Source organism: Malania oleifera, chromosome 9, assembly GCF_029873635.1.
Source record: "Malania oleifera isolate guangnan ecotype guangnan chromosome 9, ASM2987363v1, whole genome shotgun sequence".
NCBI classification, from domain to species: Eukaryota; Viridiplantae; Streptophyta; class Magnoliopsida; order Santalales; family Ximeniaceae; genus Malania; species Malania oleifera.
Window position 1 is genome coordinate 37,154,004 of NC_080425.1, and position 144,179 is coordinate 37,298,182.

The 144,179-nt window shown below is 36.1% G+C and overlaps 1 protein-coding gene across 2 annotated transcripts; it reads right to left on the reverse strand.

Moving 5' to 3' along the window:
* Window positions 1-14,612: 14,612 nt before the first annotated feature.
* Window positions 14,613-108,991, reverse strand: LOC131164531 (putative transferase At1g60990, chloroplastic). 2 transcript variants are annotated; one of them, XM_058121796.1, is made up of 12 exons: window positions 108,633-108,991; window positions 86,302-86,391; window positions 48,264-48,297; window positions 47,412-47,485; window positions 47,177-47,242; window positions 47,012-47,076; window positions 44,230-44,317; window positions 44,070-44,135; window positions 30,588-30,753; window positions 15,614-15,697; window positions 15,415-15,542; window positions 14,613-15,066 (listed from the first exon to the last, which is right to left on the reverse strand). In XM_058121796.1, the coding sequence occupies exons 1-12, from the start codon at window positions 108,891-108,893 to the stop codon at window positions 14,881-14,883; spliced, it is 1,308 nt and encodes a 435-aa protein (XP_057977779.1). In that variant the 5' UTR covers window positions 108,894-108,991; the 3' UTR covers window positions 14,613-14,880. The 2 variants fall into 2 exon arrangements, with proteins under 2 accessions (XP_057977779.1, XP_057977777.1); XM_058121794.1 differs by having other exon boundaries at window positions 14,613-15,085; window positions 108,633-108,961.
* Window positions 108,992-144,179: the final 35,188 nt, after the last annotated feature.

Genomic DNA, 144,179 nt, shown 5'->3' on the forward strand with positions numbered 1-144,179 from the left:
ACAATGGGCCTTTGACTACATCTAGCCCCAAATTGGGCTCCAATTCAAAAGAAAGACCCACAACAAACCTTAATTACTCAAAATAAGCTCGTAAGGGGTTGCCTTTTCAAAATAAGGCCCAAAGTGGGCCTTAAATCATCCATTATCTTCAATACAAATCTTAGGCATTGAATTTGGATCTAAGTATTGAGCTTCATCAAAATTCAAACAAATTCAAATCTTTAACTCAAAATTCATAAGCCAGACACTAGACAATTTTAGGCTTGCTAATGAATTTTAGAATTGGTAATAAGCCAGACACTAGACAATTTTTTAAAATTTCAGTCTAAATGAAATCCTTAGGTATGAGTCAAAGTTTAGGAATGTCATGCTGAATTTAGGACTGAATTCCTTTCATCGAGTATGGTTTTCGAAGTTGAATTTGTATGAATTTTAAAAAATATATATATTTAATATAAAATATCAATATAATAAAACAATCACCTTAACATTATATTTTATTGCACAATAATATTTTATTCTTTTTTATGTATTATATAATTAATAAAATTTTCTATTATATATTTATATTAACGATATTAATAATTTTAATTTTATTTATTTTGGAGTTATACATAATAAAATGATAAACAAATAATCACACCACAATTACATTATAGGATTTTATAATTTAATAACTAATTTTTATGTGTTATAATATTATTATATATAATATAAATATTAATAATAACGTCAAAATACTTTATATAATAATATATAATATTATATATATATATATATTTATATTTAATGATGTCATAACATTAATATTATCTTTTAGATTTATGTACTATACAATATATTATATATAGTATTATATTAAAATTAATTTTTTATATTAATGTAGTATATATTTTATTATATTATATATAATATTACGTTATAATATATATGTGCCTGTGTATATTTATTATACAATAATATACTATTTTTTCTAATCTATATCATTATTAAATTTTATTATTATATATATATATTTATAATTGATGATAATAATATTTTTTTATTTTTATTTTCAAGACTATAAAGAATAATATAATAACTCAATAATCATACTATAAGTATATCGTAATATTTTAACATCTAATATTGTTCTATTAATTTTATATGTTATAATATTAATATATATAATGAAAAATATTAATAATGATGGTTTAAAATTTATATTAAAATATATAATAATGTAAATATTAATAATGATATCATAATATTAAATTATTTTTTTAATTTTATGTAATATATATTATATTATACTATATGAATTATTGCAGAATAAAAGATTTGGTTCTCAAAAAGAAGTGACATGGATATAGACGTTCTCTTACTTTAAGTGTACCTAATAGATCTAGAGAGGTGGATGCTTCTTGATGGAACCCAGCTAAACTTAATTATGTTACAATTCATGAGATTGTAGTTGAGCCTCCACAAGCCGCAGTTAATATATTATTTGTAACAAACAAAACTATTCATACAAAGGATTTTAGACTGTTGTTAGCAAACAATAATCGGTGTACTATCTTTTATGGGAATTTCTTGTAATCCAAATTGATACGGAACCCTAAGAATGAACGTCCGGAGACCCCAAATTAGATTTATCAAAACCCCAAACCCAAAATAAGATTCAACATGGTAGTGGATCCTTGACCTATTACTTGACGTAAAGTACAAACCAAAAATATCAAATTAATGGATGAACACCACAAAGGTAGCACTTTTGATAAGTTCGGTGAAAGTTTAATGAAGAACTTGAAGAAAAATAAACCTCACTTGTAATTGTATTTAGTCAAAAATAATCATCTTTTAATACAATAGAGAGTTGACTACTTATAGAAAATAAAAGAAACCCATGACATCAGTTCGGCCAATAAAAATACGTTATGACATCAATCTGACCAATAAAATAATCTCACATAACCTTATGCATGCCATGTCATTTAATGAAACATGTGCAAGTCACATGTCATGCTTAATCGACACAATTGGCCTACTATTTAATCCATAAAAATTCCCCAAACAACTCTTATTGGCTTAAGGTTCTAGCTTCACACGCCTTTAGACAATTTAGCATCTTAGACTCTTCAAGAAAGTCTTTTTCTTTAGTGTCCATAACTCTCATTGACTCTTGCTCAAGCAACTTCTTGATTGGTCCTTGCATAGCCTCCTTGACCTTCTTGGCTTTAGCTCTTGTGATGGGTCTGCTTGGCATGTGTAGATCATTGTGTGCAATCGGAGCTTGTGGGTTCATATCATTCCCCCTCTCTTCAAAAAGATTCGTCCTCGAATCATCACCAACATCAAAAAAGGATAAATCAGAAACGTTGAAAGTTGCATTGACCTTATACTCACTGGGTAGATCCAACTTGTATGCATTATCGTTGATCTTTTCTATCACTTGAAAAGGTCCATCACCCCTCGGGTGTAGCTTTGTTTTCCTTTTACTAGGAAACCTCTCTTTTCTCATATGCACCCATACCCAATCTCCCGGTTCAAAAGTAACGAACTTGCGCCCCTTATTAGCTTGAGATGAATATTGTCGGTTCTTCTTTTTGATGTGTTGTCGTGCTTGTTCATGGATCCTCTTCACCAAGTCAGCCTTGTGTCGTCCGTCTAAGCTAGCTATCTCATTCACAGGTAGCGGCATCAAATCCAATGGAGTCAAAGGATTAAAACTATAAACAATTTCAAATGGAGAAAAATTAGTAGAAGCATGCACAGTTCTATTATAAGCAAACTCAACAAGTGGTATGCATTCTTCCCATGATTTTAAATTCTCTTGAATGACCGCACGCAATAAGGTTACTAAAGTCCAATTAACTACTTTAGTTTGACCATCAGTTTGAGGATGACAAGTAGTAGAAAACAATAGCTTAGTTCCTAACTTTCTCCACAAAACCTTCCAAAAGTAGCTAAGGAATTTAACATCCCTATCACTCACAATTGTCCTAGGAATGCCATGCAATCGCACAATGTCCCTAAAAAATAAATTGGCTATATTTGTGGCATCATCAATTTTATGGCAAGGAATTAAATGTGCCATTTTAGAAAATCTATCAACTACCACAAATATAGAGTCCATACCCCCTTTGGACGTAGGCAAACCTAATATGAAATCCATAGAAATGTCTACCCAAGGTTCACTAGGTACAGGCAAAGGAGTATAAAGGCCATGAGGTAAGACCTTAGACTTAGCTTGTTTACATGAAATGCATCTAGAACACTCTCTCTCTACATCTCTACGCATATGTGGCCAAAAGAAGTGTTCATCAGAATATCTAAAGTCTTTTGTACCGCAAAATGTCCCATCAAACCCCCACTATGTGACTCTCGCACAAGCAATTCTCTTAAGGAGCAGTTAGGCACACAAAGTCTATTCTCCCTAAATAAATATCCATCATTCATATAGAATTTATGAAATGCAACTTTATCACATGCCTCGTACACATTAGCAAAATCAGAATCTTTAGCATATAAATCTTTTATGTACTCAAAACCCAATAGCTTAGTGCTAAGTGTAGTAATTAAGGCATACTTGCGAGAAAGCGCATCAGCCACGACATTTTCTTTCCCCTGTTTGTACTAAATGACATACGGGAAGGTTTTGATGAACTCTACCCATTTGGCGTGGCGGCGATTTAGCTTACCTTGCCCCTTTAAATGCTTTAATGATTCATGATCAGAGTGAATCACGAATTCTTTAGGCCACAAGTAGTGTTGCCACGTCTCCAATGCCCTCACCAAGGCATACAGTTCTTTATCATACGTGGAGTAGTTCAATGCTGCCCCATTGAGCTTTTCACTAAAATATGCAATGGGACGCTTATCCTGCATCAAAACAGCTCCAATACCAATCTTGGAGGCATCACATTCAATCTCAAAAGTTTTAGTGAAATCAGGTAAAAGCAACAATGGAGCAGAACACAACCTATCTTTAAGCATTTTAAAGGAATGTTCTTGTGCATTACCCTATTTAAACCCCACGTTCTTTTTTATTACTTCAGTTAAAGGTGCAACAATGGTGCTAAAATCTCTTACAGACTGCCTATAAAAACTAGCCAACACATGAAAACTACGTACATCAGTCACAGATTTAGGTGTTGGTCAATCTTTTATTGCTTTCACTTTTTCCTCATCCACTTCTATGCCTTTAGCACTCACCATATAACCCAAGAAAATAACCTTTTCCATGCAAAAATTACATTTCTTTAGGTTAGCAAACAATTTTTCTTTTTTAAGAACACCTAGTACACCTTTCAAATGATCCAAGTGATCATCAAGATTCTTGATATACACTAGGATGTCGTCAAAGTAGAAAACAACAAATCTGCCTATAAATGCACACAACACATGATTCATCAAGCGCATGAAAGTACTAGGTGCATTGGTCAGACCAAAGGGCATAACCATCCATTCATACAAACCGTACTTTGTCTTAAATGCAGTTTTCCATTCATCTCCCGGTTTCATTCTTATTTGATGGTAGCCGCTTTTTAAATCAATTTTAGAAAAGATGTAAAAGCCATACAGTTCATCTAACATGTCATCTAGTCTAGGGATAGGATGGCGATATTTTACAGCAATTTTATTGATGGCTCTACAATCGACGCACATCCTCCATGATCCATCTTTCTTTGGTACTAGTAGCACGGGTACCGCACACAGACTCATGCTCTCCCTCACATGCCCCTTGGCAAGCAGCTCCTCAACTTGTCTTTGAAGTTCCTTAGTCTCCTCGGGGCTACTCCTATAGGCTAGACGGTTGGGAATCGTAGCCCCGGGGATGAAGTCAATCTGATGCTCAATTCCTCTAATTGGTGGCAAACCATTGGGCACGTCCACAAGAAAGACATCCTTGTATTCCTGCAGCAAAGAAACAACAGCACTAGGCAAGGAAGAGGTGAATTCGTTAGTACTCAAATATGCCTCCTTGTACATGAGTACAACTAGAGGTCTTTGTGCATAAAAAGCTTTCATACACTCTTTTTCTTTTGCATACAAACTCACTTTTTCCTCTCTCGTTGTTGTTCTCTCATTTTTACCACTCTTTTTTTTTCTTCCTAATTTCAATGCTCTCTGCCTCTCCTTTTGTTTTATTCTCAGCCTCTTTTTTGTTTTTCTCATCATTTGCTCTTTTCAATCTCACTTGATCTTCATGCATTTTCTTAGAAGTCAATGGTACAAGGGTCATTCTCCTCCCATCTTTTAGATAAGAATACCTATTCTTGAACCCATCATGAGTGACACGTCGATCATATTGTCATGGCTTGCCCAATAAGATGTGACTAGCATGCATAGGGACCACATCACATAAAATCTCGTCAGAATATTTTCCAATTGAAAATACAATTAGCACTTGCTTATTCACCCTAACCTCCCCACACTCATTTAACCATTGAAGTTTGTAAGGCCTAGGATGTTTTATGCATTGCAACCCCAACTTCTCTATTAATGTGGTACTAGCTACGTTAGTGCAGCTCCCTCCATCGATGATCATGCTACACACCTTATCATGGATGTAACATCAAGTATGAAATATATTCTCACGCTGCTCCTCATTTTCATCTTTCACCACATGTATGTTTAAAGCTCTCCTAGTTACTAATGCCTCACCATGGACAGCATACTCAACATCACTAGAATCTTCTAGTAAAGGCATGGACTCATGATCACTCTCTTCATCATCAGTCTCAATAGTACCATCATCTCTCATAATCATTGCTTTTTTATTTGGGCATTGTGATGCAATATGACCAGTCCCCAAACACCTAAAACATTTGGTATTTCTGTACCTACTAGATTGAGAAGAAGTTATACCTTTTTCATGGTTGCCCACTTTGTCTTTGCCTTTCACCTTCTCTTCCTTAGATTTGGAAACAACCATTTCTTCTTTTGATTTCCCCCATTCAGTTTCCATATGGAGTGGGAAGCCGAAGTTGTTGTAGAATGCTTGTTTCCACCCTTGTGTTTGAGTTGCCTCTCTACTTTCATTGCCATATGCACCATGTCTTCTAACTCCACATAGTCCTGCAGCTCCACTATGTTAGCAATTTCCCGGTTCAACCCACATATGAATCGTGCCATTGTAGCTTCTCTATCTTCCTCAATATTTGCCCGAATCATAGCTATCTCCATCTCCTTGTGGTAGTCCTCCACACTTTTGGTACTTTGGGTAAGGCTTTGAAGACGTTGGTGTAAGTCTCGGTAGTAGTGGTTTGGTACAAATCACTTCCTCATCACCGGCTTCATTTCAGATCACGTCTGGATAGGTCTTTCCATGTTTCTACGCCTGCTAAGAAGAATTTGATCCCACCATACCAGTGCCTAGTCAGTGAACTCCACGGCTGCCAATTTCACCTTCTTTTCTTTGGAGTAGTTATGACACTCGTAAATGAGCTCAACCTTCCTCTTCCATTCAAGGTATACATCCGGGTTATTTTTCCCTTGAAAAAGAGGAATCTTCATTTTGATACTTCCGATGTTTCTATCGATGTTATCTTGACCCCTTGGCTCCCATCGAGGTTGTCACTCTTGCCTAGCACCTCGATAAGCAAATCTGCCCATACCGTCATGTTCATCATCACTTGCTTCATTGCTACCTGTCGCGACGTCCCGTGAGCGCATGTGCCCCGAGCAGCAAAATAAAAATCAATTTTAATTTTCAAGAAAAATATGGAATGCCGGAGTCGCCACTAACCTTTTAGTGTGGTTAGAACACATGATTGCTACCCCGTTAGAGGTAGAGTGGGTCCACGTTACCAGAGTTGGGGTTGAGAGTTCGGTTACGCGAAGGGAAGGTACGAGCACCCCCTACGCGCCCGTTCTTACGAATGGTACCTAATTAATTTAGAATCATCCCTAAGTTAATTTAAAAAATCTTTAAATTACTCCTTTTATGAATTTGTAAATCCACATGGAAAACAAATAAATAACTAAATAAATATAATATATACATATATATTCCCTCAGAGCTTAAAGGTACGTGAAGCCCGAAGGCCACTACCCTAGCATTAAAATCATAGGGAAAAAAGAAAAAAATCAAGAAAATATTTTATAAAAATAAATACCATGGTACATATAAGGCCAAATAACAAAAATACCAAAAATAGTAATACTAATATTAATAATGATAAGAATAATAATAATAATACTATAATAATGCTTCATGCCATAATGATAGTAACAATAATAATGATAATAATAGTAATAATAGTAACAATAATAATAGGCTAAAACATAGGTGTGATACTAAAATACCGCAATATTCATAATAATAAATATCTACCAAAATATTACAACTACCATAGTAAGTAAAGAAAAACACATAATACTAGACATACTAAGATACCAACAATACTATAGACAAATAATACCATAGATAGACATAATAAAATACCCTAATAATACAATATAATAACATAATCTCAAAATACTAAGGTTACCAAAATAAATGATATTGTGTACATTAAAATACTAAAAATATCATGGTAATAAATATATAATATGTAATATCAACTATAATATTGAACATGCCTTAAAACTAACATGCTAAATATACTAAAATACTAAACACAATATTGCTAGATATATCAACATACTAACCGTAACCAAAATATAAAATATACAAATCAACTATATAAACCTAAACATAATAATGTGTATAAGTATAATAAAAAAGAAAGAAAAAAGGGAAAAAAAAATTATAATCACGTTAATATATAAACACAATAATAGCATATAACAATAATGAAAAAAAAATCTACATAGTAAATATAACAAATACATAACAATAATAAGAAACTTTAATAATAATAAAAATAAAAATAAAAACTTTATGCATATAACCTGAATGCAACACCTGCAACAAAAACTGAATTTTGATAATAATAAAGCATGAGTAATTGGTGTATGTGACAAGGGTGTGAGTGTGTGCGTGTTCTGTGTGTGTGTGTGGGTGTTCTTGCTGTGCGCCCCCCACCTTTTAAAAGAAAAATTTTGAGAACCCTAATAAAAAAACTTCCTTTTTTTGATTTTATTTTTCTTTTTTCTCTTTTTTTTTTTATGCTTTTATTCTTATGGTAATAATGAAAATGGTAACTAAATATATATAATAATAATAATAATGATAATAATAATAATAGTAATGTAGTAATGACAAGATTTGAAAATAATATAATAATAGTATGATAATAATCATAATAAAGTAATATTTAAAAATAATAATAATAATAATAATAATAATAATAATAATAATAAGGATAATAAGAAAAATAATAGTAAAGTAATAATAATAATTATAACACTCTAATAATAAAATAATATTTAAAATAATGATAATGATAATAAGAGAAATAATAATAATAATATATTAAAAATGGTAATGGTAATAATAATAAAATACTATGATAATAATAATAATTATAATAATAATAATAATAATAATAATAGCAAACTAATAGAAATAAGAATAAAGCAATAATAATAACGTATGAATAATAATAATAATAATATATCAAAAACAATAAAATAAATGAAAAATAAAAATAATTATAGTAAAGTAAAAATAAAATAAAGATAATAAAAGTACTAGTAATAATAATAAAAATGAAAAATAATAATAATAATGATAATAAAAATACTAGCAAAATAATAGTAAAGTACTAATAATATAGGAAAATAATAATAATAATAATAATAATAATAATAATAATAATAATAAGAGGGGACCCCGTGTTCTATTTGGTTAGGGCAAAAATAGGGTGTCTACACTACCTATATCATGTTCAAATTCAGCAATCAGAGGAGTATGTGGCCATCGCCGCCTTTCATTGGATTGCTCTCTTCTCAATCCATCAATTGCAGCGTCTTGTCTATTCAATCTATCTCTAAACTCCCCAAAAACCGTATTGAGTCTTTAAAAATGCTATTGAATGGCTTGCAAGGTGAAGAATGAGTCTTGTGAAGGGTTCTCATTCTCGCTACCTTTGCTGAAAGTTTTAGTACCAACCACCTTTCTACTTATAATTTCAAACCTGCAAAAAGGATATTAGAGAGAAAAAAAAAATTTTTCCTCACTCACTCCCTTACGTGTTTACCCTCCAAACAATGACACTCAACGCTTGTGTTTTTGACACAAATTTTTTTTTTTGGCTTTTTCCCTTTGATACGCTCACACACTCGTGCCTCTTACCACTCAGGATTTCTCTTTTAATTCTTTAATGAACTAATCCCAAACAAATCAAACGCAACTAAATCAATGAAAACAACTAAATCAAGACACGAAACAACGAAGGAAAGGCAAAAAGAAGTCAAGAAAACAATAATGACGCGAATGAAATAAAAAGAAATTCAATGGAACAAAATAACAACCTCGACCAAGGATATATTCAAACACAAATCAAAATAATAAGTTGCTGCCTCCTCTTTTTTTTTTTTCTTTTTTTTTTATGACAGCAAAATACTGCCTTTTCTCTCTCTCTCTCTCTCTCTCTCTCTCTCTCTCTCTCTCTATTTTTTTTTGAATGCACAAAATGGTTTCTTTTTTTTTTTTTAATGTGCTCTAATCGGCCTTGCTGTATTTCTTGCAATTTCCAGCCACAAAAGATTCAATCTTGATGATGGACGATATTAAAGAAGAGATGGAAAATTTTGAAAACAAGAAAACAAGATAGGTAGATCGGATGATAGAAGAATATGAAATAAGGATAAATGATTATAAGATAAAAGAATTTTCGAAAGCAATCAAGAAAAATAAGATAGATAGAACCTGATTTGAACCAAAGCTCTGATACCAAATGATACGGAACCCCAAGAATAAACGTCTGGAGACCCCAAATCAGATTTATCAAAACCCCAAACCCAAAATAAGATTCAACATGGCAGTGGATCCTTGACCTATTGCTTGACGTGAAGTACAAATCAAGAATATCAAATTAATGGATGAACGCCACAAAGGTAGCACCTTTGATAAGTTCGGTGAAAGTTCAATGAAGAACTTGAAGAGAAATAAACCTCACTTGTAATTGTATTTAGCCAAAAATAATCATCCTTTAATACAATAGAGAGTTGACTACTTATTGAAAATAAAAGAAACCCATGACATCAGTTCGGCCAATAAAAATAAGCTATGACATCAATCTGGCCAATAAAATAATCCCACATAACCTTAAGCATGCCATGTCATTTAACGAAACATGTGCAAGTCACATGTCATGTGTCATTTAATGAAACATGTGCAAGTCACATGCCATGTGTCATGTCATTTAATGAAACATGTGCGAGTCACATGTCATGCTTAATCGACACAATTGGCCTACTATTTAATCTATTAAAATTCCCCAAACAGCCCTTATTGACTTAAGGTTCTAGCTTCACACGCCTTTAGACAATTTAGCATCTTAGGCTCTTCAAGAAAGTCTTTTTCTTTAGTGTCCATGGCTCTCATTGACTCTTGCTTAAGCAACTTCTCGATTAGTCCTTGCATAGCCTCCTTAACCTTCTTGGCTCTAGCTCTTGTGATGGGTCCGCTTGGCATGTGCAGATCATCGTGTGCAATCGGAGCTTGTGGGTTCATATCACAAATTTTGCATATTTATATACGATTGTTTTGCTAACACTTTGTAAAGTGAGTTTATATATATATATATATATATATATATATATATATATATATATATATGTTAGCCTTAATGGCTAAGGGTTCTCATTCTAACTTGTTTTGATGACAACAACCCATTAGTGGTTCCTAAGCATGCTAACATTTTTCCTCAAGTTCAATTTAGATATGCAGGACAATCCCAAGACAAACATAAGGGTCAGACATGCATTAGCAAAGAGCAAATGACCATCAACAAGGTTCCATACCTGGCACATCCTGAGCTCAACCACTCAACCAAAGCATTTATGAATCTTACATTGCTTGTATGATCTTTGGATTGTGTGTGAGTGAGGTAGGTTGATATTGTAACTCTTATGTGTATGGTGTTGTTCAAGAGTAACTAGCGAGAGATGAGCAAACTGCATACGCATTTAGTTCATAATAAGCTAGAACGTAAAAACCAAGGCCACACATGCATACCGAGTCACTTTAGACTGCATAAGATGTCTAAATGTTTTTAAAACGTATTTCATCAAATCAAGACATCTTATAAAATGGTAAAATTAATTCTGGACAAGTCTGAACTTTAACTTAAAAAAAAATCACCCTTAGACTTGTCAAAATCTCTTTTAGTTCTTTTTTAAAAAGTGCAAATAGGGCAACTCGTCAACGAATGCAAGGACCCATCGACGAATGGATAAGAGAGACTTATCGATATATACAGGGAAATCGTCGACGAGAAGATCCCGAGAACACCTAAAAACTCAGAAGGTGACTCGTCGACGAACACATGACTTCGTTGACGAATGTGTAAAGGTGGCTTGTTGATGTACACAGGGGATTCGTTGACGAATAGAAACCGAGACCTACTTGCTCTTAGCAGTAAAGGCTCGTCGACGAACATAGGGAGTTGTCGACGTATGCATGTGCAAGACTCGTCGACGAAGCCATGGAATCGTTGACGAGTGTTGGGCTGCAGACAACATTTAATGCACAGTAACAACTATTTTTTAAATTGTCTGTTCTCCATTAATGCTCATTGGCTCTCCAGCGAGTTACTCGTCATTTTGCCTTTTAATATAAGTCTTGTGCATTCATTTCTAACTAGTTGGGTATTTGATTGTTAAGCACATTCATTGAGCATACAATTCTAGGGTTCATCTTGGCTCATACTCTCTTGCTCTTTGCTCTTGTCTTACATACCATTCACAAAGAGAGTAATGAGAGGTGTTGATTTGTATTATTTGCTCAAGAAGGGGCATTCTGTTGTTATATCTTATTGCTTTGAATCATTGTATTGGGGGTTCTTTGTGAGCCTTGGTAAGGTAACTCTTGGTGAGCAGCTGGATTGTGTACCCGAGATTGTAAAGGCTTCTCCGCCGGCGAAGGAGGATTGGTTAGTGGATTTGGAGAATCCTTAAGTTGGTCTCAAGGTGTAAACGTAGGCTTGGTGCGAACCACATTAATATCATTGTGTTAAACTTTTCTTATCCTTCCTCTTTCATATTGGTTTGCTTGTTATTATTTGCCTTGAATATAAATTGTTATATAATACTCTTGTATCTTGACAAGTTATTTTTGTGATTGTAGAAAAAGTTTTATATCCGTGAAAAACGTCTATTCACCCCCCCTCTAGACGCACACTCGGGCCAACAATATATACTAGGCTAAAAACAAAAAAAAGAACAACCACCTTGAATAGTTTGCCAACACCCCCTTGAATGAAAACAACCACACATAACCCTCTCAAAGTATTTTATAAGATGTACAATCCTTTTTCGATTAAAAACCAATAATATTCTTAATAGATTTATATTTTTAATTCAAAAAATGTCTTGAATAAAGATTTAAAAATTTTAATAGCTAGTTTACTTTCCCGAGGCGTTGTTTTCTTGAGATCATATATTAATGAATTTATAATTTACTTGATTGTGACCCATCACATTTCACGTGCTACAACTGCATCCTCGTTTGTGGTTTGTAGATCCCATGATCATGAAAAGTGAAAAATATTTTTATTTATGAACTTTATGAAAAAAAAAAAAATCAAAATTTTGAAGACATTAGTGTGGCTTATTGGATTGCACCCAAGTGTTGTATTGTTTAGAATAATGTTAATGGATTTTTAATTCATTTGATAATTATCCATGACATTTCATGAGTGGCAACAATATTTCCAAAGAATCAGTGGATTGTAGTCTTAGTCCCATGCCCATGGATGGGGGAAAATAAAAATTTAACCAAATTCTTTGTGTCTTATGGATAATGGATCATATATAGCTGGAACCGTTCCCATCTTCTCAAGCTCATCTGCTTAATGGAGTTGGATATCTTAATGAATGTGAGTCTTTGCCTCCAATCATCTTTTCCAAACTTCAGTTTCTATTTTGTTTTGGCTAAATTTTCTCACTCTAAATACTTGTGTCTTTAAAAGAAACACAATAATTATTTAAGCTTTCATGCAATTTATTAATTTTTATGATTCATTTCTTAATTAATGAAATTATTATTGATCTGATTCCAAAGGTTATAATAGTCATTTGTACATATTATTAACAGTGTAATTCGTTTTAATACTTTAAGAGGGTGGTATTAATTCATGGAAGTTTTGCACAACAAACATTTAGTACAGAGGAATTTTGTGTATATTTTAACTTATAATATATATATCATTATAAGAAACTCAGTATGCTTATTATTATTATTTTTTTTAATTTGAACACGAAGCACACGACACATTATTATAATATAAGTAATTCTAACATAAGAAAGTGCTTATTGATTAATGAATCCAAATTGGTACCGTAGATATACTTGTACATAAAAGCATTTACCCCAAATCACTTATGTGAAAAGTGGCTATCCAATAATTGTCACCAAACACAACCTAAGATTTTGAAATGGTAATTCAGCATGGTTAAATCAAATACATAGCAACATCCTGAAAACACAGTCCTCTGCGTGTTGTCTTTCAATTTCTGGATAGCTTGGCTTAGCAAATGAAGACCCATATAAATTGATTTGTGAGATATCAAGGGACGGGTTTTTTAGGACTACAGAGTTCTTTCATTCATATTTGATCTACATTATCTCCATTTTCCTTGAACCATCTGGTCAATTTTTTTTTTTTTTTTTTCATTAAGGGGGTTTTCCTGCCTTGTGGAGATGGTTTGAATTGTTGCTGGATTTTCATGCCCTTTGATGCCCCTAAAGTGAAATTTTCTTCTTATAAATGTCTTAGCATGTTAATATGGAGAAGATATTCATATTTTGCCTTCTTTCCTTCGTATTTGTAATCAAATTTTTCTGATGGCTCTCCCAATAGACTGACTTTTCGATCCTCGCCTTCATATATTTTCTTAAGTTGAAAACTCATACACGATCTTTAAGGCATTCATCACAAGTATAGTCAATATCAAACCAACTAATGAAAAAAGGGATCACCCTCAAAGAGGTTATCACAAAGGTAGTTTCTAAATTTGCTGAAAGATTGAAAATCTAGTGATAAAACTTGGAACTTACAGGCAGCTGTAGATATCACAAGCGTCGAATCAAAATGCTACAAAAAAATTGTGGATAACCCGAGGGAGTTGACCAGCAAGGTTGAAAACAAGTTTGATGTTCCTCATCAATAAGTGCCTAAATCACATCCAAAGATTGCATGAGAAATTAGACAAAATAGGCCAAGAACATATTGGACCAAAAGACAAACCATCACACACTGAAGGTTGCGGAAATGACAAAGGGCTAAGTGCATCTCATTTTGTTTGGAACATCTATTCTTGTCCTGACAAAAATCATTATTGTCCAGCTTGACTCCACGTTTGGTACGTGTGAATGGACCGGAATAAAATATAAAAAATAAAAAAGTAAAAAAATTAAAAAACAAAACGAAATCAAATTTATCACTTGATTTCATCATACCCTCCATTCAAATTTTCATTCCATTCATTTCTTGCCTATTCCATTTTGCAACCAAATGTGATGTAAAAGTAGCTCTCAAACATGAGCTTCCTTTCGCTATTCAATAGTAGTTATTTTACAGTGCTAAAGGTGTTGTATTTACATTCAATCACAACTTTTGATTGAATAATTTTCAACTGATCAATTGATATCCATTCAAGCAAAAATTTCTCACAATTCACAATCTAAAATTTTGATTTATTGTTTAATACATGACTTGATGAAACCGCCCAACCTAATAATTTTTCCTTTCTAACACTATGATGTGATTTTCATGACATTGGAAATCACAGATCTGAGCTCTTCAATGGCAGTGACAGCCGAGCAAGAAAAGGAACTTCCACCAGTGTGCCAACAATGTTGTCTCCAACTAATACAGCATCTCCAGTTGATGCAGCTTTCCTTTTGACATAGCCTAAACCAAAATGCTTTGATCCCCTTCTTCCAGATGCATAGCTCGTCAATTTTCCCACCTGTATAAATTTCACAAACCTGTTTGTGCCTAATTTCTGAAAAACACAATTCAAAGGGGGGGGGGGGGGGGTGGTGGGGGGAAGACCATGGAGGTTCCGTTGCACAAGTTGTCAGCATTATATTTAAAGCTATAATTTTATCCGTTAATTTCCTTTTTATTTGGATTAATACACACACACACACACACACACATATATATATATATATGGCATTTTTAAACAAGAAAATTTTCTTAACATGGAAATTTGAGAAGTTGAAACAAAGCAATGAATTTTTCCATGTGCATGAACTTTCAACATTCAGCTCTTTTCATGGGAATTTCCAGCTGGACAAGGAACAAACCAAACCTTTTTCCCATTGACTGTAATATGGCTGCCTTCTTCTGCTGGTGCTTGTAGACAAATCCCCCAAAGTTTTTGCTTGATACCATCGTATGCTACGAGTCTAGAAATAGTCTCTTGTCCCTTATAACAACCTGAGAAGAATAAAGAAAGGTCAGCCTTCCAGCCATTTCTGTGCAAGTGTAAATTGTATTAGGATAGATACCTTTGTTTAGAGATATACAGTTCCACAGACCAGCCTCTAGAACATTAAATTCGTTAGTTAGTTCTTTCCCAGGAGCTGGCCTTCCTGCAAAAAATAAGATGAAAGTCTTCTTAGAATTACAGAGAAGGGAATATCCAGAAAATCAAACAACTTTATAATTTTCAACGCAAACTGCGTACTGGTAAGCAAAGGGAAAAAAGAACAAAAAATGCACAGGATGTTGTTAGAAACATTAATTGCCCTTTTCCAAATTTTCTTTCCTGCTTCAAGTCAGGTTTTAAGGGAATAAGGAGTCTGTTGTAACACAAGGAAATGAGCACCATAACCAATGCTTATTGTAAGAAGAATGTCATCCACTTGAACAAACCCTTGGTAGTGTTAAAACTTGATATACATTATTGACCCACAACCAAACAGCTTAAGCTTTTAGTTTAAGGGTATTCTAACATGGTATTAAAGCTGGTTACTAGGAGGTCCTGGGTTCTAGTCTGGTTGCCCATGTTTATTATGTCGTGTTTGAAAAATTATTGTATTCCCTGTAATGGGTATTATCTATCGTGTGCTAATATCTCCATGTGCTGTTGAGCTGCATGTGCGGGGGAATGTTAAAGCTTGATATACATTATTGGCACACAACTTAACAGCTTAAGCTTTTAGGTAAAGTGGTATTCTAACATATAAATAAAGGGATTAGATTGCAGGCCTAACAAAAGGATTAAATTGCATACGTTTTGAAATGGTTGGAGAACTTTATAGTTAAAATGGCAAAAAGAAGCTCGCAAAGAGCAAATTTTAAATAGCAAGGGATGAAAAAAATTGTGGACTTGGATAGGGTGATCACACTGAGTTTTAATCTTCTTTTTGTTTGTTGTGTGGCAATGAAATAAATTCCCCATTGAAACTCAAAAAGAGGTTCTTACGATCCTCTTCAATGAAACAATGGTTTCAAAAAAATTTAGTGGGATCAATAATTGAACCCATGGATGATGAGATTGTAACAAAAAATTTGACTGTGCTTGGTTCTCCTCTTTCTAACAATAAACGAAGCCATAAATGATAAGATTCTAACCATTTCCACATAATATGAATTTTTTTACAAGGCGAACTCTTCCCTTAGGCATGCCATGTCGTTAGATTTATTACTTATTTTTAACCATCTTATTATTTTCTGCCCATTGTAGAGATTAAAACTCCGAGTTTATTCTAAGGACATTAATAGCTGTGAATAGCTGCAAGATTACACCTCCTTCAGAAATATGCCATGAGCTCTATACTTCTCACCTAATTTCTACAGTCCACAGCCAATAAATTAATGACGAGGATAACAGCAGCAACAATAATGATAATAATGTATAGTAGGTCAAACAATATGCTATCAATCCAAATCAACAACACTATTTATGGACCAGAAGAGTCTAAAGCTAAGGGAACCAAGTTTTATAAATGAAAAATGTCTCAAATTTGAAATAAACTAAATTTTCAATAAAGAAAATACAGCACTAATGTGGTGTTTGGTTTGCAGCATCCAAGATGCCGGCCAACATCAGGATTCCCGAGAATTTTGATACACAGGATTCTGGGAGTATAGAATTCCCACGTTTGGTTTTTAGAAGCAATCTATAATTAGATTACCAAGCATGATTTATTCCCATGTTTGGTTAATTCCTACGAATGATGATATAATAACTTCCTATTTCCAAATTTCCAGAATATCCTTAACTTGTACAAGTGATACTTTGCCGTGTAAAAAAAAAAAAAAAAACCCTTATACATAGTAATTTTATCACAAAATTCAACAGATACAAAAAAAATATCTAACTCATTGAAAACATGATATCAAAAGCAACTAGTTAAAATAAGATTATAAATTATCTTTATTTTTATTAATGATAGTGTTAAGATTTGATTAACATGAATGACAATAAATGTAATCTAATGACAATAATACCCTTACTAACTCTCACCAATTAACATATTAACACACTCAATAATAATAAATACTAAAAGACATATATAACCTCTAACACTCCCCCTAAAGCCGGAGCATAAATGTTATATACTCCTAGCTTGTTACAAATGAATTTAACATGAGCACCCCCCCAACACTTTGGTAAACAAATCAGCAAGCTGCATGTCTGACTTCACATAAGCGGTTATAATGAGCTTCTGCACAAGTTTCTCCTGAACAAAGTGGCAATCAACTTCAATGTGCTTTGTCCGCTCATGAAAGACCGGGTTGGAGGCAATATGAAAAGCAACTTGATTATCACACCAACTTTATCTGCTGAGAATGCGAAAAACCCAATTATTCCAACATGTTCTTCAACCAGATAAGTTCACAAGCAGTGTGAGCCATAGCTCTATATTCTTATTTAACACTTGACCTTGTCATCACAATTTGTTTCTTACTCTTCCAAGAAACTAAATTACCATCAACCAAGATATAGTACCTTGTAATGGATCTTTGATTGGAAGGCTATCCAGCCCACTCTACATCTGTATATCCATGGATACAAGGGTGGTAGCCAAAGAGATGAACAGCTGTACTGATGTACGTTTGGCAACCGAAGAAAAAGTATCAGAATTAAAAAAAGAGCCCTTAGACGAGCCACAAGACCATTAAGGTTGCTTTCACAATGTAAACCAAGCGACAACCAACCACGAACTTGTCAAGAGGAAGAGTTACCAAGTACCAAGTACCATTATCATGTAAAGCGTTCATCTCTTCAACCATAGGGCATCCCTCCACCCAGAATGCGCTAAAGCTTCCGAAACAAATTTAGGAAGGGCAGTAGATGATAAAGCAATAACAAAACAATAATAAGAGGGTGATAAGGAGTCATAAGAAACATAGTTGGAAATGGGGTGTTGAGTACATGTGTGTTTACCTTTCTGAACAACAATAGGACGATCAACATCATGAGAAGTATGATCATCATACGAGGAAACCAAAGGCGTGGTAGTAGAAGCTAGAGGAGACTCTCTCCCTTGGAGCTGCCGTCGTGAATACACCAGCAAATTAAAATGATCAAGACAATGAGAAGGACTTGAACTACATGGAGACACAAATGGTTGGTTGGACAATGCCAGCAACGTAGAATCTGGAAGTTTAGGCAAAGGAAGAGACTTGTTAAGCTCAGAAGCACTCAGTGACTTGGTGTAGTAATATGTAGACTCGAAGAAGGTAACATCGACAGAAACAAAGAAGCGATGCAACATGAAAAGGGAAGGTGTATTCCCAAGAGAGGGGGGGGGGGGGTGTGAATTGGGATTTTAAAATTTTTATGCCCCTTTTTAAATAATTCTTCTTAACTTAGTTTATGTTCAACAACCACACATGCAAAGTTGTTTTACAATCACAAGTTCAGTGGAAAATTAATTTATTTTAAACCTTTATGAATGAATATACCAATTTGAATATCCCTTTTAGCAATTCAATTCAATCCAACAAATATAATCAAAACTCAATCCACAATATATAATGAATTCAGCAATGTTTCCAAGATTCAGCACTTGAATAACTCAAAGTAGAGTTTAAGTATGTAGCTGATAAAAGACCTGTATTGGAAAACTTAATTTCTCAATATGAAGCACAATGTAAATCTCCAACACTCTTCCAAAAACTCAGAATTAAGACAAACCTTCAATTAATGAGCCTTGGGTGTTAACCAATCAACGTACTCCCTTATGATTTTCGCAATAAGAATTGATCAACCAACGTACTCCCTTTATGGTTTCCGCAATCCCAAAATCAAATTAACTTTTGGTTTATTTAAAATTCAATCCATGTAGTCAATATGAATAGAAAACTTAAAAATCCAAACACGTAGTTTATATGAATAGAGAATTTAAATGAGTAGGAAAGAGAGTGAGACGAAAGTTTTACGAGGTTCGGTTATACCCGCCTACGTCCTCACCTTAGGCAAACACACCTAAGGATTCCACTATACCACTCCTTTACGGATAGGAGCAACCTTACACACTCCTTTACAGGTAGGAGCAACCTTACAATCTCTCCTTCAATAGGCTTGAGTTCGCCTCTCCAAACAATACCCCATGTTTGGTACAACGATTCAACAACCCTGAACCGTCTACAAAAACAAGAACAAATTTCGGTGTACAAAGACACTCTCAACAAGAGTTGATTAGTACAACAATTAAGCACTACAATATACTTCAATTCAAAATAACAATTGAAAGAATTTGAACCCTTAGAACAATTGAGACTTTCTTAAGACTTTAAACACATTCTAAGCTTGGAGTCTTCGTGCTTGTCATTTTCTTAGTTCATCTTGCCTCTGAGCTTCAATTCTCTAAGCTTCTTCAATTCTCTAAGCTTTCATCAAGATGTCTTTGGAATATGTCCTTTGAGCTTTCATTTTCTTTTTTATGTAGACTTGCAATGAGCTTTGTGATGACTTGAATTTGAGCTTCAAAACCTGATTCCTGAAGTATCATCACTTTCAAGAAAACTTGTTAAATTACCTTTGATTTGTTATCATCAAAACAAGATTAGTAGGTCATGTTAAGCCAACACAACATAGGACTATAACAACGATATCCCTTTTGAGTATATGAGTCGCCTAGAAAGACACATTTTATAGCACGAGGACCCAACTTATCCATCCCAGGAGTTAGTTTATGAACAAAGGAAATACATCCAATTATACGAGGAGGAAGAGAAAATAAAGGGGAATTATGAAAGAGAAAGGGGTAGGGGATCTTACCACTAAGAACAGAGGATAACATTTTGTTGATCAAATAACAAGTAGTAAGTACAACATCACTCCAAAACACTTTAGGTACATGTATTTGATAAAGGTGCAAGTGATTTCAAGAAGATGTCTATTTTTCAGCTCTGCAACCCCATTTTGTTGAAGAGTGTGGACACAAGATGATTGATGAATAATACCAAACTAAGTCATATAAGTAGTGAAACGTGCACCGAAAAACTCTTTAGTATTATCACTTCGAAGCATTCGAACTGGCAAACCAAATTGAGTCTTAATTTCAGAACAAAAGGCACAAAATATATGAAATAACTCAAAACGATCTCTTATTAAATATAACCAAGTAATTCTTGAATAATCATCAACAAAGGAGTATCGGAAACCCAACTTGGACACAACCCTACTAGGACCTCAGAACTGTTTATTGACTCGAGATGTGAACGAAACACGCTGATGTTTTCCTAACTGACAAGACTCACAATTGAGACTAGGCTCAGAACTTAAACTAGGAACAAGACATTTTAACTTTTCCAATGGAGGATGACCTAGAAGAAAATGAATTTCGAAAGGTGTGGTAGTAGCAGTGCAGGCAGTAGAAGGATAGAGCAACTCAAAGTGATAGAGTCCACCAGCTTCACGCCCTCTGCCAATCGTCTTCCTTATCTTCAAATCTTGAATAATCACAGAACTAGGGAAGAATGTCACTGAACAATTCATGGATTTAGTAATTTTTCTAACACACATAATATTGAAAGGAAATTTTGGTATATAAAACTGAAGGAAGAGAAATAGGAGAAGTGGGATTTACAATCCCAATTCCCTTGACTCCAGTAGTGGATATCAGCAAGAGTAACATAAGGTAAATTTGCAGGATATTGAAAAGTGGAAAAAAAGGTAGGTATACTTGTGGTATGATCAGTGACAACAGAGTCTATGACCCAAGGACTAGGATGAGATAAACTGGATGATAGGCATACTATGTGATTACCTATTTGGGCAAGAGATGGAAAGGGAAGAGAAGCTTGTTGTGACAATTGATACTGCTAGAACTTGGAATACTCTTCCTCTGACATAGATACAGTAAGTTGCATCCCACTCAAGTCCAAAGGTGAGGAGTCAGTGGTGTCTGTGTTGGTTGCCCCCAAAAGTGTGAAGTCACTAGTGGCTGCATTGGAAACATGTGAAGGTTTTCCGTCAAGATGCCAACACTGCTCAATAGTATGATTATTCCATCCACAGTGAGTGAACTTACGAGGAGTACCTCTGCCTCATCCGCCTCTACCACTACTACCACTTGAGCCACCACAATAACATTTGCAGTTGTTTGATAGAGAACTAGGATGACCTTGTGTAGCAAAGGCTGTCCTCTTAGATCCAGATGCAAAAGCAAGAGAATGCGTGCTAAAGGAAGCACGAAGGACACAAGAATAAACATCAGAAAATGATGGCATCTCGGCACTACTGAGTATCTGGGACCGAGCTGCCTTAAACTTAGGTCTCAAGCCTGCTAGAACATGAATAACTAACATCTGCTCCCTCTGCGTCTACATCTCACGATCATCGGCAGTTATAGGTTGCACAACGTTAAGCTCCTCATGATATGCTTTATCTGTCTAAAATAATTTGCAATACTCCTACCTCCTTGTTCTAATTTAAAGTACTTAGGATAAATCATACACACATGTAATGTTATTGGAGTATAGAAGTTTGACATAATCCCATATATCCTAGCATGTATCTAGATGCATACACATCTATGCAATTTGTGGCTCCATCGAATTCCATAAAAGGTAAACAATCAAGGCATCTTCCGAAACCCACACGTGTTTTCTTTTCTCATAAGAAGAATCAAATTGGAGCAAGTGGTCAGATTTCCCTAATCTTGCTAAATAAACCCAAACAACTTTAGACCATTGAATGTAGTTCTTTCCATCCAACTTTCAAGTTGTTATTTGTGGCAGTGATGTAGGAAACAAATTTTTGTGATTCATAATTCCATCACAACACTCACAAATCAGCAACCACACCAAAAACAAGAAGAACAATCAAAACCAATTGCGACAATCACAACCTATGTGAAGCACAGACACAATGATGGACGAGGTGAACAACTTACCGACGGATATAGCACTGCCACAGCACTCAAAAATCAGCAACCACACCAAAAACAAGAACAATCAATAATTGGGACCATCACAAACTATGTGAAGCATAGAAACAACAATGGACGAGGTGAACAAGTCACTGACGGATATAGCACTGCCACAGCCTCACAACTGAACATATGAACGCTGCCACAGCTCCAAAAAACTAACAAAGAAGCCTTCACAAACCCTGAATAGAAATTAATAGAATACTGGGAGTGCATGGTCGAAAAAGGTTGAATTTTTGAGCAAAAAAATGACCTTAAACCTTGATAATATAGTCTAAACATGATCTTAAATTTCCATGAAATTATCAAAATTTCCGTTCAAAATTTTCAATTTCCGTCACCCTCGAAATAGAAACGGCAATCAATTTCCGTCTTGCATATTTCCATTGAAATCTCAACGAATCATCCGAAACTCATTGAAATCTTGAAATTTTAGAGAACCTAGTTTAAATTTTAACTATGCAATGAAATTTACTCAAAATTCAAATAAAATATTTAGGAGTGAAGTGAAATTTCTCTCTTAATTTTTTTATTTATTTTTTATCTAAACAAAGATTAATACAAGTTATGTTGATATATATGAAAAAATAAACTTAGAACATTTTATTTAACCATTCATGTCTAAATTATCATTACTTGTAGAATAAATAATATTTAAATGATTTATGAATTTCATTTGTATTAACTAAATATGTTTAATGCACATTATCTTACACATACGTTTGATACACATACAATATTACAACTTTTCCATCTCATACACAACAATAAATGTATTTAACTTGAAATATATTAGTCTCAAAACTTACATTATTATTTTTGTAATTTTTTCAAATCGAAATCGAAATTGACATTGAAATCAAAATTTCCATCAAAATTTCCATACTTTTGGAGCTTCGAAATTTGAGTCAAAATCAAAATTTAAGACCTTGAATCTAGAGAAGGAATCAGAGCATGGAAAACGAAAAAAAAAAAGTGGTCGGAACTTCACTCACACGCCGACGTGTTGGGTCAGACCTGTTGGCATTTGGCCAGTGCGTGGGGGCACATGGAGTGTCCTCCAGCGATGGTTTTGTGGGTGGGTCGTCGAGGGGGTCTATTTATGGGTGTATGGTTGGTTTTGAGAAATAATATGGGGTGGAGGTGGATGTGGGAAGCACAACCATGGGAATGGTGTTTTCGGCGACGACTAAGGGAAATAGGGTTTTGGTTGGATCACGCTCTAATACCATGTTAGATTACCACTTTACCTAAAAGCTTAAGCTATTAGGTTGTGGGCCAACAATGTATACCAAGTTTTAACAATCCCCCGCACATGTAGCTCAACATGTGGAGATATAAACACATGATAAATAACACCCATGATAGGAAACACAACAATTTTTTTAAACATCACACAGTAAATGCAGGCAACAAAACTAGAACCCAGGACTTCTTGGTAACCAGCTCTGATACCATGCTAAGATTTGATTAACATGAATGACCTAACTTAAAGATAGGTCTCTCCCTCTATTTTTGATTTAAATTAAATACATTCTAATGACAATAATACCCTTACTAACTCTCACTAATTAACATACTAACACACTCAATAATAATAATAATAAAAGACATATATAACCTCTAACAGATAGTAATAGTAATAATGATAATAACGACAATGGTGAGAATGATAATAATAATAATCATAATCATCATTACTACTATCCTTAGCACCATTATGATAATACACTAATAATGATCATGATAATGGTAATCATCACAATCGTAGTAATATGAAACATGCGATTCATTGATGTGTGTAAAGCTATGTCATTTGACCATGTGCAAGTCACTTCCTAAAGATAATTAGGGTCTTTATATATATATATTGTGATTCTCTCATGCTAGGAATTTAGATACCCACCTTCCAAAATAGGAATAGGGGTTCCTACATTAAAGAGCTTCATCGGAATATGTACCATTCCTAGGAATAGAATTCTTTATCATAGAATGTGAATCAAATACAAGAATACAAGGGAATCAATGAGGATTGTCAAGAATCTTGGTTGAATCCGCAAACCAAATGCTAGGAAAAGGTTAAAGAGGGAGGAAAATAATAGATTAGATGGAGAAGACCCAGTAGACAATCCCCTAAAGCACAAAGATCCAGGTCTGCCCTCTTTATTTACTAATAACAAGATGTGAAAGGACAAAAATACCCCCAATCACAACCACCTAGTTATTAAAATAACACTCTCATCTAAGGCTCCCCTTTTAAGCTAGAGGTGTATCGATATCACCAAACCCCTGCTTGTTACAACTAGACAAGGAGGGCACAAAAACATATATGAACTGATCCATAGATTTCACAAATGGAGTCCTCACAACCTACTTCAACACAGCACATCCCCCACAAAATGACAATCAACCTCAATGTGCTTTGTCTTCTCATGAAACACTAGTTTGCTAGCAAATTAGCAATGTAAATAGGAGCTTGATTATTGCAAAGCATATCTATTTGCTTTATTATCAAGATTCCCATCCCGGACATAAAAGACATCAAACACGCAAGCTAACTACTAGTATGTGCCATAGCTCTACTTCATCACTAGATCTTACTATAGTGGTTTGTTTCCTTATCACCGGTGGACTACTCTTTGTCTATCTTTTGTTTTCATTAAGGAGGTTTGTATGGTAGGGCTTTAGCCAAATTTTTCAAAGGAAATTGCCCATGATCATGTAAATTGGCTGAAAAGGATTCATGTACCTAACCCCACCTAGTGGGATTTAAAGCTTGGTTTATTGTTGTTGTTTTGTTGCATAGTGAGGCTTCAAGAAACTCACATGGAAAGTTGGATGAACTTTCAAACTGTTAGACAACTTCAATCGATGAGCAACATTCTTCTGAATTTCAAACGGGCCATCATACTTAGGGATCAATCCCTTATGCACTATCTTGCTATAGATCTTCTTCCATATCTAAGGTGTTAATTTCAGAAGTACCATGTCCCCTTCTTGAAAATGAACAGCCCTTCTTTTCCTGTCATCATATTTTTTTTTTCATCTGCCTGGCTACCATAGACAAGCTGTCCCTTGCCGCTTCTAGAATTTCTTGCTTACTGCGGGCTAACTGGTATGCATAAGGACTTTAGGGTGAGTGGTTAAAACACCCAAAGTCAACTCAAAAGAACTCATCCTTATAGAAGAAAATTTGGGTAGGTAGCAAAACTAAGCAACATCAAGAAAATCAACCCAATTCTTTTGACTGGCAGTAACATAATGTCTCATATAATTCTCAAGAAGAGTACTCACCCTCTCAATTAGTCCACCACCCAGAACGTGATTGCTGGTTGAGAAATTCAACTTAGTCCCCATCTAGTTGAACAAGTGTGTCTAGAACTTGCGAGTAAACCAAGTGTCTCTGTCACTTACAACACCCCAGTGTCTAGAACTTACGAGTAAACCAAGTGTCTCTGTCACTTACAATACCCCAGGCATCTCAAAATGTTTAACCATGTGTTTAAAAAACAACTTTGCAGCCACCTCTGCAAGACAAGCATGTGGAGACAATATGAACAATGCAAACTAATTCACAATCACAAAAAAGGACTGCAGGTCCTTTACCTTTGGCAAACCGACAATAAAGTCCATAGACACATTCCTCCATGCCTTTTTAACTCATCTTGTTGGCACGCAAGACATGTCTTGACACAGGCTTCAACATCCTATGCTATCTTAGGCCAAAAATAAGACCTTGTTAACAATGCTAATGTTCTCTCCCTTCCTGGATGACTACCTCACTGTGCATCATGCACTTCTTGCATCAACTCATTTCAAAATCCTTCAGTAGAAGGAATGTACGCTCTGCTTCCCTTTGTGTATAATAGTCCATCCTCCAACCAATACTGATGTGCAGTACCATCTTTCACCATCTGTTAGATTCTACTAAACTTAGAATCCATCTTTACAGCATCTTGAACATGATCTAAGAAGTTGTGTTTCATCTAAGTGAGGGCTGTAACATAGACCTCCACTTTCCGTATCAAAGAATCAACTACTTGATTTTGCCTCCCTAGCATATGCACCCATTTGAACTCAAACTTAGCCAGGAACTCCTATTATTGAGCCTGCTTTGATGAGAGTTTCTTTCAAATTTTGAAGTATGTATTTGTGACGTTGTTTGTTACTCCTCAAAGGTAGAAAACTGGGTCTCAGTTTCTTTATTTTTTGCTCTCAAAGGCCAACAAGTGACTTTCTTGCAGAAGGACTCCTCCAATACCCTGTTTGATGCGCTGGTAAGCACCTTAAAAGGCATATTGAATATAGGCAACCACAATATTGACACTCAGCTTCAAGCCATCAAAGGCACGTTGACACTCATTTGTCCATGCCCACTTGTCTTTTTTTCAACAAGTCAGTCTAAGGGCCAACTCTTTCTAAGTACCCTTTGATGAACTTATGGTAGTAGTTTTCTAAACCTAGAAACGAATGTAATTCAACAACTTTTGAAGGTGTAGGTCATTCAAGGATAGTTGTTACCTGAAAGCTTAAGTTGTTAGGTTGTGGTGAACAACATATATCAACGTATATCCTTTTTAAGTTCTCAAGTACCCAAGAGACACATTTATGAGCACAAGGAGAGAACTAGCCTTGACCAATACGTGGAACATGAACAAAACATGTGCACCCAACACCCACTGGCATGAATAACATTATAGGATATGGCTGCTTTTGGTACATAATAGAAAAGAGAATTTATCCTAGAAAATGACATCATATTAAGTAGGGGTGAGCATAATTCGGTTTTAACCGAATTAACTGACCAAATTTGGTCGGTTCAATTCGGTTCGGTTAATTTTTAATTCGGTTTGGTTCGGTTTTATAATTTGGTAAATTCGGTTATTCGGTTTTCGGTTCGGTTATGGAGAAAGTGAATTTGGGTTAACTGATTTAACCGAATTATGTAATTAATTGATAATTAAATATAAACTATATAATTTAGGGTTCCCACAATTCCCTAAATCCATAAAATTCCTAAATTATGTAATTAATTAATAATTAAATATAAATTATTAAGTTGAATTTTGAAAGCATACAAATTATACAATCATATTTTTTTCCATAATTAATTATAATTTGATTTGGTTAAATTTGGTTCGGTCGGGTATAGTTCCATTAAGGAGTGTAATTAGGTCGGTTCAGTTATAATGGAGAGTTAACTGAAAGGTAAATTGGCCGAAGCGACCGATTGCATACCCTAATATTAAGTAGAAACAAAATGTAAGGAAAACATCATTCCAAAAGGTTTTAGGAACATGCATATGAAATAGTGGAGAGTTCTATGTTAAGTAAATGTCAATTTTTCCTTTGGAGTATGCACTTATGGTGTATGATGAATAATCCCTTTGGCAAAGAAAAATACTAAATTTCATTTTTGAACAAATTTAAGCACATTATCACATCAAAAAAATTTTAAATTCCATTGCCAAATTGCATTTTCATTTGTGAATAGATTAAGAAATTCAAACTTGTCTTTTAATAATTAAATTCAAGTCATACAAAAAAAATCATCTGCAAGGACACAATATCAATGACTAGTCAAATTCTTGACTCTAAATGGAACCCAAATATCTGAAAGAATACAATGATATTTGAAAAGACTGAACTCTAGATGGAAAAAAGTTCTAATGCGCTTTAACACTCAAGACAAGAAGTTCACTTGAAGATGGGAAAAACTTGTTGCAATTTTTTTAAGGGATGGATGACCCAAACAAGCATGCCATTGATCCAGAGAATTATTATGAGCAAAAATTGAAGAAATTGTATGACAAGAACTAGGTCAACCACCCCCATCATCGAAATAGTACAGGTCAATCTTCTGAAGCCCTCCACCAATCCTCTTCTTTATCTAAAGATATCAAATAACACAATGAGAAGGGAAGGTCACAAAGTAGTCATGATATTTAGTTAATTTACTAATTGATAACTTGTTCAAGAGAAATTAGATACATATAATATGGATAAAAGAGAAATAGAATGGAGCTACAACCAAAAACTAAAGAAACTAAACCATTAGAAAGAGAGTGATAAGTAGTGGGTTTCAAGGATTGAAAAAAATTATGGCTGTGTCATATAAGAGGAGCCACCATAATTAGCAACTCAGGGCAAGGAGGATGAAGAGACAAGAATCCCATTGCACCGAAATGGACAACAATAGCACCAGTTGTAGAGAAGGCTAAGTTTGTAGTAGTTGAACAATGCAGACAAGATTACTATACTTCTCTTAGGACACAAATGATGTACTCAACTCCCCAGTGGAGTGGCCTATTGCACTCGAAGTGTCTCAAATTGAATAACCCTCAAAAGGCTTATTAGCCCAAGTTAGTTTCTCATAGAGATCCCCACAACAATTTTAGTACGGTTTTCCTTATGCCAATGTGTGCAAATGTGAGAGTTGCCACAACGAACTACACCACCTCTGCTTCAACCGCCATCCAAACCTTATCCTCATCTTCCATTCATCACCATGGTTTAAGGCAATGCCAACCATGGCTGCGCTATCATGGGAAGAAACTTGAGAGGAAGACTATGAGCCATCTTTGGTGATTAGTTGAAATATAGAATATGCTTCATTCATGGATGATATAGACTCATCAGCAATAATTTGATTATGGACAGGTTGAAGCTTAAGATTGAACCCGAATAAAAAATTTTTCATCAAGAACTTTGCTCCTTGCTTCTTGTCATCTCAAAGTTGGAACTAATTGTTCATAGATATTGAGCTTCCCCCATAGACTCTTCAAAGTCTTATAATACTCACTCATGGACATACCTTCTTGGACATATTTGAAGGACTTGTCATTCAGGTAAAAAAAAAAGAGTGTTGATTTCTATCTTATGTGATTTTTTCACAAAGAGCATCTCATATGGTTTTGGATGAAACATTACTTTTGCAGCAATTCAGTGGTCCAATGTTATTCCAGAACCTTACAAGCAATATCATTTTCTTTCATCCAATATTCATAATCCTGGAGCTGGAGATGGAGGAAAGTGCAGCAGATACTCAAGAATTCCCTTCTGCATTAAAATACACTCGCATTGCCCAAGACCAGGGAGGATCCAACCAATTTGATGACTGTGATTGCATGTTAACAAAATCAGCAGAAGTTCTCTCTATAAAGGCCATCAGAAGCACAATCAGCACACCACAATCAGCATGCATCAATACTAAGAATGAACGTTAGAATTAGGCAGCACACACTAGCACACAACAGCACTCCAGAACTTCAAGAGGCAGCTACGACCACAGAACTGAAGTTCCAACAAATAAGGAAGAATCAAAGACATAAATAATCTCTCAATAATACTGCCAAAGTTGGCTTTGAATACACAGATCATAGCAGACCACAACTAGGTCACATGCACTTGATCAGTAGAGCAGGCACTCAATAAATAATCTGGCAGCAGCTAGAAGCATAAGCAAGCATTACCAGGAGGTCATGTACACTCACAGCATCATCGCTCAACAGCTAATCAAAGGAAGAATCTGAACAGAAACAGCAGTCCACAAGAAACAATATGTGGCCATCTTTATGTCGCAAACTATCACAAGGCAACCACCCACAAGAGTTGCCCAAGGTTGAGAAGAGAAAGAAACAAAACCCTAAATGACAGTCAAACTAGAAAAGAAGTCTCTATTTTAAGAGTTGGTATGGGAGAAAGGAAGAAAGGAATTAATCAGGTTTTGAGAAGTTTAGTGCTCTGTACCAAGTTGCAAATCTTAAATAAATTGAAGTTTCAATGAGCGAAATACAGCATTTAGGGCTAGAGAGGGAGAAGAAAAGAAAAGGAAGAGATTGGAGGGAGAAGACCCTGTCAGCTATCCCTTAGAGCTTATGTACATCTCAAAGTCTGCTCCCTTTATATATACAATTAATATATTAATAATAATACGACATGAAGGTCAAAAGTACCCCCACTCACATCACATAATTATTGAAATGACATATTCTCTTCTAACAAAAAATTTGCATAGAATCATGAATGCAAATATAATGGCATTTAAGGAATGAAGATACTAAAAACAAGGCACTAGGAAAGAGTTTTTAACCTTGGAAAATTCTTAGTTTTTCCCATGCATTAGAACCCATTGCGATAGCACCCTGGTTTAGAAGAGTTCTCCACACTGATCCAGCAGCTGTTGGCGACATCAATAGTGAAAAGCCCTTGTCAGTGATTATATTTCCTACCCCAACAGTTATTGGCATTCCATTTACCTGAAATGAACAAGGGTTCTGATTATGCTTCTCTAGAAAAAAATTGTAAGAATGCTATATTAGATTTTATCTCGGTTTAGTACTTTTGATTTCCAAAACTATCAGAATCTGCAGCCTTACTTCTATAACATGCTTTATTTTTGCCATTTCATTTAGGGTGCACCCCTGGAAGGGAGACGAAGTACCTAATTGTGCAATGGAATTATGGAAACAAGTGAATACGAAAATGTTAACAATGAAATGAAGGCAATTGGAAATTGGTTTGCCTTCATGGAAAAAAAAAATGAATAGCCAGTATTGACTTAGAAAACACTAAAGTCAAAAAAAGGGGCATCCCTGGGCCACAAGGCTCCTCGTTTTGCAAGGGTAGGGGAGGATCATCACAGTATATGTAGCCTTATCCAGCTTTTATGCGCAGAGACAGTTTCCTTGACTCTAACCCATGACCAACAGGTCACAATGTACGCAGAAAAGACTAAAGACGTGTCTTAAAAATTGTAATATGGTAAAGTCCTTTATTTTTTAACTCTGCCTGTGTTACATTTTGTGTTTTAACTCTTTTCATTAGTCTACAAGCGAAAAAAAAAAAAACTCTTTCCATGAATCTCAAGCTTGAGTAAAGGAGGTGGACTGCATTAGGCAGCTGGTAGACAACATAGAACAGCGGCCTGCACGATATATTGATATGGATCATTATGAAATATCATATCCTCTATTTTTTTTTTTAAATCAAATAATCTGTTTAATTTAGATAAAGGCAAAACATAGGTCCATAAAATTGCAAAATGGTAAGTTTATTTTTATTTATTTTCACTCCTCTTTTAATTCTTTTTCTTCCAACTTTTGACAGGGGCAGGGACTGTCAAGATAAATAATAATTAGATCTCAAAGACAGAATTAGATGGTATGAATAAGTGATTTACAAATCGTGATAACTGCATCTGCATTGACTGTCTATAACATGCTCCAATATATCTGTTGGAGTCATTACGTTATTATTATATAGTAGTTATCTCTTCTTCTTTTTTTAATCAAATAATATGTGTTAATTTAGACCATGGCAAAGGATAGGTCCATAAAATAGTAATGTGGTAAACTTGTTTTCATTTATTATCTTTTCTTTTTCTGTTTTTCTTTCTTTATACAAATTTTGATGGGCCATGACACTAAAAATAAAGGAGGAATAGATCTAGAACAGAGTCATAGAGGGTGTGTACAAGTGGTTCGGAAATCGTGAAAGTCACATTTGTTTTAGATGTCCATGACATCCCTCAATTTATTTGGAGTCCTTATGTTATTAGTATAGGATTGTTCCTTCATTATTTATCAAACCGCTTCATTCTAGTCAACAAGGGTTATTATTGGATCACCCCCTAAACCTTTGGTCACTACATCAGTCTGCCCATGTGTTTTAAAATCAATCAATTAGGACCTTAAATTTCTTCTTGTGTCAATCAAGACCTTCCATCCAACAATAGTTTTTTTAAGAAAAAGGCGGGGCCACAAGGCTCCCTGCTTTGAGATGGTGGGGAGTGGGGGGTGGTCCTAATGTATGCCTTACCCCTGCTTTTATGCAGAAAGACCGTTTTTTTGGACTCAAACCCAAGACCAACTGGTCATAAAGGAGCAACCAACCAGTCCATCCAACAATAATTTAAATTTTGATAAATTTAAATAGTGCAGCAAGTCCACCTGTGAATGATACTTTCCTCTAAACCTACCGTATTCTTTATTTCACCCCACTGCTTACCAAAGAAGATTAAAAATGGAATATAATGGCTTCTGAGATGAAACCTTAGGTCAAATATTTCTTCTCATAGTTAGTCAGGTGTGATTCATAGGTATAACAATGATTTTAAATGAAAATCCTATTTGATCTCTAACAAAAGTTCAAGATCCTTATAATACTTGGGGGAAAATTGATATAGCGAACAAAGTTGAGGAGGATCACTTGATAATAGCCCAGCCTATTAAGGGAGATGAGAGGATGATCATCTAATAGCAGCTGACACAAAGAAAGGTGACTGACCAAGAATAGGGCTGACGTCAGCATTGTTAATTCCTGAAAATACAGTGAGGTGAGTCTGGGTTTCCTGATGATGGCTATGTAATTGTATTTTTTTTACGAGCTTTTAGCCATCTTCGTGAAGAAATATTCAATCTATCATGCATAGTTGTCAAATTGAGATTTAAATCATGAATTGAAATCCCAATTATGGGAAATGGGAACTGCGAATCAAGCCAAATAATAAGATTGGCTCTAAATTTCCAAAACTGATTCAAAATGGCAATGTAACAACACAAACAAAATAGTGAAATACATTTAAATTTTAGCAATAAAATATTCATATTTCATGAGTATGCTTTCTCTAAACAATAAGAAGTTCAGAGAAGCAGTCAAGAAAAATTAATAGAAACTTAACTTTATGTTGTTTAAGGTAAGGAATCAAGAAAAATAATAAAGAATTGAACTTTCGGCATTTATCAACAATAAAAAAATCATATTTTTTGCACATGCTTTCTCAAATTAAAAAAAAAAAAAAAAAACCTGAAAGTTAAAGCAAAAAACTAATAAATAATTGAACAAACTACGAAAAAATACCAACACTAGAATCTTAATAACATAGTGAAACGGGATTACCACCTTAGCCAACTAGTGTTCTTCCCCTTCTTATCAAGGGTAGAACATTATACTCCTCCAAGAGTGAATGGTTATGTGAAGACACGAAGGACCTAAAATTCTGTTTTCTCCTCTTTCTCAGCACAAAACTGATGTAGAGAAAGAATGGAATGAAATAATGTGAAAAAGGCAATAAAAAAAGAAAGGCTGTTTTTGGAGTTTTAAACCAGTCGGATTTGACAGGTTCTGAATCATGTGAATGAATCAGATGGATCCAATAGATATGGGGAGCGAATTGATACATTCAGCAATAGTTAGATTGTTTTTTGATTAAATATAAGATTCAAATTGATTTGATATGAAATTGATACAAATCGTACATTTCAAATCTTGAATCATAAGATTCTAACAAATATTCTCTCAAGTTATACTTACGGTATAGAGCTACTCAAGGTCTTAAATTTCGATTTCGACTCAAATTTCGAAGCTCCAAAAGTACGGAAATTTCAACGGGAATTTCGATTTCGATTTCGATTTGAAAAAATAACAGAAATTAGTTATAAAGCATGGAATTCTTTGTGAAACTTTAGAAATGGTTAACAAAAATAATAATATAAGTTTTAGGACTAATATATTACAAATTAAATACATCTATGTTTTGTAGGAGGTGGAAAACTTGTATAATAGTATGTGTATCAAACATATTTGTAAGATTATGTACATTAAACATATTCAGTTAATACAAATGAAATTCATAAATCATTTAAATATTATTTAGTACACAAATAATGATAGTTTAGACATGAATGGTTAAATAAAATGTTACTGTAAGTTTTTTTTTTTTCATATAATTTGAAAAGCACTTGTAACTAATTTACCTACGAGATGATTAGGAAAATCATTAGAGGACTTCCTCCTATTCGGGAACCTAAGGCCACTGCCATAAGTGAAGGCAGAAACCTGAAGAATACTTCCTAGATGAACTTATAGGATCGCTTCTCACATATGAGATGACAATGAATGAAAGAACCACTGAAGGTAGTAAACAAAAGAAATCAATAGCTCTTAAAGCCTCAAAGGAAAGCTCAAGTGACGAAGAGGACAATGAGATGGACAATGATGACTTAGCCCTATTCACTAGACCACTAGGCAAATTCTTCAAAAAGAATAAAAGATTTGCTAGAAAATTTAGAGGGTCAAAAACTAACAAGGGTGAAACAAGCAAGAAAGAAACAAACAATGAACCCCCGTCTTGCTATAACTGTAAAAAGGTAGGACATATAAAGTCTGATTGTCCACAACTCAAGAAAGACACCAAGAAGAAGAAAAAGAAAGCAATGAAAGCAACAATTTGGGATGATTCCAGCTCAAGTAGCTTAGAAAGTGAATCAAGTGATCAAGATGTAGCAAACTTGTGCTTCATGGCGAGAGACAACGAGGTAAATCATATTCAACCTCACCTAAAGAATCTAGTTATGAATCTTGCATGACTCATGTGAGAGCATGCCTTCGTAGTGGGACTAAGGATTCATATAACCAACCCCACCTAGTGGGACTAAGGCTTGGTTTTGTTGTTTTGTTGTTGGTTCCTTACCGACTTTACCAATGCCAACAATTCTGCCTTTAGCATTGTCTCTGAAGGTGACATGTCCACCATCCTTTAGTGTCGACGAGGTAAACTTGGACTTGTCTCCAGTCATATGCCTTGAGCATCCACTATCCAAGTACCATTTGTATTTTGACGGGGTGGACCTAAAGCATACCTACATAAAAGAATTCAAGATGTTACTTTTGGTACCCAAACCTTCTTAGGTCTTTTTGAGTTTGTTATAATTTCATTTTTAACTCTCCATACTTTTGTGGTTTTGACATTCTTTCTCTTGAATGGACATTCAAACTTTATGCGTCCCTTCTCCTTACATAGGAAACACGTAGTGTGTTCAGATGCATTGGTTGAAGATGTGCTTGCATAATGTTTTGAACTCCATTGAATGCTATGCCTTCCTTATCCAAAGACATTCTTTGTGATCCAACCAGTTTATCAAAATTCTCCTTTCCTCTAGTAAAATTGTAAATGATTTTAGTTAGATCCTCAATTTTACTTTCAAGACAAAGCATTTATGTGTCTTTATCCCTTTACAATTTGCTTGCAGCTTTACTAGTTCTTTAGCCATCTGATTTATTTACTCTCAAGTTCATCAATAACTGAGTCTTTTTCTTTTTCAGCTGATTTTGATTACTCTAGTTGGTTCATTAACATTTCATTTTGTTCTTTTAGTGTGATGTTTCTCTTGGACGCTTTTGTGAACCTCTTATGCAATGAGAATAATTCAACTTGAATTTCATTATACGAAGGCATGCTCTCACATGAGTCATTACAAGATTCATCACTAGATTCTTCGGGTGAGGTTGAATAAGAATTTACCTCGTCGTCTCTAGCCATGAAGCACAAGTTTGCTACGCCTTGATCACTTGATTCACTTTCCGAGCTACTTGAGCTGGAGTCGTCCCAAGTCGTTGCTTTCATTGCTTTCCTTTTCTTCTTCTTGGCGTCTTTCTTGAGCTATGGACAATCAAGTTTTATATGTCCTACCTTTTTACAGTTATAGCAAGTCGGGGGTTCATCGTTTGTTTCTTTCTTGCTTGTTTCACCCTTGTCAGTTTTTAGCCCTCTAAATTTTTTAGAAAATCTTTTATTCTTTTTGAAGAATTTGCCTAATCATCTAGTGAATAGGGCAAAGTCATCATCGTCCAACTCATTGTCCTCTTCGTCACTTGAGCTTTCCTTTGAGGCTTTAAGAGCTATTGATTTCTTTTGTTTACTACCTTCAGTGGTTCTTTCATTTATCGTCATCTCATACGTGAGAAGCGATCCTATAAGTTCATCTAGGGAAGTATTCTTTAGGTTTCTGCCTTCACTTATGGCAGTGGCCTTAGGTTCCCAAATAGAAGGTAGTTCTCTAAGGATTTTCCTAATCATCTCGTAGGTAGAGTAGTTCTTACCTAGTGCATTTAGAGAATTAATTATGTGGGTGAACCTAGTAGACATACTAGTAATAGACTCCTCAAGATTCATCCTAAAAGCCTCATACTCACTTGTGAGCATGTCAATCCTACTATCCCTCGCATCAACAGTTCCTTCATAGGTTACTTCAAGCTTATCCCAGATTTCTCTAGCTGATTAACGTCCCATTATTCTATTGAATCATCTAAGGCACAATATAGTGCATTCATTGCACCTGAATTCATCTAAAGCAGCCTCATATCAGTGTCATTCACTTCTTTTTCTTCTTTAGGAATTTCCTTATTACCTACATTCTTAGTGGGAATAGAGTCACCATGGGTAACTACTTTCCAGCCCTTCAAATCCATAGTTTGGAAGAATATCCTCATACGTTGTTTCCAAAAGGTGTAATTTACACCATAGAAAATAGGAGGTCCAGATGAAGATTAGCCTTCACCAAAAGCGGAAACACCTATGCGTGCCATAAGGATCTTTGTGTAGCTACTTGTTAGGCTTTACTACAACCTACTCTCTAATACCAATTGAAATTAAAGATGTATTCCTAAGAGGGGGGTGAATTGGGTATTTAAAAATTTCTTAGTGGAATTTCAGTTTAGTTATACCCTCTTAATTTAGATCGCCACAATCACACAATCACAATGAGCTAATCAGCGACCGTACTATACCATTAGCAATCCTGATATGAATATGAAATCTGAAAGTATAAACCAAACTTAAACTTCAATTAATTCAGTTTATCAAATACCAGAATCTGATTTTCAGCAATGGTCAATGATCTCTTCAAGACTCAAATTCAATAATACAACTTGGCTTATACTTCAATTAAATGATCAATTACAAATACTTTACCTCAGCGATTTTACACCTGAAATCAGATATTAATGCTTATTTAATTTTTAATCCAACAATATAAGCCAACCTTCAAGATAATAACTTGGTTCAATCTCAATCAATCTCAAATATTCAGCAAGTTCCCAATATTCAGCAAGTTCTCAATGAATATAAAAACATACACGCAGATTATTACTTGCAAAAATTAAAGAGATAGGTAAGAAGAAGATCGAACACAAGATTTTTTACAAGGTTCAGCCAGCAGCATACGTCCTTGCCTCAAGCAACCCACTTAGAGGATTTTCCTTTCCACTTCGTTACCAGGTGAAGTGCCCCTCTCTCCGTTCAAGGTGGAGATCCCTCTCTAACGAGAACAACCCTCTCGCTAGGCAACGATTCAAAGCCCCGAACCGTCAATAAAACAACAAGAAAAACAAGTTTGTATGTACAAGAAATATACTCTTCAACAGAGCAGAATTTGTACACATTAGAGCACAATAAACTTCAATAAATCAATAAAGAGATGAAGCTCAAAATTGTATCACCAGTAATCTGATTGTAAAGTATGAATTTCAGAAGAACAAATCAGATTTTCATGAAAGTATTCAGCAAAACTCACAGCAGCTTTTCATAAAGAGTTTCAGTATTATAACACAAATTTTGAATTCGTATGTGAGTATACAAATAACCTAATTTGCGAAAATAAAATCTATATATAGAGCAAAAAAGTTACTTACCGTTTTTCCCAAGTTTTCTCTAAGTTTGGAAACCCAATCATTCAAATTTAGAAACAAAATCTGCGCTGTTAAAAGTTTAAAACACAGACATCAGTCGACTAAGCCATAGGGTTAGTCGCCTGAGCTCTTTAAAAATAGCGCATAAGAACAGTTAGTACCAGGTTAGTCGACTAGTCGCCTGATCCTATTCTGTTTGTTTATTAACAAAGTTAGTAACCTATTAGTCGTCTGATGCTTTATCATCAATCGCCTGACCCCTTAGCCACTTTTTGTTTTCCAAAGTTTTGTTCCAAAACTTATCATAATATTTTCCATGTTTAAAAACAGGTCTCTAAGTCCATACTGAGTCCAAGAGCTTCAACTTCAATATTGAGTATTGAAGTACTCACATGAGACTTTAACAAGATAAAATTCTCTAAGTTCGTAAGTCTTCATGTTATAAAGCTTTCACTATCCATCTGAGCTTCGATCAATGCTTCAATAAACTTCATGTTCCTCATGACTTGTAGCTTTAAGCTTAAGTTTCAACGTATCTCTTCAAGTAGAATCACTTGACTCCATATAACACTTGAGTCCTGAAACTTAACTTAAACACACATTAAGTAACCTTGATTTGTTATCATCAAAACAAGATTAAGCCTTATTAGGCCAACAGACCCTATATGATACAATCATGATTCAAGGGACCTTTAAGATATTGGCATATCTCAGTCTCGGAAGCACCAATAATACCAGTTAATGACTGATACAAGAATTAAATAAAGTTAAAATTACAAAATGCATTATACAGAATTACTATAGGTTGAGTAAAATGGAGAAATGCTTCAATCAAGTTTTATGGGACAACTCCCCTTAAAATTAGAAGGAAAGTTTTATGGGACAACTAAAAGAACAGCTATGCTATGTGGATCATAATGTTGGACAACTAAGAAACATCCAAAAAGTGTAAGTTGCCGAAATGAGAATGCTAAGGTGGATGAATGGTACACAACTCTAAAAGATAAATCGAGGAATGAATACATTTTTGGAAAGTTTGGCATAACAGTTGTAAAATATAAGATATGGGGAGGGCAGTTAAGATGGTTTCGGCACTTGCAACCTAGGCAAAATAGAACACAAGTGAGGAGGAGTGAGCTAATCTGTTACCAATAATAAGAGGGGAAGAGGTAGACCTATAATAAGTTGAACTGAGAAGGTTAGTGAGGGTCTGACTGCCCTCCAACTGTCAAAGAATACTGCCCTAGATCATATGAAATGGCGGAAGAGGCATGTAGCCAACCCCACCATGTGGAACTTGAGGTGTGACTGTTATCGTCGTTTTTGTTTTCATTCTTGATTCCTAGGCAAGCTCTCCGTTTTGGTACTCAAACTAGTCCCATTACATAGATTGGTGATATCAAATGTTTAAGGAGCCTTTAGCTCAAATTCTTGTCCCTTAAGTCTGGTGCATACTTGTGTTCAAATTGGCTAATCCCCTCCACTTCTACCTCAATACCCCCAAAATATTTGGGCACACCCAAATCCTCTTTAAAAAGAATGCCTGTAAATGCAACTTCAGTTCTTCAATACTTGGCAAATCATCTCCACTAACTAAAACAACATTGCCAGTGTCCCTGTCAAAACTGAATGTTCATAATAACGTTGCTTAAATCCATATTTACAGACAACCAATGGAGGGAGTATTTTTTTACTATAAATTGCCTTTGCAATCTACAAACTATTTTTGCAATATACCTAGGAGGTTGCACCATAAAACTTCCTCACCCAAAAAAGAAGGCATTTTGACATCTAGTAGAAATAATGGCCAATTATGAATCACAGTAATAGAAATCAAAACCTGCATAAAACTAAGGCAAGCTACTATAGAAAAGGTCTCAAAACAGTCAACACATAGCCCATGTTTTTGGTGTGACAAAAGCAAGAATACAACAAGATAAAGACGCTGGAGGTTGGAACTTGCCATCATGGGCTGCAGGAATTATAGCAGGGAATTTTACAATGACTTTTTTTAAAATTTCTAATTTTCTATGCCAATTTGAAAATTAAGCCAGAAAAGAATGAAATTTATCTATTTCTAAATTTCTGACATCATTTTGTCATTTCAAAGTCTAGCCAGTCCTATCCTGCAAATGATATATAACATATGGTACAATTATCCTATCCTTCATACATAGCAGGTTAGGAACTTAGAATAACTATCACATCTAGTATAGTCCAATTCTATCAAGCCCAGTCCACTCCTGTGAAATAACCACACCCTCAGCAACTAATGCAGCTTTTAGGCCATCAATAATACCATTATGATGATATTTTATGGTAAACACCCAACAACACCTCACCAACTCCTTACCAAATGGAAGATTAGTCAATTGCCATGTCCCACAACTCTATAATGCATCCATTTCTACATCCATAGCTTGTTTCCAACCACAATGAGTTAATGCCTCAAGATAAGTGGAAGGAATAGAAACAGAAGACAACAATAAAGCAAATAATCGAATAGCAGAAGGAAGACGTGCAACAAAAACAAAGTTTGCAATTGGATAGGCAATGGAAGATTTCCAAGTACAATGGCAAGTATCTTTTCCATGGGCTATGAGAAGTTCTAAATCCATGATTTGAGAATCTCCTGAAGTAAAATCAGATAGAGAAGGGAATAATGGAGAACTCCCTGGTCCTCTTGTACAACAATGATACACTTTCAATGGCCTTTTTGGAGCCCAAATGAGTATTCTGAACAACAGCGAAAGAGGCGCAACAGAAGAGCAAGAAGAATGTTCCAAAACTAGAAGAATCAAGATCAAATTCACCCAAGGCACAAACTTCAACAGAAAAACATAGGATGCCTTCAAAGAAAACAACATCTGCAATGGTGTTTCTGAGACACAATCAAAACACCTATAACCTTTTTGAGTTCTTGAATGACAAACAAAATATTAGAGGCAATTTATGCTTTTGAGGAGTCAAAATGTGCCCAAAGCAAGTGAGGCCAAAGTCCCTAGGGGCATTGAAAATAGTAAATTCTTTGGAAGTACAAACAAAAAATAGAATTTTGGAACGAAGGACAATTAAGGGCATTCTATTAATAAGAGAGTGAGCTATAAGAACAACATCACTCCAAAAACCCTTTAGGCACTTGCATGTGAAATAATAAAGATCTTGCAACTTCAAACATATGCCTATCCTTTCTCTTGATCACGCCATTTTGTTGGAGGGTACAGATACAATGAGTGATGAATGATACCATTAATTAAACATAATAAAAGTGAAATCTCAAGCATTACCGGACCAAAAGACCTCAATTCCAATACCAAACTAAGTTTCTATTTCATCATAAACTTGAGCAAAGGGCAATAACTCAGACTGCTCTTCTAGAAAGTATAACCAAGCCATTCTTGAAAAATCACCAACAAAAGTAACATAATACTGATAAGCATATTGATTTTTGATACAGAACCCCACATATTCAAATCAACTAAAGAAAATAAGGATTAGCTAGGGTACTGAATGTGAGATGGAAAGGAAGTTTGATAATGCATCCCAAGCTCACAAGCTTAACACTGAAGGCTAGATATGAGACTTGAACATTAGAAAAAGTTGTTGAAGCTTATAGAATAAAGGATAAGCTCAATGAGCATGCGATAGACCAGGACAAGCACCACCAGAATTAGTAGATGGAGCAATAATAGAGAAACTACCAACACAATCAAGATAGGAGATCATGCCTTCCACCAATCTTCCTCATCATATCAATACCCTGGATATGACAATGATGGATAGAAAGTCACAGAGCAACTAAAAGACTTCTTTAGTTGACTAACTACAAAAATCATAGGAATTATGAACATAAAGAACAAATAAAAGAGTAAGTGTGACATTTGCAGAAACAACCCAAAGACCAAAAACTAGAGTTGCTGAACTTTCAGCACAACAGTGTTGAATCAAAGAAAACAGTTCAGACCTGCCACTCATGTAGGATGACGTGCTTGAATCAGTATCCTATGCTGAAGAAGATAGGGAGTTTGAAGTGCGACCATACCTGAATATAGCACTAGAAGTAGATGAAGATGGCAGAGAATGTAGTTTTTGAACCATGCACAACAAATTGTTATATTCATCATAAGACACAACAGAAGACTCATGCAATCCAGCAGCAAGATGTTAATAATCGAGTGTTGTGTACAGACCAAACTTGACCTCAACTAAAGACTTGTTAGCCTGGGCAGGTTTACACAGGTATGCCGACATTTATCAATGGCATGACTCTCTTCTCTGTAGTGTGAGCATTGATGAGGTCCACGTTCAGAACCGTGATAAAATTACCTCTACAGCATCCTCCCTCTCAACCACGGCCTCGATTGGAAGCATTTGAACCAGTCCTACAGTGACCTGCATTAGCCACTATCATTGCACAATTTTCATTGGAAGATGACTAAGCCATAAAAGTGTTAATGGAGGAAACAGAGTTGTTCTGAGACTGCAACTTGGGAGTAATCCAGGTAAGGGCAACTTGGAAGTCAACCCTCTGACATTTCAAATTTTCCAAGACAGCAGTCAATAACGGATAGTCAGATATGCATAGATCCCTCCCACACACTTTTCAAGGCACTATAGTATTCCCTTGCTCGTCCTGTTTAAATGAACATAAATAAATAAATAAATAAATAAAAGGGCAGCCCAGTGCACATACTCCCACACACCCTTTTGCAGTCTTCTGAAACATGATATTTGCTGCCGCAAAGTGTTCCAAACAAATCCAGAACCATAATCTTAAATTTTTTTTTTTTTTTTTGGAGGAGGGCAGCATTCTCACAGAGTATTTGGATTTTCGCTCTCATTTTTATATAAACCCATACAGCTTGTGACCAGAACAAATAATTTGAGGTTTTCTGTCAATTTAATGGAAAAACTCTGAATATTCAGCATCTGCTGTCACCTAGCCAGTGTCTATAAAAAAAAGCACTGAATGGAGAAAAATAAGTAGTGGATGCTGGCGGCAACCAATAGCTCAAACCTTTGAAAAAAAAAATTACAACAAATATTACTGAGACACCAGCAACATACAACTGGCCACAGATCTCATGCATAGCTATCAAAACCAGACTCCACCCCTCTCAGACCTTTCATTGAACAGATCAGTCACCATAATAGCAGTCATCGGATACTATAGAATCATATCAGAAAATTCTCTCTTTTCTTCCCTGTAATTGATCCAGGTCTGAACACTTATACCACACCATCCGCTCAAGAAAACAACAACATGCCTGCAGCCATACATAGATATCGAGTGATAATAAACCTCTCTACTAGTCAAATTAGCACCGCATTTCTGATCTTGCATTACAAACCAGTCAGGTAACAGTAATAAAACAAATGAGAAAGAGAGAATATAAGTAACATTAATGAGAAAGCATAGAAATCAATCAGAATAGAACGACTGATTGCACGATTGACTTCACAAAAAATCTTTTAAATATTCTGCAGCAAACAAGGATAAAAATACCCCTTACAATTATAAAGAATCCCAGAAACAATCCTACTGCAACTTTATTTCCGCACACCTCATTCCAGAAAAAATTCATTTTCCTTTTTTCCATCTTTATTTTTTATTTTTTTATTTTTTTGAAGAGATGCAATCAAACACATGAATATTTGTTGGTTGTGTGGGGAGTTTGGAACTGAGCTTTAGAAGTGGATGACAATTTTGTTAGTATTCAATTTATTTCAACTTCTTTTGGTTCAACAATTAGAATTAAAATCAAGAAGTTAGTAAAGCTGACAGCAATGTTGACCAAGAAGAAAGTTTCCCGGAAATCCAACAGTTAAAAAATAATATCCATGCATAGTAGGATGATATTAAGTCAGTATATTTGTTATAAAGAAGATGCAAATGTGAACGCATAAATACACAAAGAAAGCACATTTTGAGTTGACTAAGCAGTGAATTTTTGAGAATTTAACATTCTCAAAAATTGATGTTATATAAGAATGCGTAAAAAAGCAGTATGGCAATTTATCTAACATTTCAGATTTTGGACAAATATATAAACCAATTAAGGCAAAATTCTTCCAAAAATAAGCGAAAACATTTTCTGAAGCTTACACTATAATGTTGATGTGTGCCATACGGTTGCCCAATAAGATGATCAAGATTCAAATCCTCCATTACCTATTTGAAGACCACAAATTATAAACCCAAAAAATGTATAATATAAAAAATACAAGTAATCTTAAGTTCATTGAAACTTCATCACATTCCATACTTGATCACTTTTAGGTCCCATTAGAACAAAAAAGCATGTTTGCTTGGTGATGTCTTGAATTTCAACCTTGTCAGCATAAAATATGTACCTAGAAATGATAACAACAGATATAAGACAATCCCTATCCTTTTTTTTTTTGGCTAACAGCAAACAAAAATAATCAAAATAATTTGTGATATGAAGCATAAATTCAACCCTTAATAACAACAACTCCACTCTGCTTGACAAAGCCAATCCTAACTACTTGTCGTAAGCCGTACAAATAATTTTTCAACACACAACTCTGTCAGAAGCTATATCTTCTTTAAGAAACCATTACATACCTATCAAGGTTTTAACTTTTGATTTTGACTAAAAGTTCGAGGCTTCAATAGTATAGAAATTTTGATCGAAATTTCAATGTCAAAGTCAATTTAGATTTCAATTTTAAAAAAATTATAGAAATTAAGAGTAAAACATGGATTCTTTTGTGAAACTTTGAACTATCAATAGACTTTATAAATAAAATACATTAAGGACAGGTTAAGGGGCAATAACTGTAATATAATAATTCATACTAAACATATTCAATTGATATAAATGAAATTAACGAATCAAGTAAACATTATTTGCTATACAAATAAACATAATTTAGACATAAATGGTCTAATAAATTGTTGTAGCTAATATCTAAGTTTTAAGTCTTCTTATAATTTCAAAAGTTTGACCTTCTTGAATAATACTTAGTTTCAATAGGAAAGGAGGACAAATTAAGAGAAATTTGGTTTTGGGTTTCGAATCTAAAATTTAAATCTCAAGGAAATTTCATCTGTAGCTAAAATTTCAACAAATTTCACTAAAATTTTTGGGATTTCGATAAATTTCAAATGATTCGCAGAAATTTCAATGGGAATTTTGTCAAATGAAAAATTTTAACTGCCATTTCAATTTCAAGGGATGTGAAAAGTGAAAATTTTCACAATTTTGTAGAAATTTAAGACCATGGTTCATGCAACCCCAAACACAAATCTTTCCTGCCTCACTTTTGTTCTTTTAGCATCCTCAATATAAATTGAAACACTCTTCCAGACTAGCATCCTCACTTTTGGTCCTTCTACATGTTCAAACCATCATGACCAACAATCTTGTCTGAAGCTGGATTGACGCAATTCAGCAGTCTTTATTAAATTTTCTGCTCATGTCAAGTGTTTCTATTTATCAGTGCTACAGGCATTTTTTGTAATTTCTACACTTTAGAGTTCATTTTGATCAAATTAGCTTTGAGGGTCTTTTGTAGTAATATTCAGGGGATAATTTTGTAAAGGGATTTATTTTTGGTGCGGCTACAGAAGATAAATGCCTTTTAGAGGGGGTTATGTGCAAAATAGGACTTGGCTTCTCTAGCAAGCTTTAGGCCTAACATAACTAGGAGTCTTCAGTAACTTTTCCAGAGTGGTTTTTCAGCATTTATCTTTGAAAAGATTTCCCTCCAGAGCTCAGCTCCAGACCAGCTAGGTTTGTGAATATTTGGAGGCTAGGTTTTTGAGAATTTGACCCCGCAGTGCCTACCAAACCCTCCATCACAGCTAAAGGCTCGAGAAGCTAGCAGAAAGCCACTGTTACCATTCTGAAACAGTGCCAAAACAGCTACCAATTTGAGACAAGTTGCTGTTGTGCACAGAAGTTGTTGTATTTGCTGAACTAAAATTCAGTAGTCATATCTCTATTATTTTATGGATTTAATAGTTACTTGAGTCAAAGAAGAAGGTTTCTTAAACACTATTCTGAAATCTCAGTTTTTATTTTTGAGTTTTTCTTATATCCCTACATTGACTTGCATCATGGATCTACCTCCAGCTTATCATGGATGCATTTTTTAGAAAATTTCATTTTACCTTGTCATGCATCTCTGCCAAGATCTTCATTTCAGCTACACTCCAGCTTATCATGGATGCATTCTTTTAAAATTTCATTTTACCTTGTCATGCATCTCTGCCAACATCTTCATTTCAGCTACATTTTTATAGACATCATGTTTCTTAGATCTTCATTTTCCAATTTTGTTTGGCGTCAATTACAATTGTACCTCAACTCAACAAGGACTAGTTTTTGAACCATAGAAAATTTTAAAACTTTGTACGCATACATTGATGTCTCGAACTTGCCCATGAATGAATTTCAGCTCAATAAATAACCAAATATTAACAGAACACCTTCACAAATCATTGGATATGAAAATGTCTTTTAAAAAAAAATTAACCACTATAATCTATACTGGAGAGGAGAATGCAAGTTTTGAATTTTTGTGCAACAAAAGCATCTGTGCTTTATTTTAATTTTCATGGCCATAAATAGCTGAGGAGAATGCTATTTTTCCTTTTAACTGTCGAATGTCAATAAGGCAGTTCATGTCACTACGACAATAGCCAGTAACAGGTAGTGCTGTAATGATAGATGATGTCAGTGATGATTGGGGGGGATTGGAGATGCATGGACTTCAATCTCCTTGAGCCTACCCACCAAATTGAATGTAATTGCTCCCCTGTTGAATCAAGATTATAATGCACTTGCTGCTAGGATTTTAGATGTAGACATCTCAGAATCAAAGGCCAGAGTGGAAATATGATGGGATTTGGAAACATATCTCTCCAAAGCTGTGATTTTAAGAGTTCAAATTAAACGTTTGATCCAACAAGTCAATGATGGATTCCATAGCAAGTTAGAATTTGGAGCAAAATTATATCATCTTACAAAACTTTGAGGAAAATCAATAAAAAAATCCACTAGAACAAGGCTCACTTACTTTGTAAGCATATTGGCTATGGTGTCACAGGTCTCCGGTGAAATCACCAGTGTAATGGCATTTTTCTGCAAAAAGTGATTGAAAGACAAGACTAATTAATAAAAGCTCTGAGATGACCAGAAATGTAGAAAATCTGACAATACAATAAGTATGGCAGAAGACAACCATAACCCATGCATGAGCAATATCTATCGTCCGTGCTGTTGCTGTACCAAACACAGTGTCACATCCCTATACATTTCAATCATATAATCCCATTAGTTAACCCTACAAATACTCATGCTTTCCAGTTTTAATGAGTAAATTTAATCAGCGCTTCATCCAGTTAACCCTACAAACACTCGTGCTTTCCAGTTTTAATGAGTAAAATTAATCAGTGCTTCATCCTTCCAGAATTTACCTGTCCTTCACGAAGACATTCAAAATTTGCCGTACTTTGGTTGTGAAGAAATTGAACACGATCTTCTCCACTGACTTCATGCCCATCGAAGAACATTTTTTTTACAAGACAGAAATAAACAGCAACAAATCTTCATGTTCAACCACCAAATTCTATGCAGACTTAATATAGATGTAATTGGAAAACCTCAAACATGCAAAGACAAAATGCACTGGAACTTTCTAGAGTAGCTGGATGCATAGGCAACAAAAGAGAAAAATTTTGGATCAGTAATGTGCCAGTTTCTCAAGTAAACATTCATGCGCTTAAGAACATCATTATGGAAATTACGAACCATGTAACTAGCTTTACATACAAATTGCTATTGAAACACTAAACCTCGAAAATGGATGCATCAACCCAGGTTTAATATTTTTAAACGTAACGCCTTTAGGGCATTAACGAACTAACTTTTTTTAAAACAATAAAAACAGCTATTTGTTCCAACTATTATTCTTATTCCCAACTACTTGGATACAGGATTCTATTTTCCCGATGCAGAAAAAGCCAGAATAAATCCACATTTTTCATGTCATTCATAAGCATAACAGAAACTCGGTCAGTGACAGAAGAGTATATATTCTGATTACAGGGCTCTTTTCCATTGCCAAATTCTAACTTTGTCAAAAGTCGTTCAGTTGGCTTCAATAATTGAATCATTCAACCCATGAACACCCCACCCAATATTCCAATTTTACCTTTATTTTGGAGTAAGAAGCACTGTTAGAAAATGTATTTCTACTTGCTAGAACAAGATTAGGATATTGTAGAGGCTAGATACTGATCATTTATATAAAATTCAATAAAATGTACCTCGAATCCGGCCAAAATGTGAGAGGTCCGCAACCTGCAACAGCAAATTCCACAAGAAGATTTCAAACCAGGAAACAAATAGATATAACGAAATAATAAACATCAACCACATTTAATATGATCAAGGCTGCAAGCCCAATAAATAATTATAATTCAAATACTATCCAATCTCATAAAAAAAATAAGATCTCACTTTAAGCAGATGGAAAAGCAACTAAAATAATGATATAAACCTCAACTTTTGAGATTTATGTACAATGCCTGGAAGATCAAAACGATTACAACTCTCGCCAGGAGTCCTTCATGTGGAACCAAAAGTACGCATTGGAAAGAACTTCATAAGGATCTTACATTGTCATTTTCCTACTGAACAAGGCCTGTTCATATTTATCTAAATTTAAATTTTCATTCACATTGTATTCACCAGGAGGAAAAATCTACAAGCATAATGATGGGTTACATGCAAAGAAATTTTCTGTTATATTGAAAAAGAATATGCAAATACACAAACATTTTTTTTTTTTTTTTGGGGTTGGGGGGAGTATCTTTTAATTAAGTGGTTCCATAATGCAGATTTTTATTTTTAGGGTATCATCAATGACTTGATAAATAACAATCGTACAGTTTAGATATTGATTTTGATTCTAAAATTGGAGGAAGGTAGGTCATTAAAGCTTCCTACAAACCAGATAAGACCACTTCCAACTAAAATTTTGTACGTACTAGAATTAATCTTATTTTGTAGAATGACTACTAATCCAAAGCAGCCAAAAACAAGCCCTAAAATATGGTTGAAGCACATGGCTTCATGGCATAAGTGTTTTACTTAGTCCATGAGATGACTATAGCAAGAAAAATACACCACCTAACTACAGGCCTAATGCCTATTACTTCCTCCTATTCTTTGTAATAGCCTACTTAGGCCTGTTTAAGTAAAGCACATCATACAGGAAGCAACTCAAATTGCCAAAAGACCTAAAACCCTGCAAATTAAGTCAAAAGACTACAATAGCACTTTGTAAAGATCAATTTCCACAACCCCAAGATCACAACAACCCCAGTAAACTGTCAACTCTGCAGTTAATTCTGCAGAGAATGATTTCTATTTCTCTCACTTTTTTTTACATTGAAAAATATACATTTAAATAGAGAATTTCTAATCCTATTTTGGTAATACAAATATCACAGCAGTAATGGGCATTTGCATCTCCAGCTATCTTTCCAAAATTATTTTTTCACAGCTCACGCCAACACTCCCCCTCAAGTTGATGCATACAAGTCATTGATGCACAACTTGTTGAGTGAGTTGTGAAACTCCTTGCTTGATACCACCTTTGTGAGTATGCTAGTTGGTCTTCGAACTTCACAAATGGAAATCGAATAATTTTTGCTTCAAGGTTTTCCTTGATAAAATGTCGATCCACTTCCACATGTTTTGTACGGTCATGTTGAATTGGATCATGGGATATTGCAATATAAGCTTGTTGTCACAAAAGAGATCCATTTCTGAAGTAGAGGTGAAACCTAGTTCAAAAAGTAGTCTCTTGATCCAACGAAGCTTTTTGGCCTTACAACACTTAACATCTTATTTTGATGCTAACAAACAAAGTAAAACTTAAAATATTTGTTGAGTAATGATATTTCAGGGTTTAAGAAAGAGAATGTACAAAAATCTTATATTTCAAAGAAGGATGATCATATGAAGCTAAAATGGCATGAATTCAAAGACTAAAGCTTGAAGATAATGAGAGCATGAATATTAAAGAGAACTCGATGAAAAGCTCAAAGTATCTTAAAGCTTGAAGACGAGAAGAAGACCAAAGCATGAAGACTTAAGTGTTTAAGAATGACAAATAGCTTAGAAGTCTTTATGTAAGTGCTTTAATATTTAAATATCTTTTGAAATATTGTTGAAGCTCTTTAGGGGAAATACATGGACTTAGAGACCTATTTTAACAGAAAATGTTTTATGAAAGACCAAAACAAGAGAGCAAAATTAAATTTGAAAATCAAAAATGAAAAATCTAAAAAATGACTGGTCAACCGACTGACTAGAAATACTCTGGGTTTAGTCAGCTGACTGACAAATAAACAACAAAAAAATTAATTGTCCAGCCAACTGACTCAATAAACTGAAACCACCCAGCCGACTGACAGTGCCCTGCCAACAGACTATTTCCTGATTTTAATTTCTGGAAGACAGAAGGGTGTCGGCCGCGTGTTCAGTCGACTGATCCTGTGGAAATACACTACCCAGTCGCCTGGTCAGCCGACTCACTCCATGGGTTTTGATTTTTTAAATTCCAACAGGAAAATTTCAAAAATTGGTTTTTCAAATATGCACGTTATAAAAACTTGGTGGACACTCCAAGTTACTTGGGGAACAAGGAAACTAATCCTAAAATGCCTATAAATACTCCTTTAATCCCAAGAATTCAAATATAAAAGCAATCACACAGCATACTTGCATCAAATCTTTCAATCTCTCTCAAAGTTTCATATTGCTCATACTCTTGCTGGAGGGAAATCATCTGAATTGCTGAAACACCAACCTAAGGTTCTCATACTGAGCTTTCTCAAATCACAAAGGAACCCTTGGTGAATTCTACACTCGAGCTTCAATTCTATTTCTTATTGGTATTTAAATTGTTAGAGTACCTAGAGCTGAAATTGTACTAATCTACTCTGTTTTGAGAGTGCTATTCTACGCAAATATTACTTCATATCTTTTGTAGTTCTTGGACGATTCGAGGTGTTCGGATCGTTGGCTAAGTGAGGGGATATCGCTTAGAGAGGTGTTGCTCTAGCCTAATTGAAGGAGTGACCGAACGAGGGTATATCGTTTGGAGAGGCGGGCTCTAGCCTACTAAAGGAGTGTGTAAACGGTGTTGTTCCGCCCGGAAAAGAAACTAATTTTAGTGAATCCTTTGGTGGTTTGCCAAAGGCGAGAATGTAGGCTGGGTATGAGCCAAACCTCATAAAATCATGGTCTCACTCTCTCTTTCTTTGCTCTCTTTACTTACAGCATATACGAACTGCGTGAATGTTTTAAATTAGTAAATCATAAACATTACGTGGATTTGATATTAAGTAAACTTAAGCTTAATTTGATTTTGGGATTGTCGAAACCAAAAGGGAGTACGTTGGTTGATCCATTCTTTGCGGAAACCATAAGGGAGTACGTTGATTGGTGAAACACTCAAAGACTCTTTAAACTAAAGTTTATTTAACGTCTAAACTTTTGGAAAGAGTATTGGATTTTATATTGCACCTCATTTTAAGAAAGCAAATTCTTTAACTACAGGGTTGCAAACAAACACAAGCTGAATCTTCTATCTTAGTTTGAATATTGTGGTTGATTGGAAAATTGATTAGTTTGATTGATTGATTGGTAACTTGTTTGTTTAAATACTTGTGTTGTGGTTGTGGATTGAAAGTATTTTTTGCGTATTTACTAAATCAACAAGAAGTCAAGAATTCATTCAAAAGAATTAAAAGAAATTTTTAAATCCAATTCCCCCCCCCCCCCTCTAAGGACTACACCTTAGTTTTCAATTGGTATCAAAGTGGGGTTATAACAAATCCTAACAAGTAGTTATAGAAAGATCTAATGGCACACATAAGAGTAGCTCCCTTCGGAGAGGGTCAATCCTCAACCCGGCCACCCATCTTTTGTGGTTTGAACTATACCTTTTGGAAACAGCGTATGAGAATATATGTTCAAACTATGAATTGGAAAGCTTGGGAGGTTGTCATGGATGGTGACCTAATTTCCCTTAAACTGGTAGATGGAAAACAAGTTCCTAAGGAGAAAATTGATATGACAGACTTAGATCATAAGATGCTGCAAGTTAATTCTAGTGCTATGAATGTTTTATACTATGCTCTTGATATGAATGAATTTAATAGAGTCATGGCTTGCAAATCAGCCAAGGAAATATGGGACAAACTTGAGGTAACCTACGAAGGCACTATAGATGTTAGGGATAATAGGATTGATATGCTTACAAGCGAATATGAAGGTTTTAAGATGAACCCAGATGAATCTATAACTAGCATGTACACTAGGTTCACTCACATAATAAATTCCCTAAATGCCTTAGGAAAAACCTACACTACCTATGAGATGATAAGAAAAATTCTTAGAGAGCTGCCACCTATATGTAAACCAAAAGCCACTGCAATAACGGAAGGTAGGAACCTTAAAACCACTTCTTTAGATGAACTAATAGGTTCTCTACTCACATATGAAATATCAATGAATGAAAGGAATGGTAAAACCAAAGCTCAAGAATCTATAGCATTCAAAACTTCAAAAGAAAACTCTAGTAATGAAGAAAAGATGGATGAAGATGAGCTAGCCTTCATATCTAAGAAACTTGCAAAAATCCTTAGAAGAAAAAACAAATTCAAAAGAAGAAACCAAGACTCCGAATCAGAAAAAGAAGAAATTAGCAAAAAGAAAACTAAAAATAAAACTCCTGCATGTTATAATTGCAACAAAGTTGGACATATAAAACCAAAATGTCCACTACTTAAGAAAGACTCTAAAAAGAAAAAGAAAAAGGCAATGAAAGCCACTACTTGGGATAGTACAAGTAGTTCGGAATGTGAATCAAGTGACCAAGAGGTTGCTTACACTTGTTTATGGCATGGGACGATGAGGGAAGCTCCTCATCCAAATCGGTTAATGGTTATAGTAGTGATGAATCAAATGATGAGAGCATGCCATCTTATGAAGAACCTCAAAATGATTTATTCAAAATACATAAGATGCTAATCAAAGTAACTAAACAAAACACATCATTGAAAAACAAGAATGATAGAATGATAAAAGAGCTAGAATCAATTAAGAATACCAAAAATGATAAAGATTCAAAACTCAAGAAAATAGAAAATAAGTATGAAGCTGCAATAAAAGAATTAGAAGCTAAAAATCTTATTGAAAAAGAAAAAAAAAAAAGACTTGAAAATCAAGAAATTAAAAAGCAAGAATGAAAAGATGATAGAAGATCTTCAATTCCGATCCTTCGTGGAATATGAAAAAGACATATATTTCTGAATTAGAGGATAAAATCAGAAAATTATCTCAAGAATTAGAGAAATCACAAAAGAAGGTTGATGACAAGAAAGATATTGAGATAAATGATCTCAAAAATCAAATTGAAGATAAAGAAAAGATCATTTACAATTTCACAAAAGGAAAGGAAAACTTTGACAAAATGATAGGTTCACAAAAGATGACCTTAAACAAAGAAGGTATTGGAATTAATGGGGTTGAAAATAAAAAGAAAAAGAATCTTTACATAGGTTATTTTTCAAAAGCATCCAAAGATTATACTAGCATATCTTCTAATGCCTACACTAACATCATATGCTATCAATGTAAGAAAAAGGAACATATAAAGTTTGAATGTCCATTTAAAAGAAAGGGTGTGAAAACTAAACAAGTTTGGAGAATTAAAGAAACATCCCTTGTTAAACCATCCAGGCCCAAGAAAATATACCAAAAATGAAATACTAAATTCTTCAACTTTAATTGATATTAAATTTATGGAACATCATACAAATATATTGAATAAACTGAAATAGAGAATAAGGATAAAATTATTCAAGCTTATCTTATTAAAACTCTAATTGTTGGCCTCAAATCAATGAATAAATTATACAAGGCATAAAATAGAAAGTATTAGTTTGGATGTTTAAATGAAATCAAAAGAAAAAAAAAAACTGAAGAAAAAAGAGCTTATTGATAAAGAAGAAAGCTTGGCAGAAGAATTGTCAACCGACTGACCATACGATCAGCCGAATGACTAAACGAAACCTTTAAAGAGAAAGTATAGGTCAACCGACTAGACAGAAGCTCAGCCGACTGACTGAAGGAAAAAATGTTAAACAAGTTTGAAACAAAATACTTGAGCAACATAAGAACAATCCAAGCAAAAGTATAGTACAAAGCACATGATATGATTTACTCCATGCTTATATGAAAGCAATATGATACATGTGTACATCTTAAATATGGTATCTTGAAATTTTTAAAGACAATGAAAATATTGATAATTTATGGCTCACTATATTATGAAAATTTGAGCATAAAGTTATGAAGCATGATTTAGAAACATGAATTTTGATATGAATTGATAAATTCTTGGTCATGTATGCTTATGATGGATCACATGGATACATGGATAAATTTGAATCTATATAATAGAGTATTCATGAGTTGTGCATAATGTGACATTAACATTGGTATCTATAAAGTGTATTAGTATCCATGAATATACAAATTGGTATTTGAGCATGACAAGAATAATTATATCCATAAGTAAATTATGAAATTGATATGATATTGGTATTGATATTCATGAGCATATACATCAAATGTTTGAAACATGGACGATAAATTTGGAAAGCATAATTGGTATCAAATCTGAATGTATTAAATTCAGGGGGAGTATTATGACTCATAACTTGAATTTTGTTTCTCCCTAATTTTTTTTTTTTTTTTTGGTATCATGAATTATTACTTTTTATTGGTATCATAAATTTTCAATTTGAGTTTGGTATTAAAAATTCAAAAGTTCAATTGGAATTAGAATTAATGAAAATCTAAATTGGTATCATATACTTGATATGCATGATTGATATTCATATGCTTAAAAATATGATTTATTTTACTCTTTTGATTGATGTCAAAAAGGCGAGAAGTTTTGAGCAAAAATTGAAAATTGAGTTTGGTATTGAAATATTTTGAAATTTTGAAACATGAATTATATTTCAAAAGGAGAGAAGTATTTGACAAAGTGGAGAAATATATGACATTGAATGACCTTGAAATTAGTATTGATATGCATGATATTGAATGATCTTAAAATTGGTATTGATAGTAATCTTGATCTTACAAATATGTTAAAGATGATGCTTATTGAAAGGGAGAGTCTTTTTAAACTCATATTTTTGCTCATTGTTTGTCATCATCAAAAAGGGGAAGATTGTTGCCCTTATACAAGGCTTAACATCTTATTTTGATGCTAACAAATAAAGTAAAACTTAACATATTTGTTGAATAATGATATTTCAGGGTTTAAGAAAGAGAATGTACAAAAATCTTATATTTCAAAGAAGGATGATCATATGAAGCTCAAATGGAATGAATTCAAAGACTCAAGCTTGAAGATAATGAGAGCATGGACATTAAAGAGAACTCGATGAAAAGCTCAAAGTATCTTAAAGCTTGAAGACGAGAAGAAGACCAAAGCATGAAGACTTAAGTGTTTAAGAATGACAAATAGTTTAGAAGTCTTTATGTAAGTGCTTTAATATTTAAATATCTTTTGAAATATTGTTGAAGCTCTTTAGGGGAAATACATGGACTTAGAGACCTATTTTAAGACCACGGAAAATGTTTTATGAAAGACCAAAACAAGAGAGCAAAATTAAATTTGAAAATCAAAAAAGAAAAATCAGAAAAATGACTGGTCAACTGACTGACCAGAAATACTCTGGGTTTAGTCAGCTGACTGACAAATAAACAGCAGCAAAATTAATTGTCCAGCCAACTGACTCAATAAACTGAAACCACCCAGCCAACTGACAGTGCCCTGCCAACTGACCCATTTTGAACTGTGTCACGCCAGCCGACTGACTATTTCCTGATTTTAATTTCTGGAAGACAAAAGGGTGTCCGCCGCCTGTCCAGCCAACTGATCCTATGGAAATTCACTACTAGTCGCCTGGTCAGCCAACTCACTCCACGGGTTTTGATTTTTTAAATTCCAACAGGAAAATTTCAAAAATTGGTTTTTCAAATATGCACGTTATAAAAACTTGGTGGACACTCCAAGTTACTTGGGGAACAAGGAAACTAATCCTAAAATGCCTATAAATACTCCTTTAATCCCAAGAATTCAAATATAAAAGCAATCACACAGCATACTTGCATCAAATCTTTCAATCTCTCTCAAAGTTTCATATTGCTCATACTCTTGCTGGAGGGAAATCATCTGAATTGCTGAAACACCAACCTAAGGTTCTCATACTGAGCTTTCTCAAATCACAAAGGAACCCTTGGTGAATTCTACATTGGAGTTTCAATTCTATTTCTTATTGGTATTTAAATTGTTAGAGTACCTAGAGCTGAAATTGTACTAATCTACACTGTTTTGAGAGTGCTATTCTACGCAAATATTACTTCATATCTTTTGTAGTTCTTGGACGATTCGAGGTGTTCGGATCGTTGGCTAAGTGAGGGGATATCGCTTAGAGAGGTGTTGCTCTAGCCTAATTGAAGGAGTGATCGAACGAAGGTATATCGTTTGGAGAGGCGGGCTCTAGCCTACTAAAGGAGTGTGTAAACGGTGTTGTTCCGCCCGGAAAAGAAACTAATTTTAGTGAATCCTTTGGTGGTTTGCCACAGGCGAGAACGTAGGCTGGGTATAAGCCGAACCTCATAAAAATCATGGTCTCACTCTCTTTCCCTTGCTCTCTTTACTTACAGCATATACGAACTGCGTGGATGTTTTAAATTAGTTAATCATAAACATTACGTGGATTTGATATTAAGTAAACTTAAGCTTAATTTGTTTTTGGGATTGCCGAAACCAAAAGGGAGTACGTTGGTTGATCCATTCTTTGCGGAAACCGTAAGGGAGTACGTTGATTGGTGAAACACTCAAAGACTCTATAAACTAAAAGTTTATTTAACGTCTAAGCTTTTGGAAAGAGTATTGGATTTTATATTGCACCTAATTTTAAGAAAGCAAATTCATTAACTACAGGCACACAAGCTGAATCTTCTATCTTAGTTTGAATATTGTGGTTGATTGGAAAATTGATTGGTTTGATTGATTGATTGGTAACTTGTTTGTCTAATACTTGTGTCGTGGTTGTGGATTGAAAGTATTTGTTGTATATTTAATAAATCAACAAGAAGTCAAGAATTCATTAAAAAGAATTAAAAGAAATTTTTAAATCCAATTCACCCCCCCTCTTGGGACTACACCTTAGTTTTCATATTTCACAAAGCCCTTTTGCCATTCCGCGGAATTCTGCTTCAGCATTGGAAAGTGCTACCACCTTTTGTTTCTTGCTTCTCCATGTAACAAGATTCCCACCAACAAAACATAAAATAACCTAAAGTAGATCTTCTATCTGAAATATTTCCAGCCCAGCCTACACTTGTATAGCCTTTAATTCTTAAATGACTATTCTTTGAAAACATAAGTCCCTTCCCAAGCAAGGACTTCAAGTATCTCAGTATTTGGGTTACTACATCCATATAATATTTGCCAGGATTATGCATGAATTGGCTAACTACACTTACAGCATCTGCAATGTCTGGACGAGTATGAGAGAGGTATATAAGTTTGCCAACTAACCTTTGGTACCTTCCTTTATCTGTTGGTACTTGGTATAAGTATTCTCCAAGTCTGTGGTTTTGAGCAATTGGAGTATCAACTGGTTTGCGTTCCAACATTCCTACCTCAGTTAATAAATCCAACACATAAGAAAGAAATATTCCTTGTCTAGACCTGGCAAATTCCCAGAAAGTACTTGAGTCCTCCCAAGTTCTTCATTTCAAATTCAGTGGCCAACTCCTTCTGTAATCTAGATATTTCTTCTCCATCATCTCCTGTGATAATCATGTCATCCCCATATACTATCAGCACAGTTACCTTACCCAATTTGTGCTTCAGGAACAATGTATGGTCAGAGTTGTTTTGCTTGAATCTGTATTTCCTCATTGCCAAACTAAACCGCCCAAACCACGCTCGAGGCGATCGTTTCAATCCATATAGTGCTTGTTGCAATTTGCACACGACCTTGGTTTCAGTGGATGCCATGTAGCCTGGAGGAAGATCCATGTACACTTCTTCTTCAAGATCGCCATGTAGGAAGGCATTTTTTACATCAAATTGATGTAATGGCCAGTCAAGGTTAGCTGCAAGAGATAACAATACCCTTACAGTGCTCAATTTTGCAACTGGTGAAAAAGTCTCTTGATAATCTACCCCATATGTCTGTGTATAGCCTTTTGCCAACAGTCTTGCTTTGTACCTTTCGACTGATCCATCTGCCTTGTGTTTGATGGAGAATACCCATTTGCATCCTACTGCTTTCTTCCCTTTAGGTAACGGAACTATGGTCCATGTGTCATTCTTTAGTAATGCCTCCATTTCTTCCTTTATTGCCTGAGTCCATTCTAGATCAGACAAGGCTTCCTAAATTCCAACTGGAACTTGACTTGAGGAAAGTACATGCACAAATGCTCTAAGGGGTTCGGATAATCTCCTAGTAGACACGTAGTTGGCAATTGGATACTTTGACCTTCGTTCTTCAATATCAAGAGAGTATCTATTCGGTGGCTTGCCACGATTTTCCCTGAAAGGAAATGTATATCTAGCAGGCGTATTCAAGTCACTTGTATTTGAAGGCGTGTCTAGAGTGCTTACCTCAAGAATATTCTCAGGAGATGAGTTTGCAGAAACTAAGGAAGGGGAGGAGCTTGATTCAGTTTCCAAAGTCGTATTATTTCCCAAAGATGTATTATCCTCTGTGGGCTCAACAGGTCTTGGGCTTGGTGCTTCACATGTGGGCTCAACCAACCCTAGACTTGGTGGACTTGGTGCTTCATCCGCCACTGTTTCAATATTTGGCCATTCATAGTGCAACCAATTATGCTCTTCATCTCGTGTCTCCCCCTGAAGAGAAGAATTGGGGGATGGGAAAAAAGTGTCGGCCTCCAAGAAGGTAACATCCATAGTCACATAGATACGTCGGGTAGAGGGATCATAGCACCGATATCCCTTCTGGTGCATAGCATAGCCCAAGAAAAGACGATGGAGAGCACACGGATCCAGTTTGGTGCGTTGATTTTTGTGAAGATGCACATAAGCCACACACCCAAATACTCGTGGAGGAAGCATTAGGGCTGTGGGTAGGGAGACATGGGACGCCAGAACCTGGAGTGGAGTCTTAAAATTTAATACTTTGGAGGGTAGTCTGTTGAGTAAATATACGGCCATGGTCACCACATCAGTCCAGTATCGAGGCAACACATAAGCTCCATGTAGCAAAGCTCATGTAGTTTCAAGAATATGGCGGTTCTTCCGCTCAGCTACACCGTTCTGCTGAGGAGTCTGAGGACACGATGTCTCAAGAATGAGTCCATGGTGTTTGAAATCGGTACGGGAGCGCTCATTAACATACTCACCACCATTATCAGTGCGGAGAACGCAAAGCTTGGCTGAAAACTGAGTTTGGATCATTGCATGAAATGATTGAAACATGTGTAACACTTCATCTTTATGCGTCATCAAGTAAAGCCAAGTCATACGAGTACAGTCATCAACAAAAATAACAAACGAATGAACACCAGACCAAATAGAGATAGGAGCAGGACCGCACACATCAGAATGAACTAAAGCAAAGGGAATAGTGCTTTTCTTCATACTTAGAGGATATGAAGTACGGTGACTTTTTGCTAAAATGCAAGCATTACATTGAAGGTCAAACAACACCACATTAGGGAAAAGATCAGGTAATAAATGTTTCAGATAACTAAAATTTGGATGCCCCAGACGTTGATGCCATAGCCAAATTTGTCATTCCTTCCAATCACTCTGTATGTGATGAGCATGACCCATGTTGATGTCTTCCATGCAGTAAAGACCCCCCTTTTTAGTACCACGCCCAATTATCTCCTCAGTGAGAATATCCCATATCTAGGACGAATTCCACATTTTTGAAAGACTCAGCTAGGGTGGAGGAAGATGTAGATTCGTCGGTATGGAAATCTTTATCGGCCATGGAGGGAGAGAGTGTGCAGCTGTTAAGAATCCTTCTTTCCCAAATAAAAAACCAATGTGAACACAAGCAGCCAAAGAGCGAAAAGCTGGATTGGAGTGTTCTACAACTACCCAATTACTTAGCAGAGACAATGCCCCAAATAAAGGTACTCCAATCCCCTCTCCATCAATTTAACATCCCAAATTTTCACCAAATTTAACACACAGCCGCTTCTCAGTTCGCAGAAGAGAAGTACAGGGCAAAGATGGAGCAGATCAAACCTGATGGATAAGACATTGGCAGACGGAGGGACGATCGCTGCTAGCAGGCAGCTGGTTTGGTGCGATGTCCGCGAGGCGTGGTCGCAGTGACAGCGATCTGGTGGCCTGCGATGGCGAAGAGCTTAGATTGCCGAAGAATTGACCTCGGGTGCCTGGGCGTTGAGGCAACGAAATGTCGAGTTGTAAGAGAGCAGGGATCAGAGTGAACTGCCGCCGGCACCGCTGTTCGAGCCGGCGGAGCTCTCGTCATGGTCATACGACAGGGCTGGGATCAGCGTCGGAGGTCGGTGACAGTTACATAGGGTGGTCGGGAACGCACAACAAGCTTCACGCTGTGTGCCGAGAGGATCAGTCTGTCACCATTGAAGGACAAGAAGGCGACGGCGGGCGTGAGGCTGGAGATTCAGATGGCTAGGGTTTAGGTTTTGCTCTAATACCATGTCAACTGTGCAGTTAATTCTGCAGAGAATGATTTCTATTTTTCTCTATTGAAAAATATACATTTAAATAGAGAATTTCTAATCCTATTTTGGTAATACAAATATCACAGCAGTAATGGGCATTTGCATCTCCAGCTATTTTCCTAAATTATTTTCTCACAGCTCACGCCAACATAAACAACAACAACAAAAAAACCAAGCCGTAATTCCCACTAGTTGGGTTTAGCTACATGAATCCTTTTCTACCAATTTACATGATCATGGGAAATTTCCTCCAAAAAATTCAGGGCTATTAAATCCTTACGCGCTAAATCATTCCATGTTATTTTAGGTCTACTCCTATCCCTTCTACAGCCCCTCACAATAACTAGCTCACTCCTCACTAGTGCACTATTGGGCCTACATAGCACATGCCCAAACCATTTAAAATGCCCCTCCCTTATCTTTTCTGCAGAAGTTACGCATAACTTACTGCGAATATGTTCATTAACTTCATTCCTTAATTTTATGCTTTAACGTTACACCACTCATCCACCTTAGCATTCTCATCTAGGCAACTTCTACTACTGGATATGTTGTTTCTTAGCTGCCTAACATTCTGATCCAGTGAAAAGGGTATTAGTGAAGTTGGCATTGGGTAATTAAAGTGTATATGTTCATCTGGTAATGCCACTGCAGTGGCGAGGTATCAGTTACCAAAACATAAAATGCAGTACTTTTCTATATAAGAAGTAAATTAGATCCAGTGCAGGATGTATCAAAGGATTTTTCATTATCACAAAATCAAAATATTTTTGGCATAAACCATGATGCAAAAAGACACTTCCAAAATTGTTCAGCAGTTCGCTGCATTTTACACACAATTTAAGTAAAACCTATTCAAATGATATTTGGAACAGTTACTATTACTATCATTGTAGAAACTTTTAATTTTGAAACTTCGGCAACAAAATAAGCATTGAACGTAATAATTAGAATCTACAGGGGTTTATAATATGTGCCAGTCAGTTGTACAGTACTTCCATAGTGTCAATGGACTTCAAGAAGCCATGTAAAATCATGCCCCACAAACAACCTAAGTTCTAAATTAAGTCTTACAAATGCCTCCATATTTTTTGATAAAAGAACTATTGAGATTTTGATTAAATGAATTACCTAAATCAAAGATAGGTCTCTCCTTCTTTTTATAATACAAATCAAATACCTTCTAATGACCATAATACCCTCACTAACTCTCACTAATTAACTTACTAACACACTCAATAACAATATTAAAATACTACTAACCATTAACACTCCCCCTTAAGCTGAAGCGCAGATATAATATGCTCCGAGCTAATTACAAATAAATTTGACACGAGCACCCCCGAAAGCTTTGGTAAACAAACCAGCAAGCTGCATATCGAATTTCACATAAGTGGTAGGAATGAGCTTCTACACAAGTTTCTCCCAAACAGAATGGCAATCAACTTAAATGTGATCCACTCACTCATGGAAGACCAGGTTGCACGCAATATGAAGAGCAGCTTAATTAACACACATCAACTCCATAGACTAAGAATGTGGAAAACCCAATTCTTCCAAAATGTTCTTCGACCAAACGAGTTCACAAGTAATATGGGCCATAGTTTTATACTCTAATTCAGTAATTGATCTTGCTACCACAATTTGTTTCTTACTCTTCCAAGAAAGCAAATTACCACCGACCAAGATATAGTACTCGGACGTGGATCTTCTATCGGAAGACGATCTGACCCAATCTGCATCTATACCCTAAATATGTGTGACCTGATCTCAAAATAAAAGACTTCGCCCAAGTGCACCTTTGAGATATCTCTACATGCGAATTACTACGTCCCAATGACTTGTCCTTGGAGAATCTATAAATTGACTCACAACACTTGTTGCAAAAGATTTGTTCGACCAAGTGACTGTGAGATGATTCAACTTTCCAACAAGTCTCTGGTATCTTCCAAGACTAGGCAACAAATCACCATATTCGGCACTAACTTGTTGTTAGGATCTGTGGGTGCATCAACAGCTTTGGATCCCAACAATCCAGTCTCATCCAACAAATCAAGAACATACTTCCTCTGTGACAAAACAAATCCAATACAAGATCTATAAACTTCTATACCCAAGAATTATTTTAATGGTTCCAAATCATTGATTTGAAACTTTGTCTGTAGAAAATGCTTAAGGCTCTGAATACCTTGACCATCATCACTTGTAATAGCAATATCTTTCACATACACAGTAAGAAGGATCCTACCGCATGAAGTATAACGATAGAACTTAGAGTGATCCTTTGCGCACTATCGAAGGCCAAACTCAAGCACAATAATACCAAATCAACCAAACCATGCTCTGGGAGATTGTTTTAACCATATAGTGCCTCCTTGAGCTGACACACTAAGCTTGACTCCTCTTGAGCAAAAAACCCATGTGGTTGCTTCATAGTCCATATAGATCTCCTCCTTAAGATCACCATGCAAGAAGGCATTTTTCACATATAACTACTACAAAGGCTAGGGACAAGCGGTAACCAAGGAGATGACCAGACGTACTAATGTAGGTTTGGCAACTGGACAATAAGTGTTGGAATAATCCAAACCACACACGTAAGTATACCCCATAGCAACAAGACATGCCTTTGGACAAGCCATAAAACCATCAAGGTTGACTTTCACAATGCATACCCAATGACAACCAACCATAGACTTGTTAGAAGGAAGAGATACCAAGTCCCAAGTATCATTGTCCTATAAAGCATTCATCTCTTCAACCATAGCATTCCTCCACCTAGAGTAGGCTAAGGCTTCCGAAACAAATTTAGGAAGGGCAGCAAATGATAGATTAGTAACAAAACAATAATAGGAGGATGAAGTACATGTGCATTTACCTTTCTGGGCAGCAATGGGAAGATCAAATTTGAGGGAAAGATGATCATCAAATGAGGAAACCAAAGGCATGGCAGTAGAAGTTAGAGGGCAGTCTCTTGGAGCTGCCGCCATGAATACACAGCAAATTAAGACAATGGGACAATGAGAAGGACTCAAACTACGTGGAAACATAGGTGGTTGAATGGGTAAAGATAACAAACTCGAATTTGGAATATTAGGCAAAGGAAGAGACTCATTGAGATCAGAAGTACATAGGGACTTAGTGTAGCAAGGTGTAGACTCAAAGAAGATCTACAGAAGCAAAGAAGAAATGCAGCATAGGACTATAAAAACAATAACCCTTTTGAGTATATGAGTAGCCTAGACAAACACATTTTATAGCACAAGGATCTAACTTATCCACACCGGGAGTTAGTTGTGAACAAAGGACACACACAAAAATATACGAGGAAGTTGAGAGGATGGCGGTGAATTAGGAAAGAGAATGGTGTAGAGAATTTTACCACTAAGAATAAATGATGGCATCCTGCTAATAAGATAGCAAGCACTAAGTACAACATCACTACAAAACACTTTAGGTACATGAATTTGACAAAGTAACGCGCAAGTGATTTCAAGGATATGTCTATTTTTCCTCTCCATAACCCAGTTTTGTTGAGTGTGATACCAAACTGAGTCGTATATGTCAACACGTGCGGAGCGGGATCTGATGCCTCAATGGGGATGGCCATCCAAAAATGTGTTATTGACATTTATCTTGCATTTTATAGGTTCATGGAATCACCACTAACCTATTTGTTTTTTTTTAACCTAGGTATGGTTAGGTTCACTTAATTACCATCAATTAATTGGCCTTTAGCTAATCCTAGGGTCCAAGGAACCGATAGTCTATAGTCAATGTACCAAAGCCAAATTCCAGAGTTTAGTTAAGGGGAAGGTACTAGCACCCCCTACACACCTGTTTTTTGAACAGTACCATAATAAACTTGAGATGTTCAAACACTAATCAAACACGTTCTTTGATTCTTTAGTGAATTAGGTCACCTTCCTTTTAAATATTGTTCCACCCTAAAATCATCGGGTACCCCGTCAAAGTTATAAGTCTTCCTCACCTCAAGAATCCCACAAATAACAATATCATGCCACTTCGGGGTTCCACCATATGATTTGATTAAAGCTTTTGATTTCAATGTGAGTTAATCTCAATTCTCTAAAGGAATTTTATGCCAGGCCATGGTTGACTTTAGGATTTTCCAAGTATACAAGAACAAATACATCCATGCTTCACATAAAATGACATGACATGTAATTTCAAGATGGAATGAATTAAACATGCATTCTTACCTTTCCATCAAGCCAAACCAATCTATATCCTCATACATTAGTCATATGAATCAAATTGAACCAAGCCATCACAAGTCTTTCATATATATGAAGCAAGAATATGGACAATTCATAACAAATCTCATTTTCCATTTGACCTCTTTGCTATTTTCTAACCCCTAGCTTACTCTAAGACCTAACCAAGGCCCAAAAAACCCAAAAAAAAATTCCCCAAAACCATTGGAAATTAACTAGAAAATTTCTAATGTTTTATTCGAATTTTCTGCAATTTTTTTATTTTTAAACAATTTATAATGGCTAAAATGGAATAAAATTTAAGAAAATAAAATAAATAAACTAATCAAAAAGAAAAATATAGTAGAAAAATCCTAGTAAAATGGAAAAAATTCAAGGCAGGGAATTTTTAAAAAAAAATTAAATTAAAATATATAAAAATATAAATAAAATAAATTTCAAAAAATTATTAAAATTATCTTGAAATAAAAAAATTTCAAAAAAAAAAACTTTTTTTCTGGTATTCCAACAATTTTTTGAAACTTTATGCTAAAATAGGATTTTTAAAATTAATTTTGAAAATAAAAAAAAATAAAAGGAAAATAAATAAATAAAAGAAGACTGGTCTATGTTTAAAAAAAAATACAAGACCCAGTCTTCTTCTCCGATCAATCACTAGCAAACTTACCAGAACTCTTTGGCACAACTCTTCCCCATATTTCGGCCACCACTATGCCAAAAGAAGGCGTCTTTTTTTCAACGTCATTGGACCCCAAAAGATTGTCAGAACACCCTGGAACCCTTTTCTTTGTGCCAAACATCCCGAAACATGTTGCTCCATGTTCAATCCATTGTGATCGGAGAAATGGAAATGGTGCTGGTTTGGGCTTTCCAAAATAGTTGTCAAGCTAGTTTTAGCTCATTTTGAACATCCAAGTCTGTATTTTTTTCTTCCTTACCTTCTTAAGTACCCATGCAACCCCAAACACACACTTTCTTATCTCACTTTTTATCCCCTTCACTCTATTCACATGAACTCTGTCCAACAACTAAATTTGCCATTTTAATCCTTAAAACACATCAAGATTCAATTTTTTTCCACCTAAAAAGTGTACCTTGTTTCTCTTCAAAATTTTGAAAACCAAAGTCCAGAGAGCTTGAATCCTAACCTCCAACTAGAGCTCCTTAACGAAGATCTTTGCGAGGGCTATTGGAAGAAAGCTTGACGGCTGGGGATTGAGACCTCCCTCCTCAACTTGAACATATGCCTTAGGGGTGTAATTGGTTCGGTTTTGGTCAAAACCATGGTCTTAAATTTCCACGAAACTGTCGAAATTTCCAATTTCAGTCACCTTCGAAATCGAAATGGTAGTCGATTTCCGTCTTGCATAATTTCCATCGAAATCTCAACGAATCATCCAAAATTTAACAAAACCTCAAAATTTTAACAAAATTGGTCGAAATTTATCGAAACCTCGAGAGTGAAGTGAAATTTCTCTTTTAATTTATTTTATTGAAACAAAAGGTTATCACAAGTGCTTTTGAAATTATATGAAAAAATAAACTTATAGTAATATTTTATTTAACCATTCATGTCTAAATTATCAATATTTGTATAATAAATAATATTTAAATGATTTATGAATTTCATTTGCATTAACTGAATATGTTTAATGTACATTATCTTACAAACATGTTTGATACACATACTATTTTACAACTTTTCCACCTCATACAAAACATAGATGTATTTAATTTGTAATATATTAGTCTTAAAACTTATATTTTTATGTTTGTTAACCATTTCTAAAGTTTCACAAAGAATTCCATGCTTTACTACTAGTTTCTGTTATTTTTTCAAATCGAAATCGACATTGAAATTGAAATTTCCGTCGAAATTTCCGTATTTTTGGAGCTTCGAAATTTGAGTCGAAATCGAAATTTAAGACCTTGGTCAAAACCAATAACCCAGCCAAACCAATTGGTTTTTAAATTATTAAGACCGAAACTGAACCGAACCACACATCGATAGTTTAATTTAACCATAGACTAACCTTCTCCAGTTTAGTTTAGTTTTTCTCGATTATTAATACAAAATTTAAAACTTTAATTGACCAAACTAAAAGTGGGCCAAAAATTAAGTATTTTATGCCCAAAAGAAATGGGCTTTAATTGCCATAGCCCAACAATTAAATAGACAAGCCCAACCTACAAAGATTTTTTATATTTAAATGCCCAAGAGAAATGGCCTTTGATAAATTGGCCCATCTCATCAATTAAATAGACAAAGCCTAGCCCACTACATTTGAACATAGGGAATGTATGCTACCCAGCCATGTGAAATGCATTTTTATAGGAGGAAGGGTCTTCCGACTCTTCCCTTCTTCCTCCTAGCCAATGTGGGATACTGGTTCCCAACACCCAGCACCAGTGGCCAACTCTTCACACCTCTCTCAATGCTCTCACTCTTCACTCTTCAGTCACTTGTCTCACATCGAAAGAATGAACTTGGGGGACGGGGGGGTTGACTATATTGTTAAAATTATTTTCATATTAATAAGTTTTTTTGGTTTGGTTTTCTTATAAAACCAAAACCGAAAGTCATTTTTTATAAAAGCCAAAACTGAAACTGAAACTGAAACACTGAACCGAATTGTCAAACGGTTCGGTTTCGATTCAGTTTTCTGTTTTTCAGTAAATTTTGTACACCTCTAATGTGCCTCCAATTCCCCCCCCCCCCCCCTTTTTTAATGTCTGTGCGTCCAACTTCCCCTTTCTTGAGGTTGAGCTACCCTTTAATAGAGAAAAGGGAGCTAAAATGTTGCCCTAGTTACCTTCTTATCAAAACACCCTTTTGACTTAAAAAGATTGCTCTCCTTGTTCTAAAAAGGTGTTTGGGCAACACCCATGGCTTATCCTCAATTAAAATCCCAATTAAAACAACAAAAACACCAAATTTTAACTAATAATGAACCCAAATCATGAAATTAAGGCTCCAAAGTACTATGGATGCATGATTTGCACACTATAGCACCAAAAGGAAGAGCAAGACTCTAATTGATGGTTCTAAACTCAAATTCACTTCTTGAGTGTCTGATTAGTTCTAAATTGAACCAAAAATTGGCTATATTGACCTCGGACAAAATAGGGTGTCAAGAGCTACGCCATTTATATGTTTTCTACAATGAGTGCTTTGGATGTTTCCCTCCTAACACTTATGAAGTAGGAAACATATAAAGACAAAGACCACTATTTTGTTTGCAAGGATAATTTAGCCAATCACATAGGTAAGCGCTAGGAGAACATACATATTGAGGACAATCAAACAATAAGCTGCACATGACCATGCCGAGATTTAGGGACTGAACTGGCTTAGCTAGGATGGAAGGAAAAGGGACGAGAGCTGTGGCAATGCGATGGACAGGATTAATTATCATTCAGCTGTTGGAAAGGAACATGGTAGGATGACTAACTAAAAGTGCTCCTAGGATAAATCATATATACGTGTAATCTTACTAGAGTGTTTAGCATAATCCCAAATCTCCTTGCATGTATTTAGATGCATGCACATCTATGCAATCTGGGGCTCCTTCAAATTCTACAAGAGGGAAACGGTCAAAGCATCTTCCTGAATCCACAATTCTTTTCTCTTCTCATCAGAAGGACCAGATTGCAGCAAGTGGTCAAATTTTCCTAATCCTACTAAATAAACCCGACCAGTCTTAGACCACTGAAACTTTTCAATTTTTATTTGCGGCAGCGATGAAGGAAACATATTTTTGGGATTCATAGACTCCATCCCAATACTCACTAACCAGCAGCCACACCATTGTCAAACAAGAAGGACAATCAAAACTAACTGGGACAACCACAAACAAGGTGAACCACCAAAACAACCACGGATGAGGTGAACGACGTACTACCACAGCCTCAGAAATCAAATTATGAACAAGCCACTCCTCCAGGGGACTCAAAAGGAAAATCTTTATGAACATCGAACAACAGCTAACAGATTACCACAAGTGCATGGTTGAAAATGGTTGGATCTTTGAGCAAAAGACATGCCCAATAGCTTGATAATATGGTCTGGGAAAGGATTCAGAACATGCTGGAGGAGAAAATCAGAAAAAGGTGGCCAAAACCACTCTCATGTGCCGGCATGTGGGGTTGGGACTGCCAGCAGTCGGCCACCACATGGGGAGGTTTCTAGGAATGAGATTTTATAGGGTTATTGATCAGAGGGTTTTATATTTGGTTATATGATTGGTCTTGTAAAATAATGAAATGAGCAGCGACGGGAGGGTGTTTCCCAGAGGCAGCTGAGAGTGGGTTGGTGATAGGGTTTAGGTTGGATCATGTACTGATACAATGTTGAGATTTTCATTAAATGAATGACCTAACTCAAAGATAAGTCTCTCACTCTATTTATAATGCAAATCAAATACATTCTAATGACCATAATACCCTTACTAACTCTCACCAATTAACATAACAATAACAAAATAAATAAAAGACTAAAATAACCATTAACAATATCCAAAAGCATACACTGAGGCAAACATTGATCCATTAATATTGTACAATTTCTCTCCAACCAAACATGCCAAATCACAAAAAATATAGCACAGGGCAACAAATTTCTAGCATCCACATTCCTCCTAAAACTCCTAAAAGTAATAGGCATAAAAGTCTCCAAAGAATCTGGACAAACCCACTGCATTCAAACAACCCAAAAATTTTATTCCACACTCTCTAGATGACTTCCTAACCTATTTAAGAAAAACACAATGAAAGCACACCATAAAATCTCCAATACTTCTTCCAAGCCACCTTGCCAAGACAGTCATTCTCACAGAAACTGTTCCTTTAAGCATCTTTCCTGAACTCAGCAGACATGACCAAGACCAGCAGAAGCAGTAAATCCTTTTCTAAAAAGTAATGTTGGAGTTGACAACAGCTCCCTTCATCTACATTAAGTAGAAGATTAGTTTATGCTGCCAAAAATTTCTCCAACCACAAGCAACCATGAACCATTTGCTTCTCTCAAAAAGAAAATGATAGAAAAGAATTCATTAATTTAGACAGGAGAAAATTACAGAGAAAGGATTATAAGATATCCTCCAAAAAACAAACAAAAGCAAAGAAAGAAAAACAAATACATCAAAGCCCCTTTCTAATTCCGCTGAAGATCCAACAACAAAATTTCTTGAAAGAAACTCAAGAAAAACAAATACATCAAAGCCCCTTTCTACCCCTCCCAAAGCCTCTATACCGCACCAACAAGAAAACATCAACAGCCTGGGGCAAGTCTCCTCAAAAACTGAAAAAAGAAAAACCTAAAGCCGGCGTCAAGGGAGAACATCAACAGTCTGGGGCAGCGCCAAGTCTCCTAAAAAACTGAGAAATAAAAACCCAAAACTGCCAACAACAGAGAAACAGAAAAATATCAGCAGTCTGGGGCAGGAACATGAAAACATCAACACTCTGGGGCAGCACCAAGTCTCCTAAAAAACTGAAAAAGAAAAACCCAAAGATGCAGACAATGGAGAAACAAATAGTCACTGGTCGCACTCACCTCCAAACACATTATACAAATATCTGGACTCAAGGCCGTGTAAGGGCTCCTCTTCTGCAGCAAATCATTGGTTCAAGCCTATTAAGAACCAGAGTGCACATAAAAGCCCTGATCTTGAAAGGAACCATAGCCTTCAATGAAATGGTTCAAGGGAAAATTAAGAAAAGTCGGCATTTTCACCAACAAGGCAAGAGAATATTTTTGTTGAAAATCAAACCAGAAGAATCTCCAATCCAAATCCTCAAATCAGTATCCATTCGAACAAAAGAATCCAGCACCCACAACAACATGGTCATATCCTCAACCTCTCTCTTTCATTGAGATTTCTTTAAAAAAAATGAGAATCCCAAGAAAGAGAGTTCCCTCAAAAGAACAAAAAGCACAATTGAACCACTATGCAAGGTGACAATCTGAAAAAGATGAGGGAACAAAAATTTCAAAGAGAACCTTGCCAACCAAAACATTTCCCCTATACCAAATATGATTCCCATTCCCAACAAGATAACAGATGAAAGAGGATAGAAGAAATGGGCAACTGAGAAATAAATTTCCAAGAGCTAGCATATGAAATATTGCCACTAACCCTAGTATCCCAACAATTCCTATGCAATCCATACTTGCTTTTAATAATCATGACCCATGAGGAATCAACCTCCAAGGGGAATCTCCATAAGCATTTACCAACTAGAGACTAAAGAGATGTTTTAGACACCAGGTTGCCTCCCTCTGACTTGGGTCTTCTAACCTTCTCTCTTCTCCCAACTAGCTAGATGATCTCAGTTATATTCCCTAACATCCGACCACAAAAAGCCTCTCATAATCCTCTCCAAGGAAGCAGCCACCCCTGCTCAAACTTAAAAATGGGCGAGAAAATAAATGAAAATATTGGAAAGAACAACATTGACGAGAGTAATAAGCCTTCTTCCAAACTTCAATCTACTACCCACTCTCTCCACCAATGGCTCCCAAAAAGTAGGAAAAATAGGATTTCCACTAGGGAGATCCGAATAATTAAAAGGTTACTCTAAAATAGTACAATGATATAAGGTAGCAAAAGCCTTTAAATCACCCTCACCCATATTTATACCTACGACCCCACTCCTAGACATGTTGATCTTCAATCTTGAAATTTTCTCAAAACTTTTAAGTAACATCGTTTCAGAACTTCACAACATTGTCCTCAAGGAAAATAAGGAAATCATCAACAAATTGAAGGTGAGAAACAACAACTTCCTCCCTACTAACCTTAAGCCCCTTCAAGGCTTTGGGCATGTCTTAACATATGACTCAACACATCAACAAAAAGAGTGAAAGAAGAGGAGATTGACGTCTCCCTAGTCTCAACCCCCACGAAACCATAAACCACCCCCTCAATTGACCAATCATTATAACATAGTTGCCAACAATAAGCATCCTTCAACCCCCACGAAACCATAAACCACCCCCTCAATTGACCAATCATTATAACATAGTTGCCAACAATAAGCATCCTTTAATCCATATCCTCCAGGTCCCTCTAGAGCCCTTTTTAGCCATAACATGGTCCAAAAAGCTCCTACTCACCATGTCATAGGCTTTTACAAAATCCATATTAAATAAGACTCCACCCCCTCCCTCCCTCCCTCCCTTTTCACATCCCCCACCACTTCTTTAGCAACGAAAACAGCATTTAAAATCTGCTTATCATTAATGAAAGCAGACTGCTCCCAAGTAATTGTACCCCCGAACACCTATCACAACCTTTTAACAAAAATTTAGCCAAAAATTTTATAAAGACTAGTAGCCAAGCCAATTGGCCGAAAGTCTCACTTTCTTAAAGCGCACATTCTTACTAATAAGGGTAGTAAAAGTAGAGTTAACACTCTTCCACACCACTCCATTACGATAAAATTCATGAGAGAAATCCATAAAAACCTCCCAAATCACCTCTTAACTCTCTTGAAGAAAGCCACGATAAAACCATAGGGCTTGGAGCCTTATCTCTCTCCAATCTCAAACACAGCCTCCTCACCTTCTCAATATAGAAAGTTCTCTCCAACCAAATAACAAGGTCCTCACTAATGGGACACCAATTAACAAGCCCTCTAGGATCAGCCTATGCTTAGAATCCTCAGTATACAAAGTCCTATAAAAGCTCACAATCTCCTCCCCAATAAGTTTGGAGTCACACACTAGACCGCCCAAGTCTAACTACAGTTCTTTAATAGAGCTTTTCCTTCTCCTCCCATTGGCCATTCCATGCAACAATTTGGTACTACAATACCAATCCTTCACCCGCTTGACCATAGATTTTTGCCTCCAAAATCCAAATCATTACTAAGGTGACCCCTCCTAATCTTATCCTCCTTATTGGCTAGACCATACTCCTCCCGCCTTCCCAGGCCTGCAATCTCATTAAGAATAACATTCTTTCGGACTTTTAACTTACCAAAGACATTTTTATTCAACAATTTCAACTTTCTTTTCACAAACTTCAACTTTTCCATAAATTTAAACCATGCCCACCCATGAAAACTATCCTCTATCCACCAAGAAATTATGGACTCCCCAAAATAAGGGTGCATCAACATCAACCACCTGTTTTGATCCCTAAATGAGGTTTGGCCCCACTTCATGGGATGAGCATCCAACAAAACCTAATCCAAAACCAACTTAACAATAACCTCTTGAGCAACATTCAATTAAAAGTCATCCTATAGGATCCCCCTTGGGTCCTTACGGGATATTTCAACATGGTTTTGAACCCCCATGCTCGGAAGAACATTTCTCTATGGTTACTCAAAGCCTTCTCCCAAGGCCCACCACAGACCATTTCTTTGCCGTTCTTAATATGGGAGATATTAGGTGGGGGCTAACTCCTATCTATTCGAGAACATGTGGCTCAAGCATGATGGCTTTGGTGATCTGGTTGAGCAATGGTGGACTACTCTCCAATTCAAAGGGTAAGCATGTTCTGTAGTAGTCTCAAAGATAAAGGGGCTAAAGAAGAATTTGAAATGGTGGAACAAGGGTACATTTGGAAATATCCATTCGAAGAAAATTATTTTACTTAATGGCATAAAGGAGTAGGATGGGGAGGAACTAAATTAATGCTTCAATGCTGAAAATATGACAAGGAGACTCACTTAGAATAGATCTTGCTGATGTCATTAGCATGGAAAGATCACATGGAGATGCGAAATCCAAGGCTCTTATGCTTAAAGAAGGGGATCAAAACATCAATTTCTTCCACCAAAGAGCAAATGTTCATAGTAGGTTCAACTCTATCTGGTTGAAGTGGAGGATATAAAAAGGGCATCAACAAGCTACAAGAATCTTTATACCGAGCTAGATCCTTGGAGACCAATAGTTAATGGCATCACTTTCAACACGCTAAACCCTTCCAAGGACACTGGCTTGAAAGATCTTTCTATAAAGAGGAAAATTTTCAAACTATTAAGGAAAATAATGAAGATAAAGCTTCAGGCCCTTACGGTTTTATTTTGGCTTTCTTTCAAGCTAACTAGAGATTTAATGACTTTCATCGTACACATAGATCTATGACTCCACTTTTTTTATCTTGGTCCCCGAGAAAATTGGGACTTGCAATGCAACATCAAGGATTTTTGCCCTATCATTCTTGTGGATAGTATCTAAAAGATCCTAGACAAATTCCTTGCTACAAGGTTTAAAAAAGCAATTCCAGAGATCATTGGCAAACGCCAACATGCTTTTGTAGCAAGAAGACAGACAAAATCCTTATTAACAAAATGGTTCGAATTGTCCTCTCTTTTAAGGTCTTTCATTAGATAGGCAAGACTGCAAGTTATACAATGAAACTTAAATCTGCACATGCTAATTACACAGAGTGATCTTAGAAAGCTATATATGGTAAGCTAGCTAATTTACATAGAGTAATTTTAGGAAGCTATATATGGTAAGCTAAATCTCCTCTCCTATTTATGAAAATATATACAGCCTAGATTAATAGCTATTAGCAAGCCATAATTTATGGCCTTCTATTGACATCCCCCCTCAAATTGATGTGGGTTATCCATAAGCATCAATTTTTTTGTAAGCATATTATGTCGTTGTCGTGCGAGAGCCTTGGTGAAAATATTAGCCACTTGAATGAGGAAGAGAGATAGTCTGAGCTTCAAACGCCTCACGGATGAAGTGGCAATCAACCTCGATATGATTAGTGCATTAATGGAAGATGGGATTGGCTAAAATGTGAATGGCACTAGTATTATCTGCATGAAGAGAAGTAGGACCACCTGGAGAGAAGCCAAGTTCAGCCAATAGCCCTCGGAGCCAATGTATCTCAGCACAAGCTTGGGACATGGCACTATATTCAAACTCAGTGGAGGACTTAGAAACACAGTCCTATTTCTTGCTTTTCCAAGAAATAAGACCCAGACCAAGAAACATACACCAACTCATAGTAGAACCTCGAGTGTCACTACACCCGGCATAATCAGCATCACTATATGCTCCAAGATCAAGTGAAGTATCAACGGGATAGAAGAGTCCCCGCAAAGCTGTGCCATGGACATAGCGAAGGTGCCGAGGAGAAGCCATGAACCGAGTAACCTGTTGGACTGCATAAGAAATATCAGGTCTAGTAATTGTAAGATAGACCAAGCTGCCAACCAGCGTACGATAGGCTATAGGATCTGATAACAAGTCACCCTCTTCTTTGCGCAGCTTGAGATTAAGTTCCATAGGAGTATCAAGAGTGGTAGAGTCCTGGCTATAGCCATATGAAGGTGCCGAGGAGAAGCCATGAACCGAGTAACCAGTTGGACTGCATAAGAAATATCAGGTCTAGTAATTGTAACATAGACCAAGCTGCCAACTAGCATACGATAGGCTACAGGGTCTAAGAACAACTCACCCTTTTCTTTGCGTAGTTTGCAATTAAGTTCCATAGGAGTATCAAGAGTTGTAGAGTCTTGGAGACCAACAGCAGCCACCAAATCCTGGGCATGCTTGTACTGTGACAGAAAAATACCATGTGAACTAGCAGTAATTTCTAGACCAAGAAAATACGTAAGAGATCCCAAATCCTTTATGTGAGAAGAGTCCTATAAATACTGCTTTATTTGGGAGATCAGAACCGAATCAGTACCCGTGATGATTATGTCGTCAACATACACCAAGAGAACAACACCAATCTCAATTTTACGAAGAAACAAAGATGCATCATACTCGCTTTCGAGAAAAGCAAACTTGAGTAGCGTAGAAGTAAATTTCTCATACCATGCACAAGGGGCCTGTTTGAGACCATACAAGGAGTGACGCAACTTGCACACAGCCGAAGTAGGGAGTAAACCTGCGGGAGGACACATATAAACATCTTCCTTGAGATCCCCGTGAAAAGGCGTTCTTCACATCCATTTGGTGCAAACCCCAATTTTGAGAAGTGGCAATAGCCAAATTTGTGCGAATAGTGATCATTTTGGCCACCAGAGAAAAAATTTCCCCGTAATTTACTCCATATTCTTGATTATTTCCAAGAGCTACTAAGTGGGCTTTATACCTGTCCAAACTACCATCAGACTTAACCTTAATAGAATAGACCCACTTACATCCAAGTGGAGTCACACCTGCAGGACAATCCACCACTTCCCAAGTCCTATTAGCCTCAAGAGCACATAGTTCCTCCTGCATGGCCTACTGCACCAGCATTTCTCTTTGACTGCCTGTGAGTAACCAGTAGGAATAGCAATAGAAGATAAGAGTGGCAAACAGTGCAAAAGTAGTAGTACCTACCATACGCGACGGGAATCCATAACAGTTAGGAGGACCAGATACTCTAGAGGAGCGACGCAAAGGAGCAGATAGCAAGACGAGAGCAGAAGGGGGCAACATTGGAGGTCTTCGCTGGTATACCATGCCTGGCTGGAACCTTTCAACATGAGTACTAGGAACACTAAAAGTGTCATCAAAAGAAGGCAAGAAAGCAACGGAAGACTCCAGTGAGGAATACATATTAATGAACCATTGATTTTCAAAAAAAAAAAAAGTACATTCCTTGAAACACGAACTCAATTAGAGTTTGGATCATAGCACAAATAAGCCTTTTTTGTGACACTATATCCCAAGAAGGCACAACAAATGGATTGGGCAGAAAGCTTGTTTCTGTCCGGTGGGGGAAGATGCATAAAGCATACACACCCAAAAATGTGAAGATTTGTATAGGTAGGATTGTGATGACAAAGGCCGATATATGGAGACCTGAAATCCAAAACTTGGGAAGGAAGTCTATTTATAAGAAAGGTTGTTGTGGTAAGTGCTTCTACCCAAAACGTAGGAGGAACCCGAATACTCAATGAACATGGTCCGGACAACATCTAAAAGATGACGATTCTTTAGTTCAGCTACTCCAATTTGTTGTGGAGTATATGGACAAGAATGTTGAGAGATAATACCTTTAGATTGCAAGAAAGATTAGAACTCATGAGACATATAATCCCCACCCAAGTCAAACCGAAGAATTTTAATAGCAGCTGAAAATTGAATGTCAACAAGAGCTAAGAACAGTTTGAACATATGAAAAACTTATGATTTGTGCCACAAGAAATACACCCATGTATATCTATTGTAGTCATCGACAAATGTAACAAAATATTTGTATTGGGCATGAGAAACAATAGGACTAATACCCCAGACATCACTATGAATGATCTCAAAACTGTGGGTGGCTCTACTTCCTTCAAAAGGAAAGGGTAAAGTCTTACTTTTGCCAAGTTTATAGGTTGCACAATCAGGAAACATAGTGGAAGAAGAATGCTCTTTACTATTCAATAGACCAGATTTCAACAAATAAGATAGAACCCTAGAATTAGGATGACCAAGGCGCTTAAGTCAGACTTCATTTGACACTCTAGACTTGTTACGGAGTAAAGACCGTACAGAGAAAGACGGTAAGCTTCGTGGAACAGGTAGTTGTAGAGAAAAGAGACCCTGGTTAGGCCCCTTCGCTATCAATTGCCCTAACATCTGATCCTGCACAACACAACCACCATGAGTAAAATGTACATCATAATTTTGGTCCACAAGCTGGCCAACAGAAACTAAATTCACAGAAAAATTAGGTGATACAAGAACATCCTTAAAGGAAGAAGATACATAACCAACAGCCACAATGGGTAGAGCACTACCATTGGCTGTTTGAATATGTGAAGAGCCACAATATTCTCTGACATTACTTAAACCATGGAGAGAATTAGTCATATGATTAGAAGCACCCAAGTCTAAGATCCAAGAGGGAGATGAAGAACAGTACCTTGAAGACCCAATGCTGAAAATGCACTCACAATCATTTCTTGCACCATTTCAAGGTGCTGGAGGCTGTAAAGCAACAGCAGAAGTTGCAGCAGTAGCAGCAGGCATAGCTGGCTCTAAGTCACCAGTAAGAACAGCATGATAGACCTTGTTGGAGTGTGAAGGACGAATAGTACAGTCCTTAATAATGTGCCCTGGCTGCTTGCAGTAATTACAAAATTTCTGAGGACAGTTAGGGGCAATATGGCCATATTTCTTGCAACCATAGCACTGTGTGGTGCTCATGTCACGACCCTTCCCCTTGCCATGAGCAACAGAGGCAACTGATACAGTATTAGAAGCAACTTGAGACTGCTCCATAATATTCTGAGTATTAAGGCGTTGTTCCTCACGCAAGAGTTCTCCAAAACAGGATTTCAAAGTCAGAACAGGATCTCTTTTTTACTAGAGAGGCACGAATAGATTCAAAGTCAGGCCTCAATTTCATTAGAAATTGGTCTCTTTGGCTGGTTTTGTGTACATGTTGTATTGTCACCAATCCTGCCTCCAATCCTTCTACAAAGACCGTGGCTGTAACAAGGTCGGAATAATCATTTCACAAAATCAAAAAACCAGAGTAGTAGTCTTGAACTGATAAATCCCCTTGAGTATAGTTAGCAATGGCCAACTCAAGCTGGAAGTGCCTAGCATTGTCTTCTTGGTTATAGACTTGCTTGAGATAATTCCACATAGCCTTTGCAGACCTATGAGGACACAGAGAAAGAATCAGATGTGGCTCCATAGAACCAAGAATCCAGGACATGATTTGATTATCTTTGGCATCCCAAGCTGCCTCATCAACCACAGACCTTTCCGCAATAGATCCCCCTTTTCTGCTGCCATCTATACGTCCCCACAGCTCTTTACCCTTGAGAAAAGTCTCCAATTGAAACTCCCAAGCAGCATAATTTTTGCTAGTGAATTTAACACAAACATTATCTGACTTCTCCATAAGTACTGAGGCTATGACTGAGAAAGCTAGGACTGAGATTTCTTAGAGAATAGCTCTAATACCACATTAGATTACCACTTTACCTAAAAAAGCTTAAGCTATTAGGTTGTGGGCCAACAATGTATATCAAGCTTTAACACTCCCCCGCACGTGCAGCCTGATAGCAAGTGGAGAGATAAATACACAATAAATTTTTAAATACCACATAATAAATGCGGGCGATGAGACTAGAACCCAGGGCCTCCTTCGTAACCAACTCTGATACCATAACAGAATAGTTCGAATTGTCCTCTCTTTTGAGAAGGTCTTTCATTATATAGGCAAGACTGCTAGTTATACAAGGAAACTTAAATCTGTACATGCTAATTACACATAGTGATCTTAGGAAACTATATATGGTCAGCCAGCCAATTTACATAGAGTGATTTTAGGAAGCTATACATGTAAGCTAAATCTCCTCTCCTATTTATGAAAGTATATACAGCCTAGATTAATAGCTATTAACAACGCATAATTTATGGCCTTCTATTGACACTTATTACAAATTCAAAGGAATGACTTTTGGGTAGTTGTAGTGTAAGTGGATCCATCAATGCATTTCAACCTCATCCTTCTCAGTGTTTGTTAATGGTTGCCCATCAAATTTTCGCTCTACTAAAGAACTAGGGATAAGGGGATCCCCTCTCTCCATAACTATTCATCTTAGTTACAGAAGTTCTAAGCCTTGTGTTGAAAAAGGCTTCTAAAGGAGGCCTACTCAAAGGTCTTAGCATTGGAATGAATGGGAGGGAAACAGAAGTCTCCTATCTCTTGTTTGTGGACAATAGCTATGAAAATGACCCTCACTCAATCCTCCTTGGATTTGAAGTTGTCTCTAGGATGAAGGTGAACTTGGGAAAAAACGCACTCATTCTACTTGGGGACATCACTGAAGGGCCTCTCCTTGCGGGCCCTCTAGATTCTATGTTGTCTCTATCTTGCTCTCTCAACTCATACTTATGATAGGCAGGCTCAATGTCAAATATTAACCTCTAGAGATCCTTCTCTTTGAATTCTCGGTATTTAGTTGTCTTCCTTGGTTCCACCCTTCCATTCATGAAGCAGCTCGTTAGGAAGGCTCTTTCTCAAGCATAAAGCAAGATTTTCAACCCTTTCACATCGAAAGACAAACAAAACTCCTAATAGAAGCCTAGTTTCTTTAGTAGAAAATCAACGCGTTGAAAGATCTTTGATCTCACTTGGGAACAAGTCCAACAAAGCACTTTTCCCTACCAAACTCTATCTATATCTGCTTGCTTCTTCCATTCCCTGAGCTCCTCTCCCTCTTGGTGCTAAATTCAAAGATAAAGGTGTTTAGGACCGCATCATTGAAAGATTCAAAAAAAAGCCTCCATTGAAAGGAATTAGTTGTCTAAATGTGGGAGAATTGAACCTCCAATCTATTAAATGTCCCTCTTCCCTATCCCTTGCTTGATTGCCAAATGGTTAGTGGGAATTCAAAGGAGATTTCCTCTAGGGGAGTTTGGGGGAGGAATTTAGATACCATCTTGTAAAGTTTGTTAAAAAACCTCTAAGATATGGAGGTTTAGGGGTCAGGGCCTAATTCCCCCTATCTACCTTCAATAAAGCTCCCTTTGGAAAATGGCTTTGGATATTTACTAAGGAGAAGAATAACCTTTGGAAGGAATTCATTGCTTCAAAATATGGTCTTGTACGTAATCGTTGGACAACTAAAGCCAAGAGAGGAGCACATGGCGTTGGAGTTTGGAAATTCATTAGAAAAGGTTGGGAGGATTTTTTTTTTTTTTTTCCCTTACATCAACTTCAATGTGGGGTATGAGGATAACATTTTCTTCTAGCATGAAATATGGTGCAGTCTGTTAAAGCTTGATATACATTGTTGGCCCACCCACAACTTAACAGCTTAAGTTTTCAGGTAAAGTGGTAATCTAACATGGTATCAGAGCTGGTTACTAGGAAGTCCTAGATTCAAGTCTTGTTCCCCGTGTTTACTGTGTGGTGTTTAAAAAAATTATTGTACACCCTGTAATGGATGTTATTTATTGTTTATTTACCTCTCCACATACTGTCAGGCTGCAAATGCGAGGGAGTGTTAAAGCCTGATATACATTGTTGGCCCACAACCTAATAGCTTAAGCTTTTGGGTAAATTGGTAAGCTAACATAATCAATCTCTTCTTTGCACCCAACTTCCTTCTATCTTGAAATCGGCTCATAAGAAGGAAGTCCTTATCAGTAATCATCTCCAAACTTCAAACCAAGGGAATATTCGAACATACCTTCCACGAGGAATACTTTAGATTGAGAAATGGAGGAACTTATTGATATTTATGATTGCTTATACAAAATAAATGGAGGAACTTACTACTTTTATAATTTCTTATACAAAATTCTCCATCGTAACCCCACAAATGATCCCAAGTGGATCCTAGACAAAAAACGACATGTTTACGGTCAAATATTTCTATAGGAAAGCCATTCCCCTCGCAGGGACTACTACTAACTTTCCTTAGAAGCCCATATGAAAAAAAAAAGCCCCCACAAAAGTTGCTTTCTTTGCCTAGGGGTATTCTTACCATGGACAACCTTCAGAAAAGGAAAAAGGGCTGCCCCTTGTAAACAGGTGCTTCTTGTTTAGAAAGTGCAGAAACTATTGATCACATCCTCTTGCACTGGTCCTAGACTAGAACCCTATGGGACCTAGTCATTTCCTTAATCGTTGTTGTTAGAACAATGGAAGGAGAGTTATAGGCTTGAAAGGAATACAAGCCGATATGGAAAGGAAGAAATCCTTATCCCTGATTCCCCTTGCCATCTTTTGGTTTGTGTAGAGGAAAAGGAATAAGAGAGCTTTTGAAGGAATGGCAATGCCCCTACTTGTTTTTAAAAACTACTACATTACTACTGCACTACATGGCATCATGGTTTGTTTTTAGTCGACTCACATGTAATTCTTGATTTTTTTTAATATCCTACAGTCCGGGTAGGGGTCTTTTTTGTACACAAGCGCCATCCCCTTGATGCCCTTTAATGAAGCTTTCATTCTTGACCTAAAAGAAAAAGTCATTAGTAAACAGAAAACAATTAATGTAGAAAGAAGACACTCTTAACCCCCCTCCCCCCGGAAAAAAAAAAAGCAGCCCAAGTAAAATGATTGTCACTAATTGTTATATTCCTAAGTAAACAATCATGAATGAAAGAGTCAAACATCCTCACGTAAGGTGAATGACATAAAATCCCCTACAACCTTCAATATGGACTACAAAGGCCAGCTCATTAAAAAAGGAGGCCCACATGGCAAACATCGTGGGTCCATATACCAATGTGAACCACCAATCCCCAAAACCCCTCACTTCTAACAACATGGAAATAGAAAAAGACCCCACAAAGTCCACACAAGCTCTAAAATACATTACCCTTGTGTTCCACACAAAAATTTTCCCCTCAACTCTAGAGGAAGGATTAAACGCCCAATCTCCAAGCATCAACTCCCAAAAACTCCTCATCAAAAAACTATCCACCACCACTACACTAGATTCATGCATGTGCAAGATATCAAAAGAAATTTTATTAATTAAGTCTCTAACCACTCGGCGCTTCCTAGTTCGTCCTAAACCCTGAACATTCCAAGATAGGAGCTTCATTGATTCCAAAATGCCTCTCTCCCTTCTCATACTTAATCAAGGAAAAACAAGTCTACCTAGTTCCCTACTCAATTTAGAAGATTTTCTCCTCTCCCCATTTACCCACCCTACCAATCCTAAAGACTTCCTTGCATGGTCCACCAAGCTGAAAGCTAACTCATTTAGAAGGTTACTCCTTGTTGTCCCTCTCATCAGCTAGAGGATCCATGGTATGGAATTCCCCTCTTTGATTGACTCCCAATGGCACAATTGAGAAACAAAAGAAGCAATAAAATGTTTCAGAGTAGGAAGAATACCTTCAGAATTGGCAACATTTATCAAGCAGGCCCTAAAAGATTCATTACCCACATTCCGTCAGATAAGGTTCTTGAATTTAGGACAACTGAAATAGATGTGTTGGATTTAAACCCATTTTGGGACTGGCTAAGTTCCTCTAAAATCCAGGCCTCATCCGTACACTGAACTCCCTTTAGGCATGTCATGACGTGGCACCAACATGTCCAGGACACTTTTGCAACACAACGTTGTGTTTTGTATCCTTTGTTGGCCTTTATACAAAACCATACTAAAATGAGAAGCAGAGTCAATGATTGAAGTTCAGGGTTTGGACTTCACCACTTTGGAGCCCTAGAGCGAGCTCCACAGTTCCTAGATCCTTACCTGTCGAACCTCCCAACCCCAGCTTCACACAAGACAAAAGACTTGGTCACTCAAGAGGAGTTGCAAGGATTCTTCTACCCTGCTGCTTCAGTTCAATATGTTTGCTGGTTTGTAGTGTTCAAGCTTCAAGCCTATTCACTCTTCAAACCCAGCTTGTTCTCCTTCCCTCCCCCTTCCAAGTTTGCTAGTTCAGCAGTTCGTGAATGTATCTGTTTGATGAATGATTCCTTTGGTGTTTTGTCTACTTTTCTTTAAGAGAAAATATGATTGATGAACTTGATGAGTGACTAATGGGCCCAATGTCCTTGATGGGTTACTATCACTGTCTTACTGCCAGAGTGTAAGGGCTCTCTTGCTTTCATTTCTTGTGATGATGATATTGGTATTAGATTATTAATTAGTTGTGTTTTCCACTTTTCCTTATGTTTTGTTATTAGATTTATAATGTTCTTAATGTTTCAAATAATGGTTTCCTAGTCATAATTTGCTTCGATCATTTTTGGTTATTGATGAATGATGACACTTCATTAATTTGTATGTTTCTCGAGTTGCTTTTTATTTTTATTACATTTTTTCTGGACTAATATATTTTAATATGAACATGGTTAATGAATGTATAACTGTAGTTTTTGAAAAATGTGCAATTAATAATTGTGCATATATGATGTCTATATTTCATTTTCAATTAAAATTACCTCAATATTTGTCATCCAAAAGGAAAAGCATGCCTAAATATATATTTTTCATATTAACTAATTCACATAAGGAATGCAGGGATGAAATTTTACCAACACCAGTGGAGGAGATTTCAAGGAAGGATTTAGAAATTCAACATCATATAAAAAAATTGGATTCAATGCTTTGTGATCCTGAGAAAATGAAGTGAGTTTTGATGGGTGCAAAAATAGAGCTAAAAAGGGTCAAAGGGAGTTAACTAATTCAGAGTGTGCAGTGAATTATGAAGGAAAAGGATTGAACAGGGGATTCCTAGGTTAATTGTTAATTTTTTATTTTTTATTCTTGTTTTATTTTTATAGGTTGGTATTCTTGTCCTCTTTCGTTGTAACTTCTCTTTCTCTATCTAATATAACTTCTTTTATTATTTAAAAAAACTCATTCTTTTGTTTTTTTTTTTTTTTTTTTGGATAAACAAAGGAATTCACTAGAAGAGATAAGAATTTACAACAAAAGAAAAAAAAAATGCAAAAGAAAAGAAAATTGGGAGCATAAGAAATCCTCCCTTTCACAACAATAACAAAAAATTACAGCAGGAGATCATCATAATCTGAAAACCAAATCAATGAAGCAGAGCCAACCAGTCCCACAGCAAGTCTCCAGAGAAACATGACAAAAATAGCCGACACCCACAGTGATGCAATATAGACCACTCTAGTCCAAACCAAATTATTACCTGTGGCCACCCCTTCAAAAATTCTGGTGCTTCTCTCCAGTCAAACACACCTAATAACAGCCATAATAGGGCAGCACCACAAGGCTTTCCAATCATTCCCTTTTCCAAAACCTATAATGCGATAGAGCAAAAAGCCTTCAAAGTGGAAGGACAACTCCAGTTTTCACCACATATAACAAAAATTTATTCTAGACAACAAAAGTAAAGGGACAAAGAAACAAGTCAGCTAGTCTCCCCACTGCTCAAACAAAGGACAAACATCTGGTGATAGGGCCTTATTAGGCCTTCCCTTTTGAAGCATATTATTAGTATTAATTCTATCAATTACTGCAGTCCAAATTAAAGCTTTTATTTTTCAGGGAGCTTTAGCTTTCCAAATCAAGAGTATAGACCAAAAGGATCCTCATGACGGTTGCAAGTCAAATGAGAGAAAAAAGATTTACATAAGAAATCCCCAGAAGGATCTAAACTCCAAATCCTTTTATCATTCCCCAAATGAACTTGAAAAAAGTCAAGCAAACAGGTTAAACGAGCCAACTCATCAATCTCTCTATCGCTGAGATTTCTGCAAAAATGAAAATTCCAAGAGAGACTATCCCCCTTGCAAAAGAAAAATATCAGAAATAGGGGTATCACAAAGAACAGAGACTTGATAAAGACGGGAAAAGCAATAGCGAACAACATCTCACCAATCCAAAGGTCCTCCCAGAAATGAATTCGCTCCCCATTACCCTCCATGTGCTGGAGTTTAGGAAACTAGGAAGAAATAATCAAAAATCTGAGATATAAACTTCCACGGACTCGCATGAGTAATATTAACCCCAACTTTAGTATCCCACGTGTTCTGTAGTAGACCAAATTTACAGTGAATTATCTTATGCCAAAGAGAAATAGATTCTAAAGGAAAGCACCATAACCATTATTGTATCCTGGCTGTGTCATATCCTCATTTTTTTCAAACTTGCCACATTACCACGTTGATATCATCTCGTCCCATGTCGGTATTGGTGCTTACTGCTTCATAGCCAAAAATATGAATGGATCTTCAATTTTATTGTCAAAGATCTAAGACAAACTCCAAGCATACAAACATGAGTGGAATTTTGGCTAGTTGTCACTGTATGAAATATTTTGGGGAAAACTTTTGTAGAGTTTGACACTCGTTAGAGCACTATCGAACTGGATTTGAATGTTTTTAAATAATTGTTCAAATTGTCCATAATTTTAAACTGATACAAATAAAAATATGAAATATCCCAAAGGTACTGACCATTATTTTTCAAGCCTAATAAAACCAAACATTAAATTGGATTATAAGTAGAGTGCTTAAATTTTGTATTTAAAAAAAATGACCCATGAATGAAACTCCATAAAGAAAAATGTCCAGCCCAAGATTGACTGGCTTGAGCTATTTCTTTTCAACAACTTCTATATGCATGTACTTTATCAGCCTGCAAACTTCTATGTGACTTGCCATTTGAATAGTCACAACTGCACAAAGATTCAATTCATGGTCAATTTGACTAATCAAAGCCTCGAGTTTGAGTAGTCTGGAAGAATGTGATCTGAATCATAAAATTTATGGTGCACTAAAAGTATGTCAGTCACATTATTAGACAGCCAATTGTTTCTACAGTAATATTTATAGTGAGCAACATCAATGAGAAGAGAACTGCAAAAACAAGCAGTAGAAGTTCAGTTAAACAAGATACACACCACAACCCCATTGTCAACTGCATCTAGGGCTTCATCATCATTATCAAATGTTTCAACAACCCCCTTTCCCTCTGCAATTGAGACTGTGTCCTGAAAAGAATCAAGCAATGAATCCACAAAGCGTAATACATCACATCAAGATCCATGATTAAAAAAGAAAAGTACAGCTAAATTTTCCATAATAGAAACAAAAAGTAGGTAAGGTTGTGCCACAGAAAATTTAGAATCTTAATGCTTTTTTCTATATAACCACTAACATGTGCAACCTTATCTCAAATGTGAAAAGGGAAAAAGATCAAACTTGAACAGGCGCAAAAACAGAGAGAGATCACAAATACAAGAATTGAACCTAGAAACTCTTGGAACCAGAGTTCCAATGCCCTGATATGTCACAACTTTACCTAAAAGCTTAAGCTAACAGTTATGGACCAACAATGTATGTCAAGCTATCCAACACTTCTCAACGTGATTAAAGTTAACAAGCCTTGAAAAGAAATTTAGAATAGTTATAATTAATTTTTCAATCTAGAATGCAAATCAGAGGGGAAGTCATTTTTTTTCCTGCAGTTGAGATATAGCGCTTGTCTTTCCTTACCCAGACAAACTCTATTTTTTTTTTAGGTCCATTAGAGTCCCAATGGGCTTGGGCTAAACAACTTGAGGTAGCCTATCTCCCATCATATATACACCCCCTTCCCGCCCCCTCTGAAGATTAGAACCTAAGACCTCCAACACAGATGGCTCAAGCTCTAATTGTTAATTAGTCCTTAAATGGAAAAATCACAAAATAATGAAAATATAATAGCATAATATTATAAGTGATAGGAAGTCGGGAATAAATGCCAAAGCCTAAGGGCACTGCAGTGCACAAGGCTCCAGTTCATGGCAGGGTCCTGGGCGAGGTGGATGGAGGACAGCCTTGAAATTCCCAATTCAAACCAGTCAACCATAGCAGTTAGCATTGGAAGAGTAAGAAATTGCCATTACATGAAGTCTGACCTTCTGATTCATGAAAACAAACTTTGGATAAGAAAAAATGTATTCGTTCTTCCAAACTGGTACAAAAGGAGAACAATTGTCCTCCAAAGATCAAAATAAAAGAGCAGAAAAGAAACAGAAAGTTACAAAACGCTGCCTTCCAATCCCTACCAAAATCAGGCTGCAGCACATCCCAAAAAACAAAACCTGCTTATTTTTCAGTTTTGCAACATTGGTATCAAAAAAAAAAAAAGGAAAAATTTTGGCACTATTCACTTTTGGAAAATAGTTTTATTTTCCATTTCCAATGTTTCAAATAATTACAAAAAGTGACACCTTGTTTTCCAATTTTCTAAATTGGTACAGTAAAAATTGGAAAGCATATTTTTATTGTTTTCTAGATTTTTGATTTCTTATTTGAAAAACAAGGAGTCATTTTTGTACTTATTTTAAAATCTAGAAATGAAAAAATAGAAATTGTTTTCACAACTAAACAAACCCTTTGTATTCTAATCTTAAACAAAACCTTGGAGAACTGGAAAATAAGCTAGCATTTTTTTTTTCCAATGGAACATTAAAAATGGATACCACTTGACTTCTCAAGCTCCTTACAGCGATAAGTCAGCCATGGATACTACCTCTAACCCTAGTAGTGGAAGTTTTGGAGGACAGGTACAAGGTTTGGATTGTGGTTGTGGCAGCGATTGTATATTACAAGGAGTTCACCATAGAAATTATTGCATTTGCACGCACATTGATTGCTGTTAGAATCTCTTTCGGAAACCAAATTGGGCCAACAAGTCTCTTGTGAAGGGCGATTCTACTAATGACACTTCAAACGCATCTAGCCACTCTACTAGGGAGTTGAGTATATCATCCACTGTGTCCTAAGAAGAGTTTAGTAATCATTTTTGCATGGTTCAACAACTCCTAACTCAGTCTTTTACATCTAGTGCTACTGTGGCCCACTCAGGTACACTTGAGCTTCTTGCCTCTTAATCCTCCTCACCTTGGGTAATAGATTCTAGTGCCTCCTCCCATATGACAAGTAGTCCTAATTTTTCAAGTCCTTGAACCCCACAACTTTACACTCTAAGGTTACTCTTCCTCATTGTTCGGTTACACCGGTTTTTGGTTCTAACAATATTCCCTCAATTCCTTCCATTCCTCTTTCGCTAGTGTAATATGTGCCTAAATTTCCCTTGAACTTGATATCAGTTAGTCAATTAAGTCTCATAACCATTATGCAACTTTATTTCCTTCTCATTGTTTTATTCAAGATCTCGGGACAAATAAGAGAATCAGTGGAGGTCTTAAGAATGATGGAATGTACTATTTCGATGGTGGTCATGGTGGTCCACTTCTTGCCACACAACTTCCTCAATTTCTACTCATGGTGTCTCTCTTGATCATTGGCACACTCTTTTGGGTCATCCATCCGTTCGAAAACTACAACAATTTTTTCCTATGTTCAAGTCCGTTTCTCATTTTAAGGTTTCAACGTGTCAATTGGAAAAGCATATTAGGGCATTTTTCCATTTAAAGTTGAGTCTCGTGGTAAATCATTGTTATCTGTTAGTCATTCAAATATTTGGGGTCCATGTAGAGTCAAGAATTGGACTAGTCATCAATATTTTGTGTCATGTGTGGATGATTTTTCACATATGACTTGGATCTATTCGTTAAAAATAGGTCTAAATTTTTTAATATATTTACTCAATTCTACCAAGAAATGGAAACTCAATTTGGCATTGGTTCAAAATTTTCAATCGGATAATGCACCTTGAATTTGTTCAAAATGAGTTTTTAGCTTTTTTTTTTTCTTGGCCAAGGAATTATTCATCAAACATCATGTATACATACACCTCAGCAAAATGGAGTAGCTCAACGAAAAAATAGACATATACTTGACATAGCACGATCTCTACTCCTTCAGATGCATGCTCCCAAAACCTTTTGGACCGATGTTCTTCTTACAGCTTGTTTTCTACTCAACAAGATTCCCTTAAGTGTCTAGAGGGACAAATTCCCTTCTCCATCATGTACTTAGAAATATCCATGTTCTCTATTTTGCCTCATGTCCCAAGCATATGTTTTGTTCGGGTTCCACATTCTAGTCAAGAAAAGTTCTTGTCTCGTGCTGTTAAATGTGTCTTTGTTGGGTACTCAAGAACTCAAAAAGGATATAGATGTTATAATTCCCAGACTTGTAGGAAATATTTTAGTGTCAATGTCACCATTTGTTAGGGAGCACCCTATTTCTCCAATGTCGGGTCCTCCAAATGAACCTATTTTGATTCCATCAATGATTTATGATCCCCACTCTTTTGTTGATCCTCCTATTCCTATCCTTATCCCTCTCAAGAAATATTTTCTCTATTTTTCGAATTCAACTACTGATCCAAATTCCAAAGAAAAAGTTAAGGCCTAATATACATTGTTGGCCCAATACCTAATAGCTTAAGCTTTGAAGTAAAGTGGTAATCAAACATGGTATTAGAGCTGGTTACCAGGAGACCTTGGGTTCTAGTCATGTTGCACGTGCCTATTGTGTGGTATTTAAAAAATTATTGTCTTCCCTATAATGGGTGTTATTTATCGTTCGTGTATCTCTCCACGTGCTATAAGGTTGCACGTGCAAGGGAGTGTTAAGGCCTGATATAGATTATTGGCCCACGACCTAATAGCTTAAGTTTTTAGGTAACAGAAACAATTGAAGGTTTATGAATGATGGAAAGCAAGCACAAACATCATTACCACCATGCAGGCATCTCCTCTACTCATTACTGTTTCGACCTCTGGTTTTGGAGATCCATCCCAATGTGACTTGGATTTGCCCTTTGCTTATCAGAAAGGTACTCAAACATGTGCTCTACAATCCTTAATTGCTTATCCTTTTGCTCATCCAAAAAGTTATAAAGACAAAAAGAATTTGGTATACAACATGGTAGAAACATGGAAAGCTTTGAAAAGTATAGAGGCAAGAAAAGATGCAAAAAAGGCTATTAATGAAGCTAAACATAGATCATTTAATAATTTGTATGCTAGATTAGATACAAAAGAAGGCGAAAGAGAAATATTTAAACTTTCTAGAGCTAGAGAAGGAAAGAGTAAGGATTTAGGTAATGTAAAATGTATAAAAAAGGAGGATGATATTGTCATGGTTAAGGAAGAAGACATAAAAGAAAGATCGCAAAGTTACTTTATTTACTATTTAATGAAAACCAAAAGAAGGCTTAAACTTAGAATTGACAAATGAGGGAACAATTAAAATATGAGATTTATTCATAAAATTAGAGTTAAGGAAGTTAAGTATGCACTAAAAAAATGAAAAATGGAAAAGCTATAGGATCAGAAAACATCTCAATTGAAGTTTGGAAATGCCTAAGTGATAACAAAATTATATGGTTAGCTAATTTATTTAACACAATTATAAAAACTAAGAAAATGTCAAACAAATGGAGGAAAAACACTTTTAATACGTATATACAAAAATAAAGGAGATATTCAAATTTGTAATAACTATCGTGGAATTAAACTTAAGAGTCATACAATGTAACTGTGGGAAAGGGTAGTTGAACTAAAAATTAAGGTTAGAAACAAAGGTCTCAGAAAATCAATTTGATTTTATGCCTACGAGATCTACCACTAAAGTTATATATCTTTTAAGAAGATTAATGGAAAAGTTTAGGGAAAAGAAAAGGGCCTTGCATATGGTATTTATTGAATTAGAGAAAGCATATGATAAGAGTGCCAAGGGAAGTTTTTGGGTGGCTTTTAGAAAAAAACAAAAAAAAAAATGTATATAGTAGGTAAACTGGTGTCATTAAGGATATGTATGGAATAATGACTAGCATTAGGATTATAGGTGGAGAAACTAGGGAATTTTCAATCACAATAGGAGTACATCAAGGATCTACTTTGAGCTCTTAGCTTTTAACTTTAGTGATGGATGAACTGACTAGGAGTATCCAAAATGAGGTTCCATGGTGTATGTTGTTTGCAGATGACATTGTCCTGATTGACGAAACTGGGGATGGAGTAGAATCTAAGTTAGAATTATGGAGAGACTTTAAAATCTTGAGACTTTAGGATAAGTAGAAATAAGATAGAATATACGAAATGTAATTTTAATCATAGGAGGAGGAATATTGGAGACAGTTAAACTTGATGATGAAGAAATCAATAGCACTAGTAGATTTCAATACCTTGGATCTATTATGCAAACTAAAGGAGAAATTGAAGAAGACGTAATGCATAGAGTTAAAGCAGGTTGGGTAAAATGGAGAAGTGCTACGAGTGTGTTGTGTGATCATAGAATGCCCTTAAATTAAAAGGGAAATTTTATAGGACGACTATAAGACCAACTATGTTATATGGATCAGAATGTTGGGCGACTAAGAAATAGCATATCCAAAAAGTAAAAGTTGCCGATATGAGAATGCTAAGATGGATTAGTGGTATAGCGTTAAAAGATAAATTAAGGAATGAACGTATTCGAGGTAAGTTAGGCATAACTCCTGTAGAATATAAAGATAAGGGAGGGACGATTCAGATGGTTTGGGCGCTTGCAACGTAGGCTACATAATGCACCAGTGAAGAAGAGTGAGTTAGTTGCTGTGAGGGGCAGTAAAAGAGTAGGCGTAGACCTAGAATAACTTGGAGTGAGATACTGAGTAAGGATCTAATAGCCCTGAATTTGTCGAAGGAAACTGTCCATGATCGAATAAATTGGCGGAAAAGGGTTCATGTAGTCAACCCCACCTAGTAGGACTTAAGGCTTGGTTTGTTGTTGTTGTTGTTGTTGTTGTTGTTGTATTGCTCATTATGTTTCAATTTTTCACCTTCCTAGTCCTATGCATTCTTTAGACTTTTCTATTTCCTCTATTTCGATCCCTTCCCCGCATGTTGAAGCCTTTGCTAACCCTGGTGAAAGCATGCAAGGATGTAGAAATGGATGCCTTGACCACTTGAGAGACATGGGACTTGGTGGATCTTCCTTATGGTAAAGAGTTGGTTAGATGTCGTTGGGTCTACACTATCAAATACCTTCTTGAAAGCTTTATCGAATGGCTTAAGGCTCAGTTGGTTGCCAAGGGGTACACCCAAACATATGGTATTGCTTATTTTGAGACCTTTCTTTCATGTTGCTCGACTAAAGTATATTCGTGTATTGATCCATTGGCAGTTAATTTTGATTGGCCCGCAATCCGCATATAAATTGGATGTGAAGAACGCCTACTTGTACCTTCCAAGAAGAGGTACAAATGAAGCAACCTCCTGGGTATGTTGCTCAGGAGGAGGATGGTTAAGTATGCAAGTTGCATAAGTCCATTTATGGTCTTAAATAGCCTCCTCAAGTCTGGTTTGACAAATTTAGTGTTTTAGTCTCTACATTTGGCATTATCCAATGCTACTCTAATCCTTCGGCTTTTTTTCGGCAAAATGGAGATAGGTGGGGTACTTCTAGTAGTTTATGTTGATGATATCATCATCATTAGCTGCAACCAGAACGGGATTGCAAATATTAAGCAATAGCTTCAAGCAAAATTTCAAATCAAAGACTTGGGTATTTTGCGTTACTTTCTTGGTATTGAGACTGTACGATGTACAAAAGGGTTGAATCTATCTTAGCAAAAATATGCTTTGGACTTGCTAAGTGAGACAAGTTTGTCGGGAGCCAAACCAGTTGATACTCCTATGGATGTCAATGTGAAGTTGTCTAGGGATATTGGACCAAACTTTGGAGACAAGCATGCATATAGGCAGTTGGTTGGCAAGTTGATCATTTTGACTATCACCAGACCTAACATATCTTTTGCAGTGGGAGTGGTGAGTTAATTTACGGAAAAACAACCACGTTGGGATGCTGTTTGTAGGATTTTGCGGTGTCTCAAAAGGCTCTCCTAGCAAACATTTAATATAAAATGTAATAGAAATTATGAGATTATGGATACTCTAATGCAGATTGGGCTGAATCTTTGTTGATGATTGAAGGTCTACTATTGGATATTGTTCATTTGTCAAAGCTAATCTTATTAGTCGACATAGCAAGAAACAAACTACTATAGCAAGACCTAGTGTGAAAAGCAGTATATCAAGCTATGGCTCATACTATGAGTGACCTTATGTAGTTGAAGTCTCTTATACCAGAGATGGGATTCTTGGTAACAAAGCTAGGGGTCGCAATACGAGTTGGGACCCGACAAAGTGACCCGTGACCCGTCCGTTTAAAAGAGTTCAGGTTTATGCAAGTCAACCCGTTTATAAACGGGTCAACCCGTGACCTAGCCCATTTCTAAACGGGTCAACTCATGACCTAGCCCATTTCTAAACAGGTCAACCCAGGTTTGGGTCGGGTCACCCTCTTTTCTTTTTCTTTTTTTTCAATAACCCATTAGACGCAATACCAATTTACCCATTTATGATTTAACCTAACCGGCCAGAGAAAACCCTAGGCCATTTCCATTTTCCTCCTGTCGTCCTGCGCCACGGTTGCCTCTAGCCCTCCTCTAGGTCCTCCTCCTCTTGCAAGCTGCTGCTCCTCAAGTGATTGTGACCGAGACTCCAAGTTGTCGTCTCTTCCACACTCCACAGGCCCCAGCTCCAGTCTCCACTCCATAGGCCGTCTGGTTGTCTGGCCTCTCGTCTCATCTCTCGTCTAGCCATCTAGTTGTGGTCGCACCTCACATGCAGACTCACAGCTTCTCTTCTTCTTCTAGAGAGATTTGCATAACCAAGGAGAAGAAAAACAATCAAAGATTGAACATTATGGCATGTTATTTTTGTTCCTACTTTATCTATGTGCCGCACATTTCATCATTTTAATGGAGCTTAGACAAAAATTCCACAAGGCAAAAGCAAAACCATATATTTGAAAAGCCATGCAGTCAGCTCAAATCTTCCAGAATGGACTAATTCAAGACGAGAAAAAATAGAGTTTTTTCAATATGTTCAGCAACAGTTCCAAAATATTGTAGCAAAAGTAAAATTTGAGTTTCTTTTGTTTTTATTTTCTTTCAATATTTTAGCAACATGTCCAAAAACAATAGCAGTACAATTCTTCCTTTAAAATTTTAAAATAATTTAAATATATTTTTAAATAGGTAACGGGCGGGTTAGGGTTTACATGGTTGCAACACGTTTACGACCCGACCCATTTACGACCCGCCTAGACCCAGCCCGTGAACCCATTTTTCCACCCCTAAACAAAGCCAATTAGATATGTTTTGTGAAAATCAAGCTATCATTTATATTGCCTAGTAATCCAGTGCTTCATAATAGGACAAAGCATATAGAAGATGATTTGAATTTTGTGAAGTCTGTTGAAGAAGGTTGTAAGAACTCTCTTTGGGAAATATGTTGATCAATTAGGCGATGTTTATAAAAAGCCTTATTTAAGCCTGCCTTGTCTAAAATATGTTACAAGCTAGGGTTAGGTGATATTTATGCACCTCTAGCTTGAGGGGGTGTTGGAGGAGAATATGCTATTTTAGTAATTAGGTTGTGTGAATGGGGGTATTTTTGTCCTTGACACTTTATCATTGTTGAGATTTTGATTAGAATGAATGACCTAACTTGAAGATAGGTCTCTCCCTCTATTTATGATACAAATTAAATATATTTTAATGACAATAATACCCTTACTAATACTCTCTTTGTGAAATATGTTGATCAGTTAGGCGATGTTTATTCAAAGCCATATTTAAGCCTGCCTTGTCTAATGTTTGTTACAAGTTGGGATTAGGTGATATTTATGCACCTCGAGCTTGAGGAGGGGTGTTAGAAGAGAATATGCTACTTTATTTTGATTAAAATGAATGACCTAACATGAAGATAGGTCTCCCCCTCTATTCATAATACAAATTAAATATATTCTAATGACAATAATACCCTTACTAACTCTCACTAATTAACATACTAACAAAATAATAATATTAGAAGACATAAATGATCTTAACACTCCCCCTCAAGCTGGAGCATAAATGTCATATGCTCCTAGCTTGTTACAAAAAAATTTAACACAAGCACCTCCACAATGCTTTGGTAAACAAATTAGCAAGCTGCATATCAAACTCACATTAGTGGTAGTAATGAGCTTCTGCACAAGCTTCTCCGAAACAAAGTGGCAATCAACTCCAATGTGCCTCGCGTCCACTTATGAAACACCGGATTGGAGGCAATATGAAGAGCAATGATTGTCACACATCAACTTCATAGGTTGAGAATGAGAAATACTCAATTCTTTCAACATGTTCTTCAACCAGGTAAGTTCACAAGTAGTGTGAGTCATAGCTCTATGTTCTGATTTAGCACCTAACCCTACAGTTTGTTTCTTACTCTTCCAAGAAACCAAATTACCACCAACCAAGATACAATACCCGATTGTGGATCTCCAGTCACAATGGAGCAGGATGGACTCCCCCTGAACAACAAACCTAGGTGGTTGCTCCATATTAATCTCCTCCTCAAGGTCACCACGCAAGAATGCATTCTTCACATTTAACTGATGCAGAGGTAGCCAAGGAGATGAATAGACGCACTAATGTAAGTTTGGCAACCATGATTTGAATAACAACTGTGACCATTATGTAATGCTGTTACATAAACTTTTTTGGGTTCCCGAAACCGTTACACACCACAAAATCAGTGGGAAGAAAAATCGCAGCCATAGCGGCCGTTACAAACGGCAACCGTACGTAAGGGCCACTATGTAACCACTATAGGACTGTTACAGCCAAAAAAAGTATATATATTTTTAACTTCTTCTTCTCACTTTTGGTTTTCCCTCTTTCATAAATCATTCTCAATATACCATGGAGAGAGAGGGGAGAAATTATAATGAGGATGATAATGATATAAAATTTACAACCTTTTTTAGATACTCACAAAGAAGCATTAATTAACAGTTTGATAATATAATTTTTTTTTTTTTAAATTATTCTGATAATATTAGCAATTTGATATTTATTTTCTATTTTCAACTTCAACCTTCTTTTCTTTTCTAGTTATTGTATATCTATATTATTCGTACGTGATGTGTTTCATAGATTAATATAGTGTATAAGGTTTTTTTTTTATTAATTAATTTATCAATTATCATGCGCATATGAATTTGCAAAAGTATAAATACACACAAGCGCAAGTAATTTTTCTATCAATGGTGGTTTAAAACAAATGAAAATTTATTGCCCTTACCAAACAACTTAGTTAATTGAACTAAAGGATCCAAAATACACTAAAACTCTTTCTAAGAAGCGTTGAAAGCTTAAAACATGCAAATACACAAATATGCATAAGGTTGTGCATGCTTGAAAAAAAGCCACAGCCATTACACCTACTTTCCGTAAGGTAACATCCGCTACTCCCACTTCCAGCTACAGCTGATACCGTTATAATATGCTACCCGCTACTGTGATTTAAAGCCATGATAGGTGCACTGTGAGGAGTGGACTCTCATCCATCCACACATCATCCCATAGTCAAACCCCCTACTACCATGCCCAACTTTGAAATGCGTATAAGGAGAGAAAAGACAAGCAACTCCGCACATCACACACATTCACAATTGAATCTTGTAAGGTTTTCTTATCTTAAGCAAATCATGTGTGTTTGTGTTAATCCTGCTCAAAGTCGCAATCCAAATAAATGTCTGAATCTTGAATGGAGCTCTAGCCTTCCAAACGATGTGGCTCCAAGGGAAAACATTGGGTATGGGAGAGTTAAGATGATGTTGATTAAAAAAAAAAGGATTTGGTGGAGAAAAGTAGGGATCAATTGCTCTCCCAAACTCTCTCATCTCCCGTCCTAAATGGAACAAAAATAATTCAAGGTATTAAGTGGTAAGCTCAACCAATCTCTTTCATTGAGATTCCTAAAAAGTGGAAACCCTAGGACCGAAAACCCCCTTCAGAAAAGGCACTTATAAGTGCATTGTGGAGGGTGAAAGATTAAACAAGCAAGGCACCATTGACTCCAACTAACCTTCACTCACCCAAGTATCCTCCTAGAAAGAAACCTTTTTACCATTGCCCACTTTGAAACGGGTGAGTAGAAAGAAAAGAATAGCAACCTAAGACACAAACTTCTAGAAGCTAGCATGAGAAACAAAACCAGACCCATTTTGGTGCACCCCACACTTACTTTTAATCACCTTGTGCCATAAGGAATTAAATGGGACCTCCACAACCATTTTCCAATTAAAAAGATGTTTTTACAAACCACAGTCCCGAGTTGTAGCCCTTCCTTTTGATTTGTCTCCCAACTGACAAGGTGATCTCTCCTATCCTTCTCTCACCCAAGGATCCTCCCAAAAACAAACCTTGTTGCCATTGCCCACTTTGAAATGGGTGGGCAGAAAGAAAAGACTAGCAACCTAAGACACAAACTTCTAGAGGCTAGCATGAGAAACAAAACCACACCCATTCTAATGCACCCCATACTTGCTTTTAATCACCTTGTGTTGTAAGGAATTAACTGGGACCTCCACTACCATTTTCCAATTAAAAAGATGTTTTTACAAACCACATTCCCGAGTCGCAGCCCTCCCTTTGGATCGTCTCCCAACTAACAAGGTCATCTGTCCTACCCCCCCCCCCCCCCCCAAAAAAGAACCCAACCAAATAAAGTCAAGCCTCATCCTCTCCAAAATCTGAGCCCTACTCTTAGGCACCCTAAGAAAAGATACAAAACCCATCAGGAATGTCAAAGAGGGCAAGACAAATGAATATGGTACGACCCCCTAAGTCATAGTACCCTCTTCTCCACCTCTCCAACCTCCTCCCAAAATTCTCTCGATCACAGGATCCTAGAGACTTACAAGGTATTAGGATTTAGTTGAATAGGGAGGCCTAGATAGGATAGTCTCCACTCCACAATTGCGCAAGCCACTATGGCCTTGAACCCCTACAAAACCATGCTTCTTGCATTAATGCCGCTATCCCACTCTTTCACAAGTTAACCTCCAATCTTGAAATCCTCTATAAGACTTTTAACAAAATAGGAGCCTATCAGGATTTCTCAACATTGTCCTTTAAGAAACATTAGAGTGTCATAAGTAGGTTGGAGTGAGATACCTCCACCTCCTCCCTACCTACAGATAGTGCCTTAATCACCCCCTAATTCCAGCGCATGTGAGAGCAGCCTACTTGGGGCATAAGCCAAACAAAAGTGGAGATGGTGAGCCCCCATGCCTTACCCCCTCAAAAAGCTCTAAACCACTCCCAAGGCCGCCCATTAACAGGAAGAGAATATTAGTCAAGCTCAGGCACCCTCTTATCCATCTCCTCCACACCTCCCCAAATCCTACATATCGCATAATCCAGAAAAACTCGCACTATCATACACCTCTAGAAGTCCAACTTGAAGATAAGCCCCTTCTTGCCCATTCTCATCTCCTCAACGACCTCATTGGCCACCAGAACTGCATCCAAGATCTATCTATTTTAAAAGCTACAAAACTAGGCCATCAACACCATCTCTCCCAACACCCCCCCCCCCACCTTTTCACCTCTTAGATAAGATATTTGACAGAATATTATAAAGACTGGTCACCTGACTAATAGGTCTAAAATTTCTCACCCTCAGAATCTCCCCTTCTTTGGGGTGAGAGTCAAGAAAGTAGCGTTCATAGTATTACCCACTACCCCTATTTCCATATAATCTCACAATATCCTTTACAACAACTCCCAATTTTCCAGAGAAGAAAAGGCCAATATGGAACCATCACAACCTAAGGCTCTCTCGCTTAAAGCCAACATCTCCATTTCATATTTGTCACTGGGTAAAATTATATTCAAAGAAATTATCAAAGTGAAATCAAGGATGAAATAATTACCATTATTGAGTGAGAGTACTCTATACTACCCATTACCACAAATTGAATTAACCCCCCCCCCCCCCAAATACCTTTTATTCTGTAGCTAAAATTCAAAATCTAAAACAAACCTAATATTTAACCTCTTCAATAGTAATATATAAATAAAAACAATTTTTTATAAAAAAAAAATTATATTATATACGGAAAAAGAGGTACAATATGCAGGGACAAAGAGTCCACCAAAAAAATAAAAATAAAAATAAAAGTAAATAAAAATTAAAAGAAAAAATAAAAAAACAAAAAAAAATGAAGATCACACCATGAAACTCGATAAAATTAACCAAGGGAACCCATTTTTAGACCCTCTCTTTCGTAATTTACCGAACTCTTCAAACTTGCTAATTCTCTTTGACCCTTCAATTTACTACTTTTGCCACCACCCAAGCAAACATCATTTCCTCCAATACCACTTAACTTTAAATCCAACTTATCCAAAAGATCTTGGGCTTCTAAATCCTCCTTGGGAATTTCTTCCACAAGAGTATGCAATATTCCACCCTGACGCTGTGAATTGTCGACTAAACCATGATTTTCAAAAATAGACACTCCCTCCAAACCTTCCAATGGGGCGGGATGAACATAAGATAAATCCCCTACTTCGTCGCAATAATCAAAAGTGTGCCCATATTGTTTCCAAATCTCATCAAACAATAACCCCCACCACAATGAAATTCACTCAAATCATCACTTTCTGAATCCGAAATATCCCTCCATTTCTTAACCTCCTTTTCTTTCCTTTCCCTATTTATGCACCCAACCTCCTTCTCCGTAAGAGAGTCTTCCACTATGCTAAATTCTCTAGAGTCTCTCCTTAAAAGCTTTGTCCATGTCACACCAAAATTTTCTCTCATCCCATCAAACACCTTCCTCATCCTGGCGCCCATACAAACTAGCTTCCGGCAAGATATCATCAATCTCCCCCATAATTGCTCCTGGAATTTTGCATCTTACCTCCCTATTTTTTGAACACTCTTCCAAGTCTATTACATTTTTAATACCATATTCTAATTTTAGCTCTATACTATTAATAATATGGTTATGTACCAGAGTTTGATAATCCTAACTTGAAATTTGGAGTGATGGACTCTGAATGTGAATTTTAACCTCCTCCTTCCCACTACTCATTTCCTGAGCTCCAAGGACTAAAATTTGATCCTTCCTGTTCTTGAAATCCAACTCTAACTTGTGTGATTCCCCATTTCCCTATCCAGCATCCTAACCTTCGCCATTTAACTTCTGAATAGAACCCAAGGAATGAGGACCTGCCCTAGAGGCCTAGACTCTTTATAAGAGCCCAACTTGCCCCTAAGATCAACAAGGATAAGCAACTTAACCCTCCTAAAGCTACATCAACCCTTTGGTTTGAGAAGAGTGCTAGTGCAATTGTGGAAAGAAGTGCAATGAGTAAGGGGGTTCAAAATAATACCTCTTGGAAAAGTTCTAGCACGAAAAAACAACTTTCAAGGTCAAACCATCAATCAAGTGCTTCAAATGTTAAGGCTTTGGGCATCCACCACACAATGTCCTAACTAAGCCATGGTTGTTGTAGAAAAAGAAGATGATGATGAAGATATTCAAGTAATTTAAGTTGAAATAGAATCCCCAAGTGATTTAGAAGATGATGGCAACATGAAATCTATATTCCGACCTATGCTCTCTTCCCACAAGGTTAAAGGAAAACAATATGTTGGAGAAAAATTTAGTTTCCAAAGAAGTCGTGAAGAAGTTAAATCTCAAAGTTGAATCTCATCCTAATACATACAAAATAACTTAGATAAACAAAGTTCCACGACCTTTGCCTGCTTACCTTCACGCTTGGTTCTTGTAGAGATAGTGTATGATATCCTTCCTCTTAAGATTTGTCATATTCTTTTGAGCCATACATGGTTATTTTATATGAGGGTTAAGCATGCCTATGAAAATTCTTCTTCACTCTTCATCAACAAGAAGAATTATAATTTGATGATGTCTCAAGTTCTTCTATTCACCAAACTGAAGCATACCGTTGGTTCCTTTCTTATGAAGCGACATGATTCTATTCATGGTGATGGACTGCTTGGTGCTTTCCCCAACTCAACTTCTAACTCGAAAGGAGGGTAAATATGGAAACCAATTTCAGCGAATAGCCAAGAGATTGTTGGGTCTTAAACACAAATATGTTTAGTTCATTAGTAGGTTATTATGCTTTTTTAGTTGCTTGTAGTGAGCTTATGTGTATTTTGAGGTTTGTTTGTAATAGATCACATATGTGCGTTTTAGGGGTTTTTTGTAATTTTATGTATCTTTAAAGGTTTATGTGTAATTTCATATAATTTAGGTTTCTTATAAATAGGGTGTGAAAGCCACGTAGCAGTTAGTTTATATGAATTTGAATGGAAACGGAATGTGAGTTTTTCCTTAATTATTGTAGGATATATATCCCAAAGGATATGTCCCACATGAATGATATGGGTCCCACATGATAAGGGAAATCAAATGACTTATGATAAGGGTAATGAAAGGTCTTATCTATGGATTAACTAAAGGGATTAGCTTAAATAATGTGGGATTTTAATGGCTGGAAATTTAAAAAGATTTCCTATATATATTAGCTACTATTATGGGGAGTAGCTATAAGGGAAGAAAATATAAGTCAATTTTCTGAAGGATAAAAGGAAGAAAGGAATATAGGAATTGTCCTCTCTCTACCTTTGCTCTCTAATCATCAACCCTACTTCCATAAATCTGGTGAAGTAAAGAAAGAGATCGAGGGTTAAGCGAGAGAAACGATTTCTATGGTTTCTTTGAATGCTCTTCTCAATTTATATATATCATGGTTGATTTCGGTATGTGATTTTATGATTCATTTATTTTTTGCATAAAGGTTGGTGTGAAGTTCATGATAATTAAGATCTTGTTGGCTACAAATAATAGCATGGAATTTCTTACATGTGGTATCAGAGCCATTGGTTAAAAAAATCATCATGATCTTCCTTCAATATAAAGATCGTTTCCGATAACATCTTTCGATCTTGCTATGGTTTTATGGATAAAGTTTATCGTTATGATGGTTTTCTAGAATCAAATTGAAAATATATATGATATTTGCTGGATTTATGGGGTTTTTGTTTGTTTGGAATTGAAGTTCTGAATTGTGAACGTGATCCACGAACAAAACCATCAACAGTTTTGACGGGACTCTCTGAAACCGTCGACAGTTTTTCTAAACAGCCTGAAACCGTCGACGGTTTTCCCCATGACAGTGATATTGAACTGAGCCATCAAATGAAATGCATGCAAACTATTTATTACTTGATTAAGGATGGAACATTCACATGTTCTATAATCGTAAATTGATAATGGAAGCAATGTTATGGACCCATTTGTATTGGGTGAATGGTTGTACTTATGCATGCATGGGCTGGGGAATTTTACATAAAAGTAAGCAAGTAAAATTCTTATAATGGGGAATTGGTTATCTGTTGTGAACTTGGACAATTTTTGCTGAGTAAGGTATCAATCAATGTTTACTTTATGGTTAGCATGTTGTCACCAAAGTGATCTTGCTCAGAAAAGTTATAAACATTGAATTGAAATATGATTTTGCAAGAATTATTACAGAATGGTTATTTGATTATTATGGTTGACCCAAAAGTGCACCAACTTTCAAGTAATCATTGAATTAATCAGGATAATTGAAAGAATGGTAGTGATATTGGGATGGATGTCCAAAGGTGACAGACCAATCGAACTTTAAAAGGTTATCAATTATGCCTGGGTGAATGAAAATCACCATTAAAAGTAAATGTTAGTATATTGCATAAGTTGATCCAAAGATTGAACGCAATCTACTAATGGAAATGTTTTACTCAAAGCATTAATGTTGTGATCATTTTACCACAGTGTCTGTTCCTGTTTCACTACATTCGCTAGCTTCTTCTGTTCCGATCTTTAATGGGACAAATTTCTCTAACTGGAATGAACAGATTCAGTTTCATCTTGGTGTTCTAGATCTGGACTTAGCTCTGCGAATAGATAAACTAGCTGCTATTACTGAAACAAGCTGTTCGAAGTAGTGAGCTTTCTATAGGTCATGGGAAAGGTTGAACAAATTAAGTATTATGTTAATGCGGATGTGTACAGCAAACAATATTAAATCAACACTTCCTCAACTAGAAAATACAAAGGAATATCTTAAAGCTGTGGAAGATCGGTTCCGTTCAGCAAACAAGTCCCTTGCCGGGAGATTAATGGCTCAACTTACCACAATGAAGTTTGATGGTAGTAGAGGAATGAACAAACATGTCCTAGATATGACTAATCTAGCTGCTAAACTTAAAACTTTGGGAATGAATGTTGATGAAAGCTTCCTTGTTCAGTTTATTCTAAATTCTTTGCCTCCTCAATATGGGTCATTTCAGATTCACTATAATACCATTAAAGAAAAGTGGAATGTGAAAGAATTGGCAAATATGCTAATTCAAGAAGAGGAAAGGCTTAGACAACAAGGACAACATTCAATCAATGTTATGAGTCATGGAGCTAGAAGTAAAGGAAAGAAATCAAAGAAAAGATTCAGGAAAGATCCATTAAAGATTGTGGGTACTTGAGGCTCGCAAAAAGGAACATAATGGGCCAAAATGTTACTTTTGTCGTGGCTATGGGCATTTAAAGAAAAGCTACCCGAAACGTAAAGCTTGGTTTGAAAAGAAAGGTAAGCTATTAGCTTATGTACGTTTCAAATCAAACATGACACAAGTTCCTTCTAACACATGGTAGATTGAATCTGGTTCTACTATTTATGTTTCAAATTTGATGCAGGGATACCTTACGATCCAGAACATATAGGAAAATGAACACTTTATAGTTTTGGGGAATGGAAATCAAGTACCTGTTGTTGGCATTGGAACCTTTCAGTTGTATTTAGAGTCAGGTCATTGTTTAGACCTACTTGATACTTTTTATGTTACAAATATTTCTGAGAACTAAATTTCCATGTCCAAATTAGACAATGACGGTTATGGTTTATATTTTGAACATAAAGGTTTTCGTCTAAAGAAAGATGGCTTGTGTATTGGTTCTGGTGTTTTGTCTAAGGAGTTGTATAAATTTAATCTTAATGAAAATTTTGTTGAAACACTCCTCACCCTGCATCATAATATTGGAACTAAACGTAGCAAAGTAAATGAAAATTCCTCTTTCTTGTGGCATAAAAGACTAGGTTATATATCTAGGGAAAGAATGGAGATATTAGTAAAGGATGGGATTCTACCAAACCTTGATTTTACTGATTTCGTTGAATGTGTTGATTGCATTAAAGGAAAGCAAACCAAACATACAAAGAAAGAAGCCACGAGAAGTGGAAATCTTCTGGAGATTGTTCATACTGATATATGTGAACCTTTTGACTTACCGTCTTATGGTGGAGAAAAGTATTTTATCACCTTTATTGATGATTTTTCACGTTATGATCATGTCTATTTGTTACATGAAAAGTCTCAAGCAATAGATGCTTCAAAAACATATATTGCTGAAGTTGAGCAACAATTAGATAGGAAGGTGAAAATCATTAGATCTGATAGAGGTGGTGAGTATTATGGTAGGTATGATGGAATTAGACAATGTCCAGGTCTATTTTCTAAATTCCTAGAAGAGCATGGTATTAGTGCGCAATACATAATGCCTGGTACGCCTCAGTAGAATGGTGTAGCTGAAAGGCGTAATCGTACTCTTATGTGAATGGTTAGGAGTATGTTAAGTAACTCCTCAGTACCCATTTCATTATGGATGGAGGCCTTTAAGACAGCTGTTTATGTGCTTAATCGGGTTCCTAGTAAGGCAATTCAGAAACTCCTTTTGAATTGTGGACGGGAAGGAAACCGAGTTTAAGGCACCTTCATGTTTGGGGTTGTCGAGCAGAGGCTAGGATCTATAATCCACATGAAAAGAAATTGGATTCTAGAACTATGAGTGGGTACTTTATTGGTTACCCAGAAAGTCTAAAGGGTATAGGTTTTACTGTCCTAACCATAGTATGCAAATTGTAGAAACCGGTAATGCAAAGTTCCTTAAGAATGGTGAAATTAATGGGAGTGATATAGCACGTAATGCGGTCATTAAAGAAATTTGGGTTACTATCCCAATATCTAGACATTTAACAGATATTGTTATTCCTCCAGTTATTGAACGGTATGATAACATTGAACAACAATCTGGTGATCTGTCACTTCGTAATGAAAATGTCACCATTGAACCAATTGCAGAACAATCACAAGAAATAGCATTAAGGAGATCTCAAAGAGTAAGGAGATCAGCTAATTCAGATGATTATTTGGTATATCTACAGGAATCTTATTATGATTTAGGGATTAGTAAGGATCCGGTTACGTTTTCACAAGCTATTGAAAGTAATGATTCTGAAAAGTGGATCAATGCCATAAATGATGAGTTGAAATCCATGGAACAGAATAAAGTATGGGACATCGTTGATTTGCCTAAAGGATTTAAAACAGTTGGGTGTAAATGGGTCTTTAAGACCAAACACAACTATAATGGCAATATTGAATGATATAAAGCTAAACTTGTAGCAAAGGGTTTCACTCAAAAGGAAGGTGTTGATTACAAAGAGACATTCTCTCCTGTATCTAAAAAGGACTCTCCTAGAATCATAATGGTTTTGATGGCTCATTTTGATTTAGAGTTACACGAAATGGATGTGAAAACTGCTTTTTAGAATGGGAATTTAGACAAAGAAGTGTATATGGAAAGGAGCATATGGTTTGGAAATTAAAAAATTCAATATATAGACTTAAACAAGCTTCCAGGCAATGGTATTTTAAGTTCCATGATACCATCACGACCTTTGGATTTAAGAAAAATACTGTTGATCGGTATATATATCTAAAGGTCAATGGGAGCAAGTTTATCTTTCTGATTCTATATGTTGATGACATTTTGTTTGTCAGTAAAGATCTTGGTTTATTGAATGACACCAAGAGATTTCTTTCTATGAACTTTGAAATGAAAGATATGGGTGAGGCAACTTACGTGATAAGGATTGAAATATTCAGTGATAGATCACGTGGAGTGTTAAGGTTGTCTCAGAAGGGATATATCAATAAATTTCTAAAAAGATTTTCGTATAGCAGACTGTAAGGCAACCCCTGCCCCTATTTGTAAAGGGAACAAGTTTAGTGCAAAGGATTGTCCACAGAATGAATTAGAAAAGAAAAAAATGGAAAATATTTCTTTTGCATCTGTTATTGGAAATTTGATGTATGTGCAAACTTGTACAAGACCAGATATTAGTTTTGCAGTTGGGATGATTGGGAGATACCAGAGTAATCCCAGAATGGAGCATTGGAAAGCTGCAAAGAAGGTTTTGAGATATTTGAAAGGAACGAGACACTGTATGCTCACATATCAAATATTAGATCAGTTGGAGGTGATTGGTTACTCCGACTCAGATTTTGCTGGATGTGTTGATAGTCAAAAGTCAACTTATGGTTATTTGTTCCTATTAGATGAAGGAGCAATATCATGGAAAAGCGTCAAACAGACAATCATAGCAGCATCTACTATGGAAGTTGAATTTGTGGTATGCTTTGAGGCCACAATTCATGCTTTGTGGTTGCGGAACTTTATCTCGGGACTTGGAATTGTCGACAGTATAGCCTGGCCGCAGAGAATTTATTGTGATAATTCCGCAGCAGTCTTTTTCTCCAAAAACGACAAATATTCTAATGGCGCTAAGCACATGGATCTCAAATATTTGGCTGTTAAGGAGGAAGTTAGGAAACAAACAATCCTTATAGAACATATAAGGACTGAGCTCATGATAGCATATCCTTTAACTAAGGGGTTGACACCGAAGACATTTAAGGAACATGCTGATCACATAGGTCTTTGTTGTAATCCCTGATGTATAATTGTGAATCTTTATGTTTTGTTCTATAACATGTATAATGATATCAATAATGATGTTTCTGAACAATGTGTCCTGTTTACCATCAATTACCTAATTATGGAAGATGGATTATTGTTAACAAGGAATGGTCTTTGACAAAGACATTACAGGGACAGTATGGTAACTTCCTATTATTGATCATAGTTAAGTGATTTACTAGCATTTATAGTACATGGAAGGGAAGATGTCGCTTTAATGATATTTACCGCCATGACGCGTGCTAATAGGTTGTTTAATTATGACATTATGGTAATCTCACTAAAAATATAAATAAGCTAATGTTGTGCGCACATTATGATTATTTGTTAATCCGTATTAAAATCATTCATATGGGCCAAGTGGGAGAATGTAGGATATATATCCCAAAGGATATGTCCCACATGAATGATATGGGTCCCACATGAAGGGTATGTGTCCTATATGATAAGGGCAATAAAATGACTTATGATAAGGGTAATGAAAGGTCTTATATATGGATTAACTAAAGGGATTAGCTTAAATAATGTGAGATTTTAATGGCTGGAAGTTTAAAAAGATTTCCTATATATATTTGCTATTGTTATGGGAAGTAACTGTAAGGGAAGAAAATCTGAGTGAATTTTCTACAAGGATAAAAAGAAGAAAGGAATATAGGAATGGTCCTCTCTCTACCTTTGCTCTCTAATCATCAGCCCTACTCCCATAAATCTGGTGAAGTAAAGAAAGAGATCGGGGGTTAAGCGAGAGAAACGATTTCTACGGTTTCTTTGGGTGCTCTTCTCGATTTATATATCATGGCTGATTTCGGTATGTGATTTTATGATTCATTTATTTTCCGCATAAAGGTTGGTGTGAAGTTCATGATAATTAAGATCCTGTTGGCTACAAATAATAGCATGAGATTTCTTACAATTATATCTCCTTCCTCTCCTCTCTTCTTCCTTCTTCTTCTTCTTCTTCTTCTTCTTCTTCTTCCCCTCTCCTCTTCCTACTCTCCACTGGGTATCTTAGTTCTGTTCTGTTCGCCTCTCTTATCTCCTATATTTATTCTCTAATTTCTCCCTCGGCAGCAATTCCTAATATTTCCATGTAATAGTTGGATTTACAATAACTTTCACAAAGACACTTATCAATATTTTAGCATTTGGAAAAGAGTTTATGCATTAAATTACAGCATTTCAAACACTCAGTGTACTCCATACGTATTTAATAATCAGAATTTGAGAATTGGATATTATTAGACTTCAAACATATTTATCAAAATAATTAGAGGGAAAAAAAATCTGATTAGTGAAATATTTCTCAAGCCCAAAATTAATTTTAGAATTTCGGCTCGATTTCGAAGAGACGCAGGTGAAAGAAACCAATAACAAATTCAAATTCTTGCAATAACACTGCGCAGTTATTATTGGTTACCATTCTGAAATTACTGTTTCCCTCTTTGGAAGCAAAAATGCAAGTTTCAGCTCTGGAAAGAAAGAAAACTACTTTCGACAAACAACTACAGGGCGAGAGAGAGAGAGAGAGAGAGAGAGAGAGAGAGAAACAAACCAGCGAGTCGTGATCGATGGGAGGAAGAGGCAGGTCGAAGGAAGAAGAAGAAGCAGAAGCAGCAGCGGTGAACAAGACAGAGGGCTTCCGCGTGCGGGAAGACGAAGAGAATGCGTGGTTGAGGGACTGAAAGTGATGAGATGTAGGAGGCCATGGCCGCGGATTGCAGAGTAGAGTAGCTCCCCACTTCCTCCTCCCCCTGGGGAACAAAATACGGGTGGCAGGGGTAATGTAAACGGACAGATAGATGGCACAAGCCATTGCGTTTGCCGCATTCGAATTTGCGAACCAGTGTGGTTGTTTTATACGTGGCAGGCCCAACACCAGATTTGCATAATGATTGCCGTCTATTCACTGCCATAAAAAGAGTGTGCAAGAGCATGAATGTTCTCCAATCGATCCTTGTCAAGTTAGTCCGTGTTACAGTGGCTTTATTTTATAAAAATAATTTTAAAATTCAAACCAATAGCTAATCAAGTGAATGTTGGAAAAAATATTATATACTAATAATTCCCACAAGTAAATCAATAGTATAATGCAAATAATAAATAAAAATAAAATACACAAAATTTAGCATGATTCTCTCAAATATTAACGTATGTCCACGGGACACGGCGGTCCAAATCTACTATCACCAAAATATTGTACAAAGTGGACTCAAAAGGCACGAGCCTTATAAATACACAAGAGTGTATAAACAAATGTAGTAAGATGAAAATGACTCATTAAATATTTTGAACAAAACTAAAGAACTAACCAAAAGACCACAATAAAAGAAATCCTAATATGCTGTAAATAACACACGCAGCCGGAATAAAGAAGAGCAGCAGCTGGTTGGCGTGAGGCTTGCTACAAGCCTGAGTGACAACTGCAAATGGAGGTGTTGTGTATAAAAAACCGAATGAAGACGGAACTATGGGAGCTGGCTTGCTGTTGTGCATGGGTAAACAAAGAGTGGAGAGACTGCCTATGGTGTTGTGTGTGGAATATTCAAATGGAGGGAGATGCAACTGTGCATAATACTTTTTGGAGAATACCAAAGGACATGCTTCAGACATGCCTTCCTTGAGAAGCCAACAAAGGATTAATAAAAATAACTTTTTCAAGATATTGGGCTCTACAAGGAAGAAAACCCAAAAAATCTCCCCCTCCCGACTTATGGGGACGACTCCACCAATTCGGCCAAAATTCAACACTTCACATGCTTGTCCCTAGACAATGCTTTTGTCATCATATCTGAACCATTTTCATTGGTGTGAATTTTGTCAAGCCATAATAATTTCTTATCCAACACATCTCGAATCCAATGATATCTAACATCAATATGTTTTGACTTTGAATGGAAGATAGAATTCTAGCTCAAATGAATTGTACTTTGGCTATCACAATAAAGAACATGCCTTTCTTATTTTATGCCCAACTCTTTTAAGAATCTCTTCAACCAAAGCAATTCTTTGCAAGCTTCTGTAATGGTAATAAACTCAGCGTTCGTAGTAGATAAAGCAACACATTTCTATAATTTAGATTGCCATGCCACAGCTCCCCTGCAAAAGCGATCAAATAACCCGAAGTGGATTTTCTAGAATCGACATCATCGGCCATGTCGGCATCCATGAATCCATGGAGAGTAGATTTACCATTTTCAAAGCACAAACACACCTTTGAAGTGCCTCTAAGGTATCGAAAAATTCATTTTACAGCTAACCAATGCTCCTTTCCCGAATTAGAGAGAAACCGACTAACAACTCCAATGGCGTGAGCTAAATTTGGTCTTGTGCAAACCATTGCATACATTAAAGAACCAACAGCTGAAGCATAAGGAATTTTCTTCATCTCTTCCTGGTCTTTCCTATTTGTAGGATTTTGTTTTGTACTAAACTTGAAGTGACTAGCAAGTGGGCAACCAACGGGTTTTGTTTTATCCATATTAAACCTGTCAAACACTTTTTCAATGTACCTTTCTTGAGACAACAAAATTTGTCCTTTTTCATGATCATGAATAATTCTCATGCTAAGAATTTGCTTTACATAGCCCAAGTCTTTCATAGCAAAAGACTTGCTCAACTTCAACTTTAACTTGTCAATCTTGGAGAAGTCTTGTTTTACAATGAGCATATCATCAACATAGAATAAAAGAATAATATAAGTACCATCTAGAAATATTTTCATAAACACACAATCATTTGAAGAGGTTTTTGAGTAACCATGATCAATCATGAAAGAATCAAAATTCTTGTACCATCTCTGCAGTACTTGTTTCAACCCATACAAACTTTTCTTTAATTTGCACACCAAAATCTCTTTTCCTTTTTGTTTGAAGCGTTCCGGTTGTTCCATGTAAATTTCCTTTTCCAAGTCACCATGTAAGAAAGTGGTTTTCACATCTAGTTGCTCAACTTCTAAATTCAAATTTCTTGTCATACCAAGAACAACCTGAATAGATGACATTTTCACAACCAGTGAAAATATTTCATCAAATTGAATTCCCTTTTTCTGACCAAAGCTTTTTACCACAAGCCTAGCCTTGTATCGAAGATTCTTTTCATCATTTTTCAACCTAAACTGTAACCCCTCGACCTGGGTCTTCCAAGGAGTACTACGTCTCTCCTCCTCCACCTGGACCAAACAACAAGGGGCGGGCCTTATTAGACTAATGACTAGCCCCACAGACCAACACGTGTCATTTTCAGTGTGTTTTGTCCTCACTCACACACTTTTTGAGAAAACTTCCCAGAATGTCACTCATCCCAAGATTACTCCAACTCAAGCACGCTTAACCGTGGAATTCTTATAGAAAGGCTCCCAAAAAGAAAGGTGCGCCTTGTTGCTATAGGTAGTAATATCTAACCCTTTTAAGTCTTTCTTCCATGGGGTATCATATTCTCCCCCACTTACAGAACACAACGTCCTCATTGCAAACCCACATTTCCATATCCAGACGATGTTAATCTCATCACACTTCCGGTTGGGTAATGGCTCTGATACCATTTTGTGACACCCCAACCTAGGTATACCAGGGAGCACTGCGTCTCTCCTCCACCTGGACCAGACAACAGGGGGAAGTTATTGCGTATGCTTATCGCCAACTCAAGGAGTACAAGAAGAACAATCTGAAGCATGACATGGAATTGGCAGCAGTGGTCTATGCATTAAAGATCTGAAGGCACTACTTGTACGGTGAAAAGTTCAAGATCTTTACTAACCACAAGAGTCTTAAGTACTTTTTCACTCAGAAAGAGTTGAACATAAGGTAGCATAGATGGCTTAAATTGATAAAGGATTACAAATGTACCATTATTTACCACCCAAGAAAAGCTAATGTCGTAGCTGATGCTTTGAGTTGGAAGGTAGTGCCTGCGTCAATTTCAGCAGTTGAAATTCAACCTCAGATCGGGATGGACCTAGAAAGGTTGGGTGTAGAGTTGGTAGAAGGAAATCACCTGGTATTCATTGCTAGCCTGGTAGTGAAACCGACCTTATGGGAAAGGATCAGGATGACTCGGACGAAAGATGCAGAGCTGGTAGAGATTGTGAGTGGAATACAAGATGGGTTGAATACAGATTTCAATGTCTTAGATGATGGGGTGTTGAGGCTTCACGCCAGGATATGCATACCGAACGATGTTGAGATTAAACCAACCATCCTGGGAGAGGCACATCGCTCCTTGTATACAATGCATATAAGGAGCACAAAGATGTTCAAGGATTTGCGGGAATCTTTCTGGTGGTCTAACACGAAAAGAGAGATCACCCGTTTTGTTGAGCAGTGCCTGACGTGTCAATAGGTGAAGGCTGAGCACCAAAGGTTGGCAAGACTGTTGCAACCACTTCTCATTCCCAAATTGAAGTGGGAGCACATTTCCATGGATTTTGTCACGATACTACCATCGACGCTTCAGGGACAGAATGCTATTTGGGTAGTTGTTGACAGACTAACGAAGACTGGTCATTTCATTCCAATTAAAGTCAATTATTTTATGAATAAGCTAGCAAAGCTTTATGTGCAGGAGATAGTCAAACTGCACGAAGTGCCTATGTCTATCATTTCAGATAGGGACCTGCGATTTACTTCCCAATTTTGAAAAAGTCTATGGGAAGCTTTGGGGACTCAACTCACTTTCAGTACTGCTTCACCCGCATACCGATGGTCAGTCAGAGATGACTATTCAGATCTTAGAGGATATGCTGCGGGCATGTGTACTGAATTTCGGGGGTAGCTAGATTAAATATATACCGTTAGTTGAGTTCGCATACAATAATAGTTATCAGGCCAGTATCAGGATAGCACCATATGAGGCATTGTATGGTCGGAAGTGCCAATCTCTATTGTACTGGGACGAGATCGATGAGCGAAAGAATTTAGGGCCGGAGTTTGTTCAGCAGGCCACTGAGAAGGTCCAATTTATCAGGGAATGAATAGAGATAGCACAAATTCGGCATAAAAGTTATGTGAATACTCACCGACAAGAGCTAGAGTTCAAGATAGGTAATGCCATATTTTTTAGGATTGCTCTGATGAAAGGGGTAATGAGATTTGGGAAAAAGGGGAAGCTAAGCCCTAGATACATCAAACCATTCGAGATTCTGGAAAGAGTTGGTCTGGTGGCGAACAAAATATCATTACCCCCAGCATTATCTAGGATTCATGAAGTGTTTCACGTGTCCATGCTGAGGAAGTATATTCCAGATCTTTCGCATGTGATCAATTACGAGTCTTTGGAACTCGAGGATGTGTTGGCATATGAGGAGATACCGATTCAAATTCTAGACTTTAAGGAACAGAAGCTACGTACTAAGAGGATTCCGCTTGTAAAGTACTTTGGCATAATTATGCAGTGGAGGAAACATCATGGGAATTAGAAGTAGAAATATGTCAGAAGTATCCACATCTATTTGGAGAGGCTCAGCATTAAACTGGTAAGTAGAGTTGTTGGTAAATGTTGTATTTTGTATATAGGTTTCTTAGAGTAGGGTGTTTGGTTTTGTCAGTGGTTTATGGTTATAGTTTATGGATGGTCTCTAGGAGAGTTTTTGTATGGATATTGTAATCTCCTGAGACAGTATATGTAACCACGGTATTCCTCCGCCATAAGTGAGGGTATGTAATAAATTTGGGATGGGGCTGCTATATGGGTGGTCGCCAATAGTTTCGGAGAGCATGAGAAAAATCGTCGCTGATTTTGGGTCAACTGGGCGAGTCAACTACAAAATCGGCAACGGTTTTGTGGGTACAGGGAAAATCGTCGATGGTTTTCTCCTTAGCTACTTACCTATAAATAGAAGTGAGCTCATTTTTTTTAGGAATTTCAAATTTCCTATTTTTGGGCTTTACTAGGGTTTTGGGTTTTCTTCACTACATGACTTTACTGGTTCTTACTTGCTCCCAGTTCACTCTCTTTCTTCCAAGCTAGCCGGTACTCGTAGTCTTGCTAGATCGAAAAGCTAAGGTTTCGGGTTTTCGTTCGTTTTGGTTCCTTTTTTGAAAACAAGTAAAGGGATTTGTTTACATCATTTATTTTTTAAATCTAAACCGGTTGAACTGTAGTTTATGGTTATAGGTATGATATGTATACTTATTTGGAAAAGTTCACCTGATGGAATGGTCGATTTTTTGAGGTTATGGTGTTGGGAAAATTAGGGTTTTAGGGCATGGTCTCCATTTTTATTAAAACTCATATATTTGTGTTAAACTAAAGGTTGGAGATGCTTGAACCCTTGCTTTTAAACTAAATTATATTTTTTTCGAACCATTTACTATACTATTGCGTATAAAATCAAATGAGTGTGACATGAGATGTGATTACGCGTGCAAACTGCGTAATTGGGTACTTTAACCCGATCTTTACGGCGTATATTTTTAATTAAATGTCCAATTATGTCTAATAGTTTAACAAAGTGTCGAATTTAGTATTCTTGAGTTTCATTGCACAATTTATGAATTTTTGGTAATTTTTTGTTGCAGGAAAAGTCCCGAGAGCCAATACCAACACCTGTTCGTATTTTGTGCATAACTTTTCCGTCCAAGCTCCGATTGAGACGATTCAAATTTTTGAAGAAAGAGGAACGGATTATCTACAACATCTTTTGAGTTTTGTGAGAAACGGGCTCCAGGAGGGTCAAAACAGACCCTGTTCGTGAAGAACCAAAAACTGAAAATATATAAATATATATATATATATATTTGTTTTGATGTGACCCAGCCATGCATGGCCGGGTCGGGTTGGGTTAGCTGGGTCTAGGTATTCTTATTCCCCTTTAAATTCTCCTCTTCCCCCTTTTTTTTTTTGAGCGTGTCTCCAGCACACCAATCTCTGCTCCCTCTTCTCCTTTGCTCCTTCAATTTTTTTCGTCTCTTTGTTTTTCCCCTTCTCGTTCTTTTTTACTCTCTCAGCTTCCCTGCAACCTCTCCCTCTCCCTATGTCTTTTCTCCCGTGAGACACCACCTGCAGCCACCATGAACCATAGCCGACCACAGCAACCCCACTCCACCATCCTTCCAGCTAAGTTCCTCCGTTGCAGCTGTTCTGGACAAACCACCGAGCACACCACAGCAGAAATCGAGCAGCCCTTTGCACAGCCAGCAGAGCACAGTAGCAATAGCAACTTGAGAGCTGCTCCTCTCTGATCCTCGACCAGCCCAGCATCAACAGCCCTCTCAGCCAGCAGAGCACAGCAGCAACAGCAGCCCTCTCCTCTGTTTCTCACGGCCTGCCATGTCGTCCTTCCCTGCTCTCTCTTTTCCCTTCTTTCTTTTAATTATTTATTTATTTTTGTTAAGACTTTAAATATTGCATAAAGTTCAGATTTTTTTTTAGTTTATTTGAAATTTCTTTTAAGATTGAATATTGTTAAGCATTTAACTCTTATTGAATTTTTTTTCCATTAAACTAGTTATTGGTAGTTTTAATTAGTCCTTTAAATTAAGTTCGGTTCGAAAAAAAAAAGACAGAATAAAAATATTGTTTAGTTTTGAAGTTTTCCAAGTTTTAATTTTTTTTCTTTCTTTTGAAATTCAATTTAGATTAGGATTGGTTCGATTAAAGTTCGTATTTTTCTCATGTTTCGGTATCTTTAAGTGTTAGGTTTGTTTTATTTTGATGTCTTTCGTTTTATTGATGCAATGAGCCACCATGGAATTAATTTAACCCGAAAAGTGTGTATTGTTAGCATGAGTGGCTAAGTTCGGTAACTCGGGTTGTGGGTCAATGTCATTTGTTTTCCATGGTTTATTAGTTCTCCTAAGAAAGTATTAATAAACTTTTATTTGGTTGAACCCGAAAGGTATCGTTGATAAATCGCTGGCTCTTATTTCTTGTTTTTTTGTTGACAATAGACACATCAAAACCTTGATTTAATCCAGGATTTTAATCAACTAATTTTTACATAAAATTCGGTTGATGCTTAATGAGAGTTTTTTATTTTCTTCCATTTGGATGTGGCCAATTTACTCGATCTTTAGTAATAAAATTTCATCTTATTAATGTCTTGATTGGATTAACAAGAAGAGGAGTAAAGCCTAGGAAATTAGTAAACGGTGGAAGCAAACAAACGTTGAACCCGTAACCCGAGTGTTTGGTAAAATTGTTTCAGTTAATCTGTTTAGTTTTGGTTGCGTTATTAGATTTACATTTTTCGAAAATTGATGAAATTTCAGTCTCATTTTGATAGTTTACTCAAGCTTCTCTCACTTTGTTTACTATTTTCAAAATCGTAAAAGACCAAAAAGATTTTCAACCCATATTTTACAGCAATAGGATTTCACTAAACCTCCACAAATACTTTGATACTCAGTGGTCCCTGTGGAATACGATTCTGGACTCATCCTTGATACAACTTGACACTTCTGCACTTGGAAGCATAACTCAGAACGAGTCAAGATGTTAAATGGGAATGAACTGAACTTGTGGAATATTTGGTATAAAATATGGGAACTGGAGTTCCAAATTGTTTTCAAGAAATGTGGAAAACGAGGTGTCGGTTAAACACCGAGAGCTACGTAATGCCCCGAACTCGAAACAAGAGTCCGGAGTGTTATTTGAAATATATCTTTGCTACCATCACATGATGCCCCGAACCCGTCAAGTGGGGCCTGTGTTCCATGTGTTCCATTTACTTGAACCTGGCTCTAATCAATTATGCAGCGAAAATAATAATGACTCCTCAATAAAATATACCAGAGTTTCTACATCTATAAATATATATATATATAACATAACCCAACGTCCAGTATTCACAAACATCCATAAACATCTCTGGAAACATAAATATAACCAAAATAAAATATACCTATTCATCAGTTCATACCCTCTCTCTCTCTCCCTAAAAAATGCTACAACAACCCGAGCTCTCTAAGCTCGATCCCATGAAGGTCCTAAAAATATGAAATTCAACTATCGGGTGAGACATATCTCAGAAAGGATGAAATACATTAAATCAGCGTGTGACAGTCATGAGGTTTAAGTACAACATAAATGTATATTCATTATTTTCAAATGAACCACAATTATAAAATTATTCTCTGTTCCTACTCAAACACATGCAAGGTATTTTACTAACGAGAGTTTCCAAGGATAGAGGTGATTACCTGCCCATACAAGTAGCACCCCTCTACTCTGATACCCTAAGCAACATATTGTCAAAACTAAAGCATATCAGGGCACTTATCTTACTCAGTAAGCCCTCAGGTGGTTAGTTTATCTCGTTCTCACACATTCACACAAAGGTTTACTGGTAGAAGTTCCCAAGAATATGGAAGATTACCCGTTCATACAAGTAGCTTCCCTCTACTCTAATACGTTATGCAGCCTACAACTACATCTGATACCTATTAGGGTATTCGCCTTTCTCAGCAAGCTCTTGAGCAAAGAGTATACCCCGCCCCAAATATAAGTAATACTACTATATTTAATACTGATAATGTAACGACCTGCCTATTTTATCATAATAATTTTTCTTCATAATAACATTTAATATAATAATCCTGATACCTAAGCAGCGAAAAATGTACAATCATATACATATCAAATCACCCAACCAACACAATACTAGAGTTTTACAAAAAATGTTATATGCATATACACACCCCAAAAAGACCAAAAGTGCCCTAGGGTCACAACCCAAAAATCCATCAGACCCTAGCATAACGACTTACCCTTCTGACAGGACCTCTAATGCTGCGGAGCTCTAACCACTTTTCTATCTGGGGCTCCTGACATGTTTATATAGTTAAGGTGAGACACCTCTCAGTAAGGGAAATAAACTAATATCAGTGTGTGACAACATGAGTATTTTCGTGTTATACATATAGCAGTACGTAAATCATATCTGGATAACACATAATTAATCATAACATGGTATAACATATTATGTTTCTATACATGAAATCCCCATATATAAATGTACGTGAAATAATACCCTCGATGGATAGCTGGCTGGTGTCATGTCTTAACCCCACATGACTAGGTTGTGCGGCCTTAAGGCGGGACCTAGCAATGACTGGTCGACCACGCTAGATTAACATAAGTTTGTAAGTACGATGGGTCTGCTCCTCCTGGTCCAGATGCTAGAGGGACGCATGCACTACCATAAAACCACATCAACTACCAATCTCCCACTGTCCCTTACGATATGTGGTAGCACTAAAATATACATGATCGTGATCATATAGCTATCGTACCGTGCTTCGTGAAAGCCTAAATCAAGCCATCCAGGTTTTGATAACATATAGTAAATCTCAAATAATGATACATAGCTATTCCATAATAATATCAGTCAAGATAATATTTTTATGAATTTTTACATATCATAACATATAAACAACGACCCTTACGCCAGCATTTTGTATCTTATAAATCACGGCCCTTACGCTAACAAAGCATATAATATAAAACCCATGGCCTTTACACCAGCATATTATATTTTCACAGCCCTTACTCCGGCATGTCATATCATGTAAAATTTACGGCCCTTACGCCGGCATTTATTTTTACATACATAGCTTGAAATCTCTGTACTGTTTCAATACCATAATAAAAACATAGTTCCCGTATCGTTTTTAATATCTTCCTGAAAACTGTAAGAACATGTTTATTCTAAAAACATAATATTCTGATACTACATAAAATCATAGAAATTCATACTCATGCCACACAAAAGTGAATATTGTTCTATTCGTAAAATCTGCACAAAGTCATATTCCCTGTTGTACTATATTAAAATCATTTTCTTGTTAATAGCAGTATTTCCAAACTCAGTTCTATAACATACATAATTTCCTTGAAAATAAAAGCTGAATATTAATGAATAATTTCATGGTAATACTAACTTAGTTTATCCCCTTACCTAACTTATGAAAAAACCCACAAATTACTTCAAAATCACACTCGTGTGTTCCCCATCTCAATACCCTGAAACTGCATTTCCCCCAAAAAAACCTCAGTATAAACCCATCTAATACCTTCCTCAACCCAGAAATACCAAATACCTTAATAAATATTAAAATAATCAACTTACCCAAATTTTGGGATGGTGCCCAAGTTGGCCTAACCAATGAATCACTCCAACAGATTTGTAGAGAATCTTCCCAAGAGTAATGTGGCGACTTCGGATCGTCGACCTAGAGAAAAACAGAGCTGGAAATGAAGAGAGAAGGAGAGGTAGTCGTAGGAGAGAGAGAGAGAGAGAGAGAGAGAGAGAGAGAGAGTTTCTAAAAATTTCTCGCAGGAAAAATGAATTCTTGGTCTTTTATAGAATTGTTGTCCACGTGGACTCGTCGACGAGCCACATCTCCTCATTGACGAGTCAATGAAGGGAGCTTGTCAACGAACACCTTCTCCTCGTCGACGAGATGCATGTCCCCGTTGATGAGCCCAAGAAGCCTGTTCATCGACAAGCACTTCTACACTCGTCGATGAGACCTTATTGAAACCCCTTTTTAAAATTCCTTTTCTCTTTTTTTTTTATTTAATTACTATAATTCTTCGGGTCTCTACATTCTCCCCTCCTTGTAAAAATTTTCTCCTTGAAATTTACTATCTGTATTGACACCATCTTTTTTTAAAAATGGGTTACTTATTTTATTACTTACCCTCACTTGTGGCAGAGGGATGCCGTGGTTACGTTCAGGGTTTTGGGAGATTACATATACACATAAAATAAAATTCTCCCATAACCAAAATACTATCTACTACTAGAAAATTATTACATCTAACTAACCTGCATAAAAGAAATTTTACATATTCACCAATAACTTTTCTTGATTACTACCAATCCCTGCTAAAGTGATATGGGTACTTTTGTCGTATCTGCTCCTCGAGTTCCCATGAAGCTTCCTCTATCGTATGATTTCTCCATAGGATTTTTACTAAATGAGTCTTATTATTATGCAATTCCTATTCTTTCCTATCTAGAATCTGCACTGGTACCTCCTCATACGCCATAGTATCCCTGAGCTCTATCTCACCATAACTGATCACATGGGAGGGGTCTAGGACGTATTTCCTCAACATGGAAACATGGAATATGTCATATATTCTGGACAAAACGGGTGGTTAGGCTAGTCTGTATGCAACTGACCCCACTTTCTCAAGGATCTCAAATGGACCAATAAACCTAGGGCTAAGCTTATCCTTTCTCCTAAATCTCATAACTCCCTTTAATGACGCTATCTTCAGAAAAACGTGATCTCCCATATCAAATTTCAATTTCCTACGGAAAGTATCAGCGTAACTCTTCTGCCAGCTCTGAGCTGCGCTGATCCTGACTCTGATGAGCCAAACTTTATCATATGCTTGCTGCACTAGCTCTGACCCCACAACTAGCTGCTCACCTAACTCATCCCAGTATAGAGGAGAACAACACCTCCTACCATAGAGCGCCTCATAAGGTGCCATGCCAATGCTGGCCTGATAGCTGTTATTGTATACGAACTCTATTAGCGGCATATACAGGGTCCAACTACCCCCAAAATTCAGCACGCACGCTTGCAACATATCTTCTAATATCTAAATCACCCTTTCAGTCCGGCCATCCGTCTGAGGATGAAACGTCATGCTGAAAGATAACTGAGACCCCAAAGCCTCCTAAAAGCTCCTCCAAAATCGTGACGTGAAACATGGGTCTCGGTCTGACACTATAGACACTGGCACACCATGAGAACGGACTATCTCCTGGACATAAATCTCTGTCAGTTTGTCCATGGAGTAGTTGACTTTAATAGGAATAAAGTGAGCGGTCTTCGTCAATATATCAACGACCACCCAAATAGCATTCTAACCATGCGATGCCAGTGGCAAACCCGTCACAAAGTCCATAGATACATGATCCCATTTCCACTCTAGGATGTAAAGTGGTTGCAATTGGCCAGCCGGCCTCTGGTGCTCAACCTTTACCTGCTGGCACGTTAGACACTACTGTAGGAACTCAGCAATTTCTCTCTTCATGCCACTCCACCAATAAGACTCTCACAGATACCTATACATTTTAGTAATACCTAGATGAACAGTGTATAAGGACCTGTGAGCCTCCTCTAAGATCATCCTCTTAATGTCCATATCTACAAGCACGCACAACCTGAAACGGAACCTTAAGGCTTTGTCATCAGAAATGCTGAATTCATCTCCCTATCCATCCTGCACCTTAGCTATCAACTCTGCAAATTTTGCGTCATCTCTCTGAGCTGTTTTAATTTTTTCCTGTAGAGTAGGATGCACTACCAGGCTAGTGATAAATGCCTGAGGGTCACTCTCTGCCAACTCTACACTGAGTCTCTCTAGATCCATCTGGATCGGATGCTGAACCTTCATAGCTGCCAGTGCCGGTCCTACTGATTTCCTACTTAGAGCATTAGCTACCACGTTTTCTTTCCCTAGGTAGTAACTAATAATGCAGTCATAATCTTTAATAAGTTCCAACCACCTTCTCTGTCTCATGTTCAGCTCCTTTTGAGTGAAAAAGTACTTCAAACTTTTGTGATCGGAGAATATCTCGTATCTTTCACCGTACAAGTAATGCCTCCAAATCTTTAACGAGTGTACCAGTATAGCCAATTCTAGATCGTGGGTAGGGTAGTTCTTTTCATACTTTTTCAATTTTCGAGAGCTATAAGCTACAACCCTATCATGCTGCATGAATACACAATCGAGCCATTTCAAAGACGCGTCACTGTAAATTACGTAACTATCACCCCCTAATGGAATGATCAACATTGGTGCAATGACAAGCCTCTATTTTAGTTCCTCAAAGCTCTATTCACAACTGTCATCCCATTCAAACTTAACATTTTTCCTGGTCAGATGCGTTAGAGGCCTTGATAATGCTGAGAATCCTTCAACAAACCAACGGTAATAACCCGCCAGTCCCAAGAAACTACTAATTTCCTGAACGTTCTTTGGCCTTTCCCAATTCAACATTGTCTCAATCTTGCTAGGATCCACTAAAATACCATCCCCTGAAATAACATGCCCCAGAAATGTCACTTCTCCAACCAAAATTCACATTTACTAAACTTGGCATACAATCTCTTTTCCCTGAGCATTTGAAGTACCAGTCGTAAATGCGTCTCATGCTCCTCAAAACTTCTCGAGTAAACCAGTATATCAACAATAAAAACTACAACAAACTGGTCTAAATACGGGTTAAAGACTTTATTCATAAGTCCATGAATACTGCAGGAGCATTCGTCAGACCAAAAGGCATAATGAGGAATTCATAATGCTCATATCTGGTCCCGAAGGTTGTCTTTGAGACATCTTCTGCTTTTACTTTCACTTGGTGGTAGCCTGATCTGAGGTCAATCTTAGAATAAACCTGCGCACCTTGAAGCTGATTAAATAAATCTTTTACACGGGGCAGAGGATACCTGTTCTTGATTGTCACCTTATTAATTTCTCTGTAATCTATACACATCCTCATAGACTCGTCCTTTTTATTTACAAATAACATTGGAGCCCCCCACGGTGATACACTGGGCTGAATAAAACCCTTATCCAACAAGTCTTGCAACTGATCCTTTAGCTCTCCCAACTCTGCTGGAGCCATTCTGTAAGGAGTTTTGGAGATCGGTGTCATCCCAGGAAGTAGATCAATAGCGAAATCTACCTCACGGTCAGGAGGTAACCTAGGTAGATCTTCTGAAAAACGTATGGAAGCTCCTTAATCGCTGGTGTATAGCCCAGCTTCAATTCATTTTCTGACACCTCCTTTACAAATATCATAAACCCTTGACAACCATCTAGGAGTGATTTCCTCGCCTATGTGGCTGATACTAATTGAGGCGGGGATTGCACACGAAACGCTATGAACCTGAATTTTGGTCTTTCTGGAGGTCTGAATATTACTTCTTTCAAACGAAAGTCTTTACTAGTGTAATTAGCTGTAAACCTATCCATACCAAAACTTACATCGAATCCATGCATGTCCAATACTATCAAGTCAGCTGGCAAGACTTTCCACTTAATATCAAATGAACTGCCTCAGAGCACTCTGCTACACCTCACTATTGACCCTGTCGATGTAGTTACTAACAATTCGATGTCTAACAACTGTGTTTGTGCTCCACATAATCTAATACACCCCATAGACACGAACGAGTATGTGGCTCCTGAATCAAATAATACAATAACTTTAAATGAAAACATGTTAATCATACCTGTCACCACGTTGCCAGTTGTCTTAGCATCTCCAGGCATCAAAGCATAGACCCTTGCCAGAGCTACATTCCTCTACTAGCCTCCACGGGGCGCCTGATAGGCTCCCCAGTACGGTCTGGGAGTAGGACCAGTACTAGGTGGTGTAAGGCAATCTCGCACCAGATGTCCCTGCCTATTGCAGCTGTAGTAAATGGCTCTCCCCCACTCGACACTCTCCCAAGTGTCTCTTTCCATAAGTCTGACAGACAGGAAAATTTTGCACTACCTGAAACTTACAATCTCCAGTCTCCTACCTCTGTCCTCTGCCATAGTTTCCTATCCTGCACTGACCTTGCCTAGATCCCTACTGAAAGCCTGAAGGCATAGATGTCTTCTTCTATCCTTGCTTCTTTTCATCCATCCACTCACTAGCCTCAGCCAATGCTGCTCTATTAACTAACTCAGCAAAGTCATGTTTCTTCAACACTACTACCTGCTTGTATATTCCATGCCTTAACCCTCTTTCAAACTGTCTCGCCATTTTTACTTCCTCAAGAACAATATACGGGGTGAAGCAGGATAACTCTATAAATCTCACCGCATACTGTTGGACTGACTGTCGTCCCTGCTTTAGATTCAGGAACTCTTCCACTTTAGCTTCCCTGACAATGGCTGGGAAATATCTATCAAAGAATAATTCTTTAAATCGGTCCCATGTCATAGCTATCAGCGTTGTCCTCTGTTGCTCTAGAACTCTCACAGCAGTCCACCACCTCTCAGCCTCCCTTGTTAGTTTATAGGTGGCAAAGAGGACCCTTTGTTCCTCCATACACTACAATACTTCCAAAACTTTCTCGATCTCCTACATCCAATTCTTGGCGGCTGTAGGATCAACTCCTCCTAAAAATGCTGGAGAATTCATGTTGGTAAATTTCTTTATCGTGCACCTATGGCTTGCAGACGGGCCTCCCTGCTCTTTGGAGCTTCTAGCATTCTCAGTCATAACCTACTGAGCCACACTGCATAATACCGCATCAAAGTTAGCCTCGCCTGCACTCGAGGGCCCTGTACCATCACTACCACTCGCATGGGCACTACTTCCTCCAGGTTCCATCCTGAAAAGACAATAAACATGGCTTAGGGACCCTATTCTTGTAATTTACACGTCTAACTAAAATCCCCTATCTTGACATCTTTATCTTATTTCAAGATTTAGTCCTATACTTTAGAAACACAACCCGACAATAGTTTACTATGACTTTCCTAAAATCGTCACCCCAGGAAAGACATAGAAACCACGAAAGTCCTGCCTCTAAACTGTAAAACAAAACCTTAAATCCTTTTCCTATACTCTGGTATTATTTCCACTGCACTCTAAAGTTTACAGAACCTAACAACCTAGACTCTAATACCAAACTGTAACGACCTGCCTATTTTACCATAATAATTTTTTTTCATAATAACATTTAATATAATAATCCTCGTACCTACGTAGCAGAAAATGTGCAATCATATACATATCAAATCACCCAACCAACACAATACCTGAGTTTTACTAAAACTATTATATACATATACACACCCCAAAAAGACCAAAAGTGCCCTAGGGTCACAACCCAAAGATTCATCAAACCCTAGCATAACGACTTACCCTTCTGATAGGGTAGAATAGTTTACCACTAACGCTGTGGAACTCTATCCACTCTTCTATATGGGGCTCCTGAAATGTATATATAGCTGGGGTGAGACACCTTTCAGTAAGGGAAATAAACTAATATCAATATGAGGCAACATGAGTATTTTTTTGTTATACATATAACAGTACATAAATCATATCTGGATAACACATAATTTATCATAACGTGGTATAACATACTGTGTTTCTATACATGAAATCCTCATATATAATTGTACATGAAATAATACCCTGGATGGATAGCCGGTTGGTGTTATGTCTTACCCCCACATGACTAGGTTGTGCGACCCGAAGGCGGGACCTAGCAATGACAGGCCGACCACGTTAGATCAACATAAGTCTGTAAGTACGATGGGTCTGCCCTTGCTGGTTCAGATGCTAGAGGGACGCCTGCACTACCATAAAATCACATCGATTGCATATCTCCCACTATCCCTTACGACATGTGGTAGCACTAACATATACATGGTCGTGATTGTATAGCTACGGTACCGTGCTTCGTGAAAGCCTAAACCAAGCCATCCATGTTCTGATAGCATATAGTAAATCTCAAATAATGATACATAGTTGTTCCATAATAATATCAGTCAAGATAATATTTTTATGAATTTTTACATATCATAACATATAAACCACGACCCTTACGTTGGCATTTTGTATCTTATAAATCACGGCCCTTACACCGACATAGCATATCATATAAAACCCATGGCCCTTACATCGACATATTATATAAAAATCACGACCCTTACACCGGCATGTCATATCATGTAAAATTTACGGCCCATACATCGACATTTATTTTTACATTCATAGTTTGAAATCTCTGTACTATTTTAATACCATACTAAAAACATAGTTCCCGTATCGTTTTTAATATCTTCCTAAAAACAGAAAGAACTTGGTTATTCTGAAAACATAATATTTTGATACTAAAATAAAATCATAGAATTTCATACTCATGCCACACAAAATTGAATATTGTTCTATTCATAAAATCGGCACAAAATCATATTCCCTATTGTACTGTATTAAAATCATTTTCCTATTAATAGCAGTATTTCCAAACTCAGTTCTATAACATACATAATTTTATTGGAAATGAAAGCTAAATAATAATAAATAATTTCATGGTAATACTGACTTAGTTTATCCCCTTACCTGACTTATGGAGAAGCCCACAAATTACTCCAAAATTACACCCGTGTGTTCCCCAGTTGAACACCTTGAAATATCATTTCCCCTAACAAAACCTCAGTATAAGCCCATCTAATACCTTCCTCAACTGAGAAATACCAAATACCTTAATAAATATTAAAATAATCAACTTATCCAAATTTTGGGATAGTGCCCAAGTTGGCCTAACCAACAAATCAATCCAACAGATTTGTAGAGAATCTTCCTTGGAGTAACATGGCGGCTTCGAATCGTCGAACCGACAAAATACGGAGCCGAAAATGAAGAGAGAAGGAGAGGGAGTCGTAGGAGAGAGAGAGAGAGAGAGAGAGAGAGAGAGAGAGAGGGTTTTTGAAAATTTCTCACAGGAAAAATGAATTCTTGGCCTTTTATAGCATTGTTTTCCACATGGACTCGTTGACAAACACTTTCTCCTCGTTGATGAGTTTCAGGTTCTAGAAACAGTCCTCTCGATAATTTCTCATCGATGAGACACATGTCCCCGTCGACGAGCCCAAGAAGCCTGTTCGTCGACCAGCCCTTCTACACTTATCGACGAGACCCTGCTGAAACCCCTTTTTAAAATTCCTTTTCTCTCCTTTATTTTATTATTTAATTATTATAATTCTTTGAGTATCTACAGATAATACCTTACTACATTACTCTTTATGTTGTTATCACTGTGCCATTCATTACATTCACTTTCATATTCTATTTTCATGTGTCATATATTCATCATCTCTTTCTATATTCATATCTGTTTTCACATATTCTATTTTCATGTCATTTCCATCTACTATTCTTATATCCATTGCTTCCATAACTGCCATTTCCATATCCATTGTTCCCATATTATCCATGGTTAAACTTACAATTATGCGTTTAGAACCCTTTATACCGGTGAAAATTCCTAGTTATGCTTCCACCCCATGACGGGTTGTGCGGCCTGAAGGCTGAACTTAACCCTGGTTGGCCCTCCAGAGTTAAATCAACCACATTCTACAGTCTATTGGTCTGATTGGCTATTCCCACACTAGTCTAGACTCTAGGGCGACACTACCCTTCCCTAGCACAATCGACCATCCTGTCTCTTCACTCTATCTAAGACGTGTGGGTGCACTAGCACTCCATACATATCCACAATAGTACTGTGCCCTTTTCCTGGTCCACCGGAGTTCTCAAACCATACATTGTAATTTAACATTGCCAAACACAATCAAAATAATTCATATCCCATTTGATTCTCAATACATTCCCAGTATTTCCTGCATCTCACACATATTTCATAGTTTAACATAAAAACTACATTTTACTCATGCCAGACAATTTAATAACATACATTCATATGTTCACTGAAAATAAGCCAACTCATATTCATCATTCATATACTGAAAATATACATTTAATCTCTTACACAATTAACCAAAAAATCTGTCATTTAACTTTCCATTTTCACAAATAATATCAAATGCCACAGTCCTAGGCTTAGAAATTTATAATTTAAACGTTTGGCATTTTAGAACCCACATGAAAATCATATACATATATATATATAATATTTCCATTTTTCACCAATTATTTCCTCAAAAATCTTGATTTAATATATTTCTTTTACCTGATTTCTTGAACTACACCAGCAAGGACCCCAAAATGATGCTTGCGGCACTCACCCAAACCTTGATTCAATAACCCTAATTTAATCAAATAAACCCTAAATAAAATATTATTTTAACATTTCCTAGGCCCATAAATTTCAAATAACAATTAAACTCCCGAAAATAATCAATTTCTTTAATTCCCTAAATCCCACTCTCGCATTGGAGTGGTGCCTAGGACCCCCAAATTAAGAATTTGCTCTGACAAAAATGACGACGATTGAGACTAGGACCCCATGGTGGTGCTCGATCGTCGATTTAGTTGAAGATCTATGGAGAAATTAAGGAAAGAAAGGGAGTATACCTTTCCCTAGGAATGGTGCCTACGTTGCTTGTTGACTTTGGTGTATTCCCAGGAGGGGAGGGTGAATTGGGTATTTAAAATTTATTCCTAGATTTAGCTAATTCAACACCAGTATTTCACAACCTAGAGTCTTTCTATATACACAAACCCAAATGCGCAGATAATATGTGGAAATTAAATCATGCTCTATAACATACACGTGTAGAAATATAAAGTGCTGAGAATATAAAGTACACACACGATATGTTATCGGGGTTCGGCCAACTGTGCCTACGTCCCCGCCTCTAGCTTACAAGCATGAGGATTCCACTAATGCTCACTTAACGGATGAAGCAGCACTGGTTACAACCAAGTCAATTCACAGGCCTGACCTCAACTTACACACCTTACCAGGATGGCGCACCTCGCTTTCCTAACCAGGTCTAAGCCAATTTGGGACTATTCAACAAGGCTGGTCTCCTTCTTTAGGCCCGTGCCTAGAATACAACAAATGTGTATAAAATTTACGTGCACGAAAATGCTTCTTACACTAAGCAGATATGTACCACTATGCTCAAATGAATAATGCACTCACATATGATAGGATATTGAGCTCAAGTGAGATTTAGTTAACTAATGTATTAACTCTCAATAGGATGTAAATCAAAGTGCGTATGTGAGAGTGAGACTTTTGATATCAAGCTAATATGCTCCTTGTGTGCACAATCAAATAATCTCTATAACCCTAAATAGATATCACATAAATATTTCTCATATGTGAGGCACAGTAGATAATAGGATTTTTTAAGCTTGATAAAGATGTTGTCGTCAAAGCACAAATCAAGCTTATGATACTTGCAATGAGGATGCAAGATCTTAAGCCACACAAGGGTTTTTCCCAATCAAATATTTATGAATGAAATATTATAGAAAAAACCTTAAGCAACTCTCCAAATATCAATACACAATCAAATAAAAACTAGGGAGAGTTTAGCCTATGCAAAGAGTATATAGAATACTACCTTCTTTCAAGATAAATAACTAGATGAGTATAGGAGGTAGATTTTTGCAATAGGATTGAATAGATATGAAAATATAGAGATTTTGGACAAAAATATTTTCAAAGAATTTTTCTTAATCTAAAATCCTAATCATGCTTAATTTTTGCAAATGAAGGGCTATATATAGAATTTGGAAAAAATATAGTCGTTGGGGACACGTTGGGTATTTTTGAAAAAGATTAAATAAGTTTAATTAAAGTTAACCTAGTTTAACTCTCGGAAAAAATTCAACAACCCAAGAGGGTCGGTCGACCGAACTTAAGGTTCGGTTGACCAAGTGTCCAAGTTTGGTCGAGCAAGGAAAAAATGAACTAAGAGTTCGGTCAACCATACTTAACATTTTTAAGGTGATTTTTTCATTCTAGCGCGGTTTGGTCGACCGGGACACTTTCAACTAAGAAGTTCGGTCGACCAGGACGTTGGGGCATCTCCCGAGGACCTTTGGTTGACTAGGACGTTGAAGTACTTTCTTGGTCGGTCGACGGAAAGGTCAAAGTGTTGACTAGGAGAAGTTCGGTCGACTAGCATAATTGAACTGGTCTTGTTCGGTCAACCGAACCATGGTCAAACTATTGACCACTTCCTAGTTCGGTCGACCGAATGCTTTTCAAGCATTCAGTTTCAGTCAACTGAACATGCGTTTTTTATGCATATCAGTTCTGATCCCTTTATATATAAACCCTATTCATATGATGATTAAATTTAAGAAGATAGGGCATATTTTTATGTAGTATAGGGGGCCTTATGGTTAGTCTAAGGAATTTGAGAATTAACCCCAAAAATCTGGCGTCGATCGATCGACCCCCTAAGGTCCAGCTATGGTCATTGAGCTTATCTATCCTATCATGCATGAAATGCCTTAATTATTATAGACCATATAAGATTACAAACCCAAATGATAAATATAAAAACATAATAGAACTTGAAATATAAATCAATCTTCATGCACAACCCCTTTGCAATTCCATGGAATACGCTGGGATATGCTCGTTTCGGTGCTCTTACGGCTTCCACCTCTCATCTATCAATCATGCTTAGAAACATACACCTATTCATATGCTTAGCACACAAATGAGATACTATGGTTTGTCATAATCAAAACAAAAGGCAGACTCAAAAAGTCAACATCGCTCCTACGACAAATCCACTTCGGTAGGAATGTCGGTGGCAGAGATAGGAACCCAACAATATCTTTAGTTTTCTAATCGGTCAAATATTGGCTGAGAAAATGAGGTGAGAAAGGAGGAGGATGGAGGAGAGAGGCGTGAGAGTAAGATGCTACCTGAGAGATGAGTGGCGTAGGCTTGAAGACAAATTCCAAATTGAATTTGCATAAAGCTTCCTGTAGAAGCTTTAATCTATTAATATATATATATATATATAATTTTAACTCATATATATTATATATATAATTAATTTAATTAATATTTTAATTTTTTTTTCCTTTTGGGTTACTACAACTATGTGTGCTAGAGTTAAACCAAGAGCTATGTGGGCCATGTTTAATATCGAGAGCTGTGTGTGCCGGTTAATACCGATGAATGAATGAGTTTGTGAAAAATACTGGACTTGCTTAAATTTGTTGGGAAATGAAAATAGGTTACTGTGCTTTCGTTATAAATTGTATGTATGATTTATAAACCACTTGAGGAACTTGTTACTATGAGAGCACGGTACCATTGCTAGTGATTGATACAGTGCAACCACACTGTATTGGAAGTGTGGGTATCTGGATAGTCGATTGGTGCAAAGGGCCCTAGTGTATGATCTAGGGTGGGGTAGGCCAAAGCAGACTTGTAACTGAGTGAAGTGACTAGCCTGATGGGCCACCAGTGTTAGATTAGGTCTCCGAACCGCATAACCCGTACCATGGGGGAAGTAAATGGTGTTCATGTGATGTTCCAAAGCAGGAATGAGTTCGATATGCATATATGTGATTTAAAAATAAAATGGGTAAAGTTACAACTTTGAGTACCGAGTAGAGGGATTTTACAGTGTATGGGCTTATGTCCTACCCCAACCTCGAGAACTCTCGCTCGTAATGAGCAGAACTATCTTTTGTAGGAATTGTATATATATTTCCTATATTATAGGGTTGAGAATGTTTTAACTGCGTAATCCATTTTAGTTAAAGTTACTGTTATTTTTTGTTGGAATAAACTCATGTGATCACACACTGATGTAATTTGATCCACCTTACTCAGAAGTGTCTCACCCCAATATACAAATCTTGTTTCAGGTCTTGGAGGTAATCAGACCTAGCGTTCTAGAGGGTTCTGGAGCATAGTATTTTGTGAGTTTTTGTAAGTACTCATGTAAGTACTGGATTATGGCGAGGTTGTCTTTTTGGGGTTGTAATAGAAATGTTGGAGGTATTTATATAATAGTATTGACTTAGAACTCTGGTATGGTATTTTGAGAATGAATGTTTTCCGCTACTTTATTGTATGTTGATTATGGTATTAGAGAGTACTTTTATGTTTTACTAGCACTCCAAGCCCACGTGGCGGGTCGAGGCACTACACAAACACCCAGTTGTTTTTCAAAGCTTTCTTTCTAGGAGGAAATTTAACCAATCATAAGTATGATTGTCAACTATGGACTTCATTCCCTCTTGCATAGCCTCCATCCATTTAGTTTTATTTTCATGGTTTATGGCTTCTTTATAGCTTTCAGACTTCCCTTGATCCGTTAGAGTAACATAATCACTTGATGGATATTTAGTTGAAGGTCTTGGGTCTTACCTTCTCAATGGAACTTGCTCTTGAACTTGTTGCTCCCCCTCATTTTTATCTTCAACATCACTAGGAATTTCATCATTTCCAACATCTTCAAGAGGTGGAAGAACATCTTCCATATTTTCATCATGTGCCAAAGGTGGAGAAGATGACTCTAAGTCAACAAAACCATCCCCATTAGATTGTGGTTGCTCGACCGTGCTAAAATCTTCAATTGTTTGATCTTCAAAAAAATACAACATCCAAACTTCTAACAATTTTCTTGTCAACCGGATCCCACAATCTATATCCAAATTCATCATGCCCATAGCCAAGAAAAATACATTGCATTGTCTTGTCATCAAGTTTGGATCTTTCATCTTTTGGAATGTAAATAAATGCACGACAACCAAACACTTTCAAATGATCATAAGTGACATCCTTACCTTTCCAAAATTTTTTGGGAACTTCACCAAGTAAAGGAGTTGAAGGAGACAAATTAATCAATTCCACCACCGTCCTCATTGCTTCACCCCAAAATGATTTTGGCAACTTCGCATGAGAGATCATACATCTTATTCTCGGCAACTCTATTTTGTTAAGGGGTTTGGTCTTTTGATATCTAATGCCTTGGTTATAACAATATGCATCAAATGGGCTAACATACTCTCTACCATTATCTAAGCGCACACATTTCACCTTCTTTCCAGTCTCCCTTTCAACTTTAACCTGAAAATGCTTTAACACATCTAAAAGTTGATCTTTAGTTTTCAAAGTGTAAGCCCAAACTTTTCTTGAACAATCATCAATAAAAGTAACAAAATAAAGTGCACCACCAAGATATTTAACTTTCAAAGGACCATATACATCAGAATGTATCAAATCTAGAACATTAGATTTTTTAGTAACAAACTTCATATGAAAAGGAGCTCTATGTTGCTTACCAGCCAAACAATGAATACAAGCTTTAAGAGAAGTACCTTTCATCCTAAGCAAGAGTTTCATTACAAAATTTATCAAGTTCCTTATATTTAAACTCTCTTCCTTGGTCACTTCTAAAGCTTGTTACATTATAACCTTTCTCATTTTGTAGTTTCTTGTAGAAGGTTATTAATTGATTGCAAGCTTCATCTTTGTTTGCTAAAAATATTAGCCTAGTAAATCTTGAAAAATCATCTACTATTACAAAAGCATATTGTTTTCCACCTAAGCTTAAGGTTCTAGTTGGACCAAATAAGTCTAAGTGTAGGAGTTCTAGGGGTCTTTTGGTGGATATGAATTTTTTCTTTTTAAAACTTGTTTTTACTTGTTTTCCCTTTTGACAAGCATCACATATCTTGTCTTTTACATACTTAATATTTGGTAATCCTTTTACAAGATTTTTCTTAGATAATTTAGATAGTAAGTCCATGCTAGCAAGTCCTAATTTCCTATGCCATAACCAACTTGCTTCATTCATGGCTATTAAACAAGTTATGTTTTGATTTGTTATTTTCTCAAGATTTATACAGTAAACATTATTTATTCTATGAGCCATAAACAAGGTTTCTTTATTTTTGGGATTCTAGATGACACATTTTTCTTTCATGAACATTACTTCAAACCCTTCATCACTTAATTGACTGATACTTAAAAGATTATGTTTTAGTCCTTCTACTAATAGCACATTATCTATTGTGAGTGAAGGTTCTTTACCAATTTTACCTATATTGACAATTTTACCTTTGGCATTGTCGCCGAAGGTGACGTATCCCCCATCTTTTTGTTTTAAGTCAGTGAACTTGTTCTTGTCACCGGTCATATGTCTTGAGCATCCGCTATCCAAGTACCATTTGTCCGTTATCGTTGTTGTCCTAAGGCAAACCTATAATGAGGGACACTATGTGTTAGTTTTTGGAACCCAAATTCTTTTGACTTTCATTGTTTTACTGTTAGTTCCATTATTTGTTTTCCATTCTCCTTGGACTTTAACATATTTTTTCTTTAATAGGAAATTAAACATTATATGACCTTTAGTCTTACACATATAGTAAGTTGTGTGTTCATGTTTGTTATTTGATGAAGTGCTAGCATAAAACCTAGCTTCCTTATTAAAGTATCCCATGTATAGCTTTTTATTCTTTTTATTTGTTTTACCATTGTAGCCTATTCCTTCTTTGTTTCCATGAAACCTTTGCTGTCCAATCATCTTTTCAAAGTTCTCTTTACCTTTAGTAAAGTTATAGATAATCTTTTCCTTATCCTTAACTATCTTTTTGAGTTCATTTATTTCTAAATCTTTCTTATTCAAACCATCTATATGAGTTTTATCTGATTCTTGTTTTATTTCTTCTTCCAGCTTCTTAATATAAGTATTTCTTTCTTCTTCAATAACTTTGAATGATTCTAGTTGTTTTACTAGTTCTTGATTCTGATCTTTCAATGTTATATTTCTTTTAGACACTTTTATAAATCTTTTATGTAGTGAAAAAAATTCAGTTTGTAATTCCTTGTAAGAAGGCAAACTGTCACATGATTCATCACAAGACACATTTTGAGATTCTGTTGAAGAGTAATAAGAATTTACCTCTTCATCATTCGCCATGAAGCATATATTTGCCATCTCTTGTTCACTTGATTCAGTTTCAGTTTCGCTGGAGCTTGAATTGTCCCAAGTAGCTTTTTGCAGTAATTTAGTTTCTTCTTGTCCTTCTTGAACAATGGACACTCCGGTTTAATATGTTCTAGCTTTTTGCAGTGATAACAAATTGGTTATTCATTCTTACCTTTATTTTCTTTCCTACTTGTATCTCCTTTTTTAGTTTTCTTTTTGTAGAATTTTCTAGGAATTCTTTTATTTCTTCTACAGAATTTTCCTAGTCTCTTAGTAATGAATGCCAATTCATCTTGATCTAAGTCACTTGTTTCGCTTTCTTCTTCACTAGAGCTATGACTAGATGCCTTTAGAGCTATGGATTTTTTATGCTTTAGTTCAGGGTTTCTTTCTTTCAGTGCCATTTCATATGTAAGAAGTGAACCTATAAGTTCATCCAAAGACGTAGTCTTAAGGTTTCTACCTTTCGTGATAGCTATGGCCTTTGGTTCCCAAATAGAGGGTAGACCACTTAGAATTTTCCTAATCATTTCATATGTAGTATAGGTTTTTCCTAAGGCACTTAAAAAGTTTATTATGTGGGTAAATCTGGTGTACATGCTTCATATTGTTTCTTCAGAATTCATTTTGAAGGCTTCGTATTCACTTGTTAGCATATTTATCCTATTGTCTCTAATATCGACAGTTCCTTCATAAGTTACTTCTAACTAATCCCAAATTTCCTTAGCTGTTTTGCAAGCCATGACTCGATTAGACTCATTAGCATCTAATGCACAATATAACGCATTTATAGCACTTGCATTTATCTAAAGCAATTTAAAGTCTAAGTCTGTCATGTCTTTCTTTTCTTTTGGAATGTGTTTTCCATCAACTAACTTAGTGGGAATAAGATTTCCATCCATAACTGTAAAGACCCAAAAATTTAAAAAGATTAAAATAATTTGAAAAAAAAATACAATAACAAATAAATAAATAAAAGGAATGACGTGGGAAAAAGAAGAAAAAAAATTAAAATTAAAGAAATTAAATTAAATTAAGATAAATTAAATAATTAGTTATTAAATTAAACATTGTTACAATGGATTTAAAAAAAAAACTAATTGAAATAAGAGAAATATATATATATAGATATATATATATATATATATACTTATATAGTAAGTTGATATAATATATATATATATATATGTATATATGTATATATATATATATATAATAAGTATATGATAAGATATATATATATATATATATATATATATATATATATATATATATATATATATAAAGTAACTGACACTGACAGAAGAGGATAAGAAGAAAGAAGAAAGAAAGAAAAAAGAAGAAAGAAGAAGAAGAAGAAAGAAGAAGACACCCCCATCTGCAAAAGTCCTGCGCCAGTCGCAGGCTTTCCTCCGTCTCTCTCCTCTCTTCCTTCAATTTCTTGGTGAGTTTGCGACGGATCGAGAAATGGAAGGTGTTGTTGGATTCCTAATTCCGCTGCCGACATTTCTATTGGAGTAGATTTTTCATGGGAAAGGTTTAGGCACTGCTCCTGGGGAAAAGTAATTTTTCCCCATTTTCTCAATTTCGCCGTTAATATATGGTTAAATCGAAGAACGGACACCACCACGGGGTCCTAGTCGTCGTCATCATCATTTTGACGTAGGTAATTTTTCAATAGGGATTTTCTAGGCTCTACTCCAAAGTGAGAGTGAGATTTGGAAAATTTGGCAATTTGGCTAAATTTAAGGGTTTTATTATTTATTTAGGAATTATGGTCCTAGAAAGTATTAAATTAATATTTTATTTGGGAATAATTTATTGGAACTAGGAATTTAATTTCAGGATTCGGGTGAGCGCCGCATGTATTTTTCGGAGTCCCTGTTAGCGTAGTTCAAGAAACCAGGTAAGGGAAAAAATATATATTAAATCAGAATTTTTATAAATTTAATGAAAAAATAAATTGTGTTATATGTACGTGTATATGTTTTAGTATGGGTAAAATGCCAATTGTTTAAATTATATTTTTTTCGAGTTTAGGGCTGTTTATTAGATATGTATATGCGAAAATGAATGGATGAAAGTGGAAAAATATTTTTAATGTAATTATGTAAGGAATTAAAGGTATTTTCAGTATATAAATATTAAATGTTGGTTGGCTTATTTTATAAGCATTGTATGAATTTTATTATTAAATTGTGTGGCATGAGTAAATGTAAATTTTGTGTAAATATATGTTAAATGTATGAGATGCAGGCTAAGTAAGTAAAGCAATGAGAATAAAATATGATATGGACAATATTGCCTATGTATGTTAAATGCAACCATGTAAATATAAGACAGCTGAAAGACAGCCATGTTAGTAGATTTAGCACACTTCTATGTAGACTAACTGATGACAGCTAAAAGGAGCTATGTTAGCAGATCTAGGACGTTTCTACGTAGACTAACTGATGATGGCTAAAGACCAGTTGTAGTACGAAGTAATGAAATGAAATGTTATGCAATGAAATGACGATGAAATGACAATGAAATGAAATGACAAAGGTAAATGATGTAAATGGGAAAAAGTCACTTAAAGTTAAACGAAATGCAACGTTAAGTTATAAACAGGAATGAATGTGCATGAATGTATAATAACAGAAAAGAATGATGTATTATATAATATTAGAAGTATGTATGTACGTAGAACATGTTACGTTTGGGCGAGGCGTACCTTTCGCCTGAGGGCTTGTTAAGTAAGGCGAGTGTACTAGTAGCTTCAGATGTGGTAGTAGCTGCATAACGCACTAGGGCAGAGGGAACCTACTTGTATGGGCGGGTAGAATTTCCTATCCTTAGGGCCTTTGCTGGTAAACTATTGTTGAATGCATGAGTACGAGATTAATTTATCACTTGAGGGCTTATTGAGTAAGGTGAGTGCCTTAGTACGCTTTAACTGCGACCTTTGGGTTGTCTAGGTATCAAAGCAAAGCGTGCTACTTGTATGGGCGGGTAATCACCCCTATCCTCGGGTAATCTCGTGGGTTAAACATTTGCATGTGATTGATTAAGTTCAGGAAATGATTTCAAAAATTATGTTAACGATTTTCAAATGTTAAATAATATGTCATATATAAACTCATGTTGGCCACACATTGTTTTAATATATTATTTCTTCCTTTACTGAGATGTGTCTCACCTAAATATGAATTCATTTTTTTCAGGATTTCTCAGGATCGAGCTTTGAGAGCTCGAGATTTTATAACATTTTTGGAAGATATAAGAAAAAAGGTATATTTTTATGTTAATTCTGATATGTATATTTTATGTTTTATATCTTTATATTTTGAGGCTATTGAATAAGAAATGATTGTGAAAATACTGACTTATTTTGGGAATTATGTAGATTTATGGAAATGCAGGTGTTGGATGATTTATTATAGATTATAGTTAGAATTAGTAAACTCTGGTATTATGTTATATGGAGATTATGATTATGTTTTCTGCTGCATATGTTATGTTAATTATGGATTATTAGGTATAACGTGTCAGACCTGGGTTTAAGGGTTCGAGGCGTTACAATAACAACTTCCCAAGCTTTCCAATCCATATGTTAGAGATATATTTCCATTCTCTTTTTCCAAAAAGTGTAATTGTGTCCACAAAAGATTGGTGGACGAGTTGAGGATTGTCCTTCACCAAAGGGTGCTGCTCAAATGTTTGCCATTATATCTTTTTATAGTTTCTTGTTAGGAATTTCTATAACTAGGCTCTGATACCAATTGAAATTAGGAATAGCTTCCCAAAATTGGGGGGGGGGGTGAATTGGATTCTTTTAAAATTTTAATGATTTTTAAGCTATTGATTTTAATTACCCAGAAAACAAGATATATAAACGATAACTACACTTAAAAATACTGAAATTTAAATTCACACGTCAATTAATGAAATCAACGTAATTCAATCACTCAACCAAAAATATTAGAACTTTAGTTGATTTTTTTGTAAACTCTTAATATGCACTTTACTTGATCAAGATTTCCGCAGATTAACCAATGTACTCCCTTTTTGGGTTTCCACAAATGATTAATCAAAACGTACTTTCTAAATATCAAGTACCTTTGTTTCTTTCTCACTTAAGAATCTGCAACCTGCACATTTAAATCATACCACAATAGCAAGTAAATAATATAAAGTAAAGCAGAGAGAAAGACACAAGATTTTTACGAGGTTCAGCTTCAACACAACCTACGTCCTCGCCTTTGGCAAAACACCAAAGGATTCCACTATATCAGTTCCGTTACCTGGTGGAACAATACCAATTTACAACCACTTTTTCTGTCAGGCTAGAGCTGCCTCTCCAAACAATAACCCCTTGTTTGGTCCAACGATTTAACAACTCTGAATCGTTTACGAATGATGATAAAGAAATTTGTGTACAAAAGAGAACTCTCACAATAGAGTAGATTAGTACAATGATCAGCTCACTTATACTCCAAAGTAATTCAAATATAAGAAATTTGAAGCTCAACGCTTAGTATGAATTACCAAATGATTTTTCAAAGAAAATGAAAGATTCTGATTTTTTAAAGTTTTGCTTCAAAAATATAAATCAATATCAGATCAGAAATTTTAAGCACAAGAAAATTTTAGATCCTTTGAGAAATTTGAATACTTGAAAATCACTTGATCTAAAAAACCTTTGAAAAGTAGCTTGATCTAAAAATCTTGAAGGTTGGTTGATCTGAAACTTTGAAAATTGTTGGATCTGAAACTTTGAAGATTTCAGGATATAAAACTTTTGAAGATTTCTGGATCTGAAACTTTTGAGAATTGATTAATTTCAAAAACCTTTCAATATTGTCTCTATGATCATTATTTTAAACCTTTGAAGTTTTTGACTATTTATAGATGTTTTTAGAAGCCATCCATTACTCCCAAAGATTCCTAAAATTGATTTCCAAATATTTTGAAATGAATATGTTTAAAAACATGGTTTAAAAAATCTTCCCTTCTTAAGCCCTTTTTACTTATTAAAAAAAAATATATACTTTTTAGAGTATATATGTTTAAAAAAATATTTTTGATTTTCTATGAGTTTCAAACCACTTTATATTTGAGTTTAACCTTTGAAGTACTTATATTAAGAACATCCTAAAATATAATTCTTTAATCTTCAATCTTGTTCTTCCATCATCTTTGTTGTTTCAATCTTTCGTTTGAGCTTTTCACCAGCATAATTTTATTTCTTATGCTCTTTGTAATCCATAAGCTTTTCTTTGTGTTCTTCAAGGATTCTTTGTAATCCATAAACTATACTTGTGTTTTTCAAGAATTCTTTGTAATTCATAGGCTTCTTTATGCACTTGGGCTTTGTCACTTTCCTGAAAAAATTTTACTTGAAACATATTAAACATATCATTGATTTGTTATCATCAAAATAAGAATTGTAAGTTTTATTAGGCCAACAATCTCCCCCTTTTTGATGATGACAAATTAAGAGCAAAAATAATAAGATTTTAATATTCATGGCTCCCCCTATCAATAAGCATGATACAATTCATGTATGTAAGTCCAAAAGATAATCCATGAATAAACCATACATACACGTAAAAGATTCATCCATCCATTTAAAAGGTATTTAAAATTTTTACAAACCATTATATATCCTATTTTTGCACTCACTTCTCTTAAACGTTTTCTCCTCCTTTTGGACATCAATCAAAAAGGAAAAAGAGAGACAAAAACAAAGAAATGCTGTAAGTCAAAGTACTAGTTTTAGAAAACCAAAGATAGCCTAGCCGATAAAACTTGAATTACATAAAAACACCTAAAAGTGATAGGTAAAGGCAGATCAATCAGAGGCTTCCATATTTTCACTTTCATCATCTTCTTCTTCTTGTTCTTTAGATTCATTATTTCCTTCCTCTTGTTCACTGTCATTTTCTCCTTCTTCTTGTTCTCCAAATTCATCCTCACTGGATGTAGTAGAGTTGATACTCATAGGAGATTTTCCTTTAGAGGAGCTAGCTAACTGTTGCTCAATCTTTTCAACCCATTTATCAATTTGTGAACAGTGAGTTTCTATGGATGTAACCTTCTCTTGCAAAGTATTGAGGCCATATTTTATACCATCACTAAATGTCATGTAATGGTTAAAAAAGGGAACAAACCATGACAGAGTATCTGGATCAGGCTGAACTAAAGGTGTGTGGATAGATGATGAAGAAGGTGGTGGTGTAGATGAGACATTCCTATGTCCTTTATGGAACCACCCTTGAGGAGAATTTTTATAGCCCATCCGTTTTAGAACGGTGTTAGAAAAGATATCATAGTACGTCTTGCTAGTAAAGTTGAATGATGGAGTTAAAACATTAAAATAAGCGAAAACCATATTCAACATTCCCGCATATGGTAGGACAACACAGGAAGCATCAACTTTCATGATAATTCACTGAATGATCAAACTTGGAAGATCCATCTTTTTCCCTTTGAGGATGCATCACATTACAAAACAATCCAGAAACAAAATGTGATCGTGAGAACCAGATCTTGGTAAAATGTTGTTTGTAATAAGCTTGTGCAAAATGAGGGCTTTCAAACTAAGCTGCTTATAAAGTGGAGGATGACCAAAGTTTACTGGAGTGTCAGTCATAACCAGTGGCAAAAACTCTTGTGGTGTAAAACCTTGAGCTATAATCCATTGCTTCTCAATAATATGAATCTCAAAATCCCCTGGCTTAATTCGAAGAATCTTTCCCAAAGATATGGGATTTAGATGGATGTCTTTCCCAAGAAAATTTGTTCTGATTCCATTATTGCATCGCTCCATGTTTGCATAAAAAATATGCACAACATTGGGATAATAGCCTTTAGCTTGGTAGGTGATAAATTTATCCCATCCAATGTTCTTGAAAAGTTCCAAGATTTCAGGAAAATTAGAATTGAAGAATGTTACGTCGAGTACCTTACCTAATATCGGTTTAGCTGAAGCAATTTGATTTCGGTAAAGGTGCTTGGCGTGTGGAGTGACCAACCATTTCTCCACCTCATCGTTATTTATTCTTGTTGAAGAGGAAGATCCTTTAACACCAACGGATTTTGATCTAGGCATGTTTGGATGAAGAAGAAAATCAAAGAAACTCTAAGTTAGGCTCAGTGTTTGTGTGGAGGAAGGATTTGATACTAGGCTGCAAGATGCTTTAAGCAAGATTTGTGTATGGAAAGTGATGGAGACCAAAGGTTTTAGAGAGAAAAAATGAATGGTTAGGCACCTGGTGGGTTTTAAAATGACTTAAAATAGGGTTTTAAACCCTACCCGCCGCGAGGCAGTCGTCTGCTTCAATTTGGCAGGTGTCTGTCTTTGTGGAATTTTGAACGACAGTAGCCAAGCAGTCGCCTGGTACCCTTGTGGCAGTCACCTGGCAACCAGAAGAGTTTCTAGATTACTTCACGATTGTGAAGCATGCCCAATTCTCTTCTTATAAATATGAATCTTTCTTCCGACAAAGGTTTTGTAAAAATATCTGTTAATTGATCATGTATTTACAAATTCTAGTACTATATCTTCATTTTGTACATGATCTCTTAAGAAATGATGTCTTATATCGATGTGTTTTGTTCTTGAGTGAGATATTGGATTTTTTGAAATATTAATAGCACTTGTGTTATCACATTTGATAGGGATAGTTTGATATTGTATTTGAAAATCTTTTAACTGTTGTTTCATATATAATGTTTGAGCACAACAACTTCCTGCAACAATGTATTCTGCTTCTTCTGTGGATAATGCTACAAAATTTTGTTTCTTTAAAGACCATGAAACTAGAGAATGTCCTAGAAAATGACACGTTCCACTTGTGCTTTTTCTATCTATTTTATATTTAGCAAGGTCTGCGTCTGAATAACTAATCATTTCAAATCCAGATTCCTTTGGATACCATAAACCTAGTTCAAGTGTACTTAGGAGATACCTAAGAATTTTTTTGATTACGGTTTGATGTGATTCCTTTGGGGCTGACTGAAATCTTGCACACATACATACACTAAACATAATATCTTACCTACTTGCTATTAAATAGAGTAGGCTTCCTATCATTCCTCGATAATGTTTAGTATCAACTTGTTTCCCTTTTTCAACTTTGTCAAGACTAGTTGAAGTACTCATAGGAGTTCCTATGGGTTTACTTTCTTCCATATCAAAATTTTTTAACATGTCTTTAATGTATTTAGTTTGATTTATAAAGATTCCATTTTTTGCTTATTTGATTTGTAATCCATCTATATGAGTTTTATCTGATTCTTGTTTTATTTCTTCTTCCAGCTTCTTAATATAAGTATTTCTTTCTTCTTCAATAACTTTGAATGATTCTAGTTGTTTTACTAGTTCTTGATTCGGATCTTTCAAAGTTATATTTCTTTTAGACACTTTTATAAATCTTTTATGTAGTGAACAAAATTCAGTTTGTAATTCCTTATAAGAAGGCAAACTGTCACATGATTCATCACAAGACACATTTTGAGATTCTGTTGAAGAGTAATAAGAATTTACCTCTTCATCATTCGCCATGAAGCATATATTTGCCATCTCTTGTTCACTTGATTCAGTTTCAGTTTCGCTGGAGCTTGAATTGTCCCAAGTAGCTTTTTGCAGTAATTTAGTTTCTTCTTGTCCTTCTTGAACAATGGACACTCCGGTTTAATATGTCCTAGCTTTTTGCAGTGATAACAAATTAGTAATTCATTCTTACCTTTATTTTCTTTCGTACTTGTATCTCCTTTTTTAGTTTTCTTTTTGTAGAATTTTCTAGGAATTCTTTTATTTCTTCTACAGAATTTTCCTAGTCTCTTAGTAATGAATGCCAATTCATCTTGATCTAAGTCACTTGTTTCGCTTTCTTCTTCACTAGAGCTATGGCTAGATGCCTTTAGAGCTATGGATTTTTTATGCTTTGGTTCGGGGTTTCTTTCTTTCAGTGCCATTTCATATGTAAGAAGTGAACCTATAAGTTCATCCAAAGACGTAGTCTTAAGGTTTCTACCTTCCGTGATAGCTATGGCCTTTGGTTCCCAAATAGAGGGTAGACCTCTTAGAATTTTCCTAATCATTTCATATGTAGCAAGAAACTCTGACGTGGTATTGCGTAGCGTGGATCAGCAGGTTATGGATGAGATCATTAGGAGCTCGAGGGAGCAGAGTGGTCCATCTGCAGTCCATGGGTGCACCATCGAGAAGTTTACAAAGATGAATCCTCCAGCATTCTCAGGTGGAGTTGATCCTGTAGTCACCGAGAATTGGATGCAAAAGACTGAGAAAATCTTGACGGTGTTGCAGTGTACTGAGGAACATAGGGTTCTCTTCGCCACCTATAGATTGACAGGAGAGGATGAGAGGTGGTGGACTGCAGTGAGATTGTTGGAGCAACAAAGGGCGACCCCTATAGCCATGACATGGGATCGATTTAAAGATTTGTTCTTTGACATATATTTTCCAACTACTATAAGGGAGGCTAAGGTAGAAGAGTTCCTGAGTCTGAAGCAGGGACAGCTATCCGTCCAATAGTATGCAGCATGTTTTATTGAGCTCTCTCGTTTCGCCCCATATATTGTTCCTGATGAACTGAAGAAGGCAAGGCAATTTGAGAGAGGCTTGAGACGGAGCATATTCAAGGAGGTGGTGGTGTTTTGGATCTAGGAATTTGTTGAGTTGGTCAACAGGGCGGCCTTGGCAGAGATTGGTGAGTGTCTTGATGCAGAG

Coding starts and splice junctions, on each gene's coding strand:
- LOC131164531 (XM_058121794.1), bottom strand. CDS start 108,893: ATGGCTTGTGCCATCTATCTGTCCGTTTACATTACCCCTGCCACCCGT. Junction 47,243..47,411: donor AATGTCTTCGTGAAGGACAG/GTAAATTCTGGA, acceptor TGAAATGTATAG/GGATGTGACACTGTGTTTGG. Junction 15,543..15,613: donor CTGTATATCTCTAAACAAAG/GTATCTATCCTA, acceptor TATTCTTCTCAG/GTTGTTATAAGGGACAAGAG.